Source organism: Rhinoraja longicauda, chromosome 5 (assembly GCF_053455715.1).
Source record: "Rhinoraja longicauda isolate Sanriku21f chromosome 5, sRhiLon1.1, whole genome shotgun sequence".
NCBI classification, from domain to species: Eukaryota; Metazoa; Chordata; class Chondrichthyes; order Rajiformes; family Arhynchobatidae; genus Rhinoraja; species Rhinoraja longicauda.
The window spans coordinates 78,489,195-78,633,373 of NC_135957.1; the positions used below are offsets into that span (position 1 = coordinate 78,489,195).

General features: G+C 44.8%; 1 protein-coding gene across 1 annotated transcript; it reads right to left on the minus strand.

Annotated features, from left to right (window-relative positions):
* Positions 1-25,164: 25,164 nt before the first annotated feature.
* On the minus strand, positions 25,165-87,652 carry cyb5r4 (cytochrome b5 reductase 4). The gene is made up of 17 exons (XM_078399845.1): positions 87,383-87,652; positions 84,211-84,364; positions 77,749-77,849; positions 75,020-75,104; positions 71,122-71,172; positions 69,259-69,309; positions 66,100-66,151; positions 61,909-61,966; positions 59,169-59,262; positions 57,143-57,175; positions 55,202-55,324; positions 52,988-53,128; positions 50,663-50,812; positions 43,221-43,368; positions 40,437-40,523; positions 28,098-28,262; positions 25,165-26,048 (listed from the first exon to the last, which is right to left on the minus strand). The coding sequence occupies exons 1-17, from the start codon at positions 87,488-87,490 to the stop codon at positions 25,997-25,999; spliced, it is 1,653 nt and encodes a 550-aa protein (XP_078255971.1). The 5' UTR covers positions 87,491-87,652; the 3' UTR covers positions 25,165-25,996.
* Between the last annotated feature and the right edge of the window lie 56,527 nt (positions 87,653-144,179).

Genomic DNA, 144,179 nt, shown 5'->3' on the forward strand with positions numbered 1-144,179 from the left:
TTGGGGAAGTCCAGAACAAGGGGTCACAGTTGAAGGATAAGGGGGAAGTCTTTTAGGACCGAGATGAGAAAGTTTTTTTTTCACACAGAGAGTGGTGAATCTGTGGAATTCTCTGCCACAGAAGGTAGTTGAGGCCAGTTCATTGGCTATATTTAAGAGGGAGTTAGATGTGGCCCTTGTGGCTAAAGGGATCAGGGGGTATGGAGAGATGGCAGGTACGGGATACTGAGTTGGGTGATCAGCCATGATCATATTGAATGGCGGTGCAGGCTCGAAGGGCCGAATGGCCTACCCCTGCACCTATTTTCTATGTTTCTATGTACCAGCATCTGCAGTTATTTTCTTACACCAGAGAGATAAAGAGGTGACAAATGAATGAAAGATATGCAAAAAAGTAAAGAAAACAGGCCATTGTCACTTTATTTTGTTGCATATCTTTCATTCAGTTGTCACCTATTTTGTAAACGTCACCCATTCCTTCTCTCCTGAGATGCTGCCTGACCCGCTGGGTTACTCCAACATTTTGTGAATAAAAACTCACAAGGACAACATTTCCACAAAGCCAGTCATCGTGCCAGTCCCTATTTTCCCCCCCTCCCCTCTCCCCTTAATCCAGGCAAAACGTCCGGAAATTGGAGAAGGGGTTAAGTTTGAGATAGTGAGACAACTGTCCATGGAAATCTCGCCCCACCCGCCTGAGCCGCTTCGCCAGCGACGCTTCACTGAACCCCCCTCTCCCCTCTTGCTTTCTCTCTCCCTCCCCTCCTCCCCTCTTTCCCACTCCCCCCCCCTCCTCCCACCTCTCTCTCTCTCTCTCCCTCCCCTCCTCCCCCTCTCTCTCCCTACCTCATCCCCCCTCCCTTCTCTCCCCTCCCTCTCTCTCCCCCCTCTCTCTCCCCCCTTCTCCCTCCCTCTCTCCCCTCTTTTCCTCTCACCCCCCCTCAACTCCCACCTCTCTCTCTCTCCTCTCTCTCTCTCTCTCTCTCTCTCTCTCTCTCTCTCTCCTCTCTCTCTTCTCTCCTCTCTCTCTCTCTCATCTCTTCTCTCTCTCTCTCTCTCACACACTCTCTCTCACACTCTCCCCCCCCTACTCTCCCCCCCTCTCCTCCCTCCTCCCCCTCCCTCCTCTCCTCCTCCCACCCTCACCCCCCCCTCTCTCTCCCTCCCTCTCTCACCGCCCTCTCTCTCTCCCTCCTCTCTCACCACCCTCTCTCTCTCCCTCCCTCTCTCACCGCCCTCCTCTCTCTCCCTCCTCTCTCACCACCCTCTCTCTCTCCCTCCTCTCTCACCCACCCTCTCTCTCCCTTACTCTCTCTCCCTCCCCCTCTCTCCCCCCTCTCTCCCCCCTCTCTCTCTCCTCCCCCTCCTCTCTCTCCCCCCCCCCCCCCTCTCTCCCCCCTCTCTTCCCCCCCCACCTCTCTCTCCCCCTCTCCAGCCCCGGGTTACTCACCTCCCACGGCGGGACGTGTCAGCTCACTGCACCGCCGGCTGGTTGTCGGACGGTCCGGTGATCTCCAATGTCACATCACAGCCGGGACTGAGCGAAGTTTCCCCAGTGAGCGGGTGTGAGAGGCGGGTCTGACCGTTCCCCTCCCTCCCCTTTCCCTTTCCCTTCACTACAGATTGCAGTTAAGGTGCAGATCCTGGCGAGTCAGGGTTACATGATCCGTGACTGTGGTGACAATAGACAACAGACGCAGGAGGAGGCCATTCGGCCCTTCGAGCCAGCACCACCATTCAATGTGATCATGGCTGATCATTCTCAATCAGTACCCCGTTCCTGCCTTCTCCCCGTACCCCCTGACTCCGCTATCCTTAAGAGCTCTATCCAGCTCTCTTTTGAATGCATTCAGAGAATTGGCCTCCATTGCCTTCTGAGGAAGAGAATTCCACAGATTTACAACTCTCTGACTGAAAAAGTTTTTTCCTCATCTCAGCCCTAAATGCCCTACCCCTTATTCTTAAACTGTGGCCCCTGGTTCTGGACTCCCCCAACATTGGGAACATGTTTTCTGCCTCTAACGTGTCCAACCCCTTAATAATCTTATACGTTTCGATAAGATCTCCTCTCATCCTTCTAAATTCCAGCGTATACAAGCCTAGTCGCTTGCTTGCTGATTTTATCTTTTTTTTTCTTTTACTTTTTTTCTCTTTTTTCTTTTTCTTGTTTTCTTTTTCTTAATTTTCCTTTCTTGTTTGCTTTGCTGATTGATGGGTATCTGAACCGCCGTCTTGCACTGGGAGAGAGGAGGCCACAAACAAGCCACATTGCATGACCCGCCTGGAGTATTGTGTCCGGTTCTGGGCACCATGTTAAAGGAAAGATGTTGTCAAGCTAGAAAGGGTGGAGAGAAGATTTACGAGGATATTGCCAGGACTCGAGGGTCTGAGCTATAGGGAGAGGTTGAGTAGGTTGGGTCTCTTCTCTGGAGCGCAGGTGGATGAGGGGTGATCTTATAGAGATGTACAAAATCAGGAGAGGAATAGATCGGGTAGATGCACAGTCTCTTGCCCAGAGTATGTGAATCGAGAACCGGAAGACATGGATCTGAGGTGGGGGAGGGGGGAGATTTAAAAGGAATTTGATGGGGTAACTTTTTCACATTAAGGGTGGTTGGTGCATGTAACGAGCTGCCAGTGGAGATATTTGTGGCAGGGACTATCCCATTGTTTAAGATACATGTAGAGAGGTGCATGGATAGGACAGGTTTGAAGGGATGTAGGCAGGTCGATGGGACATATTGGCCGATGTGGGCAAGTTGGGCCGAAGGGCCTGATTCCACTCTGTATCACTCTACGACTCTATGCTTGACAACAAGACCTAGTCAGCGAGGATCACATTAACTTGTTTTGAGGATACCTATGAAATCAATATGAATATATATGAAATATGAAATCAGCCTTTTCACTTCTCAGCAATACATAAAATGCTGGAATAACTCAGCAGGTCAGACAGCATCTCTGGAGGACATGGATAGGTGATGTTATGGGTCACGATCCTTCTTCAGACTTATTGTAATGGGGGGGGAGGGAGAAAGCTGGAAAAGAATTGGGGGTGGGATAGACATTGCCTGTCCACTCCCTCCACAGATGCTGCCTGACCCATTGAGTTCCTCCGCACATTGTGTTTTACTCAAGATTCCTGCACCTGCAGTTCCTTGTGTCTACTCTTCACTCCTCCTATCTCCATGAATGTTCACCATTCACCCAACAACTGCTGACAACCTTCTACCGCTGCACCATAGAGAGCATCCCAACGCATGGCATCCCTGTGTGGTACCTCAGCTGCACGGAGGCAGAAAGGAAAGCTCTACAGCGGGTAGTCCATAGAGCTCAGAGGGCCATCGGAACACAGCTACCAGACTTGGAGGGCATCTACAACACACGATGCCTCAGAAAAGCCACCAGCATCCACAAAGACTCTTCACACCCCTGCAACAGTCTGTTCGAACTCCTTCCATCGGGCAGACGATACAAGGCCTTCTACGCCCGCACCTCCAGACTCAGGAACAGCTTCATCCCCAGGGCCATAGCTGCTATGAACCGGTCCTGCTGAGCCGGATGGCCACAACGCATAGATCAACTTGCACTTTACCCTGTCTAAAAACTGTTACAATTGTTTCGTTTCGTTGGGTTGCTGTTAATTACTTAAATTATTGCATCGTATGGGAGGCGCATTCCCAATCTCGTTGTACCCCTGGGTACAATGACAATAAAGATATATTGTATTGTATTGTATTGTATTGTATTGTATGTTGCACATGTCACAAAGGGGTCTGCAGGGCAGAGAGAGAGCAGAATAAGTGAAGGAAGGAACTGCAGATGCTGGTTTAAATTGAAACCCAGTAACTCAGCGGGACAAGCAGCATCTCTGGAGAGAAGGAATGGGTGACGTTTCGGGTTGAGACCCTGCATCAGTTGAAATTAGTACAATGGATATTAGGAAGTCCATCACCAACACATGGCATTAACTAACAAATAAAGAGATGGAACAAAAACATTGGACTCATTGAGACGCAGTGGAAGTAAGGTTTAGGTTTATTATTGTCATGTGTACAGTGCAGGTACAGAGAGAGGTACAGTGAAAAGTTTATTTTTCCATGTTATCCAATCAAATTAGATATTAGTTACTGCGACATAGTTTATTGTCACGTGTACCGAGGTACAGTGAAAAGCCTTTGTTGCGTGAGAACCAGTCAACGGAAAGATGACACATGATTACAATGGAGCCAATTACAAAGGAAGCATGAAGGTACAGCAGGCAGTGAAGAAAGCCAATGTTGGCCTTCATAACAAGAGGAGTTGAGTATAGGAGCAAAGAGGTCCTTCTGCAGTTGTACAGGGCCCTAGTGAGACCGCACCTGGAGTACTGTGTGCAGTTTTGGTCTCCAAATTTGAGGAAGGATATTCTTGCTATTGAGGGCATGCAGCATAGGTTTACTAGGTTAATTCCCGGAATGGCGGGACTGTCATATGTTGAAAGACTGGAGCGACTAGGCTTGTATACACTGGAATTTAGAAGGATGAGAGGAGATCCTATCGAAACGTATAAGATTATTAAGGTGTTGGACACGTTAGAGGCAGGAAACATGTTCCCAATGTTGGGGGAGTCCAGAACAAGGGGCCACAATTTAAGAATAAGGGGTAGGCCATTTAGAACAGAGATGAGGAAAAACCTTTCCAGTCAGAGAGTTGTGAATCTGTGGAATTCTCTGCCTCAGAAGGCAGTGGGGGCCAATTCTCTGAATGCATTCAAGAGAGAGCTAGATAGAGCTCTTAAGGATAGCGGAGTCAGGGGGTATGGGGAGAAGGCAGGAACGGGGTACTGATTGTGAATGATCAGCCATGATCACATTGAATGGCGGTGCTGGCTCGAAGGGCCGAATGGCCTCCTCCTGCACCTATTGTCTATTGTCTAATTAGAGTGTACAGATAAATGATAAGGGAATAACGATTAGTGTAAGGTAAAGTCAGCAAAGTCCGATCAAAGATAGTCTGAGGGTCATCATTTGAGGTAGATTGTAGTTCAGGACTGCTCTCTGATCATTCTGCTGGCTAGTTAGCACACAACAAAAGCTGTGGAATTCTTTGCCGCAGAAGGCTGTGGAGGCCAAGTCAATGGATATTTTTAAAGCAGAGAGAGATAGATTCTTGATTTGTATGAGTGTTAGGGGTTATGGGGAGAAGGCAGGAGAATGTAGTAGAGCCATGATTGAATAGACAATAGACAATAGGTGCAGGAGTAGGCCATTCGGCCCTTTGAGCCAGCACCGCCATTCAATGTGATCATGGCTGATCATTCACGATCAGTACCCCGTTCCTGCCCACTCCCCATACCCCCTGACTCCACTATCTTTAAGACTTCTATCTATCTCTCTCTTGAAAGCATTCAGAGAATTGGCCTCCACGGCCTTCTGAGGCAGAGAATTCCAGAGGCAAAGGCTGAGGCAGAGAATGGCAGAGTAGACTTGATGGGGCGAATGGCAGAATTCTGCTCCTATCCCTTATGACCTTATGACCTCTCCTTAAGGCTAATCGCTGCTAATCCAGGGAGTGTTCTGGTAAAAATGCTTCCTAACGGTGTGGCATGCACCTTCATGCTACATCAGTAAAAATTAATCCTCTTTGCTTCAGACTTGAGACGCAACGTGGAAACAGGCCTTTCGATCCACCAAGTTTGCACCAACCAGCGATCACCCGTTACACTAGCACGATCCTACACATTAAGGCCAATTTACAGAAGCCAATTAACCGACAAACCTGTACGTCTTTGGAGTGTGGGAGGAAACCGGAACACCCGGAGAAAACCCACGCGGTCACAGGGAGAACGTACAGTTTAGTTTATTGTCACGTGTACCGAGGTACAGTGAAAAGCTTTTGCTGCGTGCCATCCAGTCAGCAGAAGGACAATACATGATTACAATCGAGCCATTTCCAGTGTATAGATACCTGATAAGGAACCCATTCCTTCTCTCCCGAGATGCTGCCTGACCTGCTGAGTTACTCCAGCATTTTGTGAATAAATACCTGATAAGGAAATATTGTTTAGTGCAAGGTTAAGCCAGCAAAATCCGATCAGGGACAAACTCCATACGGACATTGCCCGTGGTAAGGATCAAACCCGGGTCTTTGCTGCTGCGCCACCATGCTGCTCCTCCCTGAAGAACTCTCTGCACACTTACAGAGGGAGATTAATCCCATGTCAGTACGAGCTACAGTTCGCCAGTGTGTCTAGTGGCGATGACAAAGGTAGAAACACTAGGGAGCTCAGGTTGACTGGTTGAGAGTACAGGTGAGGTTTAGTGTGTCCGTAGCCAGGTATGCTAGAATGTCTGGGAGCAGAAAACGGTGTAAAAATTGGAAACGTATTGCAGCTGATTCTCGGTGAGATGACCTGCTTGATATGTTCAAAAATGTAAAAATATCAGCTTGGTTTCTGCTCACTGAGCATTGCTCCATTCCACAAAATATTTACTGCCATTCTGCTGAGATAATATATTGAGACAATAGACAATAGACAATAGGTGCAGGAGTAGGCCCTTCGAGCCAGCACCGCCATTCAATGTGATCATGGCTGATCATTCTCAATCAATACCCCGTTCCCGCTTTCTCCCCATACCCCCTGACTCCGCTATCCTTAAGAGCTCTATCTAGCTCTCTCTTGAATGTATTCAGAGAATTGGCCTCCACTGCCCTCTGAGGCAGAGAATTCCACAGTTATAACCAATGTAACTATATATTGTAAATGTATAGAATTCCAATGTGCACTTTCTTCTCTGCAACATAAAGGACTATTCTTACCAATTAATAGCATGGTAATAGCGTTGGCCCAAGAGAATCTTCCGCTATGTTTCATTCACATAGGCAGAAGTTTTCTATGCCTTGGAGGCATTGTGCTCTTATGAGAGTTTACGCAGCCAGTGAGTTCCACATTCCAGTTGCCATCTGGATGAAAAGAAATCTTCTTTGAGTCTCTGTTTAACTACCTTATCCCACAGTAGAGCTGCTGCCTCACAGCGCCAGGGACTCGGGTTCGATCCTAACATAGAAACATAGAAACATAGAAAATAGGTGCAGGAGTAGGCCATTCGGCCCTTCGAGCCTGCACCGCCATTCAATATGATCATGGCTGATCATTCAGCTCAGTATCCTGTACCTGCCTTCTCTCCATACCCCCTGATCCCTTTAGCAAAAAGGGCCACATCTAACTCCCTCTGAAATATAGCCAATGAACTGGCCTAACAATGGCTGCTGTCTGTACGGAGTTTGTACGTTTTTCCTGTGACGGTGTGGGTTTTCTCTGGGTGTTCCAGGTTCCTCCCCAGGTTTGTAGGTTAATTGGCTTTGGTAAATTGTAAGTTATAAGTGTCGTACAGTGCTAGTGTATGAGGTGATTGCTGGACGGTGCGGACTCGGTGGTTCAAAGGGGCTTTTTCCACACTGTACCTTTAAAGTCTAAAATCTAAAGTAAAGCCTTGCCAAGGGCAATCATAAATGTTTGAGGCACCTCCTTGCCAATCGTTCAATAAAGCACTGCTCTTCGATAGTGAATGCAAAGGAGAAAAAGTGTAAGGTGATATTAGGAGACCTTCAAGTTGTAGTTAAGACCACTCTGAAGTAATTTGGAAGTGCAGTTGGCCAGGTTCCAGGTGCAATGTAAAGGTCTGGTTTGGGCAGGGGATCATCAAGAAGATGAATTGAAATCACCAGTTTGCAATCATTTTGAAGAGGAGATAATTGTGCCAAAAATCACCTGAGTCATTTCCCCATTGAAAAAATATCCGTCATCAATCATACTGTAGGCTTCATTTGCTCTGCTACCCATGATTGAAACGTTGGTTCCTTCAACGTCTTATAGAGGCTTGATATTTTAGTCAAGTCTTAATCAGTCTGATGGATATGTCAAGCTTACTTTGTGGAACCTGTATTTTGCTGATTTTCCTGATGCTATTAATTGGTAAGAATAATCCTTTATGTTGCAGAGAACAAAGTGCACATTGGAATTCTATACATTTACAATATATAGTTACATTGGTTATAACTGGCGAGCACGCATCAAAAGCTTTTCATTGTAAGAGTAACAAAATCTCCACATTTGCAAGTCACTGGACAACTATCCAAGAAGCTGATTCACTATGGCTGTTAGGAAATATAAATTCAATTTATCAGACAATAGACATGTGACAATAAACTAAACTGAATTGAACTGAAAAACTGAACTGAACTGAGGCAATCTTTCCTATCTGTTAAAATTGAATTTGGTTTAATTCTTGTTTTACAGCCCTACAGGAGCCCTACTGCTCCAAACCAGGTACTTTGTCCAATGTTCTGAGGGCTTTTAACTCCTGTCAGGCAATGAGTTCCTCACCCCCAAGTTTGCTGAGTAAAACCTTTTTTCCCCTCAGCTCTCCGCTAATGTCTGTACAAACTAACATATATGAATTTAGAAGGATGAGAGGAGATCTTATCGAAACGTATAAGATTATTAAGGGGTTGGACACGTTAGAGGCAGGAAACATGTTCCCAATGTTGGGGGAGCCACAGTTTAAGAATAAGGGGTAGGCCATTTAGAACTGAGATGAGGAAAAACATTTTTCAGTCAGAGAGTTGTGAATCTGTGGAATTCTCTGCCTCAGAAGGCAGTGGAGGCCAATTCTCTGAATGCATTCAAGAGAGAGCTAGATAGAGCTCTTAAGGATAGCGGAGTCAGGGGGTATAGGGAGAAGGCAGGAACAGGGTACTGATTGAAAATGATCACCATGATCACATTGAATGGTGGTGATGGCTTGAAGGGCCAAATGGCCCCCTCCTGCACCTATTGTCTATTGTCTATTGTCTATACCTTTACCCTGGTTACTGTCCTCTCTACTGAGGGGAATATCTTTGCTGTCTCGGCTTCAGAATTTGACACACCTCAACAACATTTCAGCTCTATCTGTGTAGGAAGGAACTGCAGATGCTGGTTTGAACCGAAGATAGACACAAAATGCAGGAGTAACTCACGGGGACAGGCAGCATCACTGGAGAGAAGGAATGGGTGACGTTTCGGGTCGAGAACCTTCTTCAGACTTCAGCTCCATCTCATTTGTACTAAGTGGAAACAATCCCAGCCTGGCTAATGTTTCCTCATAAGTCGACAATCTTGGCAACATTCTTTGTGCATTCTTTACTTTAATTTAGTTTAGTTTAGTTTAATTTAGTTTAGTCTAGTCTAGTCTAGTCTAGTGATACAGCACGGAAACAGGCCCTTCTGCCCACCAAGTCCGTGCCGAGAACAAAGAGGAAACTGGTATGTGAGAGGGGGAGGGGGAGGAGAAATGGGAAGGGGGGGGCAAAGGGGACGAGGGAAGTGGGGCGAAGGGGGTGAGAGGTGGGGGAGGGGGAGGGGAAAGGGGGGGTCAAGAACAAAGAGGGACCATTGGGGGCTATAATGAACACTTTGTAACTTTGACGGCACCCGAAAGATGGTAACTCGTTGTGTATGGTGTGCAAAACAAAGAATTTCACTGTGACATGATGCATGTGTCTGTAAAGTATCAATCAATCAATCAATCAAGGGGAGCGAAGGGGGGAATTAAATGAGTTTTAGATTGCTATCAAAGATTTAGTGGGCTGCAAGGACTGGTTTCTGGGTGGTATGATGATTTGACTCTGATTGCTTTGACCTGAGGAAGCATTTGGGTCAGCCACATTAGTGGATCTGAACTAATACCGGCCAGGCAGGGTTCAGATAGAATATTTGCTTTTCTTTGGGAACCAGCGGTTTCAAATGACAATATGAAAGTTTTATTGCAGCCCAACATATTTTATTTCAGATGTATTTTTAATAAGTTGAATTTATATTCCCTAGCAGGCATGGTGAATCAGCATCATGGATAGCTAGCTGTCCAGTGACTTGCAAATGTGGAGATTTTGTTCCTCTTAAAATTACTTATTAATTGTGCATTTGTAGCATCAGGGCATATCAGTCACTGATTTTTATTTTAAAACTTAAATACATGCTACTGTGAATTGATTACCCAACTTAAATTTTTTTTAGTAGGATAAGATGATTGATCAATTCTTGTTTGAGGCTATTGGAGTTTATAATCTATGGCCATAAGAGACACCAATTAGTCCTGTTAAAACAGAATGAATGCAAGGAAAATAATTTTATGTGAAGTTTGAGTTGGGATTGAGAATTACATTGGTGCTAAGAGAGATGGGGGTGGAGAAAATGACTTTGGGTTATATTGTCATGGAATAGGTATTCAAGATTACCTTATAACATTTCTGGTATACATTAGCTGCTGTCTTAAGACACAAAGTCATGTTCATAACTTAGAGGAACAGAATTAGGTCATTCAGCCCATCAAGTCTGAGCGGCATGGTGGCGTAATGGTAGAGTTATTTCCTCACAGCGCCAGAGACCTGGGTTCGATCCTGACTACGGGTGCTTGTCTGTACGGAGTTTGTATGTTCTCCCCTTGACATGCGTGGGTTTTCTCCGACATCTTCCCGCACACAAAAGACGTACAGGATTGTAGGTCTGTTGGCTTGGTTTTAATGTAAACTAGACCAAGTGGACCCATTGGGCCCAAACCTCTCCTTCCCCACCTCTCTTCCTCTCCCCCCTCCCCTCCCTCCCCACTTCCTCCTCTCCCCTCTCCCCCCTCCCCCCTCTCCCCTCCCCCGCCTCCACCCCCCCCCTCCCATTCCCCTCCCCTCCCTTCCCCTCCCCCCCCACTCCATCCCCCTCAGCCCCCCTTATCCTCCCTCCCTCCCTAGGAGATAGATTTTAACTTTAAAATTTGAATAACTTAAAAAATATAACACCGATTTCATTGAAACTTCTTCCATTAGCACCAAGTGAACGACAGTGAGTAAAGTGGGCCCAAAATTGTCGCACTATCGTGTACCGTTTTGGCTGTAATTCAGGAACAAACAAACAAACAAACAAATGAGAGTTTTAGTATGTAGATTGTCCCTAGTGTGTGTAGAATAGTGTTATTGTGCAGGGGTCGGTGTATACTCGGCGGGCTGAAGGGCCTGTTTCCACACTGTATCTCTAAACTAAACTAAATCTGTTGATAGCTGTGCAGTAAAGTATAAAATCTAATGCATTTGAATGAGAATTCAGATTTGAAAGGTTTGCTTCAAAAAGAACACAGTAACTTGATGATTTCTGCTTAAAATCTATCACTCGGTAGTTTATATCCGGTATAAAGTAAATGGTTACTTAAATATTTTGTCAGCCTTAATGATCTCGGGATGGAACATAAATGATTCCTCTAATAGATGGCACTGCAGTGAGCTGGCATTTGAAATGGAATTCACAGTAAGGATCCTACTGCCTGAGGTTGGTAAATGAATCTGCTTGAATGGGAAGAAACGGATTCCACTGTGTAACTTGTGTACAGTTTATGTTCTGTTGAGTTTAGTTTATTGTCACGTGTACCGAGGTACAGTGAAAAGCTTTTGTTGCGTGCTGACCAGTCAGCGGAAATACAATACATGATTAGTACGGGTGTCAGTGGTTATGGAGAAAAGGCAGGAGAATGGGGTTGAGAGGGGAAAGATAGATCAGCCATGATTGATTGGTGGAGTAGACTTGAAGGCCTAATTCTGCTCCTGTGTTGAAATGCAGGTGAGGAAATGAATTACATGGCTATGGTTTAGTATTTTAGTTGTAGTTTGGTTTATTATTGTCGCATGTATGGAGGGAGCGAAAATCTTTTGTTTGCATGCTATCCAGTCAAAGAAAAAGCTATGCATGATTACAATCAAGCTGTCCACAATGCACAGGTAAAGGATAAAGGGTACAACATTTAGTGCAAGATATATAACCAATAAAGTGAGATTACAGATAATTCAAAGGTCTCCAATGATGTAGATGGGAAGTCAGGACTGCACTCTAGCTGATGAGAGGACGGTTCAGTTGCTTGATAACAGCTTGGAAGAAATCGTCCCTGAATCTGGAAGAGTGCGTTTTCAAACTTCTGTATCTCTTGCCTGATGGGAGAGGGGAGAAGAGGGCGTGACCGGAGAGGAGACTGGTCCTTGATGGGGTTGGTCTGCTGGGAGCTGGGGGAAGCTGGCATGGACTCAATGGGCCTAATGGCCTCTCGTGCCCATACTATAAATAAAAAGCAGCTCTATAAAACATCTAAGATAGACACAAAATGCTGCAGTAACTCAACGAGACAGGCAGCATCTCTGGAGAGAAGGAATGGGTGCCGTTCTTCTGAAGAAGGGTCTCGACCCGCAACGTCATCCAAAACGTTTCCAAAAATTGGAATTTTTCAGTAGGTGAGACAGAAGTTGCACAGATTAAAACTGAATCTGTTTCGTCAGAGGGTGGTGAATCTGTGGAATTCATTGCCACAGACGGCTGTGGAGGCCAAGTCAATGGATTTTTAAAGGTGGAGATTGACAGATTTTTGATTAGTAAAAGTGTCAGGGGTGATGGGGAGAAGGCAGGAGAATAGGGTTGAGAGAGAAAGATAGATCAGCCATGATTGAATGGCGGAGTAGACTTGATGGGCCGAATGGCCCAATTCTGCTCCTAGAACTTGGGAGTTAACCTTCCAAGTTGATAAGCTCTCAATAAAGGGGTGATGTGGGTTGGGGAAATGTGAGCTTAAAGCTTTGAAGGGTAGGGAATGATTGGGGATGGGGTAAAACAATAAAGGGTCCGGATGCAATGAGGAGGTCAAAAGGATTGTTTGAATAACAAGGTGAAGGTGGAGAGAAGGAAAGAAACAATAAATTGTATTGGGGGTAGATGGCAATAACAGAAACATTAACAATGGTGCAAGTAGGAAAGACAATGTATTAAAGGACGTAGGTTTAGATAACTTTAACAAGATCCATTTTCAATTAATGTACATATATGTGCATATCCAATAGTGAATTATCAAACTGTAACAGAAATGACACAAAGTGTTGGAGTAACTCAGCAGGCCAGGTTATTTGAAAGACACTTGCATGGGTCCGTGGATAGAAAACATTTGGCACAATCAATAGTTGAAACATTTGTAACTACAGGCATGGACAATGTAATATTTTTATTTTCTGAGTAGTTAGCACAATATAGAGTTCTGGTTAAGAAATGTATACTGGTACGCAGTGGAGGAAAACCCCATTTATTCAGCGGATATTGCTTTCATTATGATGTCCCTTCAGATTATGTGGCAAGTAAATTGTGAAAGGCAATTTAACACCAATTGGCGGGATGATTTTCCTGGAACAAATCTATTTGATCAGAAATCCAGTTTTGATCCATATCCATATCCTGAGCGACCATATTTGTTTTCTGAGTTATATTGACGTACTATCACGGCTGAAAATTGAAACAGCAATTTCACTGGAATTTGGGTATAGTTTGTTACATTATTAAGCCTCTTATAGCTGCAACGAGATAGCTGCAAGTTTAATATAGAGGCCATTTAGCACAATCTATTGAAAACTGTAGATAGACACAAAATGTTGGAGAGCAGCAGGACAGGCAGCAACTCTGGAGAGAAGGAATGGGTGATGTTTCGGGTCGAGGAGGAGGGAGGGGGGAGGGAGCGGAGGGAGGGGGAGGGGAAGGGGAGGGGGGGAAGGGAGGGGTGAGGGGAGGGGGAGGGGGGAAGGGAGGGGAGAGGGGAGGAGGAAGGGGGGGAGAGGGGAGGGGGGGAGGGGGAGGAGAGGGTGCTGCACCAATGCAGGAGAGGTTTGTTACTAGTTATAAGTAAAATTGCTAAACTGATCAAATTTATGTTTAAACCATTTATCAAAAATGTGACTGATGACAATATTATTTAAAGACTTTAAAACATAAGATGTCCTGAAATATTTATTTTAAGGCTTAGGCAATTTGAGAGATGTGTTTGAAGCTGGATTTTGCTTTCCATTGTGTTTCATTGTTTTAATGGTTGTAGTAAGTGGTTGATATCTTAATGTTTGTTTATTGCTGAGGGACGATTTTTGCTACTCTGTGGCGGTGATTATCACGGAGATATGGATCATTTGGTGAAAATAAAATAACTTGCATTTATATTATGCCTCATTGCGTTAAAGAATCAAAAGGCTCATTGGGGAATCCAGATAACATACAATCGCTCAAACGTATCTGGCAGGCTGGCTTGTCAAAGGATAATTATGCCTATCCATTTCCACCAGAGATGCTGCCTGACGTGCTGATATATTCCAGCACTTTGTGTTCCACACAAGATTCCAGCATCTGTAATTCTTACTTTCGCTCTAATTCTACTCAGCTTTTTTTTCCCGATACATATCTTTAAAACCCAAAGCTTGTGAATATTCCCAGGTTCCCTTTTTTATTTTTGTCGTTTCATTTTATCACTGGGTGGTGCAGCGGTAGAGTTGCTGCCTTTGCTGCTTGTCTGCAGGGAGTTTGTACATTCTCACCGTGACGTGCGTGGGTTTTTTTCCCCGAGAACCTCGGTTTCTTCCCACACTCCAAAGACGTCCAGGGTTGTAGATTAGTTAGCTTGGTATAAATGTAAAAAATATCCCTAGTGTGTTTAGGATAGTGTTAATAGAGTCATAGATTGATACAGTGTGGAAACAGGCCCTTCGGCCCAACTAGCCCACACCGGCCAACTTGTCCCACCTACAATAACCCCACTTGCCTGCGCTTGGTCCATATCCCTCCAAACCTGTCCTATCCATATACCTGTCTAACTGTTTCCTAAATGTTGGGATAGTCCCTGCCTCAACTACCTCCTCTGGCAGCTCGTTCCATACACCCACCACCCTTTGTGTGAAAAGGTTATCCCTCAGATTCCTATTAAATCTTTTCCCCTTCACCTTGAACCTATGTCCTCTGGTCCTCGATTCCCCCTACTCTGGGCAAGAGACTGTGAATCTACCCGGTCTATTCCTCTCATGATTTTATACACCTCTAAAAGGTCACCCCTCATCCTCCTGCCCTCCAGGGAATAGAGTCCCAGCTAACTCAACCTCTACCTATAGCTCAGACCCTCTGGTCCTGGTAACATCCTCGTAAATCTTCTCTGAACCCTTTCCAGCCTGACAATATCTTTCCTATAACATGGTGAATAGAATGTGTGGGGTCGGTGCGGACTCGGTGGGCCGAAGGGCCTGTTTTCTCGCTGTATCTCTAAGCTAAACTATTTTCTTCTGGAATAGTATTCTTTGAAGAGTGAGTGAAGATTTCTTTGAAGTCTCCAAAATTCTAAGAGGGCCACACGGGCCAAATGAAGGGATAATGTTTGCCCCGCCTGAGAAGTCTAGGGCATGGTTTGAGAATGGCGGGTAGGCCATTAGGACTGAGATGTCTGTCCTGTGACCACTTTGTTGCCCTCCGCCCAGAGACCCAAGCAGTCTTTCAAGGTGAAACAGCCAGTCACTTGCACTTCTTCCAATCTACTGAACTGTACTCAATGTTCATACATGATGTTCATATACACTGGAATTTAGAAGGATGAGAGGCTATCTTATTGAAACATATAAGATTATTAAGGGATTGGACACGCTAGAGACAGGAAACATGTTCCCAATGTTGGGGGAGTCCAGGAACAGGGGCCACAGTTTAAGAATAAGGGGTGGGCCATTTAGAACGGAGATGAGGAAAAACTTTTTCACTCAGAGAGTTGCAAATCTGTGGAATCCTCTGCCTCAGAAGGCAGTGGAGGCCGATTCTCTGGATGCTTTCAAGAAGGAGTTAGATAGAGCTCTTAATGAAAGCAGAGTCAGGGGGTATGGGGAGAGGGCAGGAAAGGGGTACTGATTGTGGATGATCAGCCATGATCACATTGAATGGCGGTGCTGGCTCAAAGGGCTGAATGGCCTCCTCCTGCACCTATTGTCTATCTATTGTCTATTCATCATAGAGTCATACAGCATGAAAACAGCCCCCTTGACCAAACCCATCCATGCCAGCCAAGATGCCCGATCTAAGCTGTTTGGCCATAACCCTCCAAACCTTTCTTAGTCATGTACTTGCCCAAGTGTCCTTTAAATGCTGCTATAGAACAGTGCAGCTGAGGAACAGTCCCTTCGGCCCACAATGTCTGTGCCAAGCATGATGACAAGACCAGCTCTAATCTGCCTGCACATAATCCATGTCCCTCCAATCCTAATCCATATCCATATCTAAAAGCTTCCGAAATCATTCTGTGGTGTCAGCCCCCTCCATCACCCCTGGCAGCTCGTTCCAGTCACTCACCACCCTCAGTAAAAAGAAAACTGCCCAGCACATTGGGGCGGACGGTGGCACAGCGGTAGAGTTGCTTCCTTACAATGCCAGAGACCTGGGTTTGATCCTGACCACGGGTGCTGTCTGTACGGAATTTACACGTTCTCCCTGTGACCAAGTGGGTTTTCCCTGGGTGCTCTGGTTTCCTCCCACACTCCAAAGACGAGCAGGTCTGTAGGTTAATTGGCTTCTGTAAATTGCCCCGAGTGTGTAGGATAGAATTAGTGTATGGTTGGTCGCTGGTCGGCTTGGAATAGGTGAGCCTAGGGGCCTGTTTCAATGGTGCATCTCAAAACTAAACTAAACTAAACATCGACGTTAGACACTAAATGTTGGAGTAATTCAGTGGGACAGACAGCATCTCTGGAGAGAAGGAATAGGCGACGTCTTGGGTCGGGACCTTTCTTCAGTCTAAACATATAACATATAACATATAACAACTACAGCATGGAAACAGGCCTGTCCGGCCCTACCAGTCCACGCCGACCATTCTCCCTGACCTAGTCTCATCTACCTGCACTCAGACCATAACCCTCCAATCCCCTCCTATCCATATACCTATCCAATTTACTCTTAAATAATAAAACCGAGCCAGCCTCCACCACTTCCACTGGAAGCCCATTCCATACAGCCACAACCCTCTGAGTAAAGAAGTTCCCCCTCATGTTACCCCTTTGTCCCTCAATTCTGAAGCTATGTCCCCTTGTTGGAATCTTCCCCACTCTCAAAGGGAAAAGCCTACCCACGTCAACTCTGTCCGTCCCTCTCAAAATTTTAAAAACCTCTATCAAGTCCCCCCTCAACCTTCTACGCTCCAAAGAATAAAGACCCAACCTGTTCAACCTCTCTCTGTAGCCTAAGTGCTGAAACCCAGGCAACATTCTAGTAAATCTCCTCTGTACCCTCTCCATTTTGTCGACATCCTTCCTATAATTTGGCGACCAGAACTGCACACCATACTCCAGACTCGGCCTCACCAATGCCCTGTACAACTTCAACATTACATCCCAACTTCTATACTCGATGCTCTGATTTATAAAGGCAAGCATACCAAACGCCTTCTTCACCACCCTATCCACATGAGATTCCACCTTCAGGGAACAATGCACAGTTATTCCCAGATCCCTCTGTTCCACTGCATTCCTCAATTCCCTACCATTTACCCTGTACGTCCTATTTTGATTTGTCCTACCAAAATGCAGCACCTCACACTTATCAGCATTAAACTCCATCTGCCATCTTTCAGCCCACCCTTCCAAAAGGCCCAAGTCTCTCTGTAGACTTTGAAAATCTACCTCACTATCAACTACTCCACCTATCTTAGTATCATCTGCATATTTACTAATCCAATTTGCCACACCAAAGAAGTGTCTCGACTAGAAAGGTCACCCATTCCTTCTCTCCAGAGATGCTGCCTGTCCCGCTGCGTTACTCCAGCATTTTGTGTCTGTCTTAGACAATAGACAATAGTCAATAGGTCTAAAAAAGAAATTAGGAGAGCAAAAAGGGGCCATGAGGTAGCACTAGCGGGCAAAATAAAAGAAAATCCCAAAGTGTTCTATAAGTATATCAAGGATAAGAGGATAACGAGGGAAAGAGTGGGGCCCATCAGGGACCATAGTGGAAAGCTGTGTGTGGAGCCAGAGGATGTAGATGTTTTAAATGATTTTTTTGCATCTGTTTTTACGAGGGAGGAGGGCGATGCGGACTTAGAAATGGAGCAGGAGGGTTGTGATGTTCTTGAGCATATTGCTATTGACAGGGAGGCGGTGCTGGAGGCTCTGGCAGGCTTAAAAGTGGATAAATCTCCGGGCCCTGACGAGATGTATCCCAGGATGCTGAGAGAGGCAAGGGAGGAGATTGCGGGGGCTCTGGCACAAATTTTCAGAGCCTCTCTTGCAACAGGGGATGTACCGGAGGACTGGAGGATAGCTAATGTGGTGCCATTATTTAAAAAGGACAGTAGGGATAAACCTGGGAACTACAGGCCGGTGAGTCTGACATCGGTGGTGGGGAAATTGCTAGAAAAGATTCTGAGGGACAGAATCAGTCTTCACTTGGAGGATTGAGGGTTAATTAAGGATAGTCAACATGGCTTTGTTAAGGGAAGGTCATGTCTGACTAACTTGATTGAATTTTTTGAAGGGGTGACCAAGGAGGTAGATGGGGGTAGTGCAGTGGATGTGGTATACATGGATTTCAGTAAGGCTTTTGACAAGGTCCCACACAGGAGACTAGTCAAGAAGGTAAGAGCCCATGGGATCCAGGGCACCTTGGCAAAATGGATAAAAAACTGGCTTAGTGACAGAAGGCAGAGGGTGATGGTAGAAGGGTGCTTCTGTGACTGGAGGCTGGTGTCCAGTGGGGTGCCGCAGGGATCGGTGTTGGGTCCCTTACTGTTTGTAATCTACATAAATGATCTGGATGTCAATGTACAGGGCATGATCAGCAAGTTTGCAGATGACACAAAGGTAGGGGGGGTGGTGAATAGCGAGGAAGGGATCTGCAAGCTGCAGGAAGATATAGATGAGATGGTCAGATGGGCGGAGCAATGGCAGATGGAATTTAATCCTGAAAAGTGCGAGGTGATGCACTTTGGCAGAAATAACTTGGAGAGGGAGTACACCATGAATGGAAGGACCCTAGGGAAGACAGGGGTACAGAGGGACCTTGGAGTACAGGTACACAAGTCCTTGAAGGCAGCAGGACAGGTGGACAGGGTGGTCAAAAAGGCATATGGGTTACTGGCCTTCATTAGCCGGGGCATCGAATATAAAAGTAGGGGGGTAATGATGAAATTGTACAGAACACTGGTGAGGCCACAGCTGGAGTATTGTGTACAGTTCTGGTCACCACATTATAGAAAGGATGTGATAGCTTTGGAGAGGGTGCAGAGGAGATTCACTAGGATGCTGCCAGGGATGAAGGGCCTCGGCTATGAGGAGAGACTGAGCAGACTGGGGTTGTTTTCCCTGGAGCAGAGAAGGCTGAGAGGGGACATGATCGAGGTGTACAAGATCACGAGGGGCATAGATAAGGTAGATGGTGGGGAACTTCTTCCACTGGTGGAAGGTTCAACAACGAGGGGACATAGATACAGGGTAAGGAGAGGGAGGTTTCGGGGGGATGTGAGAAAGAACTTTTTCACCCAGAGGGTGGTTGGAGTCTGGAACTCACTGCCTGGGGTGGTGGTGGAGGCGGGAACACTCACAACGTTTAAGAGGCATTTGGATGGGCACTTGAAATGCTACAACATTCAGGGCTACGGTCCAAATGCGGGAAAATGGGATTAAAATTAGACTGTGTTTGGTAACGGGCGGCGCGGACACGATGGGCCGAAGGGCCTCTTTCTGTGCTGTAGGACTCTATGACTCTATGAGGTGCAGGAGTAGGCCATTCGGCCCTTCGAGCCAGCACCGCCATTCAATGTGATCATGGCTGATCATTCTCAATCAGTACCCCGTTCCTGCCTTCTCCCCATACCCCCTGACTCCGCTATCCTTATGAGCTCTATCTGGCTCGCTCTTGAATGCATTCAGAGAATTGGCCTCCACTGCCTTCTGAGGCAGAGAATTCCACAGATTCACAACTCTCTGACTGAAAAAGTTTTTCCTCATCTCAGTTCTAAATGGCCTACCCCTTATTCTTAAACTGTTCTGGACTCCCCCAACATTGGGAACATTTTTCCTGCCTCTAATGTGTCCAAACCCTTAATAATCTTACACGTTTCGATCAGATCTCCTCTCATCCTTCTAAATTCCAGTGTATACAAGCCTAGTCACTCCAGTCTTTCAACATATGACAGTCCCGCCATTCCGGGAATTAACCTAGTAAACCGACGCTGCCCTCTTTGGTGTAAACCAGCATCTGCAGCTCCTTCCTAAACTAAACATCTCCTTTTAAACGTTGCCCTTGTCACATTAAAGCTCTGGCCTCCAGTCACAACATTCAATCCACTGGGACAGCAAAGTGCTTCCCATTCCTTTCAATTTAATTTTTCATCCCATTCCCACTCCAACCTTCCTGTCTGCATCCTCCTGCCTGACCCAAGCTTGAGAACGACAGGGCACGTTTTATGGCCATCAGGCCATAAGTGACAGGCACAGAATTAGGCCATCCAGCCCATCAAGTCTACACTGCCATTCATTCACGGCGGATCTATCTCTCCCTCCTAACCCCATTCTCCTGCCTTTCCCCCATAACCTCTGACACCCGGACCTGTACAGTTTTCACCTTCTGGACTCGGTTACGAATTCACCATTTCATTCAAATTTCCAGCATCACCACTCACCACTCTTTGAGTGAAAAGGTTACCGCTCAGGTTTGTAGTAAATCTTGCCCCTCTCATCTTAAACCTATGTCCTTGAGTTCTTAATTCCCCACGCCTGGCAACTACAACCAGGACTCAGTAATGCCTACAGCTCCCTGTTAACTCTGCAATCTTTCATCCATGCCGAAGTGTGATCTCTTCGATAATGAGGTGTTATCGGTACACTATGAGGTCTCAGGTCTTAAAACCTATGCACCTTACATGCACCACTTCTCCTTTATCCACCATGTTGGGGAATAGCAAACCAGAGTCACGGAATATATCGGGCAGCAGCCTGGAATTTCACTAATATAAGCAAGACTTGGAAATTTAACTATAGAGGTTAGTTTGTTCACACAGCATTTTTTCCTACTAATGTTAATGGATGGAAAATATCCCGAGGCATTAGAACCTTAGATCATTAGTGCACAAAAAAACATTCAAGGCTGCATCAGTGACCCTGACAGCATGAGAACAAACCCAGTTTAACCATTGCTGTTGTGGACATTGTGAAATCAAGGCAAATCAGTCCCTACAAGTGTGCAGTGCATTGGTGAGACCACATCTTCGTACTGCACATTGTTTTAGGTCTCCTTTTTAGTTTAGTTCAGTTTAGAGATACAGTGTGGAAACAGGGCCTTCGGCCCACTGAGTTCGCGCCGACCAGCGATTCCTGCACACTAACACTATTCTACAATATTACCAAAGCCAATTAACCTGCAAACCTGTAAACCTGTACGTCTTTGGAGTGTGGGAGGAAACCGGAGCACCCGGAGAAAACCCACGCAGGTCACGGGGAAAATGTACAAACTCCGTACAGACAGCACCCGTAGTCAAGATGGAACCCGGGTCCCTAGCGCTGTGAGGCAGTAACTCTACCGCTGCTCTTGGCTTCCTTGTTATTTCAATAGTTATTCTCACAGAGGACAAATGCTGATGGATCTTTTTGTTTAAAGATTTTTTAATAATTACACTCAATAATTACATACAAAAGCAAAAAAATAGAAAAAATATCATCCTTGTTTCAGGTTAGTGGCTTAAGCTTCATGTGAGTGGCCTGCGGTCGTGATTTGAATGATCTACCCAGCTAATTACCAGATATGTGTTTCACAAGAAAGTCAAATTTCCTTTAAAAAGTTGCTGTTTATGGTTCGTGTGGAGCTTTCCAATTGACTAGGCCCTCATAACTAGATAGAGCTCTTGGGGCTAGCGGAATCAAGGGACATGGGGAGAAGGCAGGCACCGGTTACTGATTGTGGATGATCAGCCATGATCACAGTGAATGGCGGTGCTGACTAGAAGGGCCAAATGGCCTCCTCCTGCACCTATTTTCTATGTTTCCATAACTGGGTCATATGTTTCACGTTGAGCTGGAAACTAAATTAAGGCTGTATATTGTTCGTCATGTGCACTTCATGCAACAGGAATTGTTAAAGAGTTGAGTTTGATTTAGTTTATTGTCATGTGTACTGAGGTACAGTGAAAAGATGTTGTAGCATGCTAACCAGTCAGCGGAAAGGCAATACCTGATTAAAAACAAGCCGTCCACAGTGTACAAATATATGATAAAGGGAATAACGTGAATAATGTTTAGTGCAAGATAAAGTCCAGTAAAGTCTGATTAATGATAGTGTGAGGGTCCCCAGAGAGGTTTATAGTAGTTTTGGACTCTCTTTGGTTGCAGCACGATGATTCAGTTGACTGATATCAGCTGGGAAGAAACTGTCCCTGAATCTGGAGGTGTGCGTTTTCACACTTCTATGCCTCTTGCCTGATGGGAGAGGGGAGAAGAGGGAGTGGCCGAGGTGCGACTCATCCTTGAATATGCTGCTGGCCTTGCTGAGGCAACGCGAGGTTCCTTCCTGCAGATTGGGGGGAGGGGGGAAGGTCTACCCTCACTCTTGCAGCATTATCTCAACCCAAAACATAGCTTCAGGGTGAGAAGTGCACAGTTTAAAGGAGAAATGTGGGCAAGGTTTTTTTCTAGAGGTGGTGGTATCTGGAGCACACTGCCAGGGGTGGTTGTGAAGGCAGATATAATGCTGTTTAAGAGCCTTCATATAGGCATATAGACATGCAGAGAATGGAGGGATGTGGATCATGTGGGCATCACAGTGGCACTGGTAGAGTTGCTGCCTTACAGTGCTTACAGCGCCGGTGACCAGGGTTTGATCCCGACTACTATGGGTGCTTTCTGTACGGAGTTTGTAATTTCTCCCTGTGACCGCGTGGGGTTTCTTCGAGATCTTCGGTTTCCTCCCACACTCCACATACGCACAGGTTTTAATTGACTTGTGATAAACGTAAAATTGGCCCTAGTGTGTGTAGGATTGTGTTAATGTGTGGGGATCGCTGGTCGGTGCAGACTCAGTGAGGCGAAGGGCCTGTTTCCGCGCTGTATCTCTAAACAAAACGAAATGTGCAGGTATATGAGATTAATCTATTTTGGCGTCATGTTCGGCACAGACATTGTGGGCTGAAGGGCCTGTTCCTGTGCTGTACTGTTCTATGAAACATTGAACATCCTTTTTTGCTTCTACAGAAGATGCTCAACCCACTGAGTTCTTCCAGCAGTTTATTTTGTACTCTAGTCAGGTAAGTTACCAATTTGTTTATGGCTTATTTATTTCAGGGATAAGTTTTGTTTTTAATTTTAGGATTTATAAAATGCATTTCGCTTTAAAAAAATAATTCCTGAACATGCTTCCTGATCAACCGGTGAAGCTGAAGACAGACCTCAATCAGCTGTTGAAGTCCTCACGAGTGTTTCATGGGCCGGGACGGTCCCGGCCAGCAGGGTCGACTTACCCGCTGCGGATCGAACTCGCAGAACACGCCCGGTAGGCCCGGCTCACCCGCCGCGGTCTCCGGTGGGACTGGGACCTCGTCCGAAGGGTCGGCAGACGGCATAGCTGGCAGGGAGCTGGAGAAGTCGGACGTGAGGAGCAAGGGCCGGTAGGAGGGTGAACCGGGGTAACGCCGCCAGCATCTTCAAGGTCGGCTGCAGGAGGCGCCCCCGGGACACAAAGATGGCCGGGTGAGGAGAGGGACGTCAGTTACTACTCCAGTACATCGAGCGCGCCCATCCTGCTGAGGTACTCCAGCATTTTGTGTCTACTGTATACGCACTACCCATTGATGGTATAAATATATCTGAAGATGGACACATTTCCACTGACCAGACTTTGAATAATGGCGCCACAAATGGCGGTGCCCACATGGTGTAATATTTATGCAAAAAAATATTTGAATGTGCAGTTAAATATGCACCATTGGACTATTGGGCCGATTGCTCCATCGCGTATAGACACAAAATGCTGGAGTAACTCAGGCAGCATCTCTGGAGAGAAGGAATGGGTGACGTTTCGGGTTGAGACCCTTCTTCAAATTACATTCTAAATGTCGTCACGGCAACATTCTAGGACGGCACGGTGGCGCAGCTGTAAAGTTGATGCCTTCAATCGCCAGAGGCCCGGGTTTGATACTGGTAACTGGTGCAATTTGTACAGATATTGTACGGTTTCCCTGTGACCTCGTGGGTTTGCTCCGGGTGCTCCGGTTTCCACCTGCACACCAAGGTTTGTACAGGTTTGTATGTTAATTGGCTTTGGTAAAATTGTAAATTGACCCTAGTGTGTAGGATGGTGCTAGTGTACGGGGGGATCGCTGGTCGGCGTGGACTCAGTGGGCCAAAGGGCCCGTTTCCACGCTGTATCTCTGAACGAAACCTCTCTAAACCTTTCCTATCCATGTACCTGTCCAAGTGTCTTTCAAATGCTGTTACAGCACCTGCCTCAGCTACCTCCTCTGTCAGCCCATTCCATATACCCACTTTGTGTAGGAAACAACTGCAGATGCTGGTTTAAATCGAAGGTAGACACAATGCTGGAGTAACTCAGTGGGACAGGCAGACTGAAGAAGGGTCTCGACCCAAAACGTCACCCATTCAACAGTTCAACAACAGTTCAACAGAGCTTTTATTTGTCATTCGGTACCAACGAAACTACATAGCAGTCACACACAAAAAAGAACACAAGACACATAGCCCCAACACAAACGTCCATCACAGTGACTCCAAACACCCCCTCACTGTGATGGAGGCAACAAAACTTCCACTCTCTTCCCCACGCCCACGGACAGACAGCTCGTCCCCGACCGACCCGCACAGTCCCCGCAAGGGGGTGGAAGTCCCCGCGGCCGAGTCGCACCGGGCGCTGAAACGTCTCGCGGCCGAGCCGGGCGATGGAAGGCCCCGCGACCGAGCCTTGCGCAGCTAAGTCCCACGGCCGAGCCGCACCGGGCGATGTTAAGTCCAGCGGCCGAGCCGCACCAGCGATGAAAAGTCCCGCGGCCGAGCCGCACCAGCGATGTAAAGCCCCGCGGCTGAGCTGCACCGGGCGATGTTAAGTCCCGCGGCTGAGCCGCACCAGCGATGAAAAGTCCCGCGGCCGAGCCGCACCGGGCACTATTAAGTCCAGCGGCCGAGCCGCACCGGGCGATGTTAGGCCCCGCGGCCGAGCCGCACCCCGCGCCATGAGGAAGAGACCTAAAAGAGAAAGGTTTCCCCCACCCACACCACCACCCCCCACACATACACAACCAAAAGAAACCCCAAAAACCATCCCAACACCGACACACAACAAAAAAAAAAAAGGAAAAAAGACGAACAGACTGCTAGCGAGCCGCAGCCGTTAGGCGCCGCCACTTCCGCCTAATTCCTTCTCTCCAGAGATGCTGCCTGACCCGCTGAGGTACTCCAGCATTTTGTGTCTACCGTATACGCACTACCCATTGATGGTATAAATATATCTGAAGCTGGACACATTTCCACTGTAAAAAATATTGGACGCAACAGATTCTGTTGCTCAGTGTTGCTTAAGTATCTTTAATAACTTGAACCTTTCTGTATAAAAAAGTATAAATTTTCCAGCAATAATATATCTGAATAGATCATTTGAGAGTCACTCTCTGTACATCTGGCCACAGATGATATCTGTGCAGAGTCCAGCCTTGCCTGGACAAAGAATGCTTGTTATAAGCCTCTCACAAAAGGAAACCTTCATCCATCAGGCACCATCTTTGCGTTCTCCGAGTTAAGCAGAAGATACGAGGCTGACAGTACCACATCAGCATATTACATCTCAGTTCTCTTTTTATATTACTATTCTAATTGCTGAAGGTACCATTAATAAAAACAAATCAACACAGTCACAACAGTCTTTTCACAACTTCGTACTTTGTATAATCAGATTCCCCCCACCCCACCCCCGAGCATAAATTACATGAGCAAGTTTAATTTAAAAATTGAATGCATTTGGAATATTTGCATAAATCCATCAAACAAATTAAAAGTCAGGAGTTATACATCGCACAGTTTAAAATATTATGTAAACCATCTTAAAAGGAATCTGGTTGGCAGGGTGTGTTTCACTAACAGTGAAATGGCTTTCCAGTGGCTGACTTTTATTTTTGAACTGTTATCAACGAAAAGCATGAATCTCTTCATCGCTAACTCCCAATTCTTTGCAGAATCTGTAGAAGAGATAGAAGATAATTAATAAGGCAGAGTTTCGATGTTTACAATAGCCAAATTATCACAGGATTTTGTGCGATTAAAATTGTCCATCAGCTTTGTCCCAGAGAGTCAGGGGCCGCCATTAGGTTGTACACTTTTCACGTGAAAGGTACGACGTGCCAACAACAACAACTAGGGCAGCACGATGGTGCAGCGGTAGAGTTGCTGCCTTACAGCGCCAGAGACCCGGGGTTGATCCTGACTATGGGTGCTGTATGAACGGAGTTTGTACGTTCTCCCCGTGACCTCATGGGTTTTCTCCGGGTGCTCCGGTTTCCTACCGCACTCCAAAGACGTACATGATTGTAGGGTAGTTGGCTTTGGTAAAAATTGTAAATTGTCCCCAGTGTGTAGCATAGTGTGGTGTACAGGGGGCCGCTGATTGGCGCGGACTCCTTGGGCTGCTGACCCTGTTTCCAAGCAGTATCTCTAAACATTTTCAAAGTTATATTGCAAGCTAGCTTTTCTAACTTAGATGTAACAAATCTCAGGAAGGGATCAAAAAGATAAGACTGGAAAAGGTATGCAAAGAACCTCAAGATTGTAATGTAAAGAGGTTTACAATTCCCTAGAAACATGGAAATAGAATTCATAAGGTGGTTTTTGACAGTCTGGCTGCACAGGGCAGCTTGTTTATCCTGATCAGCGCATGTCTCAGCCTTTATGTTGATATTAAACTACCAACACAACAGCTCACACTTCCAAACCTGATCCCTCTGGATAAATTCTTAATTAGTATGGGTGTCAGAGGTTATGGCGAGAAGGCGGGAGAATGGGGTTAAGGGGAAGAGTTATATCAGCCATGATTGAACGGCAGAGTAGACTTGATGGGCCGAATGACTTAATTCCGCTATCACTTATGAACATAAGTGCTATCATGCCCTGATCTGTGGTCTCAGTACTGCTTCAGCCCACGAGGGTTTGGGAGGTGTCTCACAAATGAATGGGCCACCATTTCATTTGCCTGTCTTTCCGCATTGCTATGGCAACCACAGGAGTGCTCCAGCAGCATTGACTACTTTCCCCATCATTCAGCATTCACGCCAGGCACCAGCTACCTGCTCAATGACACATGTCAGCTTTTGATGCTTCTTTGATGGGAGGAAACTTCTTAAGAGCACAACCCTCCAAATTTCACGGTTCTCTCGGCGTCCTCTGAGGATTCTGAGAATCTGATCAGAGGATTTGGCAGTGGATCAAAACAAAGCACTCGTTTAATGTAGCGAAGGAGGAATGACAATTTTTAGTTTAGAGATATAGCATGGAAACAGGCCCTTCGGCCCACCGAGTCCACACCGACCCAGGCACACTCACCACATATCTATCACGTATTTGCCGCACTGGTGAGTAAGGCAAGGCAGCGCCTTTACCACCTCAGACAGTTGAGGAAATTCAGAGTCTCTCTGAGGATCCTTCAGTGCTTCTACTCTGGGGCTGTAGAAAGCATCTTGTCCGGAAACATCTCAATCTGGTTTGGGAACAGCTCTGCCCAGGACAGGAAGGCTCTGCGGAGAGTAGTGCGTTCGGCTGAACACACCATGGGAACTACACTCGCCCCCTGCAGGACCTATATATCAGGAGGTGCAGATCCAGAGCAAGCAAGATCATGGGGGACCCCTACCACCCCAGCAACGGACTGTTCCAGCTGCTACGGTCAGGCAAACGCCTCCGCTGTCACGCTGTGAAAACAGAGAAGATGAGACGGAGTTTCTTCCCACAGGCCATCAGGACTGTTAACTCTCATATCACCAAGGACTAATTTAATTTACTGTATTAATTTATTTTTTGTGTTAAATTTTTTTTTTCTATTCTGTTTTGTAGTTTTAGCACAATCCGCAGGCGTTGCCACTTTCATTTCACTGCACATCTTGTATATGTATGTGACAAATAAACGTGACTTGACTTGACTATTTATCTGCATATCATCCCTTTCCAAATTCAGAAATGATTAAGAGCCAGAATTCAGGAGAGGCAGAGAGTGAAAGATTAAATACTAGAATACATACCCAACAACTTTCTCAGTGAAGGACGTTGGACCACAAATGCACACTAGTCTTTTCACCTCGTCAGTACGCTGAGATAAAAGTTCCGTACAGAGAGACATATCAATCTTTCCCAGTCTTCCTGCCCACTCTGCGTGAGGCTCTGACAGAATATAGTCAACCTCAAACCTAAACAGACAAAAGTTTAACATTTTTCTTTTAATATTCTGCATGTAGTGTAGAAACTGCATTAACCTTTCACTTTAAAATCAGAGTGAGAACTTAGTGGTTAGCATTTTATTTGTACTTTAACAAATAAAGGGCCCGAGGGAAGCCTGGAGAGAAGCCTCGACCACAACCAAAAACAAGGGCGGGCCTCCTCCACATGGCCACTGACTGGCAGCTGCACGTCGGTCTGGGCAAACAGCTGAAATATCCGCAGCACATTACAGCAACATCACTCCAACCAGACATGATGATCACCTCCAAAGTGACAAAACAGCTGGTCATTCTGGAGCTGACAGTGCCCTGGGAAGAGCGTATGGAAGAAGCAAAAGACACAAAACCCAAGAGTAACTCAACGTCAGGTAATATATGCCGACCAAATGGATGGGCGATGTTTTGGGTCTGAAGATGGGTCCTGACTTGAAAAACCGCCCTCTCCACAGATGCTGTCTGACCCGCTGAGTAACTCCAGCACTTTAATTTTTGGCTTCCAGTTGCTCCCAGAAATGGGTGATTTAGTCAACTTGGAGCACAGCAGAGCTGGCAGAAGGAAAACAGTAGTTGCAGAACAGAATCAATTTATAGACGAGAGAGGGGGCAAAAACAGTAATTGACCTCTAAACCTTTGCAAATAACAACGTGAGAGATGTGTGCACCTTCATATGGATACAGCCACTGCAATGAGTCATGAGAAGGGGGATTAGTCTTAGGGCAGCCTCTCAGACACCCCCAGACCAGAGGTAGGAATGACTGCTATGGAGATGTAAGAAAATAACTGGAGATGCTGGTACAAATTGAAGGTATTTATTTCACAAAATGTTGGAGTAACTCAGCAGGTCAGGCAGCATCTCGAGAGAGAAGGAATGGGTGACGTTTCGGGTCGAGACCCTTCTTCAGACTGATGTCGGGGGGGCGGGACAAAGGAAGGATATAGGTTGAGACAGGAAGATAGAGGGAGAACTGGGAAGGAGGAGGGGAAGAGAGGGACAGAGGAACTATCTAAAGTTGGAGAAGTCGATGTTCATACCGCTGGGCTGCAAGCTGCCCAGGCGAAATATGAGGTGCTGTTCCTCCAATTTCCGGTGGGCCTCACTATGGCACTGGAGGAGGCCCATGACAGAAAGGTCAGACTGGGAATGGGAGGGGGAGTTGAAGTGCTCGGCCACCGGGAGATGATGAATATTGCGGGGGGAGGGCAACATGTGTTTAGTTGAGTTTAGTTTATTGTTACGAGTACCAAGGTACAGCGAAAAGCTTTGGTTGCGTGCTAAGCAGTCAGCGGAAAGACTATTTTAGTTTAGATATAGCGTGGAAACAGATCCTCCAGCCCACTGAGTCCGCGCCGACCCACGATCCCTGCACACTAACACTATCCTGCACACACACACTAGGGACAATTTACAATTTTACCAAGCAGTTAGCCTACAAACCTGTACGTCTTTGGAGGATCACGAGAACAATGTACAAACTCATTACAGACTTGTCAGGATGAACCCGGGTCTCAGGCGCTGTAAGGCAGCAACTCTACCACTGCGCCACCATGCCGCCCAATTACATGATTACAATCAAGCCATCCACAGTGTACAGATACAAGATAAAGGGAATAACGTTTAGTGCTAGATTAAGTCACATTAAAGATAGTCCAAAGATCTCCAATGAGGTAGATAGTAGCTTAGGACCGCTTTCTGGTTGTAGTAGGATGGTTCAGTTGCCTGATATCAGCTGGGAAGAAACTGTCCCTGAATCTGGAGGTGTGCGTTCTTTACACTTCTGTACCTCTTGCCTGATGGGAGAGGGGGGGAAGAGGGAGTGACTCTCCTTGATGTCTCTGGTCACAAGCCCACACCCTCATTCCAGGCCCACAATTATCTGTGTCCCTTGTCAAATGACCGTGCAAGTCACTGGCAGAGATACTGAGGCAGAGATCGTAGTACGTCTCAATGCTATGCATTGTGGAATAAAGACTGCAATAGGTAATTGGTATAAGAAAATAACTGCAGATGCTGGTACAAATCGATTTATTCACAAAATGCTGGATTAACTTAGCAGATCAGGCAGCATCTCGGGAGAGAAGGAATGGGTGACGTTTCGGGTCGAGACCCTTCTTCAGAAGTCACCTGCTGAGGTTATTTGAAATATGCTGAACAATAAAAACCATGGTTGGCTGACACAAAGGACCTTATATCAATGATGCAATTCACACCATTTAATTTGCACGTCTCTTGCTAATTAGCTACCAGGTTCTCTCCTTCAAAAAAAATTAATGCGAGTTAAAGGTCGCACAAAATCCTATTTAGTTTAGAGATACAGTGTGGAAACAGGCCCTTCAGCCAACCGAGCCTGCACCGACCAGCGATCCCCACACACAAACACTATCCTACACACACTGGGGACAATGTATAATTTTATCAAGCCAATTAGTCTACAAACCTGTATGTCTTTGAAGTGTGGGGGGAAACCGGAGCACCCGGAGAAAACCCACGCAGGTCATGAGGAGAACGTACAAACTCTGTACAGACTGCACCCGTAGTCAGGATTGACCCCAGGTCTCAGGCGCTGTAAGGCAGCAACTCTATTGCTCGGCACCGTGCCGCCCAAATTACACGGTTGCAGTCAAACCATCTGATTAATCAAGATTGGGAGTCCAGAACAAGGGGTCACAGTTTAAGAATAAGGGGTAGGCCATTTAGAACTGAGACGAGGAAAAACTTTTTCAGTCAGAGAGTTGTGAATCTGTGGAATTCTCTGCCTCAGAAGGCAGTGGAGGCCAATTCTCTGAATGCATTCAAGAGAGAGCTAGATAGAGCTCTTAAGGATAGCGGAGTCAGGGGAGAAGGCAGGAACGGGGTACTGATTGAGAATGATCAGCCATGATCACATTGAATGGCAGTGCTGGCTCGAAGGGCCTCCTCCTGCACCTATTGTCTATTAGTAGCAAGTAACTGGCTCAATACTGAGGCAGAGATCATAGTATGTTTCAATGCTATGCATTGTGGAAAAAAGACTGCAACAAAACTGCAAAAGGTTACTTGAAATACGCTGAATAAAAACTAGGACTGGCTGACAGTATCATTAATGAGTAGGAAAGGACTGCAGATGCTGGTTTATACCAAAGAGGTCTGAAGAAGAGTCTCGACCCGAAATGTCACCCATTCCTTGCTGCCTGTCCCGCTGAGTTACTCCAGCATTTTGTGTCTACCTAGTATCATTAATGAAACAGTTCACACCATTTAATTTGCACCTCTCTAGTTAAATAGCTACGAGCTTTTTTTCCTTTTTCTTTTGAATTTAATGCAAGTTGCAGGTCGCACAAAGTCCTATTTCTATTGGTAAAGTTGGAAGTGGGAGCTGCACACTTGACGTCTTTTCTGAGATGCATGACGCGCACACACAGGTCTGACAAATAGTCTGCAACCAGAAATTACACTTGGTTTCTCTTTAGACAGACACGGCCTGACCTGGCGAGTGTTTCCTGCATTTCTGATTTTTTTGTTTTAGATTTTCACCATGAGCAGTTTAAAAAATTTTTTTTTAAAGGTAATGGGTCTAATTTGCCAATATTGCCTTTCTAATGAGTAGAAAGGAACTACTGATGCTGGCTTATACCAAAGATAGACACAAAGTGCTGGAGTAACTCAGCAGATCAGGCAGCATTTCTGGAGAAAAAGGATAGGTGATGTTTCAGGACTGAGTCTGAAGAAGGGTCCCAACCCAAAACCTCACCCACCATTTTTCTCCAGAGATGCTGCCTGAGTTACTATTTGTGTCTATCTTACCTTTCTAATGAGATGGACAGTTTTCTTTCAGATCTTGCCTTTGTGGATGCAGGGGAGATATTTTCAGTGGAAATAATGATTTCATTTTTTAAAATTCCATGAATTTGAACACTTTGCCATAATAATACATCCCTCCCTCCAATCCTGCTTCTTTACAGTGTAGCTTTAGTTATGATTTTGATGGCTATGCTACAGCTAAACATAGTATTTTTTGAGTGAACACACCTGTAAAATTCCAGTGTTTAGTTTAGCTTTAGAGATACAGCGTGGAAACAGGCCCTTCTGCCCACTGAGTCCACACCGACCAGCGATCCCCACACACTAACACTATCCTACACACACACATGGACAATTTACATTGATACCATGCCAATTAGCCTACAAACCAGTACGTGTTTGGAGTGAGGGAGGAAACTGTAGCACCCGGGGAAAACCCTCGCAGGTCACGGGGAGAATGTTCAAACTTCGTACAGACAGCACCTGTAGTCAGGATCGAACCCGAGTAATTGGCGCTGCAAGGCAGCAACTCTACCGTTGTGGCATAATTCTACCCCTATCACTTTTGACCTGTGACTAGTGGTCGGTGTGGGCAAGTTGAGCCGAAGAGCCTGTTTCCCCACTGTATCTTGTGGCTGTGAAAATGTGCAATATTTTCCTACATGGTGAAGCTGGGATATGTGGATATCTTTCATTGCGTATGTGGTGCGGGCAAAGTCCATTGACAAATATTTGCTATTAATTAAAGAAACAAAGTGCCAGAGTAACTCAGCGGGTCAGGCAGTAACTCTGGAGGTGACATGGATAGGTGACGTTTCAGGGTCGTGATCCTTTGCTATCAATTCCCATTTTGACCATTTAACACCCTTATTCTTAATTATAACATTTTATTCTGTTTACAGAAGTGCGTACTCAACCCCCGTGTGCTCTTTCCATAATTAGTTGATGGAAATTTAATTGCTGAGTGGGTTTTAAGGGTAGAACGTGAAAGCTGGATTTATATGGATAAATTGAATGTCGCAAATGTTCTCAGATACTGATGGACAAATTAAGTTCAAGCAAGGTCATTAATTCGCAGGATATTTAAAATTCACTGCAAGATCAGGGCCTGTTTCCACGCTGTATCTCTAAACTAAGCTAAACTAAAACTCTGGGCCCTTGCCCATTAGAGACCACTTCGCTGCAATCCAGTTATACCCCATCATCGCCACTTCAAGCCCAAACACAGATAAGAAGAAGCTTTCACCTCCTGAACGTGATGAATCACCAGCACTACAGCACTTACTCAGCACCTTCGAGCCAATGTTAACTACATCTTCTCTCATGGAAACCTCTGGAGACTGGGAATAAAAATCATGGTAGAAAATGATACGATTAAAAATCGAAAGAGCTCGGCAGTTAGTGATGGACAGTTTGAGGTCAATCTGGAGGTCCTGTTTAAATGGTCCTGCTGCTGCACTGCACGCAATACCAAGAAGGCAAAAGAAAATCTAATTTTGTATAACCTTTTCTTCCTTTTGTCAAAGCATTGGCAGCTCTGAAATAACACCATTTATAACTGCTTTCCTCTTGCTAATCTTTGCGATATACTCAGCCTGTCATTGACAGTATCAGGAGATAGACATGAAGGTAATTTAAGTTAATCAGAGGTGTCTTAAGATCCGGGCTGGATGTGTTGCAGTCTTGAATATAGACAGAGGCTGAAGATGAAATAGCAGGCCAGCATGCATCTATCATTTTCTTCAGAATTAAACAGTGGCAAAAGTTAATAACCCTGTTAGAGTGATAGTGTGGAAACAGGCCCTTCAGCCCAACTTGCCCATACCGACCAACATGTCCCAGTTACACTAGTCCCACTTGCCTGCATTTGGCCCATATCCCTCTGAACCTTCCTATCCATGTACCTGTTTAATTGCTTCTTAAACATTGCGATATACCCTGCCTCCGGCAGCTCATTCCTTACACTCAACACCCTCTGTGTGAAAAAGTCACCCCTCAGATTCCTATAAAATCTTTCCCCCTTCACCTTAAACCTATGCCCTTCTATGGAGTTCTCGTTCTTCAACAAAGAAAAAGACACATGTTTATTAATTACAGGACAGTTAGCCTTGCAACAGTAGTAAAGACATTGCTCAGGGTCAATAATAAAATCTCAATGCTGATCCTTTTGAAAGCATTTAATTATTTGGAACATCAAATGCTCTGAAACCAGCCTTGGCGTCCCTGCATTCAATGAACCCTATGAAGCTCAGTACAAAATATCTGCGATTTTATATGTGGGGAACCAGTTATAAAAAAAGTGTGGTTCAGACCATGAAAGCCTCAGATTGGTATAAGAACCAATATGGTTATTTCAGGATGGGACTGTAACATTCATTGAATCTAACTTTCTTGCTATTTTGATTCTAAGTTCAAGTTTATCATCATTTGCATGAGTACAGTGAAAAATCATACGTACAGCATCGCAGACACATACTTACATAATCACACAAAGTTAACCTTCATAAATATAAATCTATGTAAATTGCACACAACATTCTAAAAGACTGCAAAAAATGCAGGGGATGGGGGCATATTGATCTTGTGCAGGGCAATGCGATTAGTTTATTTTGGCATAATGTTCTGCACAGACATTGTGGGCCAAAGGGTCTGTTCCTGCGTTGTACTTTTCTATATATATGAAGGAGCTACAGACGCTGGTTTACACCGAAGATAGATACAAAATGCTGGAGTAACTCAGCGAGACAGGCAGCATCTCTGACGAGAAGGAATAGGTGACTTTTGGGTGACTTTTGAGTCTTTTCTTCAGACTGTTAGGTGACGTTTCAGGTCGAGACCCTTCTTCAGACCCTGAAGAAGGGTCTTGACCCGAAACGTAACCTATTCCTTTTCTCCAGAGTTGGACTTTTCTATGTTCTACTTTCTATGTATTCTATCCCCACCCTCTCAGCAACTTTAACTGAACTTGTTTTCTCACTTTCACAGTGTTGATGAAGCACCTTCAATCTGAAATGTTAACTGCTCCATAGATGCTGCTGGCCTCGTTGAATATTTCTTATGTTCTGTTTTCATTTCAGATTTTTAGCATCTGCAGTTTTTTTAAACTGCAGATCACTGCTTTCTATTATTAAGCCAAGTAGTTTGTTAAATTTCTGGAGGGGATTTATGATGATGTCGCCAAGATTCGAGAGACTTGGCTGTCTGGTGAGATTTGGCAGGCTAGGACTCTACTCCTAGGTAATCTTACAGATGTGTATTGTGATATCATGAGAGGTAGAGTCAGAGAGGGGAGATACATTTCCTCCCGGTGGATGCAACAAGGACTACAAACCATCATGGCTGCCAGCAAAAGACTACAAAACCCATAGTCAGCAGGGCTGCCTGCCCTGCTGACACTGATTGCTGCTGACACTGATTGCTGCTGACACTGATTGCTGCTGACACTGATTGCTGCTGACACTGATTGCTGCTGACACTGATTGCTGCTGACACTGATTGCTGCTGACACTGATTGCTGCTGACACTGATTGCTGCTGACACTGATTGCTGCTGACACTGATTGCTGCTGACACTGATTGCTGAGCAGCTGAACCAGATGAGCTGATTGCCTCAGTGAGAGAGCTAAAAGGGAAGGGAAGCAGTGTATTTAAAGAGAGAGAGACAACGACTGGAGCAGAGAGGGAGACAACGACTGGAGCAGAGAGGGAGACAACGACTGGAGCAGAGAGGGAGACAACGACTGGAGCAGAGAGGGAGACAACGACTGGAGCAGAGAGGGAGACAACGACTGGAGCAGAGAGGGAGACAACGACTGGAGCAGAGAGGGAGACAACGACTGGAGCAGACAGGGAGCGAAGCAGTGTTTGAGTTATATTTTGTAAAAAGGCAGCAAGCTACAGTTTTGATTTAACTACCTGTTTTGGTTTTGTGTACCTGTCTGCAAACAATTAAGTTTACCTGTTTTTGGAAAAGACTAAATATATGGAATTTAAGTTTGAAAACAAGAACTTTTCTGTCTTCATTTCCAGCACCCACACCTCCCAACCTTCAAGAGAAAAGCTCCCGACCTCTCAAGACATCACAGTATAAAATCGTGAGGGGACTAGATAGGGCGAATGTCTTATTCCCAGGATAGGGGAAATGAAGAATTAGACGGCATGGGAAAAAAAGACACAAAGTGCAGGGGTAACTCAGCGGGTTGGGTAGCATCTCTGGTGAACATGGATAGGTGACATTTTTGGTTGGGACCCGTCTTCAGACTTCCGAACCCACCTAAAATGTCACCTATCCATGTTCTCCATAGCTGCTGCCTGGCCTGGCATGTATAAAATGAAAAGCCCTCTGATTAAGTAACACGGAACAGACTCACTCCAAAACAATTTCTTCTGCTTCTAAATGGAAAGTGGTGCTGCAGAATAAGGCATGACTGTCAGACAAGAAGGAGTGCGTTAAAAGCCTCCATTGGTTCCTCCATTGTAAGAGTGGGGCTAAATGCAAATTGGAGGAACAGCATCTCATATTTTGCTTGAGCAGTTTGCAGCCCACGGGTATGAATATTGATTTCTCTCACTTCAGGTAGCCCTGGCATTCCCCCCCCCCCCTAAGACGCAGTAGCTTTTCATTTTTACCCAACAAACAGCTTAGAATGGCCTGTTTCCTTCATCATCATTACTTTTTTTGCATATCTTTGGTCTTTATCTCTCCACATAATATATTCCTTTATTTGTTCCTCACCGGGGAGATTTGCAGTGTTACAGCAGCAAAGTGGATAGCAAGAGACATTCATTATAAACAGAAATAAAGACAAGGATAAATTGTCATCATTTACTGTATTCCTTTTCTGTTGACTGGTCTGCTGGGAGTAGTGCTGGTTGTGCAGTCTCACAGCACCATCTATATCTCTCGTTTCCCTTATCCCTAACCAGTCTGAAGGGTCTCGTCCCAAAACGTCACCCATTCCTTCTCTCCAGAGATGCTGCCTGTCCCGCTGAGTTACTCCAGCTTTTTGTGTCTGTCTTAGGTTAAAAGCAAGATTTCCTTCAGTGTAATGCTGCAGGCACCAACGCTGAAACTTTTCTCTTTGTTCATTTAATGCTCTCACTGAAAAAATATATTCAAAAGAAATGCATTGCAGATTTGGTTTTGCACTATGCCATCCGCTATATATATCAATAGAAAATGAGGTTTTAAATACAATATATCGATATATTAGCTTTTATACTGCAGTTTGCCTACCTCCACAACCAGTCCATGGCTGATGCTATCTCCCTGGCCATACACTCAAGCCTGGAACACCTGCATAGGAGAGACTCCTATGTCTGACTCTATTCGTAGACTACAGCTCTATTTTCAATACCATTATCCCATCCAAACTCATCTCCAAACTCGTAGAACTTGGAGTCAGCACTCATCTTTGGATCTTCGACTTCATGACCAACAGACCACAATTAGTGAGCACTGGGGGACAAATCATCCTCTATTATCATCCTCAACACCGGTGCTCCACAAGGATACGTTCTCAGCCCCCTTCTTTATACAGGAGATGAATTAGGCCATTCGGCCCATCAGGTCTACTCCGCCATCCAATCATGGCTGATCTATCTTTCCCACTCAACCCCATTCTCCTGCCTTCTCCCCCTGACACCCGTACCACTCCTTATACACCCAGGACTGTGCAGCCAATTTACAAATTCAATTCAATTGACAAATTCACAGACGACACCACCATTGTGGGCCAGATATCGAGTAATAATGAGACGGAGTACAGGAAGGAGATTGAGAACCTCGTGTCCTGGTGACAAGGAAACATCCTGTCTCGCTCCTCTGTGGTTCCTCCAGCTCTCCGACTCTATGACCATCTTTTAACCCTGTCGGAAGAAGGGTCTGGACCCGAAACGTCACCTATTCCTTTTCTCCAGAGATGCTGTCTGACCCGCTGAGTTACTTCGGCTTTTTGTGTCTACCTTTCTCTCAAAGTCAGCAAGGCAAACGAGGTAATGATCGACTTCAGGAAGCAGAGTGGTACACATACCACATTTTGCATTGACTGTGCCGAAGTAGAGATGGTTCAAAACTTCAAATTCCTGGGAGTAAATATCACCAACAACTTGAAGGTAGACACAAAATGCTGGAGTAACTCAGCGGGTCAGGCAGCATCTCAGGAGAGAAGGAATGGGTGATGTTTCGTGTCGAGACCCTTCAGACTTCCTCCTGCCCTCCAACTTTACGTATGTCTACTCACCAACAACTTGTCCTGGGCCACCCATATCGAAGAAATGACCAAGAAAGCACATCAGTGCCTCTATTTCCTTAGAAAGCTTAGGAAGTTCGGCATGTCCCCAACAACTCTCACAAACTTTTACAGATGCGCTGTAGAAAGCATTTCATTGGGAGGCACCGTTTACTCCATTTATACCTCACGCTGCTTCGGCAAGGCTAGCAGCACAATCAAGGACGAGTCGCACCCTGGCCACTCCCTCTTCTCCCCTCTCCCATCAGGCAACAGGAATAGAAGTGTGAAAATGCACACCTCCAGATTCAGGGACAGTTTCTTCCCAGCTGTTATCAGCAGGCATGTGAGTGGGGTAAAAAAAAAAGAGGAAAAAAGCCGAGTGCTTGCGTAAGATGTACAATGGGGGTCAAAAACTTGGAAAATTCTTGAAAATGTACACACAAAATTACCAGTTTCAAACCTCTTAGTGCATTTCAAAGTAAAAACAGACATTTCAAAATAATGTGAATATGTCACTGTACACTAATAACATTTTGAAGTAAATTCGCACATTAATTGATAATCAGCCCAAAAAGGTGGTAATTGGCTTTTCTGCTGTGTTTTATATTTTAACCCTGTCTTAATTAATTTTGTTATATAATCTTGCACTTAAATTTAATATTTACTCATTACAGTTCCACCACAGATTTTCTGGCACTCTTGGTTCCAGATCTTTGCTGGTTTATCCAGCAGGCCAAGGAAGTCGGCTATGGGGATAGATGTGCTGGCTCCAGCTGGCCTGGAGTTCCAGAGCCCCGGCCGCAGGTTGCAAATTCAACCCACCGATCGGCCGTGGAAGTCCCGAAGAGGTCGAGATTGGCTGAGTTGCCCAGCCTAGGTGCCACATTTCCGGGGAGACTTCCAGGGCGCGTGGGAGGGGGGGGGGGGGGGATTTCTCGTGGAACCCCTTGCGGCCTCTAGCGGAACCCTAGTGTTCAGTACAAGTCTATACATCTTTTTTTTCTTTCTTTTTTTTCGATTCGATTTCTCCGTTTATTTGGCAAAGCGAAAAACGCGGAGTCATGCAAAAAGCGCAGAAAATGGATTTAAAAACGCGGAAATCTGCGGAAAATTCACATGCCTGAGTATGACAATAAAACACTCCTGACGTACCAGTCCAATGGAAGTAATAATGGGTGTAATGCAAGTGTTAAACAGAGCACGTTAGCTAAAATGGAGTTGTCAGCTAAATTAGCAGCTCAGCATTCCAAACCCTTCAAACACAAGTAGATGTTCCCCAAAAAGTCTGGGAATGCCTGGTGATGTCTGGGTTTGCTGACCAAAACACTACAATAGTTGGGTGGACCATACGGCCCCTACCACAAGTAGTGCAGAAACACAGTGGCCAACAGGCTAAGTGAGGCACGGCCTTAATGGACAATCTAATGATTGGCTCATGGCAGGGGGTATGGATGAGAAACGCCATATAGGACCATGTTGGGCGCACTCCCAGAGCAGGAGAGAACCCCGGCCTCGGCCCGTACCGCCATAGGTGCCAGGAGATCGACAACAAGTCACTACCCAGTGGCACACTTTGCCGTGTACTCTGGGTTTTGTAAGTGTGTACGCGGATACACGCGTCTATATGCCTTATTTTACAGTGTAATAAAATGCCTTGTTATACACACTCTGTTGTCTGAATCCGGTGATTTATCAAACACAACAATGGGGCACATGGAAAATAGTGTTTTCATATTATGGAAGTAATAATGGGCCACTCAGAAAATAATAATAGTGATAAACATAGTCAGAATCATTTCTCTTCATAATCTATTTTTCAATAGATCTATTATTTTCTCATAGATTAAATAGATGATTAGATTAATCATTAGATTAGAGAGCATGCACGTAAAATGAGAGGTAGGAGTTTTGTAATGAATTTGAGATGGAAGTTTTTTCACCCAGAGTATGGTTGGAATCTGGCGAATATTGCATGAATAGCAATGGAGCCAGGTACTCTCATATGATTCAAGCACTTGAATTACCAAAAGCTGGTAAATGGAACTAGTATAGAATAAGTATAGGTATGGCATGGACACGGTGGGCTGAAGGGTTCATTTCTGTGTTCGTTCTGATTTAGTATGAACATGTTACCTTTTGTCTGTTGAGCTCAACTTGTCCAATTGATCCCTCCATAAAATATCCCTTTCTTCCTTGTTAAAGAACATCAGTCGGATTTTCCTGAAACAAAACAATTGAATTGTTTTCCATTTGTTATCTTATACGAATTTCTTAATCTCAGAAGTTTGAATAAGCGTCCACACCCAAAACGTCGCCTGTCAATTCCCTCCCTGGATAAGTTCATAACTCTACCACTGCGCCACCATGCTGCCCTTTAAGGTGAAAATGTGGTTCGGATCCTGACCCGAAACGCACCTATGCACCTTCTCCAGTGATGTGGCCTGACTCTCCGAGTTACTCCAACACTTTGTCTGTTTTTGTAAACCAGCATCTGCATTTTCTTGTGTCTGCTATTTACAACCAATCCCATTTCATATATTTTGATCCATGGATTTTGATCTTATAGAAACATATAAAATTATAAAAGGACTGGACAAGCTTGATGCAGGAAAAATGTTACCAATGTCGGGGGAGTCCAGAACCAGGGGCCACAGTCTAAGAATAAAGGGGAGGCCATTTAAAACTGAGATGAGAAAAAACGTTTTCACCCAGAGAGTTGTGAATTTGTGGAATTCTGCCACAGAAGGCAGTGGAGGCCAATACACTGGATGAATTTAAAAGAGAGTTAGATAGAACTCTTGGAGCTAGCGGAAACTATGGGGTATGGGGAGAAGGCAGGTACGGGTTACTGATTGTGGATGATCAGCCATGATCACAATGAATGGCGGTGCTGGCTCGAAGGGCTAAATGGCCTCCTCCTGCACCTATTGTCTCTGTTTCTATGATACTGTAATGGAATTCAAGGGATAAGGAATCAAAAGTTATAAGAGCAAAATTAGGCTATTCGGCCCATCAAGTCTACTCCACCATGCAATCATGGCTGATCCATCTCTCCCCCCTACCCCATTCTCCTGCCTTCTCCCCATAACCTCTGACACCCGTACTAATCAAGAATATACCTTGAGACATGTTCTGCTCAAGATAGCAGCATTTGCAATCTCTTGCATCTTGAGGAAGGCACTTGATTCAAATATTTTTTTTAAATAATGATAATCCACCACAGGTGGAGTTTCTGCTCAATGAATTGGGGGATGGTAAACAATGCTGCGGTAAACAACGCTGAGAAAAAAAAATCAGATGCAATAAAACCTTGGCAAGCCGCTCACACCCCTCACACCCCTCCCCCCCCCCCCCCACTACTGTGTGTACATGTATTCTCAATGCACAAAAAACTGCATTATCTAGACAATGGGCTAAGAGTCCAATTAAAATGGACGGGATTTCGTTGTTGAATGGAATGGCATCGTTGACCTCGGAAAGTGGATTCTACTCAATGTTAACACAATGGCCAAAAATGACTGCTAATTACAGGTACCGGCAGATGCATGGTTGAAGGTTAGCGCGTTGTCGCACTGTTTGAGATACAGAGACACACAAACAGCTTTATAGTTTACTTCCACCTCCAGCCTTCTACTGATGACCTGTGCTAGACCACTTCGACATGGCTATCGCACCGATAGCATTTCCATGACAACCTCCATGGTAGCAAGACGCGAAGATATTACTACAACAAAATAATGGCAATCCCGAATAAAATAAACGGGCGCAGGACAGGCAAGGTGGTAAAAAAAAAAAAAGCATTTTAATTAGCACATATTTAAAGAAAAACTAAAAGCTGATGGGAAAAAAAGGGAAAATTTAATGACAGGATCTGAAGAAGATCCTAAAGGTCACCTATCCTTATTCCCCAGAGATGTGACCTGAAGTGCTGTATTACTCCAGCACCGTGTCTAAAATTGAAGACAGATTGTCTTTTTAATGTCTCAATCTTGTTTAATTTGCCAAATTAGATTACGGCTCTTTTTAATAAGAAACCTAAACCAAAATATCTGGAAAAGAGGAAGACAGCATGTTAAATGTAAGTGATGACATTACTGCAGAGGTGAACAGTTGTAAATATTATTGTATATCCCACAATTTATTAAAAATACATTTAGTTTTCCTGCCTTAGATATGTTAAGACATATCTCAATGGTTCAATATCTCATATACAGTATTTTAACCTTTCAAAGGTAGACACAAATTGCTGGAGTAACTCAGCGGGACAGGCAGCATCTCAGGAGAGAAGGAATGGCTGACGTTTCGGGTCGAGACCCTTCTTCAGACTGATGTCAGGGGAGGGGGCGGGACAAAGATAGGATGTAGTCGGAAACAGGAAGACGAGTAGGGGAACTGGGAAGGGCGATGGTATAGAGAGGGGAAGCTGGGATTTCCTGAAGTGGGAGAAGTCAATGTTCATACCACTGGGGTGTAAACTGCCCAAGTGAAATATGAGGTGCTGTTCCTCCAATTTGCGCTGGGCCTCACTCTGACAATGGAGGAGGCCCAGGGCAGAAAGGTCAGATTGGGAATGGGAGGGGGAGTTGAAGTGCTGAGCCACCGGGAGATCAGGTTGGGTGAGACGGACTGAGCGGAGGTGTTCAGCAAAACGATCGCCGAGCCTGCGCTTGGTCTCGCCGATGTAGAGAATTTTTCAAGATTTCCATAAAAAGCATAAAAATTACAAAAAAAGATTTGCACATTGAGCAGATCATATTTCCTTTTGAGCATTTGAAGGCAACCTCCTACTAAAAAGATCAAACCAGGGTTTGGTTGATCATGCATATGAGACAATTACTGAGAAATGAATCACAATGCAATTAAGCAGAAATGTGCAATGTCTGAAAAAATGATTACAACTTGAAAAACCAAACTTACCTGAAATTCGAAATCCTCAAAGCAAAGATTATGAGTTTAACCATGGGAGTGAAGCCTGTACCAGCGGCCATTAGGATAAGCTCAGTTATTCCTTCCAGTTGAGTGCATAAGAAGTTGCCTTCTGAGCTGCTCAGGGATACAGAATCACCTTTAGATGAGACAAAACAAATTAATAGCTCGTGCGAAAAGCATCAGGGAACATTATTGTGTAGGAAGGAACTGCAGATGCTGGTTTAAACCGAAGAAAGACACAAAATGCTGGGGTAACTCTGCAGAGAAGGAACATTTCAGGCCGAGGCACTTCTCCTGCTTTCAAACTAACAAATTCCTTTCCTTAACAATAGACGACAAAATATGCTGTGGCATGGTGGCGCGGCGGTAGAGTTGCTGCCTTACAGCGCCAGACACCCGAGTTCGATCCTGACTACGGGTGCTGTCTGTACGGAGTTTGCATGTTGTCCTTGTGACCGAGTGGGTTTCCTCCCACACTCCAAAGACGTGAAGATTTGTAGGTTAATTGGCTTCTGTAATTTGTCCTCGGTGTGCCGAATGGCCCAATTCCATGCTGTAACTCTAAACCAAATATGAAGAACATTCTTGATGCTGGAATGTTATAAATGGGAAACAAGAGAATGGTGGAAATGTTCAGCATGTTAGGCATTATCCGTGGAGGGGGAAGACTAATGTTTCAGGTCAATTAACTTCAATTAGACCTGGAGAGTTTAGATATATCCCTCTCTTTTAGCATTTTGCAGAGCCCCCCCCCCCCCCCCCCAACTACCTTCACCATCCCCAACCTTCTTACGGCAATTTCCTTTGCAACTGCAGGCAATAGAACTCTTGTCCTTTCTGAAGAAGAGTCCCGACCCGACCCGACCCGAAACGTCACCCATCCTTTTTCTCCAGAGATGCTGCCTGAACCGTTGATGTTACTCCAGCACTTTGTGTCTATCTGGTCCTTTCACCTCTTCCTTTTCAGGTGATCTAGTGACTCACCTCTGGTGTACCTACATCCAATGTTCACAATGTGAACTCCTCTACACTGGAGAGACCACACATTCCGGTAAACCTCCTGTGCACACTCTCCATATCCTTCCTGCAATGCCCGACGGGAACGACACATAATGCTCAAAGGTGACCAAACCAAACTTTCATAAAGCTGCAGCATGACTTCCTGACTTTAGGAATAGGGATACTTTATTGTCACGTGACTAGGCACAATAGACAATAGGTGCAGGAGGAGGCCATTCGGCCCTTCGAGCCAGCACCGTGATCAATGTGATCATGGCTGATCATTCTCGATCAGTACCCCGTTCCTGCCTTCTCCCCATACCCCCTGACTCCGCTATCCTTAAGAGCTCTATCTAGCTCTCTCTTAAATGCATTCAGAGAATTGGCCTCCACTGCCTTCTGAGGCAAAGAATTCCACAGATTCACAACTCTCTGACTGAAAAAGTTTTTCCTCATCTCAGTTCTAAATGGCCTACCCCTTATTCACAGTGAGAATCTTTGCGTGCATACACAATGTATACAAATAGCAGCCACCTACGGCGCTGACAAAATTACAAAGCACGCCGGCTCCCCTTAACCCCCCCCCCCCCAAACAGTTCCCCCGCGCTGGGTCCACATTGTCCTTTGTTCCCCCTCCATTGTCCATTGATCTTCCCCCTCCCCCCACCCCCACGGAGGTCCCCCCACGCCAGGTCCCCATTGTCCTTTGTTCCCCCTCCATTGTCCATTGTTCTTCCCCCTCCCCCCTCACGGCGGTTCCCCCACGCTGGGTCCCCATTGTCCTTTGTTCTCCCCCTCCATTGTCCATTGATCTCCCCCCCCCCTCACGGCGGTCCCCCCACGCCAGGTCCCCATTGTCCTTTGTCCCCCCTCCATTGTCCTTTGTCCCCCCTCCATTGTCCATTGTTCTTCCCCCTCCCCCCTCACGGCGGTCCCCCCACGCTGGGTCCCCATTGTCCTTTGTTCCCCCCCTCCATTGTCCATTGATCTCTCCCCCCCCCCCTCACGGCGGTCCCCCCACGCCAGGTCCCCATTGTCCTTCCCCCCCCCCTCCATTGTTCTTCCCCCCCCCCCCCACGGCAGTCCCCCCACGCCGGGTCCCCATTGTCCTTCCCCTCCCCCCCTCGCGGTGGTCCCCCACGCTCTCATCGACCATGGGTCGACCCCGCGAGGCATCACCGCCGCCATGAGGCTTCACCACCGCTGAGACACCATCATTGCGAGGCCTCACCGCTGTCGACGCCACACTTCACGCCTCCGCGGTGCCGACCTGGGCCCCAGCCTCAATGACCCGACTGATGAAGCCAAGCATGCCGTAAGCTCTCTAGTCTAGTATTGAACTCTATGGCTTCAGGTTACATGATTTCCGCCCTGCATCTCCTCCATCGCCAGAGTGAGGCCACACGCAAACTGGACGAACAACAACTCATGTGCCGCTCGGGTAGCTTACAACCCAACAGTATGAACACTGAATTACATAATCCTCCCCCTTTGCCTTCTACCCCCTTTGCCTTCTACCCCCTTACAACTCTACCCCCTTTTCCCCTCCCCCCTTGCCCCACCTGACTCGCACCTATTTCTCCCCTCCCTCTCCCCTTTCCTCCTACATTCTTTCCTCGTGCTTCACATCCCGTCTTTTCTTCTCTGGCATTTGTCCACCATCTGCCTACCAAACAATCCCCCCCCCCGCCCCCAACACCCCTCGCCTATAACAAACTATTATCTGCCAGGTTTTGTTCTGCCCTCCTCTCTTCCAGTTTTCTCCTTGCTGCCCCCTACCCCCCACACACAATCAGATGAAGAAGGGTCCCGACCCAAAACGTCACCAGGTGGGTTACCGCGCCCACAGGAGAGACTTGGACCCAACGGGTCTAGTCTCTTATTAAATCAAGTTGACAGCTTGCTGGTTTGATTTGATCTTCCATTCACTATTTTGCGCATTCGTTTCCCAAATGGGCTTGTCCCATTTGCCTGCATTTGTCTATTAAGACCTTCCCATCCATATATCTGTCAAAATGTTTTAAAAAAAATCATAATTGCTTCTTTTCCTTCCTCAGGTGGACTACCCTTGTCCCCCAGGTCCCTCTTACCTCTCCATTTCCATTGCCAACCAATTTAACCCCTCTTCACATTCCCATAATGACATTTTTGTCCTAGATTGCCAGAGTGAGACCACACGCAAACTGGAGGAATAGCACCTCATATTCTGCTTGGGTAGCTTACAACCCAATGGTATGAACGCTGAATTTAGGTAACTACAAAACCCTCTCCCTTCTTCCTCCAACCACCCCCCTCCCTATCAGCACCTGTGTGTGCCCCACCTAGACTCACACCTATTTCACCACTGCCCCCCCTCCCCGTTTCTCCTACATTCCTTCCTCAAGCTTCTCAATTCTTGTCTCACACCTGTTTTTTCATATCTGGCCTTAATCCAAACATCTACCTACCAACCCCCCCCCCCCCCACCCAAATCAGTCTTTAGAAGGGCCCAGACCCAAATCAACACCATTCTACATTTTCCAGAGTCGCTGCCTGATCCGCCGAGTTACTCCAACACTTTGTTTCTTTCTTTGTAAACCAGCACCTGCAGTTCCTTCTATCTGGTGATAACAATTCGCAGGCTATTTGACAGTTTGAACACAACAAACCCACTGCTTTTCTGAAAAGCTATAAATCTTTATTTCTAAAATTCAACCCCCTTTGGCCAAGTTCCAATGTGCTCCACATTCTGGTTTCCTGCTGTCCCCATCCTCACCCGAAACCAAGACTCTTGAATACTATGGCACCCTCAGACTGTGCCAGGGCACATCGCTACAGGTGAGGAGGTTCCTCAATACAGAATATTGAGGGAGGTGGGTGTATGGAATGAACTGCCAGATGAGGTAGTTAAGGCAGAAACTATACCAACATTTAAAAGACATTTGGACAGGTACATGTATAGGAAAGGTTTATGGGCAGGTGGGACAAGTGTAGATGGGCACCTTGGTTAGAATGAGCCTATTCCCATCCTATATTCAAGTTTTCCCATTCAGTTTTCCCTGTTTCTCTATAAATTTGCACATGAAAATATTTCATGCATTTAACTCTCGGACTTCTATTCTGAAGTAGCCAACGCCCAATTTTCAGTCAATAGATGGCAAACTTTGAAGGTAAATATTGCACTTTAAAGTCAAGTCAAGTCAAGTCAAGTCAATTTTATTTGTATAGCACATTTAAAAACAACCCACGTTGACCAAAGTGCTGTACATCAGTTCAGGTACTAAGAAACAAACATACAATGGCACACAAACATAACAGCACATACATAAACAGTTCACAGGGCCTCCTCAGAGGGCCTCAAATGCTAGGGAGTAGAAATAGGTTTTGAGCCTGGACTTAAAGGAGTCGATGGAGGGGGCAGTTCTGATGGGGAGAGGGATGCTGTTCCACAGTCTAGGAGCTGCAACCGCAAAAGCGCGGTCACCCCTGAGCTTAAGCCTAGACCGCGGGATGTGGCATGACCACTCCAATTCAAATAACTCTCTCAACTAGATGTGGTGTTATTTTTAGAGATACAGCACGGAAACAGGCTCCTTCGCCCCACCGAGTCTGTGCTGCCTAGCAATCCCCACACTAACATTATCCCCACACACTAACATTATCCCCACACACTAACATTATCCCCACACACTAACATGATCCCCACACACTAACATTATCCCCACACACTAACATTATCCCCACACACTAACATTATCCCCACACACTAACATGATCCCCACACACTAACATTATCCCCACACACTAACATGATCCCCACACGAATCCCCACACACTAACATTATCCCCACACACTAACATTATCCCCACACACTAACATTATCCCCACACACTAACATTATCCCCACACACTAACATTATCCCCACACACTAACATGATCCCCACACGAATCCCCACACACTAACATTATCCCCACACACTAACATGATCCCCACACGAATCCCCACACACTAACATTATCCCCACACGAATCCCCACACGAATCCCCACACACTAACATTATCCTACACACTCGGGTCAATTTACAATGTTACCGTCAATTAGCCTACAAACCTGTGCATCTTTGGAGTGTGGGAGGGAACAGAGCATCCAGAGAAAACCCACACAGGTCACGGGGAGAAGGTACAAATTTCATACAGGCAGCACCCATAGTCAAGATCGAATCCGTGTCTCTGGTGCTGCTGTGCCACCCCAGGGTGCTAAATTCTGTGGTGGCTGTTCCAGACAGGCAGGGAATGGGTAAATAAACTCTCCAAAGGGTTAATTAGTGTGCAGAATTTTCAAAACAGCCAATTTCTGCATAATCATCTAATAGCCATAATGAATTCTAAAGCATGCGCACATATTTTAAACCAGAACAGTCATTACATGGATTGATCTGAAGAACACTACATAAAACATCGTTTCTCTTTTATTAGTGCTTAATTAGACGATTGGCAAGGTGAATGTTAAATAAAAGATCAATGTAACACAGACAACACTAAGAGAATTTGATGCAAAATGCATCAGTTCTGAGAAGTTTAAAGAACACCTCAACTCCTGTAAGATCATGTTTGCTAAAAAAAACACTAATACCACTGATATTATATGGTTGACAAATTAAGTTCTAAAACATTTAATGAGTCAAGCTTCTTACCACAGAATGGAGCTAAACATGATTATTAATTATATGCTTAAACAACCCAATGGAATATCAAGGTCATAATTTGAAGTATTCCTTCATATCTACCCACGCTTTTCACTAAGCACACGCATGTTAAAAATTAGAATTTATGCAGAAGAAGAATGAGTCCATTAGGGTCTCGACCCGAAACGCACCCATTCCTTCTCTCCAGAGACGCTGCCTGTCCCGCTGAGTTACTCCAGCATTTTGTGTCTAACTTAGATATTTATCCAAGCGAGACAAGGCGGCACGGTAGCGCAGCGGTAGAGTTGCTGCTTTACAGCGAATGCAGCGCCGGAGACTCAGGTTCGATCCTGACTACGGGTGCTGCACTGTAAGGAGTTTGTACGTTCTCCCCGTGACCTGCGTGGGTTTTCTCCGAGATCTTCGGTTTCCTCCCACACTCCAAAGACGTACAGGTATGTAGGTTAATTGGCTGGGTAAATGTAAATGTAAAAATTGTCCATAGTGGGTGTAGGATAGTGTTAATGTACGGGGATCGCTGGGCGGCACGGACTTGGTGGGCCGAAAAGGCCTGTTTCCGGCTGTATATATATGATATGATATGATGATAATGCTATGTAATGCTTAAGGGCTAATAAAACTATTTCTCCACATTTAGAATATTCATAGGACTTCTCATTAGAAATGGAAATTGGTGAGAAACAAGGTCCTCGGTGAACCTTAACAAATATCTTTTTTTTTTAAATACAGTGTGGAAACAGGCCCTTTGACCAACAATCACCCCGACACTAGTTCTGTCCTACAAGCTAGAGACAATTTACAGAAGCCAATTAACTTATAAACCTGTGTCTTTGGAATGTGGGAGGAAACCGGAGCACATGGAGTAAACCCAGGTGGACAATGTGCAAACTCCATATCTCCAACTTTAGATAGTTCCTCTGTCCCTCTCTTCCCCTCCTCCTTCCCAGATCTCCCTCTATCTTCCTGTCTCCACCTATATCCTTCCTTTGTCCCGCCCCCCTGACATCAGGCTGAAGAAGGGTCTCGACCCGAAACGTCACCCATTCCTTCTCTCCTGAGATGCTGCCTGACCTGCTGAGTTACTCCAGCATTTTGTGAATAAATACCTTCGATTTGTACCTGCATCTGCAGTTATTTTCTTAAACACCATACAGACATCACCCGCAGTCAGGATTAAACTTGGGTCTCCGGCACTGTAAGGCAGTGACTCCATTGCTGAACCACTGGTCCTCATTAAAGGACCTTAAAGTGCAACCCATAAAAAGGATAAGTTATAGGAACAGAATGAGACCATTCAGCCCATGAAGTCAACTCGTCCATTCAATCATGGTTGATCATTTTATCCCTCACAACCCGATTCTCCTGTAAACCAGCTTCTGTAGTTCCTTATCTCTATATATATGTAAATTGTGTCACTTATGAGAGTTTTCTGCAGCAATTTGACAAAGGTATCTTCAGCAACAACTCCTGAACCAGTGACTTCCATTATGATTCTGACTAACAGACAGACTGAACACCAACACCTTCAGATTTCCCATCCAAGCACATAATGTTCTAACTCAAAAATACTTTTTATCAATGCTGGGTGCAAATCACAGAAACTGAGAAATAACAACATTGTCAACATCGTTGCCAGAGAGAACACGGCACTGAGAGAATGAAAACTTCTACACTTGCGCTGCATTACATTTGGAAGCACACACACACGGATCAGTAAACTAAAAACAAAATTTGTTCTCTTACCAATTTGAAGCTTGTCAAGAACAGGTGTCAACAATCCATTGGAATAAATTTTGACCATTAAATAGATATTTGTGCATGTCTGTTCCTCATCCATCGATTCTGGATTCAAGGATGGCAACACCGGGGTATATGGCCTGACTACTTCAACATCTGGAAGAAAAAGGGAACATGATGGTAGTAAAATGAAGATGCATCGTGGCTGACAAAATGATGACTGAGGGGTAGTACAGAAGCATTTAGATTTGTTTCTGCTTTATGACTGTTGATAAGCAGTGTTCCCGGCGAGCAGGGCCAAGCCCTCCAAGTAAGGCCCGGTAAGCCTGGTTGGACACGTTAGAGGCAGGAAACATGTTCCCAATGTTGGGGGAGTCCAGAACCAGGGGTCACAGTTTAAGAATAAGGGGTAGAACATGTAGGACTGAGATGAGGAAAAACTTTTTCACCCAGAGAGTTGTGAATCTGTGGAATTCTCTGCCACAGAAGGCAGTGGAGGTCAATTCACTGGATGTTTTCAAGAGAGAGTTAGGTATAGCTCTTAGGGCTAACAGAATCAAGGGATATGGGGAGAAATCAGGAATGGGGTACTGAATTTGGATGATCTTATGTACTGCCTAGGTGAGGCCTGCCGTACGATTTTACCGGGTTGTATGCAAAACAAAGCATTTCACTGTACCGAGGTACCCGTGACAATAAAGTTTCATTGAATTGAATCAAATACACCATGTATTCCAGTGCTAAGTCAGAAGGAGCAAGAAATTCTAGTTGCTTCATTGTGCTTGGGTAGTAATTCTCTAATTACCCTCTCTGTGGCGCTGGACCTTGGGAAAAGTCCTGTTAAATTCTTGGTTGTGACAGCTAACCCGGACCTAACCAATAAGGTGGTGTGGCATGGTGGCGCAGCAGTAGAGAAGCTGCCTTACAACGCCGCACGGAGAGAGTTTGTACCTTCTCCCCATGAGGTTGTGTGAGTGGGCGGATACATGGCAGATGCAGTTTAATGTGGATAAGTGTGAGGTTATTCACTTTGGAAGTAAGAATAGAAAGGCAGATTATTATCTGAATGGTGTCAAGTTAGGAGGAGGGGGAGTTCAACGAGATCTGGGTGTCCTAGTGTATCAGTCAATGAAAGGAAGCATGCAGGTACAGCAGGCAGTGAAGAAAGCCAATGGAATGTTGGCCTTCGTAACAAGAGGAGTTGAGTATAGGAGCAAAGAGGTCCTTCTACAGTTGTACCGGGCCCTGGTGAGACCGCACCTGGAGTACTGTGTGCAGTTTTGGTCTCCAAATTTGAGGAAGGATATTCTTGCTATGGAGGGCGTGCAGCGTAGGTTCACTAGGTTAATTCCCGGAATGGCGGGACTGTCGTATGTTGAAAGGCTGGAGCGATTGGGCTTGTATACACTGGAATTTAGAAGGATGAGGGGGGATCTTATTGAAACATATAAGATAATTAGGGGATTGGACACATTAGAGGCAGGAAACATGTTCCCAATGTTGGGGGAGTCCAGAACAAGGGGCCACAGTTTAAGAATAAGGGGTAGGCCATTTAGAACGGAGATGAGGAAGAACTTTTTCAGTCAGAGAGTGGTGAAGGTGTGGAATTCTCTGCCTCAGAAGGCAGTGGAGGCCAGTTCGTTGGATGCTTTCAAGAGAGAGCTGGATAGAGCTCTTAAGGATAGCGGAGTGAGGGGGTATGGGGAGAAGGCAGGAACGGGGTACTGATTGAGAGTGATCAGCCATGATCGCATTGAATGGCGGTGCTGGCTCGAAGGGCTGAATGGCCTCCTCCTGCACCTATTGTCTATTGACCTGCGTGGGTGTTCTCCAGTTTCCTCCCACACTCCAACGTCGTACAGGTTTGGAGGTTTATTGGCTTGCTAAAATTGTAAATGGTCCCTAGTGTGTGTAGGATAGTGTTAGTGTGCGGGGATCGCTGGTTGGAGCGGTCTCGGTGGGCCAAAATGTCTGTTTCCGCGCTGTATATCTAAACTAAACTTCCCAAAATACATCAATTTGCACTTGTCTGACTTAAATGCCATGTGCCATTCCTTTTCCCACTTTTCCAGTTGATCCAGATCCTGTTGTAACCTCAGTCATACACATAATTGTTTATATTTTACTTTTAAATTAAGTAGTTCGGGGAAGTGTGTAAAAGGAAACATAGAAAATAGGTGCAGGAGTAGGCCATTCGGCCCTTTCGAGCCAGCACTGCCATTCAATCTGATCATCCAAAATCAGTACCCCGCTCCGGCTTTTTCCCCATATCCCTCGATTCCCTTAACCCTACGAGCTAGATCTAACTTTCTCTTGAAAGGATTGTTGTACCTTGAATACGGCTTTTAAGATAAACGTGTTGCCCAACAGGTATAGTCAAATGACATCCAGGAGGTAGTTGAAAGCAGAACAGTCTGGTGTTATGCGAGACACCCTTCTTTGAAATCAGGTTGCATTTCCGGTAGAAAAGATCTGTGTTGGTGGCGAAAAAGGAAGAGGGGGAGGGTGGGGAAGAAAGTTTGTTATATTATGTGAAGATTACAAATACAAAATTTTATTAGCTCTAGTTTGATAAATAAAAGGGTGGCACGGTGGTGCAGTGGAGGAGCTGCTGCCTTACAATGCCAGAGATCCAGGTTCGATCCTGACTACAGGTGCCGTCTATATGGAGTTTGTATGTTCTTCCTGTAACCGTGTGGGTTTTCCCCGGTTGCTCCGGTTTCCTCCCACACTCCAAAAATTGGAGGTTAATTGGCTTTGGTAAAATTGTAAATTGTCCCAAGTGTGCGTGGGCTGGTGTTAGTGTACTACGGGGTGATCACTGCAGACTCGGCGCCGAAGGGCCTGTGTCTGCTCTGAATCTCTCAACGAAACAAAAAAAACTTAAACTTGAATTTTTTCTCCTCTAATTTGTTACTCATATTTTTGGCACATAAACCCATAGGTTGAGTGACTGTCTCTTCATAGACCTTATTTTCCTCCCAACATTTTGCCACAAATTACTATCTGGTCCTTTCCTTATTGTGGAAAGGTTTATTCAGTGTCACATCTATCAAGCTAAGAACACTGGTGTTCCAAAGGTGTCTATTATTACTTGCCACTTCTCTGGATTTTTTTTCCCCCCTGGTAAGAACAACTTAAGTAACTCCAGGAGCCTAAGCCTGGAATAGTCAGTTTGGAAAGCAAAATAATGGAATTTAATCCCAGCTGATTCTTTAGTAGGATAAGAAATGTTTAGAGGGATGTGGACCAAATGCAGGCAGGTGGGACTACCGTAGATGCGGCATCTTCATAAGTCATAGGAGCAGAATTTGGTCATTTGGCGCATCAAGTTTACTCCGCCATTCAATCAAGGCTGATCTATCTTTCCCTCTCAACCCCATTCTTCTACCTGCTCCCCATAACCCTGGACACCCTTACTGAGGGCAGCACAGTGACGCAGCGGTAGAGTTGCTGCCTTACAGCGCCAGAGACCCAGGTTTGATCCCGACTGCGGGTACTGTCTGTACGGAGTTTGTACGTTCTCCCCGTGACCACATGGGTTTTCTCAGAGATCTTCAGTTTCCTCCCACACTCCACAGACATACAGGTTTGTAAATTAGTTGGCTTGGTATAAATGTAAAATTGTCCCTAGTGTGTGTAGGATAGTGATAATGTGCGGGGATCGCTGGTCGGTATGGACTCGGTGGACCAGAGGGCCTGTTTTCACACTCTATCACCAAACTAAACTAAATTAATCAAGAATCTGTCAATCTCTGCTTTAAAAATACCCAATAACCTGGCCTCCACAGCCATCTGTGGCAATGAATTTCACAGATTCACCAAACTCTGGCCGAAGAAATTCCTCCTTATCTCCTTTCTAAAGTGATGTCCTTTTATTCTGAGGCTGTGCCCTCTGGTCCTAGACTCTCCCACTAGTGGAAACATCCTCTCGACAGCCACCCTCTCCAGGCCTTTCACTATTCGTTAAGTTTCAATGAGGTCCCCCCCTCATCCTTCCAAACTCCAGCGAGTACAGGCTCAGTGTATCAAACGCTCCTTATACGTTAACTCAATCATCCCCGAGATTATTCTTGTAAACCTACTCTGGACCCTCTCCAACGCCAGCACATCCCTCCTCAGATATGGAGCCGTAAACTGCTCACAATACTCCAAATGTGGTCAGACCAGTGCCTTGTAAAGCCTCAGCATTACATCCCACATCCCTGTTTTCATATTCTAGTCTTTCGTAGTAAATCTTGGTCGGCACAGGCAAGTTGGGCCAAAGGGCCTCTTTCCAAGCTGTATGACCTAACGACTCTAAGGACTGAAGACTTTGTCCCAAATTGAAACCAAAAGAAGGAAGCAAAGATCGATAAACTAGGATTAAATTAACTAGGTAATAAAGCTACCCGTGAGGCCTTAAAAAACATCTCCTCCCTGGAGTATTGGTTGTATAGAGATTACAGGACGCAGAACCTAAACATTATACTTTTTATTCATCTCACAAAGTTTAAAAGAATTTAAATTGATCAACTCATAATTCATATAACAGCTAATACATACCCCTGTTTGTATTCTTTTTGTACGAGTCGTGATCTTCTCGAGGTTGTCCAAGATCACTCCATACCGTATTATTTAGTTTTTTCAAGTGCAGTTCAATTTTCCCCACTTTGCAGCTACAAAGTACTAAATGGATGAATTAGAATTTACATCTATTACATCAAGGCGCACTGGAAATGATACTAAAGAACGCAGAATAGCATACAAGTTGAAATTAAATTCATTATTTAGTCTTTTTCAGTCAGAGAGTGGTGAAGGTGTGGAATTCTCTGCCTCAGAAGGCAGTGGAGGCCAGTTCGTTGGATGCTTTCAAGAGAGAGCTGGATAGAGCTCTTAAGGATAGCGGAGTGAGGGGGTATGGGGAGAAGGCAGGAACGGGGTACTGATTGAGAGTGATCAGCCATGATCGCATTGAATGGCGGTGCTGGCTCGAAGGGCTGAATGGCCTACTCCTGCACCTATTGTCTATTGTCTATTATGCGGTTTTAAGTTATGACTAGACTTTTAGAATATAGAACAGTACAGCAAAAGAACAGGCCCTTCGGCCCACAACATCTGTGCCGAACATGATGGCAAGTCCATCATTTATCTACTTGTACATAACCCATATCCCTCCGTTCCCTGTATATCCATATGCCCTTCAAACAGACTTTTAAAGGCAACCAATGTATCTGCTTTCCAGGCACTCATCACCCTCTGTGTACAAAACGTTCCCCACACATCCGATTTAAACCTTTGCCCCTCTTACCTTAAAGCTATGCCCCCCCTAGCATTTGATTTTTCCATCCTGGGAAAATAATTCTGACTGTCCACCCTATCTATGCGTTTGATCATTTAATATACTTCTATCAGGTCTCCCTGCAGCCTCCGGCATTCCAGATAAAGAAATCCAACCTCTACCTGCACCTAATACCCCTAATTCAGGCATCATTCTGGTAAACCACCCCAGCATCTTTTCCAAAGCTTCTACGTTCTAAGGCGTGTGCGGTTTTGATCTCCTAATTTGAGGAAGGACATTCTTGCTATTGAGGGAGTGCAGCGTAGGTTCACCAGGTTAATTCCTGGGATGGCGGCACTGACATATGATGAAAGAATGGATCGACTGGGCTTGTATTCACTGGAATTTAGATGAGGGGATCTTATAGAAACATATACAATTCTTAAGGGATTGGACAGGCTAGATGTAGGAAAAATGTTCCTGATGTTGGGGGAAGTCCAGAACCAGGGGTCACAGTGTCAGAATAAGGGGTAGGCCATTTAGGACTGAGATGAGGAAACACTTTTTCACCCAGAGAGTTGTGAATCCGTGGAATTCTCTGGCACAGAAGGCAGTGGAGGCCAATTCACTGGATATATTCAAGAGAGAGTTAGACATAGCTCTTAGGGCTAACAGAATCAAGGGATATGGGGAAAAAGCAGGAACGGGGTACTGATTTTGGATGATCAGCCATGATCATATTGAATGGCGGTGCTGGCTCGAAGGGCCGAATGGCCTATTCCTGCATCTATTTTCTATGTTTCTATGTTCTTTCTGTAGTGGGGTGACCATAACTGCACATATACCCCAAATGTAGCAAGCTAATGTCCTGAATGTTACACTCAATGTCCTGACGTAAGAAAGCAACAATAACATATGCCTTCTATTAATGATCATTAAGATGACAGTGAATTTTTACTCGATTATTGGATTTGTGCTATGGACAGGAGATTGCTAGCCAAAGCTATACGATAATATGAATTATAGAAAACTTTTTTTCCCATATCTTAGTGCAACTATTTTCTGGGTTATTAAATGGAAATGAGCTCAGAAATGAATACACTATTTTTTTGTCTTTGGGAACAAATGCAAAAGAAAAACTATTAATGGAAATTGATTTGAAAGTATGAATAATGTTGATATAACCAATCATTTCTTAAAAACAAAGCTGCTGAAATTCCACATACCAGATACCACCTCTTGTACTTCATGACTCAGTTCTATATATAAGAAAATTGGAATATCTTGTTAGTCAAACAAAAATCAATACAAAGAGAATACACAACTAAAGTCAAAGTGAATCTATAAGCCTGACAAATTTACAGTGAGAAAATCCCCCCCCTTCACACGAATAACAGGTGGCTATTATCTGGTTTGCAGATTTGCTGTGAGAAACTGTGGGATTGGATAAGGGTCCTGACCCGAAACATCACCGATCAATGGGTCTGAAGAAGGGTCCCAACACGAAACATGTTCTCCAGCCAACAATGGGCCACCATGGGGTCCACCCTTCCTTGGTCATCTGTCGCTGGCCCTTCTTTCTTCTGGCCCTTTCTCCCTACCTCCAGTTCCCTCCCCTTTACTTTCAGTCCGAAGAAGGGTCCCGGCCCAAAACATCACCCATCCTTTATCTCCAGAGATGCTGTCTGACCCAGAGTTACTCCAACACCTTGTGTCTTTCTCCAGAGATGCTGTCAAACTCTCTGAGGTATTTCAGCACTTGGTGGCTCTCAGAAAATTTCTCCTCACACCAAGAGTGTACAGTTCAGTTATGGCCCATTAACCTGTTCGGTGCCACCACCGAGTATACTCGGGTCATGGTCAATAGTGAAAAGAAAACAGGTTAATGCAGGCCAAGAGGTAAATGGAGAACTTATCTGTCGGTAGGAACAGATGAAAGGCTCAGTTAGGCAGGTGTCTTTTTTAGGTTATGATGGAGCAGTGGTCATGTGCATAGTGAAAGTCTGCTAATGAAGGTCTGTTAATGGAACCATGTTCACAACCATGTATGTGCCAATCACTAAGGCACCAAAATACCATTTGAGTCATTAAATGCCTGAATTACTTTATATGAACATGCACTAAATATGTAGAAAACTCCCAAACAATCACACCAGATGTAACCACTTGTTTTTGTTAAAATTCATTGCGCAAACCTCAAAAACATTAAAGGGCCTGTCCCACTTTAGGCGATTTTAAGGCGACTGCCGGCGACTGTCAAAGTTGTAGCAGATCGCCGAACTTTTCTTTTATCCGATGACAATGACCACGACAATGCTGAGACAGGTCGAGATTACAGCGTCTTCGGAAACATCGCAAAATTCTCACGCTGTCAATGCTTGTCCGGGGTCCTAATTTTCGCTGAAATCACTGACAAGTCGGTAAGTACTTGAGAGTTTTAAACTATAACATCTTGAATGGGTTACTTAAAAACCAAGCTTCACGGTAACAAGGCATAAACTGGATTTACTTCCAGTTTATTAATAGCTGTACTAAAAAAAATAATTAAAAAGTGGTTAAGTGGATTTTTGTGAAAAGTGTGTGGGCATTCTTTGAAAATGTATGGGAGATGCATATCTGGTTTCTGGGTTGCATATCTGGGTTGGGAGCCCACTTTACATGTAATGGCTGATGGCCATAAACATCACGAAATTCCTACGCTTACCTGACCGTCAAACTGTCGCCTCCAATCTACCTGTCAAATGTCCTGACGGTAAATAAATTGGTTAAACACAAGCATTTTATGGTATTTTAATATTATGTGCTTCTAAATGCATCTAAGAGAACCTAGCAAACCTGGGGACAGCAGGCGACAGCGCCCGCAATAAGCAACAATACCTGGCGACAAGCCAGCTGTCGCCGAGAAATGTCACTCTGGATGATTTCTCAGCGACGCGCCGAGATCCACTACGATTCTTGGAAGACTCCTCACGATCATTCCCGCGACACCCGGCGAACTGTCGGCGACAGCATAGTCGCCGGCAGTCGCCTTAAAATCGCCTAAGTGGGACAGGCCCTTAAGTCTAAATATTTCTATGCCACCTATTTACTGTGCACTTCCCTATTTAACTGAAACCATTACAGCAGGCTAATATTCAGGAATATCCAATCAAAACATTTTCAAGAGCAAATCTCAACAATGATTTACATTCAGAATGAAAATTTATATTTTGAATTGTTTCATTCAACAATGCTACTCAAACTCCTACATACCCATTTGAAGGATATAAGAATATTCTTGTTGACGAACTTCTGTTCTTAGAACACCACCTTCCAAGTCTACAATCACGGAGTCTGAGTTGATGTCCTTCAAAAGAATTTTGCACAAATCAAGAATTGTCTTTGACCATAAAATATAGAAGCACAATTCGGTCACTTGGCTCATAGAGATTGCTCCCCCATTCGATCAGGGCTGATCTATTTTGCCTTCTAAACCCCATTCTCCTACCTTCTCCCCATAAACTTTGACGCCATTACTAATCCTGAACCTATCAACCTCCTCTTTAAAAATATCTAAAGACTTGGTCTCCACTGCTGTCTGGGGCGGCACGGTGGCGCAGCGGTAGAGTTACTGCCTTACAGAGAATGCAGCGCCGGAGACTCAGGTTCGATCCTGACTACGGGCGCCGTCTGTACGGAGTTTGTACGTTCTTCCCGTGACCTGCGTGGGTTTTCTCCTAGATCTTCGGTTTCCTCCCACACTCCACAGACGTACAGGTATGTAGGTTAATTGGCTGGGCAAATGTAAAAGAAATTGTCCCTAGTGGGTGTAGGATAGTGTTAGTGTGCGGGGATCGCTGGGCGGCGCGGACCCGGTGGGCCGAAGGGCCTGTTTCTGCGCTGTATCTCTAAATCTAAATCTAAAAAAAAAAATTCTGGAGATTCAGCACCGTCTGGCTGAAGAAATTCCTCCTCGTCTCCATCCAAAGGTATATCCTTTTATTCTGAGGCCTTGCCCTCTGGTCGTAGAATCTCCTACTACTGGAAACATCTTCTCCACATCCAATCTTAGTTTAGTTTAGTTATACAGTGTGGAGAGAGGCCCTTCAGCCCATCAGGTTCGCACCGACCAGTGATCCCTGCATATTATCCCACACACTAGGGACAATTTACAATTTAACCAAACCAATTAGCCAACAAACCGATACGTCTCAGGAGCATGGGAGGAAACCGGAGTACCCGGAGAAAACCCACGCAGGGGAACGTACAAACTCCTCACGGGGAGAACGTACAAACTCCTAAACAAACATGCACACTCTATCTGAGCCTTTCATTAAAAAGGTTCAGACCAAAAATTTATATAATTGGTTTATAGACACCAAACATAATTAATCAATTTTCATTCTGATATCATTTCAATTTTTAGTACCAATTCTGTCATAAGAGTAGTCACACCAAATCCATCCCTTTCATTTGAATAATGATATTTATTTTAAAATCTAGTAAATGAATTACCCATTACTTTTAAAAGCAGCACATGGTAACATTTTAATTTATGAGGGAATAGATGTCACCGGAGATTGTATAATGTCACGCTGAACCAATTTGAAAATTGGATAGGGTACTTCCATCTGTGACACACATTAACACATCTCACCTATTCCTGTATCAGGTGCACATCAAATTCCACCATTAATAGTGGAACACCCACACTATATAAAGTGAAGAGAAATGTACACAAATGACCATTACTGAACAGTGTCATTAGAACTCGGAGCAGTCCCTTATAATCTACTGACCTGAGACCCAGGACAACTTAGGGGTTGCACAGTGGCGCAGCGGCAGAGTTGCTGCCATACAGCGCCTTTGACCCGGGTTCCATCCTGATATCTGTACAGAGTTTGTACGTTCTCCCTAGTGACTGCATAGGTCTCCTCTGACATCCCAAGGACGAGTGGGCTTGTAGGTTTCTTGGCGCCTGTAAAATTGCCCCTAGTGTGTAGGGAGTGAATGTGAAAGAGGGACAATGTCGAATTAGTGTGAAGGGTGATCGATGGTCAGCATGAACTCAGTGGGCTTGTTTTCATGCTCCATCTCTAAACTCGAGACACATCATGTCGGGATTTCCCCAAAACATTGATTGTATTGACACCAAATGGCAAATGATATGCTTCAAGAGTCTAGATTTTAAGCCAATGAAGTCCACAATCATTTCGCCATCAACATTTCCTCATGTAGTTCATCTGAAGCCATCAAAACTGACAATTTTTTGGCATAAGTATTTTTGCCAAAAGATAAACAATGCCAAAATCGCTTGTACTCGCTGGAATTTAGAAGATTGAGGGGGGATCTTATAGAAACTTATAAAATTCTTAAGGGGTTGGACAGGCTAGATGCAGGAAGATTGTTCCCGATGATGGGAAAGTCCAGAACAAGGGGTCACAGTTTAAGGATAAGGGGGAAGTCTTTTAGGACCGAGATGAGAAAGTTTTTTTTCACACAGAGAGTGGTGAATCTGTGGAATTCTCTGCCACAGAAGGTAGTTGAGGCCAGTTCATTGGCTATATTTAAGAGGGAGTTAGATGTGGCCCTTGTGGCTAAAGGGATCAGGGGGTATGGAGAGAAGGCAGGTACGGGATATTGAGCTGGATGCTCAGCCATGATCATATTGAATGGCGGTGGCAGGCTCGAAGGGCCGAATGGCCTACTCCTGCACCTATTTTCTATGTTTCTAATAACATGGACTGGCATAATATACCAAAAACTGTGATGAAAACTGTTCAAAGAATTTTAAAAGGCTTAGTTACTTCATTAAATATTTAAAAAGCTTTTCAAATGTTATGTTAAACAATAAAATAACCACTGGTCTTTAATGTCAAATTAAATTGATTTTCTGAATTATTCATCAAAGTTATAGCTGCATCATGCCTTTCATCCTACAGTTTACTCAAGTCTGTACCATGGTATCGTTGCAAAGGAAATTCTCCAACTGGTTTTATTCTGGAGCACATACCTTTTGTCTGGTGTATATAACAACTGTGATCGTATCCTCTGTCTGAAACCATTCATATCTGGTAAAATTGTTTCAAAAAAAAAAAAAAAAATCGAGTTGGATGACAATGACCTTTGAATTCCAGTTTAAAAAAACATTTTAAAGGTCAAACGAACATTAATGTACAATGCCAATCAGTCTCAAAGAATAAACAATCATGCTAAATCAGAAACTAGGACATTTTATCAAGAGCAAAAAACAGAGGAGTAATCTCCAGGGTACTAAACGTTAAAACAGTAGTGTAGCAAGGAAATGGAAAGGTTGTTGATGTTAAGGTGAAAATCGTCTCATCCAGGACCTAGGTGCCTTCTTTTCGATTGTATCTGTGTGATCGAGGAAAGATGGGTGCACACTACCAGACTCAAGAGCAGATTTTTCCTCTTTATTACCAGGCTTCTGAACTGCCCTTCCATAAGCCAGGTTACTGTCTGGTGGACCTCCACCCCATTGTGGACATTGGACTTTGTCAATGTAACTGATGCGCTACAATGTTGAGCAATATATTCTGTACTCTGCATCTCGCCCATTGCTCTACCTATTATATTTGAGTTTGGCTTGATTGTATTTATCAAAGCCGCCACAGCCAGACATAAAAACAGCTTCTTTCCACGAGCAGTAGCTCTACTCAACATGGAAACTGGCCCTTCGACCCATCGATTCTGCGCCGACCAGCAATCCCCGTACATTGGCATTATCCTACACACCAGGAACAATTTAACTCAGCCGATCAGCCTCTAAACCTGTTGGCTTTGGAGCCCGGGAGGAAACCAGAGCATCCGGAGAAAACCCACCCAGGTCAAGGGGAAAACGCACAAACTCTGTACAGACAGCACCCATAGTCAGGATCGAACCCGAGTCTCTGGCACTGTAAGGCAGCAACTCTACCGCTGTGTCACAGTGCTGCACCGTAAGATGTAGCAAGATGAGTAAGATTACAAAAATCAATCACCCCTTCCTCCTCCCATCCTTTCCCCCAAACCACCCCAATCTCCTCTATGTTTCATGCTGACAAGGGAATGCACCTAACATTATCAAGGACCATTCACACACACACTGGTCATTCTCACTTCTTCCCGCACCCGTCAGGCAAAAGATACAAAATCTTGAAAGCTCAAACCACAAGACCCAAGAACAGCTTCTTCTCCGCTGTTATCAAACTACTCAATAGACCTATTCATAATGGTTCACTGCTGATCTTCCAATCTACCTCATTGTGGCTCTCGCACTTTTGTTTTAAATCAGCACTTTCTCTGTAGCTGTATCACTGCAAATCTGCAAAACTATATTCTGTACTCTGGTTACTTTCCCCGTGCAGTCGTTGTTGGATGAGTGCACAGTTCTATTGTATTAATGTGCGGTATGGTTTGACTGGATAGGAGGCAAACAACAGTTTTCACTGTATTTCAGTACACATGGCAATAATAAACCAATTTTAATACCAAGAAGATGAAGGCGTGGATGGTCATGTGATAGAGGAATTAGGCCATTTGGCCCATCAAGTCTACTCCGCCATTGACGGCCTCCAAAGCCTTCTGTGGTAAAGAATTCCACAGAATCACCACCCTCTGACTACCAAAATTCCTCCTCATCTCCTTCCTAAAACAATGTCCTTTAATTCTGAGGATATGACCTCTAGTCCTAGACTCTCCCACTAGTGGAAACATCCTCTCCACATCCACTCTATCCAAGCCTTTCACTATTCGGTAAGTTGTAATGAGGTCCCCCCTCATTCTTCTAAACTCTAGTGAGTACAGGTTAGCCTAATCTTCCTGGGATCATTTTTGTAAACCTTCTCTGGACCGTCTTCAGAGCCACCACATCCTTTCCCAAATATGGAAAAATGGATCAATTGTAATCATGTATTGTCTTTCTGCTCACTGGTTAGCATGCAACAAAAGCTTTTCACTGTACCTCGGTACACGTAACAATAAACTAAAGATAGTGCCCAATATTGCTCACAATATTCCAAATGCGGCCTGACCAGCGCCTTATGGATCCTCAGCATTACAGTGCATCCAGAAAGTATTCAGACCCCTTCACTTTTTCCACATTTTGTTACCTTACAGCCTTATTTTAAAATGGATTACATTCTTTTTTTTTACCATCAATCTAGGTGTTTAAAAATTTTAGCAAAGTAATTAAAAAGAAATAACTGAAATATCACATTTACATAAGTATTCAGACCCTTTGCTATGACACTCAAAATTGAGCTTAGGTTCATCCTGTTTCCATTGATTATCCTTGAGCTGTTTCTACAACTTGATTGGAGTCCACCAGTGGTAAATTAAATTGATTAGACATGATTTTGAAAGGCACACACCTGTCTATATAAGGTCCCACAGTTGACAGTGCATGTTAGAGCAAAAACCAAGCCATGAAGACGAAGGCCTCTGAGACAGGATTGTGTCGAGACACTGATCTGCGGAAGGGTATAAAACAATTTCTGCAGCATTGCAGGTCCCAAAGAGCACAGTGGCCTCCGTTATTCTTAAATGGAAGAACTTTGGAACCACTAGGACTCTTCATAGAGCTGGCTGCCCAGCCAAACTGAACAATCGGGGGAGGAGAAGGTCAGGGAAATGACCAAGAACCCGATGGTCACACTGACAGAGCTAAAGAGTTTCTCTGTGAAGATGGGGGAACCTTCCGGAAGGACAACTATATCTGCAGCACTCTACCAATCAGGCCTTTATGGTAGAGTGGCCAGATGGAAGCCACTCCTCAGTAAAAGGCACATGACAGCCCGCTTAGAGTTTGCCAAAAGGCACCTAAAGGACTCTCAGACCATGAAAAACAAGATTCTCTGGTATGATGAAACCAAGATTGAACTCTTTGGCCTGAATGCCAAGCGTCACGTCTGGAGGAAACCAGGCACCGCTCAACACGTGGCCAATACCATACCTACGGTGAAGCATGGTGGTGGCAGCATCATGCTGCGGGGATGTTTCTCAGCGGCATGAACTGGGGGACTAGTCAGGATCTAAGGAAAGATGACGGAGCAAAGAACAGACAGATCCTTGATGAAAACCTGCTCCAGAGCGTTCTGGACCTCAGACTGGGGCGGAGGTTCACCTTCCAACAGGACAACGACCCTAAGCACACAGTCAAGACAATGCAGGAGTGGCTTCGTGACAAGTCTGTGAATGTCCTTGAGTGGCCCAGCCAGAGCCCGGACTTGAACCCGATCGAACATCTCTGGAGGGATCTGAAAATAGCTGTGCATCGATGCTCCCCATCCAACCTGACAGAGCTTGAGAGGATCTGCAGAGAAGAATGGGAGAAATTACCCAAATACTGGAGTGCCAAGCTTGTGCCAAGAACACTTGAGGCTGAAATCGCTGCCAAAGGTGCCTCAACAAAGTACTGAGTAAAGGGTCTGAATACTTATGTAAATGTGACATTTCAGTTATTTTTTCATTACTTTGCAAAAATTTCTAAACACCTGTTTTTGCTTTTTTATTATGGGGTATTGTGTCTAGATTGATACAAAAAAAGAATTTAATCCATTTTAAAATAAGGCTGTAACGTAACAAAATGTGGAAAAAGTGAAGGTGTCTGAATACTTTCTGAATGCACTGTACACCCCTGTTTTTGTATTCTAGCCATCTTGAAATAAATATGGTGCTGGTAAAGCTCCAGGGAAAAAAAGACAAGAGGACTCTTTTAAGTGCAAAAAAGTATCTCAATGCATGATGGAAAAAAACAATGCAAAGTGCAAAATTATTTGTCAGTGGTTGGAAACTCAATCACATATGTCTGAAGTTTATCTGCAAATCAACAATAATTATATTTCAATTGAGATCTTCCATTAAAACTGTGAAATCACAGGGGCAACAGTTGCTGAAAAAATCAGTAGCATTTCAAAGCAATCACTGAGAAAATACAAATCGAAGGGAGACACAAAATGCTGGAGTAACTCAGCGGGTCAGGCAGCATCTCGGGAGAGAAGGAATGGGTGACGTTTCAGGTCGAGACCCTTCTTCAGACTGATCCATATCAGTCTGAAGAAGGGTCTCGACCCGAAACGCCACCCATTCCTTCTCTCCCGAGATGCTGCCTGACCCGCTGAGTTACTCCAGCATTTTGTGTCTCCCTTCGATTTAAACCAGCATCTGCAGTTTTTTTCCCCTAGAAAATACACATGATCTTTACCGTGGGGAAATATCTTGAGGTTGTGTTTGAGATCCACCTGGAACAGCTAATCCTGTTAAAAAAATAGTGAAAGTTACCACAATGTCATCTATACAAATAATTAAGAACAAAAAAACATCTTCTTGGCACATTGTGCTCTAGATTCTACAAAGTCTCACATTTCCTCAGTGGACCAAGTTTCTATACAATTCTCGTGCCCCATTTTCCTGTATAAGATAATCACATCACGACCAGATAGCTGCATTACATGCTACTCTATGAAAGAACAGTGCAGCAAAGGAACAGGCCCTTTGGCCCACCATATCCATGCCAAACATGAGGCTGTTAAACTAATCTTTGCCTGCACATGATCCATATCCCTCCATTTCCGACATAGCCTTGTGTCTATCTAAAAGACTCTTAAATGCACCTACTGTATCTCCCTCCCTGCCACAACTTCTACTTATAGCTAATATCCTCTAATCCAGCCAGCAATCTGGCAAAACTCCTCTGCACACTCTAAATTGCTTCCACATTCTTCCTGTAATGGGACAACCAGAACTGAACACAATACTTCAAATACAGTCTAACCTCTGTCCTATAAAGCTGCAACTTGACTTTTTACTCTTATACTCCATGCCCCGACCATGAAGGTATTGCAAAGGATAGCTGATGTTGCACCGGAAAGAAATCCTTCCCGTACCAACTCATGATCTCGTGTGGAAGTCCCAAAACTGTTGAAGTTACTTTATTTATTAAAGACATTTCATAAAGTCACAAGCGGGCACCTTCCATGGCACAAAACCATTTCCAACACTGCTACGCCCTCTGTTGCGTCTCTTGGGTTCTGCCGCGAGTTCCAATACCCACCGCTATCTCCACTACGCCCTGGCCCTGACGCACTTATCGTCAACACATCGTTCCCTCACCTTTGTGATCTGTTGCTCGCAGAGTCCAAAAGACGCCTGCCAATATCTATCACTTAACATATTAACCGAAGGTATTTATTCACAAAATGCTGGAGTAACTCAGCAGGTCAGGCAGCCTCTCAGGAGAGAAGGAATGGATGATGTTTCGGGTCGAGACCCTTCTTCAGACTGATGTCAGGGGGTGGGACAAAGGAAGGATATAGATGGAGACAGGAAGATAGAGTGAGAACTGGGAAGGGGGAGGGGAAGAGAGGGACAGAGGAACTATCTAAAGTTGGAGAAGTCAACGTTCATACCACTGGACTGCAAGCTGCCCAGGCGAAATATGAGGTATTTCTATGAGGTATATTAACTGTCAGTTCCACTATACCCCGGTTCTTGCAGACTCGCCATTAACACCTTCATTGATGTTACCTTTGTATCTTGTGCATTCGGGAACCGAGAAGTCACAATCTAGTATCAGTTGTTAACATTAAGTATTTTCCCTTTGCACTCTGTTGCATATAGAACCAAGAAGTCTACAACTTTTGTATAGTGCAAGAGTAAAGTATAGATCCAGTAATTAACACATCAATCTACCTCACCCTTGTACTGTGTGTGACACTCTCTCCTTGTGCAAGGAAAATAAACTCACTGCTGATGGTTAATCAAGTCGCCCACGAGTCTTATATTGAAGAGTTTGACTTCGACATCTGCCAAAGATGTGGAAAGATTTCAATTTACATTAGGCAGAGTAGACAGGTTCCCCAGGCTAGCCAGAGTCAAATAACTAATCGGGGATCTGCTCCAGTACTCCGAGCGCACGGCCAACTGGTCTTTGGATATTGGCGCCAATAATGGCGGCGTATGCATGTGTATTTTTTGCGAAATAATTTCACTGTGCAGTTGCATGGGACAAATAAAGCACTATTGAACTTTTGAAAAACAAGCGATCTGGGGATCAATTTGTGCTTGGCTGGCACCACAGATACTGACTTATAGAGCAATCTTATTTTTGAACTGGTTCAATATCATTAGATCACTTTGGAGGTGTACAGATGTTAAGGGGCGCTTGCTGCTCAGCTTGTCTGAATAATTAAATTCCAGCACACACAAATACTAGAGGAACTCAAAAGGGTCAGGCAGCAGGGAATAGACAGGTGTGTTCCCAAAACATCATCTGTCCATTTACTCCACAGATGCCGCCTGACCTGCTGAGTTCCTCCAAAACTTTGTGTCTCTCTTAATAAATAAGTTAGTTGGTTAATCTAACTTAGTCAACCTAATCAAACTTAATTAACTTAATATAACTAAAAAGGGAATGCGGGGAGAAAAGATAAGGTATGAAGGTAAGCTAGCCAAGAATATAAAGGAGGATAGTAAAAGCTTCTTTAGGTATATGAAGAGGAAAAATATAGTCAAGGCAAATGTGGGTCCCTTGAAGACAGAAGCAGGTGAATTTATTATGGAGAACAAGGAAATGGCAGACGAGTTGAACAGGTACTTTGGATCTGTCTTCACTAAGGAAGACACAAACAATCTCTCAGATGTACTAGTGGCCAGAGGTCCTAGGGTGACGGAGGAACTGAAGGAAATTCACATTAGGCAGGAAAAGGTGTTGGGTAGACTGATGGGACTGAAGGCCGATAAATCCCCAGGGCCTGATGGTCTGCATCCCAGGGTAATTAAGGAGGTGGCTCTAGAAATCGTGGATGCATTGGTGATCATTTTCCAATGTTCTATAGATTCAGGATCAGTTCCTGTGGGTTGTAGGGCAGCTAATGTTATCCCACTTTTTAAGAAAGGAGGGAGAGAGAAAACGGGAAATTATAGACCAGTTAGCCTGACATCGGTGGTGGGGAAGATGCTGGAGTCAATTATAAAAGACGAAATTGCTGAGCATTTGGATAGCAGTAACAGGATCGTTCCGAGTCAGCATGGATTTACGAAGGGGCAATCACGCTTGACTAATCTTCTGGAATTTTTTGAGGACGTATCTAGAGTATTTTTTACACAGAGGGTGATGGGTGCCTGGAACGCGCTCCCTGGAGCAGTAATGCAGCAACTCTACAGCTGCGCACTGTGCTGCCTCGAGTGGCATTCGCCCCAAGTCTGCCTCCACCACCACTCCAGGCAGCGCGTTCCAGGCACCCAACACCCTCTGTGTAAAAAATACTCGATGGGGATTGATCACACAGAAATAGCCAGTGATAACAATATGTTCCTGTGGGTTAATTGTTTCTGCTTCTCGTTTTGGTTTTTGACTACACACCATTTGGTAACGTCATCTTTGGCACCGTTAAACCTGGTTGAGCCACGGGAACTAGAAGGAAGAAAGATGAAATAAATTAAGCCATGGAACACCAAAGCAAAATACAAAGACACATCATTACACCAATTTATTCGAAAACATGCAAGTTGCTTCATAGAAAGTTCATTCTATGCAATCACAGTATGGTCACTAGAACTTAAGCCTTACATCACACTTAAAATTTCCCCCTCTAACCTTAAAGTTATGCTCTCTGGTCTTTAACATTTCCAACCTGGGGAAAAGGTTCTGACTGTCTACTCTAATTATGCCTCTCATAATTTAAAAAAACTTCCATTTGGCCTCTCCTCAATCTTTGGCATTCCAGAGAAAACAATAGACAATAGATGCAGGAGGAGGCCATTCAGCCCTTCGAGCCAGCACCGCCATTCAATATGATCATGGCTGATCATTCTCAATCAGTACCCCGTTCCTGCCTTCTCCCCATACCCCCTGACTCTGCTATCCTTAAGAGCTCTATCTAGCTCTCCCTTGAATGCATTCAGAGAATTGGCCCCCACTGCCTTCTGAGGCAGAGAATTCCACAGATTCACAACTCTCTGACTGAAAATGTTTTTCCTCATCTCCGTTCTAAATGGCCTACCCCTTATTCTTAAACTGTTGCCCCTTGTTCTGGACTCCCCCAACAGTGTGAACATGTTTCCTGCCTCTAACGTGTCCAACTCCTTAATAATCTTATACGTTTCGATAAGATCCCCTCTCATCATTCTAAATTCCAGTGTATACAAGCCTAGTCGCTCCAGTCTTTCAACATACGACAGTCCCGCCATTCCGGGAATTAACCTAGTAAACTTCAATAGCAAGAATATCCTTCCTCAAATTTGGAGACCAAAACTGCACACAGTACTCAAGGTGCGGTCTCACTAGGGCCCTGTACAACTGCAGAAGGACCTCTTTGCTCCTCTTGTTATGAAGGCCAACATTCCATAAACAATCTGAGTTTATCCAACGTCTCCTTGTAGCAAATACCCACGGATCCATCAGGATATTGGTAAATCTAATCTCTAAAGTCTCCCCATCCTTCCTGTAATGCGGAATTGCACAGAATGCTCCAAATGCGCCCGAACCAAACTCTTGTAGAGCTGCATCATGAGTCCATGCCACCTAATCTGCTGTTTAATCAGTCGGATTCTGTTTGTATATATCTGGAATGCAGAAGTCTTTAATGAGACTGAAAAGGTGCCAAACGTATATAGCACTAAACCACAGTAACTGCCATTTCAGTATGACTACACCAATGTCAAAAGATGTAGTTAGCGGGTTAGATGGCAGCATAGGTCCCTCACAATTACTGGGAAACTTTGTCATTGATCACACAGAAATAGCCAGTGATAGCAATATGCTCCTTTGGGTTATCACAAAATGCTGGAGTAACTCAGCGGGTCAGGCAGCATCTCTGGAGAGAAGGAATGGGTGACGTTTCGGGTCGAGCCCTTCTTCAGACTGATGTCAGGGACAAAGAAAGGATATATTTGGAGACAGGAAGACAGTGGGAGAACTGGGAAGGGGGAGGGAAAGAGAGGGATAGAGGAGCTATCTAAAGTTAGAGGTCAATGTTCTCCCACTGTCTTCCTGTCTCCAACTATATCCTTTCTATGTCCCGCCCCCCCGACATCAGTCTGAAGAAGGGTCTCGACCCGAAACGTCACACATTCATTTTCTCCCGAGATGCTGCTTGACACGCTGAGTTACTCCAGCATTTTGTGATATCTTCGATTAGTACCAGCATCTGTAGTTATTTTCCTACACAACCTGTTCCTTTGGGTTAATTGTTTCTTCTTCGTGTTGTGGTTTTTGACTACATACCATTTGGTAACATCACCTTTGGCACCGTTAAACCTGGTCGAGTCACAGAAGCTAGAAGGAAGAAAGATGAAATAAATGAAGTCGCGGACAACACCAAAGCAAAATAAAAAGACACATCATTACACCAATTTATTTGAAAACATGCAAGTTGCTTCATAGAAAGTTCATTCTATGCAATCACAGTATGGTTACTAGAACTTTAGCCTTGCATCACACTTAAAATTTCCCCCTCTAACCTTAAAGTTATGCTACCTGGTCTTTAACATTTCCAACCTGGGGAAAAGGTTTTGGCTGATTATACCTCTCATAATTTTATATATTACCATTACGTCTCTCCTCAAACTTCGTAATTTTAGAGAAAACAATCCGAATTTATCCAATCTCTCCTTGTAGCTAATATCCACTAATCCATCAGCCTACTGGTAAACTGTATCTCAAAAAGCTTCCCATCCTTCGTGTAATGGGGGCATGTAGAACTGCACAGAATGCTCCAAATGCATCCTAACCAACCTCTAGTAGAACTGTATCACGTGCCCTTGTCACCTAATTTGCGGTTAAATCTGTCGCATTCTGTTTGTGTACATCTGGCAATGCACGAGTCTTCAATGAGACTTCAGAGATGCCAAATGTATACAGCACAAGACCAAAGTGGCTGCCATTTCAACATGACTACACCAATGTCAAAAGATGCGTTTAGATTGGCCTGAGGTACAAGTTATTGCTGGAACGAAACTCTTAAAAATAATCTTATCATTATTTTTTATTATCAAAGATAATAATCCTCCGCAAGAGTTTCAGAGCAGTTGTGGCATTTGCCTTGAGGACTCAACAGAATTGTCTTCCAAGGCACTCTTGCCATCACAGAATAGCATGTCAAGCAAATGGCATTGTAAATTCACACATGTTTAAACGTGACACAAAGGATTAATTTTGCACAGCTATAAATGGAGGGGGAAACAAATAAAAAAGTGTAGTGGCTCAGGCAGTCTCTCTGGAGTATATTGACAGGTAATGTTTTGGGTCGGGACCCTTCTTCAGATTAATTATAATGGGGGGAGGGGGAGGGAGGGGAAAAGAGGGAGCTGGAGAAGAGGTAGGGGCAGGGTAAAGCCTGGCGAGGGGGAATCTTACTGGCAGGTGGATAGACAATTAATGGAGGATGCTGTTTTTGAAGTGAAATGAGGCTGTATTCTTACACTAATTCCACTCGTAGAGAAGAGGTACACAACAAAAAACAATTTGGAAAGTGAACATATGGCAGATGGACTCTATACCCTCTCACTGATGGAAAACCACCCCATTCATTAAAAACTTACTCAAGAAGAGATAATAAAGTGTCTTTAATGGACCACCGTTGACCCAGACTCGCTACCACAGCCACGTCTGTTTTCTCGGGACTTGCCTGCGCCTCCATCTTTTACCTGGTGGTTTCCTCATATTTTGCTTGGGCAGTTTACACCCCAGCGGTATGAACATTGACTTCTCCCACATCAAGTAGTCCCTGCTTCCCCTCTCCATCCCCTCCCCCTTCCCAGTTCTCCCACCATTCTTCCCGTCTCTGACCACATCCTATCTTTGTCCCGCCCCCTCAGTTCGAAAAAGGGTCTCGACCCGAAACGTCACCCATTCCTTCTCTCCCGTGATGCTGCCTGACCCGCTGAGTTATTCCAGCATTTTGTGCCCACCTTCGATTTAAACCAGGATCTGCAGTTTTTTTTCCCCTACAATAGAAAAAACCTATTCAACAATGTTGTACGGCAAGGTGGCGCAGCGGTAGAATTACAGCGCCAGAGACCCTGGTTCGATCCTGACTACGGGTGCTGCCTGCACAGAGTTTGCGCATTCTCCCTGTGACCACGTGGGTTTTCTCCGGGTGCTCCGGTCTCCTCCCACACTCCAAAGACATATAGGTTTGTAGGTTGATTGGCTTTGGTAAAATTGTAAATTGTCCCTAGTGTGTAGGATAGTGTTAGTGTGCGGGAATCACCGGTCGGCGCGGACTCGGTGGGCCGAAGGACCAGTTTCCGCGCTGTATCTCTAAACTAAACTACATGTCCCCTCTTTCATTGATCAAGACAGTTGATGGCACAATAGTTTAAACGTGAAGATAATTAAATCCTCCTAATTGCCTGACAGTAAATGTTTTATTAATTCAGCATCACAGCAGTTAATGGAAACAACCATTTGCAGCTACACGAGAATTTTAATGTAATTGGCATTCAAAATTACAGTAGAAAGAAGGCACAAATGTTCGGGAAGGAGAGAAATAATTGTCAAATGATGGAGGCGAAAAGATATTAGTTTGAGAATGCTTAGAGGCCTGAAAATCCTCACTGCAAATCTAATGAGAAAAATCTAACATACTCAATTAGCACAACGTGTTTATATTTTTTAGGCAAAAAATACACACACACTCTGTCCAATAATAAACTGCTGTGCTGAATACTAATACAAAGTCAAATACAAAGTCAACACATAAAACTTTTAATTAATCACTTCAAAGCTTGCACAGAACATCTAATCTACAGAAGATGCAACCTCTCATTACAATAATGGAGCATTTTCATTAAAGGCATCATGGCTTTTCATTATGTTTGCCGCATTTATGTAAATATTAAGATTTACAAGGATGTTGTCAGGACTCAAAGGCCTGAGCTATAGGGAGAGGTTGAGCCGGCTAGGACGTTATTCCTTGGAGTGCATGATGACGAGGGGTTATCTTATAGAGGTGAATAAGATCTTGAGGATAATCGATAGGGAAAGTGCAGTCTTTTACCCTGAGTAAGGGAATCAAGAACCAGAAGACAAAGGTTTAAGGTGAGAGGAGAAAGATTTACTCGGAACCTGAGGGGCAAGTTTTTAACACAAATGGTGGTGAGTATATGGAACGAGTTGCCAGAGGAGGTAGTTCAGTCACGGAACTATTATTTAAAAGGCATTTGCACAGGTATATCGGGAGGAAAGGTTTAGAAGGATACACACAAAGGGTGGTGGGTGTATCTAACAAGTTGCCAGAGGAGGTAGTTGAGGCTGGGACTATCCCATCGTTTAAGAAACAGTTAGACAGGTACATGGATGGGACAGGTTTGGAGGGATATGGACCAAGCGCAGGCAAGTGGGACTAGTGTAGCTGGGACATTGTTGGCCGGAGTGGGCAAGCTGGGCCGAAGGGCCTGTTTCCACACTGTATCACTCTATGATTCCAAGGATATGGGCCAAACGCAGGCAGGTGGGACTAGTGTAGATGGGGCATCTAGGTTGGCATGGGCAGGTTGGACTGAAGGACTTGTTTCCATGCTGTGTGACTATGACTGCAGTGATCTACCATTTCTTGCATAATGTTCACCAAAATCTGCTGCCACAAAACATTTCTGCTTTACGAGGCAAAGGCTGCTTTTTATATCACTGGCCAGCCTGAACTGAAATGACCTATTTGCTGAATGAACCCACGGGTTAGTTCTAAAACCAGCATGAGTCACTGCAAGCGAGATTGCAGTAAAATATTAAGTGTAGCCCATTTAAGGTCAAAAAGGCAGGTATTTATCACACATGTAATCTCCACATCCTTTCTCCAAATCTAATCAATTTAAGCGCCTATGTATCAAAAGATCAGCACTCCAACTGCATAATGTCACGAGAAACAGTTGGACGGGTACATGGATAGGACAGGTTTGGAGGGATATGGGCCAAACGCAAGCAGGTGGGATTAGTATAGCTGGGGCATGTTGGTCGGTATGGGAAAGTTGGGCCGAAGGGCCTGTTTCCACGCTGTATCACTCCATGACTACCAAAATCAGTATTCATTTTGATAATTGTTTTTTTACTTTGATGCCAGGGTTTTACCTTAAAAGTGGTTCAATTTCTGATGCATAATAAAAACTAGGAAAATGAACTCTACCTTGAGCAACCGTAAAAGGCTTTGACGTCATTCTTCCTACAAGGCATTCCTTCAATATAGAATCGTAATTGACCCAGCTGTGAATCTGAAATTTGAAGAGAGTCATAAGTGATAGGAGCACAATTAGGCCATTCAGCCCATCAAGTCTACTCCACCATTCAATCATGCCTGATCTATCTTTCCCTCTCAATCCCATTCTCCTGCCTTCTCCCCATAACCGTTAACCCCATAACAATTCGTACACACGTACGAATCAATGTTTACATCACATCAATGATTAAGAAGCCAACATGTTTTTCTACAATCATATTTCAGCAAAACACAAGAGTTGGAAATACAGATTCCAAAAAGGGCAGCCCAGCCATTTATTCAAACTGGAAGACACAGCTCACAACAAAATGAACGGAAAGTAAAACGTAAAAATACGTGGAAAAAGTCACTCATTACAAAGAAGCAAACAATGGTGTTCATTAAAAAATATGAATCATTTAATAAAAAGTAAATATGGGAATTGGAAAGATTGCAAAACATTCACAAAAGGTGATACTACAACTGAGAAAAAATATTTATCACAGTTAAGTGATAGAGGGAGGAAGGAAGAACAGTTAAAAACACTTTTATTTCAAAAATATGGAAGGCTAAAGGATCTAATAAGTTTGTTTCTAGCCAAACAAGGCTTAGAATAATATATTCCATTTTACATTTTGCAAAAAATAACCATCAGCAAACCTGCACAATAATGCGAGAACCATATTCTACACTACACATCTTCCCTTTCACTCTTGCTATTGTACTTGAGTTTGGGTAGAATGTACTTATAATGAATGAATACATTTTATCAGCCAAATATGTATACACACAAGGAAATTGTCTTGGTGCTTTGCTCGCAAGGATAACAACACGATATACTGTAGACAATTAAAAATAAAACATAATTTAAACATATGAAAAATAAAATAAAATGGCAGAGTAAAAGGAAGCTACAGACATTTGGCCATGGAGTAGAACTACTACTTGTGAATAAAAAAGCTGTTTTTAAGTCTGGCTGGGGCAGCTTTGACAGTCCGGAGTCGCCTTCAAGAGAGAAGTGCTTCAAAGAGTTTGTGGCCAGCGTGAGAGGGGTCAGAGATGATCTGAACCCACTCGCTTCATGGCCCTTGCAGTGTACAGTTCATCGATGGGGGGGGATGGTCAGCCATGATCACATTGAATGGTGGTGCTGGTTCGAAGGGCCGAATGGCCTCCTCCTGCACCTATTGTCTATATGTACTGGCAGTGGAACAAATACATTCTTACTTGCTGCAGCTCAGGTATAAATAGCGTAGACATTCAGAACTTTTTTCTCAGGGTGGGAATGTCCAACACTAATGGGCATAGCTATAAGACGAGAGGGGGAAACTTATTTGGAAATGTGCAGGCCAGGTTATTTTTTTACACAAAGAGCGGTCGAGGCAGATGGTGAATTTACTTGTCTCTATGAGAGGCTGGGGTAGGAGAAAGCCAGAAGTGAGGATGGCCTACACAAAATCTGGCAAGTGATAGGTGGACACAGGCGAGGAGGGCTTTGTCAGGCGAGGACGGTTGAACTAAGACCAGAGATGAAAAGCCAATAGATGTGAGATAAGGATAGAAGAGGTGTGAATCGTGAAGCCAGAGGAAGGAATACAGGTCATAGTGCGGGAACAGGCCCTTTGGCCCAACTTGCTCACACTGTCCAATATGTTCCATCTACATGAGTCCCACCTGCCTGTATTTGGCCCATATCCTTCAAAACATGTACCTTTCCAGATGCTTCTGAAATGTTGCGATACCACTGGCCTCAACGACCTCCTTTGGCAGCTCATTCTATACACCAACCACCTTCTGCGTGGAAAAGTTTTCCCTCAGGTTCCTAATAAATCTTTCCCCCTTCACCTTAAACCTATGTCCTCTGGTTCTCGATTTCCCCACTCTATGCAAGAGACTCTGTGTACCTACCCAATCTATTCCTCTCATGATATTGTACACCTCTATAAGATCGCCCCTCATCCTGCTGCGCTTTAAGGAATAGTCTTAACCTGCATAACCTCTCCCCGTAGCTCAGGCCCTCCAGTCCTGGCAACATCCTCATAAGTCTTCTCTGCACCCTTTTGAGCTTGACAACATCTTTCCTATAACATGGTGCATAGAACAGAACATAATACTCCAAATGCGGCCTCACCAATGTCTTAAGAATAAGGGGTAGGCTATTTAGGACTGAGATGAGGAAAAACTTTTTCAGCCAGAGAGTTGTGAATCTGTGGAATTCTCTGCCACAGAAGGCAGTGGAGGCCAATTCACTGGATGTTTTCAAGAGAGTGTTAGATTTAGCTCTTAAGGCTAACGGAATCAAGAAATATGGGGAGAAAGCAGGAACGGGGTACTCATTTTAGATGGTCTGCCATGATCATATTGAATGGCGGTGCTGGCTCAAAGGGCCGAATGCACCTATCTTCTATGTTTATATAACTGCAACATGACCTCCCAACTTCTGTACTCAACACTCTGACCGATGAAGGCCAATGTTCCAAAGGTGGAAGGGGATAATGGTCAGCGTGGGCAAGTTGGGCCAATGAGTCTGTTTCCATGCAGTAAGACACTATGGCTCTAAGACCTGATTTCAATGATTGCCAGAGACATATCCACAGTTCCAGTTTAGTCATACCATTCGAGATTTTACTATCCATTTATTTTCTAAATGATAAATTTACCTGATCAAATAATTCTGTTGCATCACCTCCAACGCCCCTCATAAGCTCTTCCTCACCACCAGGGTGATACTCCAAATAAGGGGTCACGTTATAAACCATCCCTACAAAGGTAAATATTGTCAATTGATAAAAGCTTTGTGCGCATTGCACACATTACTCTACTCGGCAAAGCAAACTTTGTTAGCACATTGGAATGGACTGATTTAGGCTACAACAGGCCAAATAATTACTGGTCGTTGCATAATCTATATACTAAAACTCTCGTTTGTATCTTGTTTGTGACTGAACTTCAGCCAAAACGGTACACGATAGCGCGACAATTTTAGGCCCACCTTACTCACCATTGTGACTTTAGTGATAATGCAAGTAATTTTATTGAAATCGGTCTTATATATTTAAAATTATTCACATTTTAAAGTTAAAAAGGAGGGGAGGAGGGAGGAAAGGAGGAGTGGGGTAGAAGGGAGAGGGGAGGGGGGGTTGAGGAGAGAGAGGAGGACAGGGTGCTGCACCAATGCAGGAGAGGTTTGGGCCCAACGGGTCCACTTGGTCTAGTTACATAATAGAATTCTCCAATTTTAGGTAACTTCGACAAACACCTCCATCCCCCACCTCTTCACTCCCCTTCCTCCACCAAAGGTTCGTTAACCAGTTGGGGCCACACTATCTTTAGCCAACTATCAGCTTATCAGGGAACCTCCTTGCCTGAGGTTATCTGCTGCCGGTCCCGATTTGTCCTGGTTTTCCCCGCTCGCTTCCAGTTTACCCCCCTTGAGTACAATCAGTCTGAAGAAGGGTCCCAACCTGAAATGTCACCTATCCATGTTCTCCAGAGATGCTGCCTGACCCGCTGAGTTACTCCAGCACAGCATCTGCAGTTCCTTTTTATCACTATTACAGGTCAGTGGAGGTAGGAAATTTTTTGGAATCAATTCCATAGAACATTATAAATCATTATTTGGAAAGGCACAGTTTATGCATTTACAGCTAGAATGCATTGTAAAGAAGGAATTTGTAACAGTGGCAGATCCAATAGAGGCTTTAAGAAGCTTTTAGATTGTCACATGGATATGCAGGGAATTAAGGGACATGGATCGCATGCAGCAGAGATTAGTGTAACGGCATCATGTTTGGCATGGACATGGAGAGATAAAGGGCCTGTTCCTGTACAATACTGTTCTATATTCTATATTGAAAGGATTAATCCATTTTAGGCTAGCACGGACATGTCAAGCTGAGTGTCTTTCTTTCGTGGTGTATGATATGATTAGATGATTGGCATTGGGTTTATTATTGTCATGTGCACAGAGATACACTGAAATACTTTGTTTTGTTTGCTATCCAGTCAAATCATACTATATACAAGTACAATCAAGCTATTCACACAAATGCTGATAATGATAAAAATATTATTTTCTAGTAGCAAAGCATCAGATTATTATCTCAATGGTGTCAGACAGATTATTATCTCAATGGTGTCAGATTAGGCTAAGGGGAAGTGCAGCGTGACCTGGGTGTCCTTGTACATCAGTCACTGAAAGTAAGCATGCAGGTACAACAGGCAGTGAAGAAAGCTAATGGCATGATGGCTTTCATAACTAGACATCTGGAGTCTTGTGTGCAGCTTTGTTCAACAGTTCAACAGTTCAACAGAGCTTTATTTGTCATTCGGTACCAAGGTACCGAACGAAACTACATAGCAGTCACACACAAAAAAGAACACAAGACACATGACCCCAACACAAACGTCCATCACAGTGACTCCAAACACCCCTTCACTGTGATGGAGGCAACAAAACTTCCACTATTTTCCCCACGCCCACGGACAGACAGCTCGTCCCCGATTTGGTGTCCTAATTTGAGGAAGGACGACCTTGCTATTGAGCCAATGCAGCGTAGGTTCACGAGGTTAATCCCTGGGATGGAGGAACTATCATATGAGGAAAGATTGGAAAGACTAGGCTTGTATTCACTGGAGTTTAGAAGGATGAGAGGGGATCTTATAGAGACGTATAAAATCATAAAAAGGACTAGACAAGCTAGATGCAGGAAAAATGTTCCCAATGTTGGGGTGGAGGGAGGGGGGGGGGGGTCCAGAACCAGGGGACACTGTCTAAGAACAAAGGGGAGGCCACTTAAAACTGAGGTGAGAATAAACTTTGTCACCAGAGAGTTGTGAATTTGTGGAATTCTCTGCCACAGAGGGCAGTGGAGGCCAATTCACTGAATGAATTTGAAAGAAAGTAGGATAGAGCACTAGGGTGCTAGTACAATCAAGGGATATGGGGAGAAGGCAGGCACAGGTTACTGATTGTGGATGATCAGCCATGAACACAATGAATGGCGGTGCTGGCTTAAAGGGCCAAATGGCCTCCTCCTGCACCTATTTTCTATGTTTCTATGTAAATCGTTCTCATGCATTTGGGTGGCACAGCTGCCGTCTCACAGTGCAAGAGACCCGGGTTCGAACCTGGCCTCGGGTACTGTCTGTGTGGAGTTTGCATGTTCTCCCTGTGACCATGTTGGTTTCCTCCAGGTGCTCCAGTTTCTTCCCACATCCCAAAGACATGCAGCCTCGTAGATAAATTGGCCTTTGTAAATTCCCCCCTAGTGTGTAGAGAGTGAACGTGAAAATGGAATAACACGGAACTAGTGTGACCGGCCGGGTGATCGATGATTGCCGTGGGCTCAGTGTGCCAAAGGGCCTCTTACCTTGCTGTATCTCTAAACTAAACTTTCTGTTTAAAAAGAGCACTCCAATATTGCAGAACATCTTACTTCAGGAAAGAGAATTATCCAACCGTAATAAAACTGATTGGTCTCAAATTTACCGTTCCATTTGAACGCATCCTCACATAATTAGATTACTGTTTGGTGATCAATTAAAATTAGTGGCGGAAACACAAAATTTCTGGTCTTAACTAGCTATTTCTCTTTCTGCAGGACAGTTAATCAAAAGGGAAGCTTAAAAGGAAGTAAATCAAAAGGGAACAATATATAAAATGCCAGGTGATGAATCTGTGGAATTGATTGCCTCAGATGGCTGTGGAGGAAAAGACGGTGGGTATTTTTAAAGTGGAGATTGACAGATTCTTGATTAGTAAGGATGTCAGGGATTATGGACTGGAGCGACTAGGCTTGTATACACTGGAATTTAGAAGGATGAGAGGAGATCTTATTGAAACGTATAACATTACAAGACGTACAGGTATGTAGGTTAATTGACTGGGTAAATGTAAAAAATTGTCCCTAGTGTGTGTAGGATAGTGTTAATGTGCGGGGATCGCTGGGCGGTGCGGACTTGGTGGGCCGAAAAGGCCTTTTTCCGCGCTGTATCTGAAATATGAAATAATATGAAAATATTAAGGGGTTGGACACGTTAGAGGCAGGAAACATGTTCCCAATGTTGGGGGAGTCCAGAACAAGGGGCCACAGATTAAGAAAAAAGGGTAGGCCATTTAGAACTGAGATGAGGAAAAACTTTTTCAGTCAGAGAGTTGTGAATCTGTGGAATTCTCTGCCTCAGAAGGCAGTGGAGGCCAATTCTCTGAATGCGTTCAAGAGAGAGCTAGATAGAGCTCTTAAGGATAGCGGAGTCAGGGGGTATGGGGAGAAGGCAGGAACGGGGTACTGATTGTGAATGATCAGCCATGATCACATTGAATGGCGGTGCTGGCTCGAAGGGCCGAATGGCCTCCTCCTGCACCTATTGTCTATGGGGAGAAGGCAGGAGAATGGGGTTAAGAGGGAAAGATAGATCAGCCATGATTGAACGACGGAGTAGACCTGATGGGCTGAATGGCCTAATTCTGCTCCTATGACTTACGAACTTAAGGTATTTTTTATGGTTGTTTGATAGAGCGATGGGAAGGTGATCTAGATCTGTATTTAAAAATCAGTGCGTCATCACTGACACTCACTCAGGGAAGTGCTGACAGTTCCACTTGGAACTGCCACCGTCTCTCTGCAAAATCCAGGCCGACATTTCACTGCATTTGTACCTGTTTAGCATCTTCAATATAATATGAGGAAGATGGTATAAATTGTATCAAGATATAAACAGGCTGATGAAATTGACAGGTGCATGCCAGATTATTTTTTTGTCAAAGACCTTTGGGGTAATGCGTTTTGGCAGGGAGAATTAAAGGCAATATAAAGGATACTGCTGTAAAGGGGATGCAGAAGTAGGAAGCATTTCATCCATCACTGCAAGTTGAGAAAGTGATTAATAAGGCAAACGTAATTTTGGGCTTCACTAACTGAGGCATTGAGTATAAAAGCAGGGAAATCATTCCGAACATTCATAAAACACCAGTCATCACATTACGGGAAGGATGTGAGAAAGTTAGGATAGCATTCAAAAACGTTTGGAATGCAAAAACAAGGAACTGCAGATTTTGGTCTACAAAACAAACAGGGCACAAAGTGCTGGAGGAACTCAACGGGTCAGGCAACATCTCTGGAGAACATGGATATGTGGCATTTTGTCACCTATCCATGTTCTCCAGAGATGCTGCCTGATCCTCTGAGTGACTCCAGCACTTTCTGTCCTCTTTTTTCTTCTATCATAAAGTGCCTTACAAGCTTAGAAACAAACAGAATCCGACACTCGTCAGGAATAAAGTTTGAATTTATTTTATTGTGACGTGTACCAAGGTAAAGTGAAAGTCTTTTGTTGTATGCTGTTTGCATGTACTTTCATGAATATTTGTCTTCAACATTTGAGCCAACAGCAAAGGGACAGAAAGGAGGTGTGGAAATTAAGCATGTTTCAGGTATGTGTTGTTTGAAAATGGTCAACAATTTGGTTAACGAAATTGATCAACAGATTGGTCACCAACTAAGACTGCACACCGCAAGACTCAACTGTTATAGAAGCTAGTGGCAAAACATGGCAAACAATACATTGAGATTTTCATATTCAAATATAAAATCACCTAGTGGAACAGACTAATGCGTTGTTTGGACTACACTCAGTCTGAAGGGTCTCGACCCGAAGCGTCGCCCATTCCTTCTCTCCTGAGATGCTGCCTGACCTGCTGAGTTACTCCAGCATTTTGTGAATAAATACCTTCGATTTGTACCAGCATCTGCAGTTATTTTCTTACACTTTTATACAAGCTTTCTCTTCTAACAATGGTATGCAAGAAGCTGATCTGACAGCAGATAAATACTGCCACCCGTAGGAATTCATTTGATGAACACCGCAGATCCCACTTTATTTCAATATTTTGTTGGTGGCAGGCAGAAGAACAGATTGATATAAGAGTGATTTACTATCTTATACTCGCAAATGGACTTTATTCTTTAAAAACGACCAGTGCGCCGACAACAAAAGAAGAACTTGAACCAAAGACAATGCAAATTCATAATGACTAATAGCTTTTGACTGATGTAAACAACCCCTGAAATGAGGAAGCTTTATCAGCCTAAACTGTCTGTGGTTCTGCTGGGCTGTCATAAACGCCCAAGTGATTCTCTAGCTGAAAAGCAAAGCAACTGCAGAAATCTGAATGGAATCTAAATGGAATTTATTAGACAATTGCTAATAACAATTGGTTAGTTTAATTATGAGTTATGACCAAAGTTTTATCACTCATAATCTGGTTTCATCATTACTTGAAACTAGTTCTACTTTAAAATTGACAATGTTCTTTCAAGACTGTTTAAAAAATATATTTAAATAAATTAACAATGAACAATGCTCTTAAAATATTTAGTAAGTCGCACGCCACCTTTTTTTAATCTCCATTTAACAGGCAATCTTTTTCATGGCAGGCTGGCAGTGGATGGAACTGGTTAGTTCTTTATTGCAGGAGGAAGCTTCCTGGTGGGATTGAGGCATTTTCTTTAAGCTGCTATTTTAGTTTAGTTTAGAGATACAGCGCGGAAACAGGCCCTTCGGCCCACCGAGTCCACACCAGCCAGCAATGCCCGCACATTAACACTATCCTACACACACTCGGGACAATTTACACATACACCGAGCCAATTAACCTACATACCTGTACGTCTTTGGAGTGCGGGAGGAAACCGAAGATCTCGGAGAAAACCTACGCAGGTCACGGGGAGAACGTACAAACTCCGCACAGACAGCACCCGTAGTCAGGATTGAACCAAGATCTCCGGCGCTGCATTCGCTGTAAGGCAGCAACTCTACCGCTGCACTGCCGCCCCTTATTCCTCACAAATCCCACAAAACCAGTGGCAGGTGTATAGAACGAGCTGCCAGAGGAGGTAGTTGAGGCAGGTAATATGGCAACGTGCAGGAAACATTTATTTAGACAGGTACATGGATAAGACAGGTTTAGAGGGATATGGGACAAATGCAGGCAGGTGAGACTAGTGTAGATGGGACACGTTGGCTGGTGTGGGCAAGTTGGGCCGAAGGCCCTGTTTCCACGCTGTATGAGTCTATGACTCTATAAAACCCAGCATATAATACAAAATCTTCTGTCCTACCTCTGATGCATATCCAGCAATCTGTCTTCTCCTTATGTTTTGCTAGCTCTTCCGGTGTTACATGAACTAACTTTCCCCTCAGCCCAGTCATGTCCTTCCCACTCTTGATCAGACGGATCCAGTCCATCAGACTCCGACCTGGCTTCCGATGTATCTTTAGGGGATGAAAACAATGCTTTAGTACCAGTACCTTGGTAAATGCATTTGGGTTTTACAAAAAAAAATTAAAATACTTTACAAATGGAACTTAGCATATACCCCAAGATTTACGTGCACTAAAATTGATCCTTTTGGTGCTGAAAATGAATGAATGAATGAATGAATACGTTTATTAGCCAAGTATGCATATACAAGGAATGTGCCTTGGTGCTCCGCTCACAAATGACAACACAAACATACAGTTAACAATTAAGAATAAAGCATAACCACATCAAAACAATAAGGATACAACATTACGGTCTAAACATAAACCAGAGCAAAAAAGAGACTACGGCCAAAAAAGAAACTACAGACAAAATAATGCTTTAGTACCAGCATCTTTGTAGTTGCATGTAGCTTTACATGAAAAATTATTAAAATACTTAATACTTATCATACACTCTAAGATTTAAATACACTGACATTTATTGGGATATAATTTCAATGCAGTTATCTCTAAACTCTCAAGAAAATTAGCCATAGTCATACTGGTAACAAGTTTCAAATCATTTGCTGAATATACATAAAATTTTGGACCTGTTAATTTTGAGACTACAATGCTCATAGTTTGCTCCTGTATTTCAACGACTATTATTTATGTGGATACACGAGACATTAACTCCACCTTTTCTGAGTCATCGATGCCAGCTCTGATTTGTTCTGTACCTTTTCATACCTCTAACTTCCCTCACCCCTGACTCTCAGACTAAAGAAGGGTCTTCACCCGAAACATCACCTATTCCTTTTCTCCAGAGATGCTGCCTGACCCGCTGAGTTACTCCGGCATTTTGTGTCTATCTTTTGTGCAAACCAGTGTCTACAGTTCCTTCCTACACATTAGCTTATGATTGCATTTCACATCAGTGCTATGTCAATGGTCAATACTTACCTGTATTTGTTATCATGACTAAGAGCCATGATCACCTGCAGCCTCAGATACAGCCTCACACATGTGCCTCTGCTGTTCGGAAGTCAAGGCCACAGTCACACTCAATCTTCTAACCTCCAGACCATTCCAAGTTGGAGTTTTCTCTGCCACAGCTTAGTTTGTTATTAAGTTTGCATTAAAATGATGACCCAAACGCTCAACCCAATGAGGCTTCATTCACTATTCCCTCAGCCCACAAGAGCAGGCAAAAAAGGATACGGGATACAACGGTAGCTTGGCTGGCAAGTATACAAACTTCTCTTGTAAACTTGGGCGGCATAGTGATGCAGCAGTCGAGTTGCTGCCTAACAACAACAAGGACCTGGGTTCGATCCTGACCACGGGTGCTGTCCATATGGAGTTTATACATGGATAACGTGACAACGTGGATTTCCAAAGATGTACTGGTTTGCAGGTTTATTGGCTTCTGTAAATTGTACCCAGTGTGTAGGATAGAACAAGTATATGTGCTCAGCATGGTCTCAGTGGGCTGAAGGGTCTGTTTCCATGCCGTACCCCCAAAACTAAAACTTCTACAGATGTGCCACAGAAAGTACACCATCGTGCTGCATCACAGCTTGCTTTAATAGCTGCTCCACACAAAACCAGAGAGAATTGCAGAGTTGTGGATGTAGCCTTTTCCATCACACGGACCAGACTTCCACTATTAACTCCATCTACACTTCACGCTGCGTTGGATAACAATCCTACATAATCAAAGCCTTGACTCATTCTAGTCATTCCTTCAATGGTTCAACAGACCTTTATTTGTCACATATGTAACTGCACAGTGAAATTCTTTTTGCATATATTACACTATTCAGGTCGAGTCTTCAATCTGATGAAGTACCATGCATGAATGAGTGCAATGCACACATAGTAAGTTAGTCAGCAAGTGATAAGACACAAAATGCTTGAGTAACTGATTGAGAATGATCAGCCATGATCACATTGAATGGCGGTGCTGGCTCGAAGGGCTGAATGGCAGTGCTGGCTCGAAGGGCCGAATGGCTTCCTCCTGCACCTATTGTCTATAACTCAGCGGGACAGGCAGCATCTTTGGAGAGAAGGAATGGGTGCCGCTTCTGGTCGAGACCCTTCTTCAGAGTGATACACACAAAATGGGTCACCCATTCAGACCCAAAACGTCACCCACTCCTTCTCTCCAGAGATGCTGCTTGTCTAGTTCTACTAGTTGGTCAGCAAGGGTGACACAAAATACTGGAGTAACTCAGTGGGACCACGGCAGCATCTCTGGAGAGAAGGAATGGGTGACTGAAGAAGGGAATCGACCCGCGTTGTCGCCCAGAGATGCCGCCGCTTGTCCCGCGGAGTTACTCCAGCATTTTGTGTCACCCTTGCTGACAAACTTACTGTGTGTGTGTGTGTGCTTGCATAACACTGACTGCACAGAAAGGAATTTGTGGAATTCTCTACCTCAGAAGGCAGTGGAGGCCAAATCACTGGATGAATTTAAGAGAGAGTTAGAGAGAGCTCTGGGGGCTAGTGGAATCAAGGGATATGGGAAGAAGTTGGGCACAGGTTACTGATTATGGATGATCAGCCATGATCACAATGAATGGTGGTGCTGGCTCGAAGGGCCGAATGGCCTCCTCCTGCACCTATTTTCTATGTTCTCAATAACCAAAAGTCTGTAGTCTCTTTTTGCACTGGTTTATTTCACTCACACGTTTAAACTGCAATGTTGTATTCTTAATGTTTTATGCTTTATTCTTAATTGTTCACTGTATGTCCGTGTTGTTACTTGCGAGCGGAGCACCAAGCAGGCACATTCCTTGTATGTGTACATACTTGGCAGATAAACTTATTTCATTCATTCACAACACACAGTCATAGCACAGTTGCAGTCAGCAGTAAGTTGCAGTCAGCAAGGCAAGGGAGGCAGGTTTGCAAACAAGCTGCAGCCCCCGAGCAGGAGTGGGTGGGTGGGCGTCGCGTGCGGCCGGCCGGCCGGCCGGGCGGTGATTGACAGGCGGTGATTGACAGGCGGTTTTTCCCGGGATCAATCCCGGGGACGTCGCTCACCTTCTTCCTCCTCGTCCCCTCCGTCCCCGACGACGTCGTAGCCGCCGCCCGCTGCTGCGACCCCACAGCGGGGAACTGAGGCACAGGTTGGGTCCATTTCGGGTCCATCCTCCCAGACTCCGGCTCGTCTTATGAAGCGGCGCCTTCCGTCAGTGAAAAGGAGAAGAATCAGGAGGTGAAGATGAAGGCGAAGTCCTCCTCCTTCTCCTCAGGCCCCGACCCCGACCGATGTCACTCCAGCACCGCGGAACCGGCGCTCCCAGCTCTGCTAGGCCCCAGAGGGGGGGGCACTGGGCATGCGCGGGGAGCGCAGAGCACCACGGGAGTTGTAGTCCATTTGGTAACGGCGTGGTGACGTCATCGCGCTCGGCAGTCAAAATCCTGCAGATGTTAACAATCCGAAGCTAATAAGAGTGGCTAGGGAGCACCAGAACATTATCAGTGGGCAGAGGGGCCGATTATACAGTTCAGGTCAATTAGTCAAGAGGGTGGCGAATCTGTTGAATTATTTGCCCCAGTACGGTGTGGAGGCCAAGTCACTGGGTATTTTTAAGGCAGAGATGGATAGATTCTTGATCAGTACTGGTGTCAAGCGTTACAAGACAATATATCTTTATTAGTCAATAGGTGCAGGAGTAGGCCATTCAGCCCTTCGAGCCAGCACCACCATTCAATGTGATCATGGCTGATCATTCTCAATCAGTACCTCGTTCCTGCCTTCTCCCTATACCCCCTGACTCTGCTACCCTTAAGAGCTCTATCTAGCTCTCTCTTGAATGCATTCAGAGACTTGGCCTCTACTGCCTTCTGAGGCAGTGAATTCCACGGATTTACAACTCTGACTGAAAAAGGTTTTCCTCATCTCCGTTCCAAATGGCCTATCCCTTATTCTTAATCTGTGGTCCCTGGTTCTGGACTCCCCCAACATTAGGAACATGTTTCCTGCCTCTAACGTGTCCAACCCCTTAATAATCTTATATGTTTCGATAAGATCCCCTCTCATCCTTCTAAGTTCCAATGTATTGTCATTGTCATTGTACAGGGGAACAACGAGATTGGGAATGCGCCTTCCATACGATGCAATAAATGAATGAGCTAATCAGTATAAATTTAGACAACCTAGTGAAACAAAATTAGAAACAGTTTTAAAACAGAATAAAGTTCAAGTAGGTCTGTGCCGGTTTGCTGTGCGATGTGACCATCCGGCTCAGCAGGACCGGTTCATAGCAGCTATGGCCCTGGGGATGAAGCTGTTCCTGAGTCTGGAGGTGCGGGCGTAGAAGGCCTTGTAGCGTCTGCCCGACGGTAGAATTTCGAACAGACTGTTGCAGGGGTGTGAGGAGTCTTTGTGAATGCTGGTGGCTTTTCTGAGGCATCGTGTGTTGCAGATGCCCGTTAAGGCTGGCAACTGGTAGCTGTAGCTAAGGGGTGAAGGCACGAGAATGGTGTTAAGAGGGATAGATCAGCCATGATTGAATGGCGGGGTACATTTGATGGGCCGAATGGCCTAATTCTACTTCTATACGGTGAAAAGCTTTTGTTGCATGGTATTCAGTCAGTGGAAAGACAATACACAATTACAATTGAGTCATTTGCAGTGTATAGATGCATGATAAGGTTTAATGTAAGGACAAGTCTCACCCCGGTCACTCCCTCTTCTCCTTCTCCCACCAAGCAAGAGGTACAGAAGTGTGAAAACGCACACCTCCAGATTCAGGGACAGTTTCTTCCCAACTGTTATCAGGCAACCTTCCTACCAACAACTAGAAAGCAGCTCTGAACTTCTATCTACCTCATTGGAGACCCATGGACGGGCTCTGGGCTGGAACTCCAGATGCTGCTTTACACCGTAGATAGATGCAAAGTGCTGGAGTAACTCAGCGGGACAGGCAGAGAGAAAAGGAACTGGTGACGTTTCGGGTTGAGACCCTTCATCAGACTGAGAGTCAGGGAGGGGGATACTAGAGATATGGGAAGGTACCCATCCCTATCACATGTTTAGGTGATGCTTCGGGTCTTCAGACTGTGAGAGTCAGGGGAAAGGGAAACGAGAGATATAGACGGTGATATAGAGATTTATAGAACAAAAAAATGAAAGATATGCAAAAAAGTAACGATAATCAAGGAAAGATAGAGCCCACCGTGGTCTATTATTGGCTGTGGGATTGGTGATAACGAGTTATACAGACAATGGAACTCGACAGGATGACAGTAAAATTAGTTTAACGACTCGAGTGGGGGAGGGATGGAGAGAGAGGGGATGCAAGGGTTATTTGAACGTAGAGAAATAAATATACTGCTGGGTGGTAAGCTGCCCTAGTGAATTATGAGGGGAAAAGAAGGGGAGTGAAAGTAGAAGTTACTTAAAATGGGAGAATTCAACATTTCAATGAAATCTCTTATTCTTTTAAATTCTGTGGTGAATACAGGCTTAATTCTCACGCAACAGAAGCCACAAGCCAGGAATCAGTCTGGTGGAAATGTATTCAATCCCTCAATGGCAAGTGTATTTATGCTTTGGTAAAGTGAAGAAAAGTGCACACAAAACCAGGTTTGGTCTCACAAAGGCTGAAGTAAGACATCGTTTCTCCTCTACTCGAAAATTATTTCAGTGAAGGGCAACATATCATTTGCCTTCTTAACTCCTCGCTAAACTTGCATGTTTGCTTCCAGTGCCTGGTGTGCAAGGACACCCAGATCTCTTTGTAGGTCAATCTTTCCCAATCAATCTCTATTTAAATAGTTATCTGCCTCCCTGCTTTCCTACCAAAGTGGATAAATACATATTTATTGACTTTAGACTGCATCAGCAATGTATTTGCTCTCCTCACAGTGTCCGAATCTCATTGAAGCCTCTTTACATCCCGAACATGATTCAATTCCATGAACTTTTGCGCTATTGGTGAACTTAGAAAGAATATATTCAATTCTCTAAACGGCATCGTTAATGTGTTGTACAATAATATGTGGTGGAAAATTTAAATGAGACGACTGGAAGTTCGGCGTTGGTCTTGCGAACAGAATGGAGCTATGCTGTAAAGTGGGCGCACAATGTTTCCAAATCGTGAACACCAAATAGAGACAGCTTGTTCTCAACTTTGCACTCCCACTTTAGTGTCTTGCAGGGGATCCATTGAGTGTTTTAGTTCAGAGATACAGCACGGAAACAGGCCCTTTGGCCCACAAGTCCGCGCTGGCCAGCGATTCCCGTACACTCGCACTATCCTACATACGAGGGACAATTTTACAGTTTTTACCGAAGCCAATTAACCTACAATCCTGTACGTCTTTGGCATGTGGGGGGGAAACTGGATCACCCTGAGAAAACCCACGCAGGTCATGGGGAGAAAGTACAAATCCGTACAGACAAGCACCCATAGTCGGGATGGAACCCGGGTCTCTGGCGCTGTAAGGCAGCAACTCTACCGCTGCACCACTGTGGTTGCACTTTTTCCAGTGTACAGTAAATCCTCACATTAACGGATCTCTACAGCGGACTTTGGTTTTAGCGGATTGAGGCTCCTGTTGCGCTGATCCCCACCCTCCCCTCCATGTCTGTCAAGTTACTCGATAATTTGACGGCATGTAATGTGCTTCCGGTCGTGGGAGCAGAGGGAACAAGCAGCGTGAAGATGGAGTGATTACCAGGCCCATCCCTGGCACACCGCTCGTAGGACCGGGGGCTCTGCGGCTCCCTGGCCTGTGAAATCCCACTTGTTTACTCTTCCCCACACCTCCGCCCACGATACTGAGTTCCCTCCCGGCCTCAGGTTAAACTTTATCCCCAACTCTCGGTTATGGCGGACAATCGGCAATACCATCCTCCACCATCCCCCCCCCCCCCCCCCGTGGTCCGTTATTGCGAGGTATACTGTATTATCTTTCTTTGATTCCCTCTGAGGTTTGTGCATTCTTCACTAACCAATCCCCGACACACACCTTCTGATAAAATTTATACTAATCCAATGATGAAAGTGGATGGCAGGAACTGGAGATGCTGGTTTACACCGAAGATCGACACAAAAAGCTGAAGTAAAGTCAGGCGGCATCTCTAGCACTATCCTACATACAACCACAACATTTGCTGCCATATTCAATGTGCTAACATGGAGTTGTGTAGACCAGCACATGCAATGCCTTGCTTCTACCTTCAAATCTTTTCTGGATGTTATCTAACTTTCCCACATTCTTCTTATAATATGGTGATTGGTCTTTTATAAATGTCCAGCATGACTTCCCTGCTTTTATACTCAATGCCTCTGTTAGTGAAGCTCAATATTATTTCTGCCTTATTAATCACTTTCTCAACTTGCAGTGATTGATGAACTGCACCCTACTTCTGCATCCCCTTTACAGCAGTATCCTTTATATTGCCTTTAATTCTCCCAACCAAACTGCATTACCTCATATTTCTCTGCAAAAAAACATTGCCACACACCTGTCCATTTCATCAGCCTGTTTATATTTGGATGTATAATGTATGCCGTCTTCCTCACAACTCAAATACTATCAAGTTATGTGTCAACCTAAAAATGTAGAAATTATGGCCTGCACTAGGTCATTAATATCGACTAAAGTAAGCAATGGCCACACATTAATGTCTGAGAAGTACCATTATTCATCATCCTTTGGTCTGAGAAAGAACCATTCACTACAACACTACTGTCTGTTATTTGCGTGTTAACCTGTCAGTGGAAAGACAATACATGATTACAATCGAGCCATTTACAATGTATAGGGATATTGTTTAGTGCAAGGTAACAACCAATATCTTGATGCTGTCAATGCACTGGTTTAAAAAGACACCTCACCACCACTTTTATAAGACCGGTTAGGAATGGGCAATAAATTATGTTCATGTATGTTCATTCAGGGTAAAGAAAAAAAATCAAGTACAAATTTTAATTACTTTAATAGGGAGTATAGCTCAGTGCTCAGAGTACTGCTCAGAGTATACTAGCTCAGAGTATAGAGGATGTTCCTGGAACTGTGGGCCTTGAGTTATAAAGAGAGATTGGAAAAGCTGGGACTGGTTCCCCTGAAGTGCAGGAGGTTGAGGAGGTTATAAAATAATGACCTTACAGAAGTTATAAAATAATGACTGGAGTAAATAGGGTACATAGTAAGGCCAGCAGCATAATCAAGGACGAGTCGCACCCTGGCCACTCCCTCTTCTCCCCTCTCCCATCAGGCAAAAGGTATAGAAGTGTGAAAACGCACACCTCCAGATTCAGGGACAGTTTCACCCCAGCTGTTATCAGACAATTGAATCATCCTACCACAACCAGAGTGCAGTGCTGAATTACTATCTACCTCTTTGGTGACCCTTGGACTATCCTTGATCGGACTTTACTGGCTTTACCTTGCACTAAACGTTATTCCCTTATCATGTATCTACAGTATGCACTGTAAATGGCTCGATTGTAATGTATCTTCTCAGTGCTGGCGCCGTATATGGCAGCCACACCAACAGCCTGTCTCGTCTTTATCTTCTTTTGCTGTTTTGGTCTGTGTTTACTTGTATGTTTTTAGTGTACTTTTAGTTTTTGTATTATGTGGGGATGGGGGTTGGGGGAAACCTTTGTTATCCCTTTCTTCGATGGAGATGCGACTTTTTCATCGTATCTCCGTCTGCACTGCGGCTTTAACATCGTGGAGCTGGCAGTCCCTTTGTTAGGGATCGACTGCAGGAGCTCCAACCGCAGGAGCTCCGACCGCCCCGATCGAGGGAGCTTCGATCGCCCCGACGCGGGAGGTTCGATCGCTGACTGCGGGAGCTTCGTTCGCGGGAGCTTCGATCGACTGCGGAAGTTTCGATTGCCCCGACCGCGGGAGAAAAGGAGGAAAGAAGGTGAAAGTTATTTGCCTTCCATCACAATGGGGAATGTGAGTTCGCCGAAAAAACAAGATGGACGTGCTGCCTGCACTGGTGGGGACTCGGAGGGATTGCCGTGAGTGCAGTGATCTCGGTGTTTTGCGGGGACATGGCTCCATGAGGACATCCCGGAGTCTAGTGCGAGTGTGGACGGCTTTCTGACTGATCGGGCGGATAGGGACTGCAGAGAGAGTGACAGCGGTCGGTACAACCCTGATTCACATCATGGTGAAGGAGTGTGTGTGTGGCCCTCACATTGAACTGATGGCTGTGGGTCTCTGCTTATGCTGTGTGCCCTGGGGATTCTCACACGCCGTTGTGGTGGCAGTTTAAGTCTAAGTTTAATTTTTCTGTGGTTATGTAACTTGGTGCTTTTTTGTATGACTGTTGGCAAATCAAATTCCTTATATGTTTACATACTTGGCTAATAAATTAATTACAATACAATTTATCATCATTCTGCTGATTGGAAAGCACACAACAAAAAGCTTTTCATTTTATACCTCAGCACAGGTGGCAATAAAATAAACTGTAAACTTTAGTCACTGTAGTTTTCCCAAGGCGGGGGAGTCAGCAATTAGAAGGTATTGGTTGAAAGGAGAGGGAAAAATATTAATAGGGATCTGAGGTGCAACGTTTTCCACACAGAGGCTGGTGTGTTTATGGAACGAGTGGCCAGAGGAAGCTGTCGAGGCAGATACAATCATATTGTTTTAGATAGGAACATGGATGTTAAAGGCTTAGAAGGATATGGAACAAATGCAGGCAAATAGGACTAGCTCAGATGGACATAGGTTCATGTTCATAAGCCAAAGGAGCAGAATTAGGCCATTCGGCCCATCAAGTCTACTCCGCCATTCAGTCATGACTGATCTATCTCTCCCTCTCAACCCCATCTGGCTTTTCCCCATAACCCCTAACACCCTTACTGATCAAGAATTTGTCGATTTATGCCTTAAAAATACCCATTGACTTGGCCTCCACAGCCGTCTTTGGCAATTAATTCCACGGATTCGCCATCCTCTGACTAATGAAATTCCTGGTATGTCCTTTTATTCTAAGGCTATGCCCTCTGGTCCTAGACTCTCTCAGTAGAGGAAACATCCTCTCCACATCCACTCCAGGCCTTTCACTATTCAGTAAGTTTCAATGAGATTCCCCCGTCACCCTTCTAAACTCCAGTGAGTACAGGCCCAGAGCTGTCAAATGCTCATCATATATTAATCCATGCCTGGGATCATTCTCGGAAACCTCCTTTGGACTGTCTCCAATGCCAGCACATCCTACCTCAGAGATGGGGCCGAAAACTGCTCACAATAGTCCAAATACGGTATGACCAGTGCCTTATAAATACTCAGCAATACATCCCTGCTTTTATATTCTAGTCCTCTCGAAATAAAAGCTGTTGAGACAGATACAATTTTAATGTTTTAAAGACAGGAACATAGATGGTAAAGGTTTGGAGGGATACGGGACAACTGCAAGCAAATGGGACTAGCTCAGATGGACATCTTAGTGTGTCTGAAGAAGGGTCTTGACCCGAAACGTCACCTAGTCCTTTTCTTCAGAAATGCTGTGTAGCCTGCTGAATTACTCCAGCTTTTTGCGTCTATCTTTAGTCAACATTGATGAGTTGGGCTGTAGTTTCTGTTTCTGTGCTAATTAACTCTGTCTCTAACAAAGGGCGAGAACTTAATGAAGCTAAATAACAGATCAAACGTGATCTAATAAAATGCTGAAAAGGCTCAAAGGACTGAATGCTTGAATATTCCTAATAACATGCCATGAATCTATTTATGTCCACATCAATGAGTGTCAAATATTTTGTAAATTATACTGGAAGATTAGGCAGACAATTAGGATGGCACAGTGGTGCAGCTGGTAGAGTTGCTGCTTCACAGTGCCTAGGGCCTGGGTTCGATCTTGACTTCAGGTGCTGTCTGTGTGGAGTTTGCACCTTCTCCCTGTGACTGTTGTCCGGTTCCCATCCACATTCCAAAGGCACGCGGGTTTCTAGGTTAATCGGCCTCTGTAATTTGCCCCTGGTGTGTAGGGAGTGGATGCAAATATGGGATAACAGAGAACTGGTGTGAATGGGTATTCGATGGTCGACGTGGATTTGATGGGCCAAAAGGCTATTTTCATGTATCTTTAAAACTTTAGAACTATTACCCTAGATTACCACATGATGGCAGCATATTCCAACTTTATAATAAAACGGAACAATACAGAAGTTTGGTTTTCTAAGGACTCCATTTGCTGTTCGAAAGAATTTTATCTAAATTGTCCAGTAAAGGTCTTTAATGTTGAAGCATGGTGAATTCAAGGGGGAAAAAAACATTAGCTAACTTGGCGCAGTGGCAGAGTTGCTGCCTTACAGCGACAGAGAGTTGTGAATCTGTGGAATTCTTTGCCTCAGAAGGCAGTGGAGGCCAATTCTCTGAATGCATTCAAGAGAGAGCTAGATAGAGCTCTTAAGGATAGCAGAGTCAGGGGGTATGAGGAGAAGGAAGGAACGGGGTACTGATTGAGAATGATCAGCGGCACGGTAGCGCAGCGGTAGAGTTGCTGCTTTACAGCGAATGCAGCGCCGGAGACTCAGGTTCGATTCTGACTACGGGTGCTGCACTGTAAGGAGTTTGTACGTTCTCCCCGTGACCTGCGTGGGTTTTCTCCGAGATCTTCGGTTTCCTCCCACACTCCAAAGATGTACAGGTATGTAGGTTAATTGGCTGGATAAATGTAAAAATTGTCCCTAGTGGGTGTAGGATAGTGTTAATGTACGGGGATCGCTGGGCGGCATGGACTTGGAGGGCCGAAAAGGCCTGTTTCCGGCTGTATATATATATGATGATATGATATGAATGGCGGTGCTGGCTCGAAGGGCCGAATGGCCTCCTCCTGCACCTATTGTCTATTGAGACCTGGGTTGGATCCTGACTACGGGTGCTGTCTGTACGGAGTTTGTACATTCTCCCCGTGACCGCGTGGGTTTTCTCTGGGTGATCCGGTTTTCTTCCACACTCCAAAGACGTACAGGTTGTAGGTTATTTGGCTTTGGTAAAATTCTAAATTGTCTCTAGTGTGTGTAGGATAGTGTTTGTGTGCAGGGGTCGCTGGTCGGTGCGGACTTGGTGGGCTGAAGGGCCTGTTTCCGCGCTGTATCTCTAAATTGAAACTAAACTTCATCACTACTGGCCCTGCATCATCTCAAGGAGAACCATCTCCAACTTCTTTTCAATGCAAGGAAATTGTTTTTCAGATTGTTACTGATATTGTAGAAGCAAACCTGAAACTACTCAAGGGAACTTTTAGTTATTTTGTGCTCATGAATATTTATAAGCAATAATTGTAGAACTCTGTTGGAATTAGTTAACAATTTCCATCGTCTTAAAAAATATAATGATATAAAGCAAAGTGGCTTTGTATTAAAGATAGACACGAAATGCTGGAGTAACTCATCGGGTCAGGCAGCATCTCTGGAGAAAAGGAAAAGATGACGTTTTGGGTTGTAATCCTTTTTCAGACTGAAGAAGTATGCTGACAGAAATCATCACCTATTCCTTTTCTCGAGAGATGCTGCCAGATCCGATGAGTTACTCCAGCACTTTGTGTCTTATCTTTGGTATAAACCAGCTGTCCTTCCTACACATGCCTTCGTATTAATTCAGTGTCCGTAAGTATCATTAACATTGTTGGTGATGTCATAAATAATAGGAACAGAATTAGGCCATTCGGCCCATCCAGGAGTAGGGATTAACGGGTCCCTTTTAGAATGGCAGGCAGTGACTAGTGAGGTGCTGCAAGGCTCGGTGCTGGGACCGCAGCTATTTGCAATAAACATTAATGATTTAGATGAAGGAATTAAAAATAACATTGGCAAATTTGCAGATGACACAAAGCTGGGTGGCAGTGTGAACTGTGAGGAGGATGCTATGAGAATTCAGGGTGGCTTGGACAGGTTGGGTGAGTGGGCAGATGCATAGCAGTATAATGTGAATAAATGTGAGGTTATCCACTTTGGTAGCAAAAACAGGAAGGCAGATTATTATCTAACCGGTGTCAGGTTAGGAAAAGGGGAGGTACAATGAGACCTGGGTGTCCTTGTACAGCAGTCACTGAAAGTAAGCATGCAGGTACAGCAGGCAGTGAAGAAAGCTAATGGCATGTTGGCCTTCATAAGGAGAGGAGTTGAGTATAGGAGCAAAGAGGTCCTTCTGCAGTTGTACAGGGCCCTGGTGAGACCACATCTGGAGTATTGTGTGCAGTTTTGGTCTCCTAATTTGAGGAAGGACATTCTTGCTATTGAGTAGGTACAGTGTAGGTTCACGAGGTTAATTCCCGGGATGGCGGGACTGTCATATGATGAAAGAATCGAGCGACTGGGCTTGTATTCACTGGAATTTAGAAGGATGAGAGGGGATCTTATAGAAACATATAAAATTATTATGGGATTGGATACACTAGATGCAGGAAACATGTTCCCGATGTTGGGGGAGACCAGAACCAGGCGCCACAGTTTAAGAATAAAGGGGTAGGCCATTTAGAACTGAGATGAGGAAAAACTTTTTCACACAGAGAGTTGTGAATTTATGGAATTTTCTGCCTCAGAAGGCAGTGGCCAATTCACTGGATGCATTCAAAAGAGAGTTAGATAGAGGGCTAGCAGAATCAAGGGATATGGAGAGAAGGCAGGAACGGGGATACTGATTGTGGATGATCAGCCACGATCACATTGAATGGCGGTGCTGGCTCGAAGGGCCGAATGGCCTACCCCTGCACCTATTGTCTATGTATCTATTTATCTGTGTATCTCTGCCTTAAAAATATCCATTGACTTGGCCTCCACAGCCTTCTGTGGCGATGAATTCCAGAGATTCATCACCCTCTGACTAAAGAAATTCCTTTCCTTCCTAAAGGAACATCCTTTAATTCTGAGGCTATGACCTCTAGTCCTAGACTCCCCTACGTGGAAACATCCTCTCCACATCCAATTTATCCAAGCCTTTTACTATTACAACACTGATTTTACATAGAAACAGCAAAGTACAGCATTGGAACAAGTTCTTTGGCCCACTTTGTCTGTGACAACAATGCCAAATTAAACTAATCCCTGCTGCCAACACATGATATGGATGATCTGTTGTCTTGAATGACTGCAAAGATTTTTCAGAGACATTGAACAGAGATCTTTAATCCCTGTTCCTGCTTAGAACACACGATTAAAATCACCCAAATGACTGTCATAAAACTCCATCTTTCAAAGCCCTTCAGCCCAACTTGCCCACACCGGCCACATGCCCCAGTCCCACTAGTCCCACCTCTACCTGTGTTTGGCCCATATCCCTCTAAACCAGTCCTACCCATGTAGGACACCATTCTCTGCTATGTAAAACATCACCAACCTTCACCTCTTTGGGGGAAGGATTGAAATGTATCTATGTCTTTATCGACTATTGAATTATGAAATTAAGTTTAAATTTAAAATTTGAGAACATGTATTAAAATGCTAACTAATTAAATCAAATTTCTTGTTAAAATGTTGAAAACATTATTAAAACTATGCATAAGTGCAACACAATAACAGCAAGGGGGGATTTAAAATATATTCTCTCAGAGCATAAGTTGATCGTCTTATTATCCGTTGCGCATACTTTGCCTCCAGTTTTTCTGTGAATTTAGCCTGTACAATCAATGATGCTGATCGATGATGCAGCCCAATAATAATATCAGTGACTGCAATAACAGAAAGGGCAAAAATCAATGAGTAGACGTCTTTGGAGATTGTTAATGTTTTTATCTTCGGATTGTTTGTAGTTGAGGATGATCCGGTCAATTACCCAGATGGTGAAAGCTTGAAGATCATTTATTAATGAGGCACTTAACATTTCACATTTCATCTGTCAGACATTGAAATGCATCATTAGTTTAAAATAAAAGAAAGTAAAATTAGGATACATGTATAATTAAGATAGGCAACCTTGAAATGTAAATTTTAAAAAAAATGAATTGAATTGAAAGCTAACACAAGGAAACAGGCCCCTCGTCTTGTAAGCTCCATGCCAACCGTCGATCACCCGTTCGCACTAGTTCTATGTTGTCCCACTTTTGCATCCAGTCCTGATGTGTGATTTACAGCCAATTAACTTACAAACCCACATGTCTTTGGTTTGTGGAAAGAAACCAGGGCACCTGGAGGAAATTCATGCGCTCTGGTTATGAATGTGCAAACTCTGTACAGACAGCAACTGTGGTCAGGATCGAACCTGCGTCTCTGACACATTGAGGCAGCAGCTCTACCAGCTGCACCACTGTGTTGCCCTCATTTGATAGTTAAAATGTGAAAAAAATCATATTTGTTACTATTTTTAGTTCAGTAGACTTTGGGTTGAGTTTAATATTTACAACAAAATGGGCAGATAATAGAGTTATTGCAACTCCAAATTGTTGTTGAGGTCATGAGGACTGAATTAACTTGAGACTTGGATCTATACACTGTAAATGAATCGATTCTAAATCATGTATTGTCTTTCCGCTGACTGGTCTGCATGCAACAAAAGCTTTTCACTGTACTTCTGAGATGCTGCCTGACCTGCTGAGTTACTCCAGCATTTTGTGAATAAATACCTTCGATTTGTACCAGCATCTGCAGTTATTTTCTTATATTCACAGTACTTCAGTACAGGTGACAATAAAATAACCAACTGAACTGAACTGGATCTTTACTTACATCGATCTTGTGAGCTGAACAAGTCAAACAAATACCGGTGGCCGCTGAGAACAAAGACCCAGTGGGCTGCTGCCTACAGAGGGAAGCTTGTAAACCCCGAAGACCGGAGAATTGAGGAGGGAGCTGCTGGTGACGACGGACACGAGGAATGGGCCGGTAGGAGAGGGACCGGGGTAATGTCTCCAGCACCTTCAGGGTCGGCTGCAGGAGGTGTCCCCGGGACACAGGGGCGGTCGGGCGAGGAGAGGGATGTTGGGTCACGGGTCTACAGCAGCCTGGGGCTTTCCTGGGCTTACCTGGATCGGAGGTGCTCCAGCACTTCCAGCATGTGGACCGGACTTGGACTTTGGACTTTTTGTTTGTATTCGGCACCAAATTATGGCGACTGTGCATTTGTAAGTTGTGCAAAGGAATTTCACTCTGCTGTGCATTTGTGGCAATAAAGAACCATTGAAGTATTTCCATGGAGGTTATTGGATTAGGAGGACAGGATAGAAATCGGATATGATGTGTGGCAGGAAGAAAAAGAGACAGAAACAATTTACAGACTGGAGTGTACGTACATTAATTAATTTTAAAAAAATGTATGTTGTCATCAGGCTTTGTAGGACACAAGGACCCAAGAAAATAGGAGCAGAAGTTAGACCATTCTAGTCCGCCCTGCCATTCAATATGATTATGCTGGATCCTACAACTTGGCTGATATAGGATACCATAAGCACGGTAAGAATCAACTTGTCATGGAAACAGAGAAATCTAATTCATGGCCAAGCTTGCCAATGGTCAGTTCCCTTCTTGCATTATGAGGTAGGGCGGCACGGTGGCGCAGCAGTAGAGTTGCTGCCTTACAGCGCCAGAAACGCGGGTTTGATCCTGTCTACGGGTGCTTGTCTGCACAGAGTTTATATGTGACCTGCGTGGCTTTCCTCCGGGATCTCAGGTTTCCACCCACGCTCCAAAGATGTACAGGTTTAAAAGCTAATTAGGTTGGTATAATTGTATATTGTCCCTAGTGTGTGGGATAGTGTAAGTGTGAGGAGATCACTGGTCGGTGCGGACTCGATGGGCCGAAGAGCCTGTTTCCGCACAGTATCTCTACACTAAACTAAAAAGACCTTCCTGTTAAAAACATAGAACAGTACAACACAAGAACAGGCCCTTCAGCCCACAATATCTGTGCTGAATATAATCCTACAATAAACAAATCTCATCTGCACGTGATCCATGTCCTTTCAGGATATGTTCAGGATGTAAAAAATGAGACGCTTCTGGTTGCAATAAAATGTCAATGAACCTTTATGGTCAATGTTTAAGAACTTATATTTAATGTCGAGTTAAGATAATTCATTATATTTATTTTGAATTTGTAGATTGGTTTACTTTCATATAAGTTAACTTAGAAATACAGGTGGATACAAGCTCTTTGGCCCACCGAGTCTGTGCCAACCAGCAATCACTCCGTACGCCAGATCTATCCTACACACTTGAGATAATTTACTGAAGCCAATTAACCTACAAACCCACATGTCTTTGGAATGTGGGAGGAAACTGGAGCACCCGGAGAAAACCCACGCGGTCACAGAGAGAACGTGCAAACTCTGTATGGACAGCACCCGTAGTCAGGGTCGAACCCGGGTCTCTGGCGCGGTAAGGCAGCAATTCTACCGCTGTCGTAGTTTGTAATCATACATTGACTATCCTCGTGTTTCTCCCCATAGTGCTCCATTCTCTGAGAAGCTATGATTTCACAGACCCGGGTTCGATCCTGACTACGGGTGCCGTCTGTACGGAGTTTGTACGTTCTCCCCGTGACCATGTGGGTTTTCTCCAAGATCTTCGGTTTCCTCCCACACTCCAAAAACATACAGGTTTGTAGGTATATTGGTTTGGTAAATGTAAAAATTGTCCCTCGTGCGTGTAGGATAGTGTTAGTGTGTGTAGATCGCTGGTCGGCGCAGACCCGGATGTCCGAAGGGCCTGTTTCTATGCTATATCTCTAAACTAAACTAAAAAGCATACTCAGATCACTGCGATATTAAATGGACTGTGGCATCAAATGTTTCTTGCACAATGCAGTATGAGCCAATCAGTTCAGAAATCAATGCAAAATGGAGATCCTTTAGTTCTATGTGGAAACAAGGAACTGCAGATGCTGGCTTGCAAAAAAAGACACAAAGTGCTGGAGTAACTCAGTGGGTCAGGCAGAGAACATGGATAGGAGACGTTTTTGGGGTCGGAAACTTTCTTCAAACTGAAGAAGGGTCCCAACCAGAAAGCAGAACATGGATAGGTGACATTTCTGGTTGAGACCCTTCTTCAGTCCCGACACAATATCGAACCTATCCATGCTCTCCAGAGATGATGCCTGACCCACTGGGTTACTCCAGCACTTTGTGCCTTTTCTTTTCCTTTAGTTCTAGATTGCTAGAGCACGGGTGAACTTCACTGCAAGTTGGCGGCTAAATGTGAGCTAGTTTCAGAGCTGTTCCAGTTTGCAATGTGCCTGAGGCATCAAACCTTTTTGACATTACATTCCACAGTCTTTCCATGTGATGTCTCAGGCGGGTATGTTCAACAATTTTGGATTAATGAATGACTGCAAATGAGTAGGTTCATACACGAGCACTAATATCCTTTCCTTCCCCGATGATGAAATTGGTGCATTAAGGTATTTAAAATGTTTAAGATTTAAATGCCCAACCACACTAATCTTTTGAAACGAATTCTGAGTTTTACTTGAAGCATAAAATGATCCAGTTGGAGCCAATAATAATTGTATTCATTAACAACTAATTTTGATTAGTAGTTACATACTTTCATTAAAATAATTTTCAAATTAACTCATGTGATGGGTGTTTTGATCTTGTTGTACATTAAAAGATCACAATGTAAAACTAAGCCATAACTCTCCTTGAAACCTGACTGCTACTTTCAGAAACATTAAGTTTATTTCATGTTTTTCAGTTTAGTTTAGAGATGCAGTGCGCGAAAAGGCCCTTCGGCCCAATGAGACTGCATCGACCAGCGTTCCTCACACATTAACACTATCCTATTCACACCAGGGACAATTTACACATCCCATGCCAATTAACCTACAAACCTTTGGAGTGTCGGTGGAAACCGAAGATCTCAGAGAAAACCCACGCAGGTCATGGGGAGAATGTACAAACTCCGTACAGACAGCACCCGTAGTCGGGATCGAACCCGGGTCACTAGCGCTGCAAGCGCTGTAAGCCAGCAAATCTACCGCTGCACCACCGTGCCGCTCTATATGTATATATATATATATATATATATATATATATATATGGGTGTATAAAATCACGAGAGGAATAGATCGGGTAGAGAGTGATCAGCCATGATCACATTGAATGGTGGTGCTGGCTCGAAGGGCTGAATGGCCTACTCCTGCACCTGTTGTCTATTGTTTATAGATGCACAGATTCTCTTGCCGAACGTAGGGGAGTTGAGAACCAGAGGACATAGGTTTAAGGTGAAGGGAATTTTTTTTTTAAATTAATTATCTGAGGGGTAACTTTTTCACACAAAGGGTGGTGGGTGTGTGGAACAAGCAGCCAGAGAGGTAGTCGAGGCTCGGGCTATCCCATTGTTTAAGAAACAGTTAGACAGGTACATGGATAGGACAGGTTTGGAGACAGGTCCAAACCTGCCCAATGAGACTGCATCGACCAGCGTTCCTCACACCCACCACCCTTTGTGTGAAAAAGTTACCCCTCAAATTCCTTTAAAAAAAAAATCCCTTCCCTTCTCCTAGGCGTGGAGACGGGACATGTCGGCCAGTGTGGGCCGAAGGACCTGTTTCCATGCTGAATGGCTCTGACTCTATTGCTATGTCAGAATAGCATCTTAGCTTAGTTTAGAGATCATTAGAGATGTTGAAAACATGCCCTTCGGCCCATCATGTCCACGCCGACCAGCGATCCCCGCACACTATCACTATCCTACACACACTAGGGACAATTTACAATTTTACTGAAGCCGATTAGCCTACAACATGCACGTCTTTGGAGTGTGGGAGGAAACCGGAGCACCCGGACAAAGCTCACGCAGTTATGGGGAGAACGTACAAACTCCGTACAGACATCAACCTTAGTCAGGATCGAAACTGTGTCTCTGGCGCTGTATGGCAGCAACTCCACAATGGCGCCACCGTGCTGCCCTTCTTTGGAGAGAGAGCAAGTTAACATTCAAATGATAACCTTCATTCATAGTTGGTGGAATTAAGTAAACTAACGTATTAAGTTGGAGAGAAGGGGAGTTGTAGGGAGAACAAGGGGATTGCAAATCTATGATGGAGATGAAGAGAAGGTAGATGACTTAGATAGGCATTGACCGTGAGATGGTTAACTTCAGAAGTTAAGGAGCATACGTGCAGAATTCAGCCTATGAATTTTATCATGATCGTAATCATAATTGTAATTTATTAGCCAAGTATGTTTTGCAACATACGAGGAATTTGGTTTACCATGCAGTCATACCAAAAAAGCACCAAGACACACAACTACATAAAGATTTGACATAAACATCCACCACAGCGGCTCCTCCACATTCCCCACTGTGATGGAAGGCAATAAAGTCTTATCTTCTTTACTCCTATTCTCCCGTGGTCGGGGGAGCTGAACCATCTGCAGTCGGGATGATTGAAGCTCCTGCCGCTGGCGATCGAAGCTCCCGCAGCGGGGCGATCGAAGCTCCCGTGTCGGGGCTCCCGAAGTCGGTCTCCCACCAGGGACTGCGAGCTCCATGTTGTTAAAGTCCGCAGACTCCCGCGGTTGGAGCTCCGAGGTTGATCCCTGGCAAAGTGATCGCCAGCTCACGATGTTAAGTCCGCAGGCTCCCGCGGTCGGAGCTCCCGAGGTCCCAGCAAGAGGCCGCCACGATGTTAGGCCGCAGTGCGGACGGAGATACGGCACGGAAAAAGTCGCATTTCCGTCGAGGAAAGAGATTTAAAAAAGTTTCCCCCACCACCCCCCACATGATACAAAACTAAAGATAAACTAAAACATACATTTTACAACAAACTAAAAACACAAAGAAGGAAAAAGACGAGACAGACCATTGGCGAGGCAGCCATCGTGCGGTGCTCCCTGGTGATATGCAGAACAATATCGGGGGATGAACCCCAAGGATTCATAATGATCTTCATTAAATTGTTAAGATCAATGGATTCACAGCGCCAGAGACCCAGGTTCGAACCTGACCACGGGTGCTGTCTGTGTGGGGTTTGTACATTCATCCTGGGACCAGGTAGGGTTTCCTCTGGGTGCTCTAGTTTCTTCCCACATCCCAAAGATGTACAGATTTTGTAGGATAATTGGCCACTGTAAATGGCCTGGGTGAGAAAGTGAGATAATATAGACCTTAATACAGGGTCTGAAGAAGGGTTTCGACCCGAAAGAGCATCTATTCTATTGCTCCAGAGATGCTGCCCGACCCGCTGAATTACACTAGGATTGTGTTGGTGTATGGGTATCTCTGGTCGGCGCAGACTCGGTGGGCCGAAGGGGCTGTTTCCGTGCTGTATTTCTAAACTAGACTAAACTAAACTCTTTGGTACTGGTCATCAGAAGGGTTTTTATTGCTGAGGTATGGCAGAGGCCAAGATGCTAACTGGTGAAGGCACATTGACAGTCTAGGACTATCGAGTTTCATTCAGTCGGCTTTCAACATCTTTAGTCAGAGGGTAGTTAAACTGTGGAGCTCATTGCCACAGAGGGCTGTGAAAGCCAAGCCAGTGGATATTTTTAAGGCAGAGATTAATTCTTAATTGGTACGGGTGTCAGGGGTTATGGGGAGAAGGCAGGAAAATGGGATTAGGAGGCAGAGATCAGCCGTGATTGAATGGCGGAGTGGACTCCTAGAACTTGTGAACATCAAAGAGCATGAATCATTTCATGCGCTTTATGTCACGGGGCTTTGGGCAGAGCTTAAAGCCCATCCTTTCCTGTGAGGCACATTTATGGATGGTTCCAGTGTCTGATAGCAGTGCCCGATGGATAGTGGCAACTTCAATAGCAGAACAAGTGACAGCCACCCAACATCTCAATTCTGCTGTGCACAGTACCAGCTAAGATTAAGATAACTTTAGACTTTAGATTCTACAGCTACAGCACAGAAACAGGCCCTTTGGCCCATCGAGTCCACGCCGTACACTAGCAATATCGTACACACTAGGGACAATTTACAATTTTTACCAAAGACAATTAACCTACAAACCTGTACGTCTTTGGAGTGTGGGAGGAAACCGGAGCACCGGGAGAAAACCCACGTGGTCGCGGGGAGAACATTCAAACTCCGTACAGACAAGATTCAAGATTCAAGATTCTTTATTTGTCATCCAAAAAACAAGTTTTTTGGACGAAATTTCGTCACCCACAGTCCAACAATAAGAGCAATAAAATAAGCAAATTACACAACCCCAACCAAACCAAAACCCCCCAAAAAGAAACATCCATCACAGTGAGTCTCCTCCAGTCCCCTCCTCACTGTGATGGAAGGCTAGAATGTCTTTTCTCTTCCCCTGCCGTCTTCTCCTGCGGTCAGGCTGTTGTCGTTGCCATGTTCCAGGCTGCGCCGGACGGTGAAATGTCCGCAACGGGCCGACCCAAGCCCCGCTGCAAGTCGGGGCGGTCGGGGCTCCCGACATTGAAGCCCCCGCCGAGCAGAGAGAATTCCGTGGCCTATTTCAGGCCGCGCCGGACGGTGAAATGTCCGCGGCGGGCCGACCCAAGCCCCGCGATCCGGGGCGGGCGAACACGCTGCCGCTGCCGGAGCTCCCGATGTCGGCATCCACGCGGCCCGAGCCTAAGGCGAGTCGCAGCCGCTCCCGCAGCCTCCGAGAACGGCCGGCTCCGTTGATGGTGAGTCTGGTCCGCGGGCTCTGCGAACCAGAGCCCTGAAGGCCGCCAGCTCCAGGAGTTTGGCCGATGGTAGGCCGCAGCAGGAACGGAGACCCGACCTAGAAAACAAAGGTCGGGTCTCCGTTCGGAAGGGACAAATATACAATTTTACAGTTCCTCCCTCCCCCCCACACACACACATAGTACACAACCACAAAAACACGACATCACATTTACAATTAAGACAAAATCCCCCAACAAAAACACAAAGACAAACGGACTGCAGGTAAGCCGCAGCTGCTAGGGCAGCGCCGCCATCTTCACCCGTAGTGAGGATCAAACCCGTGTCTCTGGTGCTGAAAGGCAGCAACTCTACCGCTGTGTCACCGTGCTTTGCTTGTCACAGATGATCTCGCAACCAACACTTAGCACCAAACCTCTACCATACTGCTTCATCCCGTGAAGAGCAATGGAAGACAATAAATTAATTGAATGTGAGGAAGAGTCTCTGTGAGTATCCAGAGTGTAAACGATATTGTATTCCATCACACGTGAGCGAAAGGCCCTGCTGAAGCATTGTCAAATTGTCAATAGACGGAAATGCCTCAAGAATGATCCATCTTGGCCTCCCACTAAGATCTGCTCAATCACAGATGAAAGACCTCTTAACTTGTGTTCCTCTTTGCACAGATTTTGTCGGAGATGCTGTGCACTTTCTGAGTTCCTACTTTTATTCCAATCTTCAGCCAGTTAAATTCCACTTCCTGGGATATCAATAAAGGGGGACCTCATTGCAACTTACCAAATAGTGAAAGGCCTGGATAAAGTGGATTTGGAGAGGATGTTTCCACTAGTGGGAGAGATTCCACTAGTGGGAGAGCCTCAGAATAAAAGGACAAACCTTTAGAAAGGAGATGAGGAGGAAATTCCTTAGTCAGAGGGTGGTGAATCTGTGGATTCATTGCCACAGACGGCTGTGGAGACCGTCAATGGATATTTTTAAGGCCGAGATTGATGGATTCTTGATTAGTACGGGTGTCAGGGGTTATGGGGAGAAGGCATGAGAATGGGATTGAGAGGGAATGATAGATCAGCCATGATTGAATGGCGGAGTAGACTTGATGGGCTGAATGCTGCTCCTATCACTTATGTCCTTATGAACAGTATTCAAAATCCTCAGAGCTTGCTTTCTCCGATGTTGTTCCTTTCTTGATGCTTCCCAGGTCAGATTCATTTTTCCTTGCTATTGAGGGCGTGCAGCGTAGGTTTACTAGGTTAATTCCCAAAATGGCGGGACTGTCATATGTTGAAAGACTGGAGCGACTAGGCTTGTATACACTGGAATTTAGAAGGATGAGAGGGAACCTTATCGAAACGTATAAGATTATTAAGGGGTTGGACACGTTAGAGGCATGAAACCTGTTCCCAATGTTGGGGAGTCCAGAACAAGGGGCCACAGTTTAAGAATAAGGGGTAGGCCATTTAGAACTGAGATGAGGAAAAACCTTTTCAGTCAGAGAGTTGTGAATCTGTGGAATTCTCTGCCTCAGAAGGCAGTGGAGGCCAATTCTCTGAATGCATTCAAGAGAGGGCTAGATAGAGCTCTTAAGGATAGCGGAGTCAGGGGGTATGGGGAGAAGGCAGGAACGGGGTACTGATTGAGAATGATCAGCCATGATCACATTGAATGGCGATGCTGGCTCGAAGGGCCGAATGGCCTCCTCCTGCACCTATTGTCTATTGAATGGCGGCACTCTCTGCAGCCACAGACCACCTCGTCTTTCAGCAGTGCAGACCAGCTTTAACCATCACCAGCCATTCACAGTATTGACTCCTCCTGTGGTGTGCAGTCAATCAGAAGCACAATTAGTGATGGCTGGGTGCTCTAATCATGGAAGTGCTTGCAATTCCACCTGCACTGCGATCTACATGTGGCTGCTAATCACACATTGCAATGCCTGTACGCTTTTGCAAGTCCTAACAATCTAGCTCCTTGATTTGAAGCTGCCACTGTTTTTAGTTTAGTTTAGTTTTAGGAGGTGGGAATCGAACCCAGATCTGTGCTGTGAGGCAGCAACTCTACCAGCTGGGCCACTGCCTTTTTAATCCTTTTAGTCCTTTTTACATCTACTAGTTCTTTCCATTTGATACCAGCGGTCTGTAAACCTGACATTTGCCCCATTATGAGTTTATATTTAATTACAACAATTATTTTATGATTACAATAATAATTATAATTGCAATCACAATTATAATTAAAGTTCACTCTTTTCTTTAGTTCAATTTCAACATGAAAACTTGGCTTAATGCTGCCTGATAAGTTTTCGAAAGGAAATCCGTCTTTACTAAAATACAGTATTTGGTTTTGATTTGTCCAGTTCTAGATACAGTAGTGTAATTTAAGGCATAAAGCCGAAAGAAGTTAAAACAGGCCATTAATGTTTTTTCATCCAGAGAGTTGTGAATCTGCGTAATTCTTTGCAACAGAAGGCAGTGGCCAATTCACTGAATGTTTTTATGAGAGAGTTAGATATAGCTCTGAGGGCTAAAGGAATCAAGGGATGTGGGGTGAAAGCAGGAATGGGGTACTGATTTTGGATGATCAGCCATGATCATATTGAATGGCGGTGCTGGCTCGAAGGGCCGAAGGGCCGAAAGGCCTACTCCTGCACCTATTTTTCTATGATAGCGGCGTGGCTGATTTTACATATTTCAAGTTGAATTTTCTACCCCTTCCCCATAAGCATTGATTTCTTTTTTTCCTATCTATGTTTTAGTCCAAACAGGCAGAAAACCTCCCAAAAGAAATCCCTGTACTGTTCCAGCAACTCAGATTTGATAAGAGAACCAGATTTGTTAAGAGAACTCGAGGTAAAGGAACCGCTTGGAGGTAGTGATCATAATATGATTAGTTTTAATCTGCAATTTCAGAAGGAGAAGGTTAAATCGGAAGTGTCAGTGTTGCAGTTGAACAAAGGGGACTATGAAGGCATGAGAGAGGAGCTGGCCAAGGTAGACTGGAAAGGGATCCTAGCAGGATTGACGGTGGAACAGCAATGGCAGGAATTTCTGGGCATAATCCGGAAGACGCAGGATCATTTCATTCCAAAAAGGAAGAAAGATTCTAAGGGTAGTAGGAGGCATCCGTGGCTGACAAGGGAAGGTAGGGATGGAATAAAACTAAAAGAAAAGATGTATTACACAGCAAAGAGTAGCCGGAGGCCAAAGGATTGGGAAACTTTCATAGGACAACGGAAGGTAACAAAACAGGCAATACGGGCCGAAAAGATGAAGTACGAGGGGAAGCTGGCCAAGAATATAAAGAAGGACAGTAAAAGCTTCTTTAGATATGTTAGGAGAAAAACAGTAGCAAAGTCAAATGTGGGTCCCTTGAAGGCAGACACGGGTGAAATTATTATGGGTAACAAGGAAATGGCAGAAGAGTTGAACAGGTACTTCGGATCTGTCTTCACTAAGGAAGACACAAACAATCTCCCAGATGTACTGGAGGACAGAGGATCTAGGGGGGTAGAGGAACTGAAAGAAATTTTCATTAAGCGAGAAATAGTATTGGGTAGACTAATGGGACTGAAGGGTGAGAAATTCCCTGGGCCTGATGGTCTGCATCCCAGGGTCCTCAGGGAGGTGGCTCTAGAAATAGTGGACGCATTGGTGATCATTTTCCAATGTTCAATAGATTCAGGATCAGTTCCTGTGGATTGGAGGATAGCTAATGTTATCCCACTTTTCAAGAAAGGAGCGAGAGAGACAACGGGTAATTACAGACCAGTTAGCCTGACTTCGGTGGTGGGAAAGATGTTGGAGTCAATTATTAAAGAGGTAATAACGGTGCATTTGGATAGCAGTAAAAGGATAAGTCCAAGTCAGCATGGATTTTTGAATGGGAAATCATGCTTGACTAATCTTCTGGAATTTTTTGAGGACGTGACAAGTAAAATGGATGAAGGGGAGCCAGTGGATGTAGTGTATCTAGACTTTCAGAAAGCCTTTGATAAGGTCCCACACGGGAGATTGGTGACTAAAATTAGAGCACATGGTGTTGGGGGTAGGGTGTTGACATGGATAGAAAATTGGTTGGCAGACAGGAAGCAAAGAGTAGGAGTAAACGGGTCCTTTTCAGAATGGCAGGCAGTAGCGAGTGGAGTGCCGCAAGGCTCAGTGTTGGGGCCGCCACAGTTTACCATATAAATTAATGATTTGGAAGAGGGAATTAGAAGCAACACTAGCAAGTTTGTGGATGACACAAAGCTGGGTGGCAGTGTAAACTGTGAAGAGGATGTTAGGAGGTTGCAGGGTGACCTGGACAGGTTGAGTGAGTGGGCAGATGCGTGGCAGATGCAGTATAATATAGATAAATGTGAGGTTATCCACTTTGGCGGCAGAAACAAGGAGGTAGATTATTATCTCAATGGAGTTAGGTTAGGTAAGGGGGAGGTCCAGCGAGGCCTGGGTGTCCTTGTACACCAGTCACTGAAAGTTGGCGTGCAGGTACAGCAGGCAGTGAAGAAAGCTAATGGAATGTTGGCCTTCATAACAAGAGGATTTCAGTATAGGAGTAAAGAGGTTCTTCTGCAGTTGTATATGGCCCTGGTAAGATTACATCTGGAGTATAGTGTGCAGTTTTGGTCTCCTAATTTGAGGAAGGGCATCCTTGTAATTGAGGCAGTGCAGCGTAGGTTCACGAGATTGATCCCAAGGATGGTGGGACTGACATACGAGGAAAAATTGAAATGACTAGGCTTGTATTCACTGGAGTTTAGAAGGATGAGAGGGGATCTTATAGAAACATATCAAATTATAAAAGGACTGGACAAGCTAGATGGAGGAAAAATGTTCCCAATGTTGGGCAAGTCCAGAACCAGGGGCCACAGTCTTAGAATAAAAGGGAGGCCATTTAAAACTGTGGTGAGAAAAAACTTTTTCACCCAGAGAGTTGTGAATTTGTGGAATTCTCCGCCACAGAGGGCAGTGGAAGCCAAATCGCTGGATGGATTTAAGAGAGAGTTAGATAGAGCTCTAGGGGCTAGTGGAATCAACAGACAATAGACAATAGGTGCAGGCGTAGGCCATTAGGCCCTTCGAGCTAGCACCACGCACTCAAGGAGCATTTGGATAGCAGCAACATGATTGTTGCGAGTCAGCATGGATTTACGAAGGGAAATCATGCTTGACTAATCTTCTGGAATTTTTTGAGGATGTAACTAGGAAAATTGACTGGGGAGAGCCGGTGAATGTGGTGTACCTCGACTTTCAGAAAGCCTTTGACCAGGTCCCACATAGGAGATTAGTGGGCAAAATTAGAGCACATGGTATTGGGGTAGGGTACTGACATGGATAGAAAACTGGTTGACAGACAGAAAGCAAAGAGTGGTGATAAATGGGTCCCTTTCAGAATGGCAGGCAGTGACTAGTGGGGTACCGCAAGGCTCGGTGCTGGGACCGCAGCTATTTACAATATACATTAATGACTTGGATGAAGGGATTAAATGTACCATTAGCAAATTTGCAGATGATACAAAGCTGGGAGGCAGTGTGAACTGTGAGGAAGATGCTATGAGGTTCCAGGGTGACTTGGCCAGGTTGTGTGAGTGGGCGGATGCATGGCAGATGCAGTTTCATGTGGATAAGTGTGAGGTTATCCACTTTGGTGGTAAGAATAGGGAAGGCAGATTATTATCTGAATGGTGTCAAGTTAGGAAAAGGGGACGTACAACGAGATCTGGGTGTCCCCATATGTTTTTCCTCATCTCCGTTCTAAATGGCCAATGGAATGGAAAGCCAATGGAATGTTGGCCTTCATAACAAGAGGAGTTTAGTATAGGAGCAAAGAGGTCCTTCTGCAGTTGTACATGGCCCTAGTGAGACCACATCTGGAGTACTGTGTGCAGTTTTGGTCTCCAAATTTGAGGAAGGATATTCTTGCTATTGAGGGCGTGCAGCATAGGTTTACTAGAGTAATTCCTGGGATGGCGGGACTGTCATATGTTGAAAGACTGGAGCGACAAGGCTTGTATACACTGGAATTTAGAAGGATGAGAGGGGATCTTATTGAAATATATAAGATTATTAAGGGGTTGGACACGTTAGAGGCAGGAAACATGTTCCCAATGTTGGGGGAGTCCAGAACCAGGGGCCACAGTTTAAGAATAAGGGGTAGGCCATTTAGAACGGAGATGAGGAAAAACATTTTCAGTCAGAGAGTTGTAAATCTGTGGAATTCTCTGCCTCAGAAGGCAGTGGAGGCCAATTCTCTGAATGCATTCAAGAGAGAGCTAGATAGAGCTCTTAAGGATAGTGGAGTCAGGGGGTATGGGGAGACGGCATGAACGGGGTACTGACTGAGAATGATCAGCCCTGATCACATTGAATGGCGGTGCTGGCTCGAAGGGCCGAATGGCCTACTCCTGCACCTATTGTCTATTGTCTATTCTGGTAGGAAGCAGTGAGTGGTGGTGGAAGGTTGTTTTTCAGATTGGAGGCGTATGTTTAGTGGTGTGCCTTGGGCATTGATGCTGGGCTCATTGTTGTTTGTCATCTATATCAATGATTTGGAAAGAATGTACAAGGCACGATTAGTAAGTTTGTGCAGGTGGACACTAAATTAGGTGGTATCGTCGACAGTGACGGTGGTTATTGAGAATTACAGCGGGATCTTGATCATTTGGGCAAGTGAACTAAGGACTAGCAAATAAAGTTTAAATCAAATAAGTGTGAGGTGTTGCATTTTTTAAATCAAACTAGGGCACGATCTTCCCTGTGAATGGTCGGGCTTTGGCGAGTGTTGTGGAGAGAGAAAGCAATGAGTACAAGTACGTCTGAAGAAGGGTCTCGACCCGAAACGTCACCCATTCCTTCTCTCCAGAGATGCTGCCTGTCCCGCTGAGTTACACCAGCAGTTTGTGTTTATCTTTGGTATAAAACAGCATCTGCAGTTCCTTCCTACACATTACAAGTATATAGAGTGTAAGAAAATAACTGCAGATGCTGGTACAAATCGAAGGTATTTATTCACAAAATGCTGGAGTAACTCAGCAGGCCAACCTCATCTATTGCATCCGCTGCTCCAGATGTTAACTTTCTTACATCGGCGAAACCAAACGCAGGCTGGGCGATCGCTTCGCTCAACACCTGCGCTCAGTCCGCATTAACCAATCGGATCTCCCGGTGGCTGAGCACTTCAACTCCCCCTCCCATTCCCAGTCTGATCTTTCTGTCATGGGCCTCCTCCAGTGTCACAGTGAGGTCCACCAGAAATTGGAGGAACAGCACCTCATATTTCGCTTGGGCAGCTTGCAGCCCAGCGGTAAGAACATTGGCTTCTACAACTTTAGATAGTTCCTCTGTCCCTCTCTTCCCCTCTCCCTTCCCAGATCTCCCACTGTCTTCCTGTCTCCACCTATATCCTTCCTTTGTCCCGCCCCCCTGACATCAGTCTGAAGAAGGGTCTCTACCCGAAACGTCGCCCATTCCTTCTCTCCTGAGATGCTGCCTGACCTGCTGTGTTACCCCAGCATTTTGTGAATAAGTACAAGTATATAGTTCTCTGAAATGGTGTCACCGGTAGATAGGCTGGTGAAGAGGTCTTTTAGCATGTTGGCCTTCATCAATCAGGGAATTGAGTATTATAATTGGGACATTATGTTACAGTTGTACAAGGTGTTGGTGTGGCCATATTTTGGAGTATTGTGTTCAGTTTCGATCACTCTGCATTTGGAAGGATGTTGTTAAGCCGGAAAGAGCACAGAGAAAGTTTATGAGGATATGGACAGGACTCGAGAGGCTGAGCTATAGAGAAAGGTTGTACAGGAGGGAAAGATTTAATAAGAAATTGAGAGGCAATGTTTTCACAAAAAGGGTGGTTGGAATATGGAACAAGCTGCCAGAGGAGGTTGTTTAAGCAGATACAAAACAACATTTAAATGTCTTTTCAATTTTGTTATTGTATCTGCTTCAACTACCTCCTTTGGCAGCTTGTTTCATATACCCACCACCCTTTGTGTGAATACTGTGGCAAGGTATATGGCTAGGAAAGGTTTAGAGGGATATGGGCCAAATGCGGGCAAATGGGACTTTTAGTTTAGTTTAGAGATACAGCGCGGAAACAGGCCCTTCAGCCCACTGAGTCCATGCCGACCAACGATCCCCACACACTAACACTATCCTACACACACCAGGGACAATTTACAATTTTACCAAGCCAAATTGCCTACACACCTGTACGCCTTTGGAGTGTAGGAGGAAACCGGAGCTCCCGGAGAAAACCCATGCAGGTCATGGGGAGAACGTCCAAACTCCATACAGACAGCACCTGTAGTCAGGATCGAACCCAGGTCTCTGGCAATGTAAGGCAGCAACTTTACCGCTGCACCATCATGTTGCCCACTTGCTTGGATGGGGCATTTTGGTCGGCTTTGATGAGTTGAGTCGTAGGGCCTGTTTCCAAACTATATGACTCTATGACTCCATGTTAACTATCCCTTTTTTATATTTATAAGATTTAAAAGATGATAATTTTCAAATTATGATGCTATAGGTTATTTTTACCCTGGCACCACAAAATAATTTGCATTAAATTTGGTCTAATTTGAATTGTACAAAAATTAGTTTTAATAATAGTGAACAAAAGATCATTACAATTAGTAACCACGTAACTGCATTTAAACAATAAGCTGCTGTTCACTCAACCCATTGTGCATTGCAGTCTACTGTTTAATGTAAATCACCAGTTTGTGCATTCAGGTACTATTTATAAAGTTTCCAGATGTGAGATAATAGTTAAATAATTGAGTAGTTAGCATTGGATAATTAAGCATTAGGCAGCTACACTTTGGCTAATACACCAGTATTACTCCAGTAGATCCCATGCATAGTTGCTCAAGTTCAATGGTTACAACGAAACACTACTCTAATAGTGCCTCATTTATGACAAAAAAGTCTATATGTTGTTCATTTCCTTTCAGAGATGCAGCAAGTAAACAGGCCTTTCAGATCACCCCGTACACCAACACTATCCTGCACACTAGGGACAATTTTTATTTAAGCCAATTAACCTACAAACCTGTTGGAGTGTGGGAGGATCTGGAGGAAACCCACGCGGTCCAGGGAGAACATACAAACTCCATACAGACAGCACCCGTGATCAATATCAAACCTGGGACTCTGGCGCTGTAAGGTAACAACTCTACCGCTGCATCACTGTGCCGTATTGAAATAGCAACTCACATTAATTTTATCATGTAAATCAAAATCCCAAAGTATTTATGAAGGGGAGAGTAACTGAATGCAAACTTGCTCGAAGCTTTGAAGAAAGTTTTAAAAGCTGCAGTGTCAGAGAGTGCTGGAAGGTGTTGAGTATGGATGGAATATGGGGCACAACGCTCATCATAGGGTTGCACAATGGGCCATGAGTCATAGAGGTAGAGAATCATACAGCACGGAAATGAAGACGTTCAGCCCAACTTGCCCAGGCTGACCAGGTTGTCCCCCATCTACGCTAGTCCCATCTGCCCGAATTTGCCCCATATCCCACTAAACCTTTCCTATCCATGTAACTGTCCAAATGTCTTAAAGATTGCAAAGAATCTGGCTTAGTCTGAGTGTGTCTGGAATAGCAGGGTCAGTAGACGGGAAGTGCACTGCCTGGTGTGACTTAAAGAAGATGACTTCAGTCTTCCTGTTGTTCAAATTTAGAACGTACAAGTTTAGTTAATTTACTTTAGTTTAGTTTATTGTCACATGTACCGAGGTACAGTGAAAAGCTGTGTGTTATGTGTGTGGGATATTATCGAAAAAGCTGTGGGATCTTATCGAAACGTATAAAATTATTAAGGGGTTGGACACGTTAGAGGCAGGAAACATGTTCCCAATGTTGGGGGAGTCCAGAACAAGGGGCCACAGTTTAAGAATAAGGGGGAAAGGCCATTTAGAACTGAGATGAGGAAAAACTTTTTCAGTCAGAGAGTTGTGAATCTGTGGAATTATCTGGCTCAGAAGGCAGTGGAGGCCAATTCTCTGAATGCATTCAAGAGAGAGCTAGATAGAGCTCTTAAGGATAGTGGAGTCAGGGGGTATGGGGAGAAGGCAGGAACGGGGTACTGATTGAGAATGATCAGCCATGATCACATTGAATGGCGGTGCTGGCTCAAAGGGCCGAATGGCCTCCTCCTGCACCTATTGTCTATTGTCTATTGTGTTGCGTGCTATCCAGTCAGCGGAAAGACAATACATGATTACAATCAAGCCATCCACAGTGTACAGATACAGGATAAAGGGAATAATGTTTAGTGCAAGATAAAGTCCAGTAAAGTCCGATAAATGATAGTCCGAGGCCTTCAATGAAGGAGATGTCCGCTCTCTAGTTGTTGGTAGGATGGTTCAGTTGCCTGATAACAGCTGGGAAGAAACTGTCCCTGAATCTGGAGGTGTGCGTTTTCACACTTCTGTACTTTTTGCCCGATGGGAGAGGGGAGAAGAGGGAGTGGCCGGGGTGAGACTCGTCCTTTCTCTGTCCTTTTGCTAGCTGTCCTGCTGAGTATCCTGTTTTCATGCTGGTGGCTGCCACCATGAGCCGACGCCCTGATCCATTATATCTGCGGCACGGTGGCGCAGCGGTAGAGTTGCCGCCTTCCAGCGAATGCAGCGCCGGAGACTCAGGTACGATCCTGACTACGGGCGCCGTCTGTACGGAGTTTGTACGTTCTCCCCGTGACCTGCGTGGGTTTTCTCCGAGATCTTCGGTTTCCTCCCACACTCCAAAGACGTACAGGTATGTAGGTTAATTGGCTGGGTAGAATGTAAAAATTGTCCCTAGTGTGTGTAGGATTGTGTTAATGTGCGGGTATCGCTGGGCGGCGCGGACTCGGTGGGCCGAAGGGCCTGTTTCCGCGCTGTATCTCTAAATCTAAATCTAAAAAAAAAATCCGTTCTGTGGAAATCATTGCCACAGAAGGCTGTGGAGACCAAGTCAATGGATGTTTTTAAGGCAGAGATAGACAGTTTCTTGATTAGCACGGGTGTCAGTGGTTATGGGGAAAAGGCAGGAGAATGGGGTTAGGAGAGAGAGATAGGTCAGCCATGATTGAATGGGTGAGGAGACTTGATGGGCCGAATGGCCTGATTCTGCTCCGATCACTTATGACCTTATAAAGAGGTCCATAAGACTGTATTTTTAACTTTGTTTCCTCATCCAAAACATTGATAGAGATTGTGAACAGCTGGAGCCCCATTGCAAATCCATGTTGTACCCCACTAGTCACAGCCCCCCCCTCCAAAAATAACCATTTTATCTAACGCACTGCTTTCTGTGTGCGAACCATTCCTTAATCCATGCCACTTATAGGAGCTTTTCCAGTTTATTATGTTCCTTGCACACAAATTCCCTTTACTTATCAATGTATTTTATCTGCATTACTGAAAACTGATGTTCCTAGTCCTCAGGCATGCTGCTTTCTTTGGCAAAGTTACTGTGCTGGAATCAAAGAGTTATAGATTCATATAGTTAGAAGAACAAGCTTCAGACCTGCAGATTCACTCCAGCAATTTGTGTATATATTTTTTGTAAACCTGTATGTGTATCTGCTGTCTGATAGAAACATAGGAAATAGGTGCAGGAGTAGGCCTTTCGGCCCGTCGAGCCAGCACCATCATTCAGTATGATCATGGCTGATCATCCAAAATCAGTAACCCGTTCCTGCTTTGATTCCGTTAGCCCCAAGAGCTAAATCTAACTCTCTCTTGAAAACATCCAGGGAATTGGCCTCCACTGCTTTCTGTGGCAGAGAATTCCACAGATTTACAACTCTCTGGGTGAAAAAGTTTTTCCTCATCTCAGTCCTAAATGACCTACCCCTTATTCTTAAACTGTGACCCCTGGTTCTGGACTCCCCCAACATCGGGAACATTTTTCCTGCATCTAGCCTGTCTAATCTCTTAAGAATTTTTCTATAAGATCCCCTCTCATCCTTCTAAATTCCAGTGAATACAAACCCAGTCGACCCATTCTTTCATTATATGTCAATGATGAAGGGTGTCGACCTGAAATGGCACCTATTCCTTTTCCCCAGCAATGCTGCTTGACCGCTAAGTTACTCCAGCACTTTATGTCTATTTGCATTTCCTTGTGTCTTCAATCTTGCGTATAGACCATAGTACAGATCCCACAATCCCACCTACCCCACCATGTTATAGGAAAGATGATGTCAAGCTGGAAAGGGTACAGAGAAGATTTACGAGGATGTTGTCAGGACTAGAGGCTCTGAGCTATAGGGAGAGGTTGAGTAGGCTGGAACTCAACAGGAGCACAGGAGGATGATCTTATAGAGGTGTATAAAATCATGAGAGGAATAGATCGGGTAGATGTAGAGTCTCTTGCCCAGAGTAGGTAAACCGAGGACCAGAGGACATAGGTTTATGGTGAAGGGGAAAAGATTTAATAGGAATATGAGGGGTAACTTTGTCAAACAAAGGCTGGTGGGTGTATAGAACAAGTTGCCAGAGGAGGTAGTTGAGGCTGGGACTATCCCAACATTTAAGAAACAATTAGACAGGTACATGGGTAGGACAGGTTTGGAGTAATATGGACCAAACGTGGGCAGGTGGGACTAGTGTAGCTGGGACATGTTGGCCGGTGTGGGCAAGTTGGGCCGAAGGGCCTGTTTCCACATTGTATCACTCTATGACTCTATGACCCACACTTCCGTAGCCTCCCATGTCTTGGTGATTTAAGTGAGCAAATTATCCATTTATACCTTTGATCTCAGATAATCTTTGACGTCTTTTTATTTTAGACATACAGCATTGATACAGGCCCTTCTGCCCGCCAAATCCACACCGACCATCAATCACCTATTCACACCAGTTATCCCACTTTCTCATCCACTTCCTACACACTAAGGGCAATTTGCAGAGGTCAATCCACCGACAAACCCACACATCTTTGGGATGTGGGAGGAAAACTGGCCTCCACTGCCTTCTGTGGCAGAGAATTCCCCAGATTCACAACTCTCTGGGTGAAAAAGGGTGGAAGCATTTGGAGGAACCCATGTGGTCACTGGAAGAATGTTGAAACTCCACACCAACAACACCTGAGCCCAGCGGTATGAACATTGACTTCTCTAACTTTAGATAGTTCCTCTGTCCCTCTCTTCCCCTCCCCCTTCCCTGTTCTCCCTGTCTCCACCTATGTCCTTTCTATGTCCCGCCCCCCTGACATCAGTCTGAAGAAGGGTCTCGACCCGAAACGTCACCCGTTCCTTCTCCCCAGAGATGTTGCCTGACCTGCTGAGTTACTCCAGTATTTTGTGACACCTGAGGTCAGGATCAAACCTGGGCCTCTGGTGCTGTGAGGCAGCAGCTCCACCCGCTGCACCACTGTGGTTCCCTTGATAGCTAACAATGGACCACCATATTTGTTAAATTAACGCAAGGCTGCAGGACCGGATGGAGTTCAAGGAAGGGTACTGAAGGACTGTGCTGAACAGCTGGCTGAGGTATTCACCAGGATCTTTAACCTGTCATTATCTCTGGCTACGGTCCCCAAGTGCCTGAAGTCGGCTATCATAGTTCCGGTGCCGAAAAAAGCAAAGATCTCCAACCTGAACGACTACCGCCCGGTTGCCCTAACGCCGATAGTCATGAAGTGCTTTGAGAGGCTGGTCCTCTCACACATCAAATCCAGCATCCCTGACTCACTGGACCCACATCAATTTGCATACAGGGCAAACAGATCCACAGAGGACGCCATCTCTCTGGCTCTTCACACTGTCCTGACTCACCTAGAGAGACAGGGCACGTACGTGAGGATGCTATTCATAGACTATAGCTCCGCCTTCAACACGGTCATCCCCACCAAGCTCATCACCAAACTCCACCAGCTAGGCCTTAGCTCGTCATTATGTGACTGGATCCTGGACTTCCTGCTGGAACGACCGCAGGCAGTGAGAATGGGCCCGCACCTGTCCTCCACTATCACCCTGAGTACCGGCACACCACAGGGCTGTGTTCTGAGCCCCATGCTCTACTCCCTCTTCACACACGACTGTGTTCCTGCATTCGACACCAACACCATTGTCAAGTTTGCAGATGACACAACGGTGATCGGGCTGATCACCAACGGGGATGAAACAAACTATAGAGCGGAGGTGCAGAACCTGGCGGACTGGTGCTCGGATAACAACCTGTCCCTAAATACCACCAAGACCAAGGAGCTGATCATCAACTTCCGTAGGTCACATAACGGGGAATATGCCCCGATCTCTATCAACGGGGTCAGTGTGGAGAGAGTGTCCAGCTTCAAGTTTCTGGGCACTCACATTTCGGAGGACCTAACATGGTCCAATAACACTGCTGCGCTGGTCAAGAAGGCACAACAAAGACTGTTCTACTTAAGAACACTGAAAAAGTCTGGTCTACCCCAACAGCTGCTGACGACCTTCTACCGCTGCACCATAGAGAGCATCCTAACGCATGGCATCCCTGTGTGGTACCTCAGCTGCACGGAGGCAGAAAGGAAAGCTCTACAGCGGGTAGTCCATAGAGCTCAGAGGGCCATCGGAACACAGCTACCAGACTTGGAGGGCATCTACAACACACGATGCCTCAGAAAAGCCACCAGCATCCACAAAGACTCTTCACACCCCTGCAACAGTCTGTTCGAACTCCTTCCATCGGGCAGACGATACAAGGCCTTCTATGCCCGCACCTCCAGACTCAGGAACAGCTTCATCCCCAGGGCCATAGCTGCTATGAACCGGTCCTGCTGAGCCGGATGGCCACAACGCATAGATCAACTTGCACTTTACCCTGTCCAAAACTGTTACAACTGTTTCGTTTCGTTGGGTTGCTGCTGTCTAAATTACCTAAATTATTGCATCGTATGGGAGGCGCATTCCCAATCTCGTTGTACCCCTGGGTACAATGACAATAAAGATATATTGTATTGTATTGTATTGTATTGTATTAAAAAGACACATATATCTTCTAAACTACATTTTTTATTCCTTAACCATTAGCTATTGCTTCTCTCCCATCAGAATTTTTGATACAATATGTCGAACTACCATTGCTACCTGGTGCTGCATGCGTGTTTAGTTTGCTTTGCTTGGATTTAAAACCCTAGTTCCTAGACTAAAATATATCACTTTCAATCTGAACTAAAGAATATTATCAGCATTTTTCAAGTTATATTAAAACTATTCAAGGCTTAATGTGGGTTCTTCACATGCATTACTGGAACTCATTTCATACCACTTGTTTATACCACTCATTAAAATCAGATACAATTTTTGTACATCTCAAGTCAATGGTGCTTTAATTGTCACATGTGCAACCACGCAGTGAAATTTATTTTTGCATATTTACACATGCGGGCGCCACCATGTTTTGACTCCACGGTCCACTCGGTCTAATGGAGCAGTTCCTGATCCAGGTAAGCCCCAGGCTCCTGCAGGGCCTTCCTCCACCACCTTCGACCAGATCGGCCCGTGAACCGACGTCTCTCTCCTCTCCTCGCCCCTCCTCGCCCGGCCATCTTTGTGTCCCGGTGGCGCTTCCTACAGGCGCCTGGAGGCATTACAACTGGTTCCCCCTCCTACCGGCCCTTGCCTTGCTCCTCATGCTCGACGACAATATAACAGTGGCCATGGGACCTTTACTGTTGGGTGAAAATCAATCATCTGAACATTATAACCTGCCAGCCAACAATAGTAGAACAAAATACACCACATTTCTGAAGAAGGGTTTTCTGAAGAAAAGTCACCCATTCTTTCTCTCCTGAGATGCTGCCTGACACGCTGAGTTACTCCAGCATTTTGTGAAATAAATACCACATTTCTGATGGAACTCAAAGGACAAAATTCATTTAATTGTACCATGAGAAAGTAAGTCAGTTTTTAGTTTTAGTTTTCGCATGGATAAAGAAGCCCTTCGGACCATTGACGTCTGACTATGCTGACCAACGATCACCTGTACACAACAACTTCCATCCTAACACTGGGGACAATTTACAGAAGCTAATTAACCTACAAACCTTATACTCCAGCATTTTGTGAATAAAAACCTTCGATTTGTACCAGCATCTGCAGTTATCTTCTTATACTACTTGTTGCTCCACTGCGATTTCTCCTCAAGGTATGTCCACTTTGAAGAAGTTCTCCTCCTCTCTTCGACGAGGTCCCGCCCCCCTGACATCAGTCTGAAGAAGGGTCTCGATCCAAAACGTCACCCATTCCTCCTCTCCCGAGATGCTGCCTGACCTGCTGAGTTACTCCAGCATTTTGTGAATAAAAACCTTCGGTTATCTTCTTAACCTACAAACCTGTACGCCTTTAGAGTGCGGGAGGAAACCGGAGCACCTGGAGGAAACACCACGGGGTCACAGGGAGAACGTACAAACTCCGCGAAGGCAGCACCGTTAGTCAGGATCGAACCCCTGTCCTTCCTACAATTCAATACAATACAATACATCTTTATTGTCATTGTACAGGGGTACAACGAGATTGGGAATGCGCCTCCCTTACGATGCAATAAATTAATTAGCTAATCAGTATAAATTTATACAACCCAGTAAGGCAGCAAATCTACAGCTGTGTCATCAAGTCGCCCCGCTAATTCAGGATTAGTAGTTTTATTTTTAGACTTCAAATGTAATTCTAACTGATGATTTATAATAAAAATCGACAAAAAGTTCTCACGGTTTCTACATCAACTGATGTTACAAGGTACTGTCACAAGATGGAGTATAACCTAAAAGGTTGCTTATTCGCGACTTCACTACATTCGGTCAAAGTTCTGTTGCTCACCCCAAAAACTGCGTTTGGAATGTTAAAGAATGTTCATAATTTTATTTAACTTATGATGGTAGCACAGATGCTGATTAGTTAGGAAAATAGTCGTTTGCAGTATGTCAGCCATCTGAATACATCGATCATTGAAAGTAGTTTTGTTGTTGAACAGTCTCTCATCTGTAAAATTTATTCAGATATGTGGACTGGGACTAATTTCCTCCTCAAAAATAGCCGCAGGTAAAGTACTCAAAACAGTAGGTTTAAATAATTTATCACAATGCAGGTTCAAATCTCGGTAAACAGAAACTATTTTAACCCTTCAAGAAGTGCAGCTGTACTTGGTCCTTTGGGTTCCAGATCGGCATAGTTTGTTGGCAGTTCTCTCACTGATTTGACGCAAAAAGACACAAAGAGTGGCTGCGGTGTAACATTAAGGAAAGCGGCAGGGGAGGCCATGGTGGCGCAGCGTTAGGGTTGCTGCATTACAGCACCAGAGATCCAGGTTCGATCCTGACTACGGGCGCTGTCTGTACGGAGTTTGCATGCTCTCCCCGTGACCTGCGTGGTTATTCTCCGGTTTTCTCCCACACTCCAAAGACGTGCAGGTTTGTAGGTTAACCTGTTCACTGCCAAGTTTTATTTTTTTCACTATTGGCCATTCCTCGAGTATAATCAGGGGTGGCACTGAACAGGCCAATTGGCTTTGCTAAAGATCGTAAATTGTTCTGAGTGTGTGCAGGATAGTGTTAGTGTACCGGGATTGCACGTCGGAGCTGACTCGTTGGGCCGAAGGGCCTGTTTCTCTAAACTAAACTAAACTAAACTTATAAGTTAAATAAGATTGGATCAGTTTAGATGTGGCATCTTGATTGGGCTGAATGGCCTGTTTCCATGCAGTATGACTCTATGCAAAGAAAGTTGGAGTTATTCAGATCACAGATCGTCGAACAGAATGAAAAGAATGCAGAGGGGTTACTTTGTTTTAGTGACTGAGTCTTATTTGTATGTACTTTGGTAGGTTTAGTTAGAGGCGAATACTGCATACATTACCGTATATGCAATGTTTGGATGCATGTACAGTATCACTGCAATAGTTATGGATGAAGAGAAATGAATGTGGTTTGTTCAGGGAGATGGAATCTGTCCGTGATGTACAGGCAATCTCAGTCTCCCATCCTTTCTAGATTAACTCTTTCTATTTAAACATATCTTCTAGAGATCTTGGCGAGGAGGACAAAATCACGAGAGGAATAGATCGGGGAAACGCACAGAGGCGTTTGCCCAGAGTTGGGGAATCGAGAACCAGAGGACATACGGGTAGGTTTAAGGTAGGTTTAAGGGAAAGATTTGAAAGGAACCTGAGAGGTAATCTTTCTTACACAAAGGGTGGTGGGTGTATGGAACGAGCTGCCAGAGGAGGTATTTGATTCAGGTACAAACGCAACATTTAAGAAACATTTAGACAGGTACAAGGATAGGACAGGTTTAGAGGAATATGGGCCAAACGCAGGCAGGTGGGACTAGTGTAGATGGGACGTGTTGGTCGGCATGGGCAAGTTGGGCCGAAGGGCCTGCTTCCACACTGTATCACTCTATCACCTCTATATATTTCTTATATTGCTAAGAAAAAATTCCAAGCCTTAAAAAATTACTACATTTGTCTTCTAATTACATCTATTTTAGCAACAAATTGAAATGTGAAAATCTTATATAATTTTTTTTTAAAGCTGCTGCTTTATGACCGTCACTGTCTGTCATCACTTATGGTTTTTTAATGTCTCAGCTGTTTTGGACGTTCATCAAACCCCTTTAATCTATGACTACCGTCACAATCAGGGCCCCCCAGCAGTTACAGGTTCAACTCCCAATCTTCATGCTGTTGACAGCACTGATTATACCAGTTAGATGGTGAGATGTGTTCGGCCAACATGAATCCATAATAAAGATGCTGAATCCATTCCCCCCCCCCGAGTTCGAACTGATCTATTCATAGCTGACATTTCCTTTCAGCTTTTCAGAAAGATGCACGTCTGCCTAGTGACAATGGAGGGAAATCTTCCTTATTGCTAAAAAAAAGGAGTTTGAACTTTAAATTTAAATAAGGGTCTGAAGAAGGGTCTCGATCCAAAACATCACCCATTCCTTCCCTTCAGAGATGTTTGCCTGTCCCGCTGAGATACTCCTGCTATTTGTATCTATCTAACGGTTAATAATATGTCTTTTTGCTTTTTGTTTTAATAGCAATTAAGGAAAATTGGAAAAGCACAATATTCTTTGGTATTGCACCAGACACCAATAGATACTAGTTCAGTTTAGTTTAGTTTAGATTAGAGATACAGCACGGAAACAGGCCCTTCGGCCCACCGAGTCCGCACCAACCAGCGATCCCCGCACATTAACACTATCCTACACAAACAAGGGACAATTCACAATTATACAAAGCCAATTTACCTGAAAACCTGCACGTCTTAGGAGTGTGGGAGGAAACCGGAGATCTCGGAAAGAAACCACACAGGTCATGTGGAGCAAGTACAAACTCCGTAAAGGCAGCGCCCACAGTCGGGATAGAACCCGGGTCTCTAGCGCTGTAAGTCAACAACTTTACCGCTGCACCACCATGCCACTCTTATGTTCCTTGTCTTCCTATGCAGTCAACCATTTTTGTAAACACAAAATGCTGGAGTAACTCAGCGGGACAGGCAGCATCGTTGGATAGAAGGAATGGGTGACGTTTCGGGTCGAGTCCCTTCTTCCTGCACAATCATCGTTGTACATTTATATTGATCAGTAGACAGAGAAAACTTTACGTACTTATCAACGGATAGTTTGGATAAGAAAACAGCACCGCCAAAATTATTGCACCAATATACTCAGAGTTCCTCCAGCACTTTTTGTAAACCAGCACCTCCAGTTCCTTGCACCTGCACCAATATACAATCTAGTTGAATTAAAATAGTTCAATGGTTTATTTATTGTCACGTGTAGCAGGCACAGTGAAATACATTGTGTGCATAGAGCTCAGCAAGACTATCCTCGTACAGAAGCACAATCAGTAGAGTATGCACAGAACAGCCCACTGAGTCCATTTGCAAGAGGTGCAACTTTGGTGCCATTTTAAAGAAACACAAGTAACAATGAGAATTTGACATGAAAGTAAAACAGTGGACAATAGATAACCAATTGGTTAGCAATCACTTTAAGTAAGAGACAGCAAATATTTTCTGTGGAACTCTTCAAAATTCTTGTGATATAGGTTTGTCCCTTGAAATGTTAATCCAAGATTTTGCAGACACTGATAAATGAATGCCTTATTTCCCGAAAATTTATTTGTTTTTTTTTGTCTTCAAGGATTGCTCTTTGCACTCTGCTAATGAGATGGCAATTATATTTGCTTGCTTAAGTTTGCAACATGGATCCTAGATTTACCTCTTCAATACATCAATGAGCTTCAATCTGTATAACTTAATCTCCAGATTCATTGTTCCAACTTGCTTTAAGTTACAGTCAAGGTTTGTACAGGCCATTAATTCTTAGTGCCAATTTCACTGGAGCAGTAAAAGTCATCAAATGGCAAATGGCACATAAAGCTGGAAAATGTTTATTTCAATGAAGTTTTTAAACAGCCTGATCAACAATAATTAATCAAAATGTTGTTAATCACAGGGACGCATGCAAAACTGATTCTGTGCAAGCCCATTAATAGTTCATGCAATCCTTACTTATTTGTTTAGCTTTTGGTTCAGTTTCGTTTATTGTCACGTGTACCGAGGTACAGTGAAAATCTTTTGTTGCGTGCTAACCAGTCAGCGGAAAGACAACACATAACGATACGATACGATTAAACTTTATTCATCCCTGGAGGGAAATTGGTCTGCCGGCAGTCACAACACACAAAGGTATGCAAAAACTTGAAAATAAAAGTGAAAACTAAAAGAAAAAGGACAAACGACTGTTGTCCGGCTGCCATGTGCACAGTGCACAGGGATAAATGGGTCCCTTTCAGAATGGCAGGCAGTGACTAGTGGGGTACCGCAAGGCTCGGTGCTGGGACCGCAGCTATTTACAATATACATTAATGACTTCGATGAAGGGATTAAAAGTAACATTAACAAATTTGCAGATGATACAAAGCTAGGTGGTAGTGTGAACTGTGAGGAGGATGCTATGAGGATGCAGGGTGACTTGGACAGGCTGTGTGAGTGGGCAGATGCATGGCAGATGCAGTTTAATGTGGATAAGTGAGAGGTTATCCACTTTGGTGGTAAGAACAGGAAGGCAGATTATTATCTGAATGGTGTCAAGTTAGGAAAATGGGACGTACAACAAGATTTGAGTGTCCTAGTCCATCAGTCACTGAAAGTAAGCATGCAGGTACAGCAGGCAGTGAAGAAAGCCAATGGAATGTTGGCCTTCATAACAAGAGGAGTTGAGTATAGGAGCAAAGAGGTCCATCTGCAGTTGTACAAGGCCCTAGTAAGACAACACCTGGAATATTGTGTGCAGTTTTGGTCTCCAAATTTGAGGAAGGACATTCTTACTATTGAGGGAGTGCAGCATAGGTTCACTAGGTTAATTCCTGGAATGGCGGGACTGTCTTATGTTGAAAGACTGGAGCGACTGGGCTTGTATACTCTGGAATTTAGAAGGATGAGAGGGGACCTTATTGAAACATATAAGATTATTAAGGGATTGGACACATTAGAGGCAGAAAACATATTCCTGATGTTGGGGGAATCCCGAACCAGGGGCCACAGTTTAAGAATAAGGGGTAGGCCATTTAGAACGGAGATGAGGAAAAACTTTTTCAGTCAGATAGTTGTGAAGCTGTGGAACTCTCTTCCTCAGAAGGCAGTGGAGGCCAATACCCTGGATGCTTTCAAGAGAGAGTTAGATAGAGCTCTTAATGATAGCGGAGTCAGGGGGTATGGGGAGAAGGCAGGAACGGGGTACTGATTGTGGATGATCAGCCATGATGATGGTGAATGGCGGTACTGGCACGAAGGGCCAAATGGCCTCCTCCTGCACCTATTGTCTATTGTCTATTGTCTTCACTGGAACAAATGAACAAACAAACAAACGAACCCCTGGACAGAGGAATCTAAACTAGAGCCCCGCTCCCCCACACCGTGTCCCCCTTTGTTCTCCCACCACCCCCCATGCCGGGTCCCCATTGTTCTTCACGGCAGTCCCCACACGTCGGGTCCTCCATTGTCTCCCCCTCCCCCCTCACGCTCATTGACCGCGAGGCCCCACTGCCACCGAGGCTCCCATTGCCGCCGAGGCTCCCACTACTGCTGAGGCCCCACTGCTGTCGAGGCACCCGCTGCCGCCACCGGTTACAGTGGGGTGAGTCGGGCCAACTGGGGCACGTTCTGGTCTTCGGTCGTCATTCTGGTCGTTGGCGGCGTGGTTGTTCGGGTCCGTGCGGTTCCCCATGACACTCCCGCCGCCTGTGGGATTACAATCGAGTCATTCACTGTGTATAGATACATGATAAAGCAATAAAGTTTAGTGCAAGCTAAAGACAGCAAAGTCCGATCAAGGATAGTCCGAGGGTCACCAAAGAGGTAGATAGTAGTTCGGCATTGCACTGTGGTTGTGGCAGGATGATTCAGTTGCCTGATAATAGCTGGTCAGAAACTGTCCCTGAATCTGGAGGTGTGCGTTTTCACACTTCTATACCTTTTACCCGATGGGAGAGGGGAGAAGAGGGAGTGGCCAGGGTGCGACTCGTCCTTGATGATGCTGCTGGTCTTGCCAAGGCAGCGTGAGGTATAAATTGAGTCAATGGAAGGGAGGTTGGTTTGCGTGATGGTCTGGGCTGCGTTATTTGTACATGCTTACCAAACTTTCAGTGAAATACTAACACTAATGCATTGTTTCTGAGATTAACTAAGGCTGTGTTGTGTTGTACATCATGTTTTGGCATTAGTGGAGTCCGGTACAAATAATTGTGGAATGAGTAAACCAGTTTCATTTTCACTGTCCTTATTTACATGGGCTAAAAATGAAACAGGGACGGCTTTAAATGTGCTTGCAAAGGGATGCTTTAATTTGGGTTTGGTTTGAATAAGGCGCACAATGATGTTTGCACAAAGCGGGTAAATTAGATCGAGCTCCTAATTTGGACTGATTCCATTTAATTGAGGCTTTAAGTTGTTGGCACCATGCAAAAGGATGGATTAAAGAGAAATCCCTCGTATAGTTGTTTCTTGATAAGCAAAGCACATTTGCCTGTGGCAAATTCTGCTAGATAAACAGAGCTCTTGGACACACAATCCAATCTGCATAAGTAGTACACAGATGTGGTAAGTCTGATTATCAGGGCCGCTTAGAAGATAGACGCAAAATGCTGGAGTAACTCAGACGGTCAGGCAGCATCTCTGGAGGAAAGGAATAGGTGACGCTTCGGGTCGAGACCCTTCTTCGGACTGAGATAAAGGGAGAGAGAAACTGGAGGTGTGAGGAGGTACAAAGGTCAAAAGAATGAAAGGTATGAAAAGATCAAATCAAGGATGATCAAGGAAAGGAGGAGTCCACAATGGTCCATTGTTGGCTGTGGAAGGGGCGATAACGAGGGGGCAGTAAAACTAAGCAGGACGACAGTGAAACTAGCAGGATGACTAGGGTTGGGGAAGGGACGAAGAGAGAGATAATGCAAGGGTTACTTAAAATTAGAGCAATCAATATTCATACCGCTGGGTTATAAGCTGCCCAAGCGAAACAGAGGGCTGCTTGATGGACAATGTTTGGGGGTGTATTTACGCCGACATCTTCTGATAATAGACAATAGGTGCAGGAGGAGGCCATTCGGCCCTTCGAGCCAGCACCGCCATTCAATGTGATCATGGCTGATCATTCTCAATCAGTACCCCGTTCCCGCCTTCTCCCCATACCCCCTGACTCCGCTATCCTTAAGAGCTCTATCTAGCTCTCTCTTGAATGCATTCAGAGAATTGGCCTCCACTGCCCTCTGAGGCAGAGAATTCCACAGATTCACAACTCTCTGACTGAGAAAGTTTTTCCTCATCTCAGTTCTGAATGGACAGTAGGCAACGATACAAGCAGGAAAGCCGGGATGACGGAGGAAGAGAGAAAGGTTGCAGTATGTTCTCACAGTGCCTAATCCAAATCACAGGCGACATTTATTTGTGTGCTAGTTTTTTCTTCTTTGGCCCCCCCTGCCCCGGGACAGTATATCAGCAAGAAAGTTATTTTCAAGGCTGTGTTGCCAGCACCTGCTGTGCACTGCAGGGTTCTCTTAAAAAACCGTTGCCTGTCAGTATAAGAGGAGACACAGGTGGTTGAGGCTGATCAGACCCTATCCGAAGAAAGAAACACTTGCCAAAACATCCTTCGCATGCTGCACTCATTATCGCCATTTCAGAAGAACAATGCCGGTCATTGTATGTGTAAGAAGGAACTGCAGATGCTGGTTTAAGCCAAAGATAGACACAAAAAGCTGGAATTACAGCGGGACAGGCAGCATACTCTGGAGAGAAGGAATGGGTGATGTTTCGGGTAGAGACCCTTCTTTAGACCTGTGGGTCTCGACCCGAAACGTCACCCATTCCTTCTCTCCAGAGATGCTGCCTGCCCCGCTGAGTTACTGCAGCTTTTTGTGTCTATCGCTGGTCATTACATGCCTGCTTTCTCTATAGTTGAGGCATAGTAAAAGCACGGAGTGGAAAAGACAAATGCATTCGTCAGCCAAAGATAGACACAAAATGCTGGAGTAACGCAGCGAGACAGGCAGCTTCTCTGGAGAGAAGGAATGGGTTCGGGTCGAGATCCTTCTTAAGTCCTTCTTCAGGATGCTTACTTCAGCCATCGTGAATGTAAAAAGCCTCTTTATGCCAATCAAGGGGCCTGGGTTGTTTGCTGGAGCACCATTGGGGCTACTTCACAGTGGGTTATGTCTTTTCAAGCCTGTGGCTAAAGATACTCATGATCAGCAAGAAGTCATTGCAATCTGTCTCGATGTGCAACATCCAACCGCAAGAGAAAACAGACACAAAATGCTGGAGTAATTCAGTGGGTCGGGCAGCATCTCCGGAGAGAAGGAATAGGTGACTTTTTGGGCTGAGACACTTGTTCAGACTGAAGAGATGGCGCAGCGGTAGAGTTGCTGCCTTACAGCGCCGGAGATCCGCAGTTGATCCTGACTACGAGTGCTGTCTGTATGGAGTTTGTATTTTGTGACCATGTGGGTTTTCTCCGGGTGCTCCGGTCTCCTCCCACACTCCAAAGACATACAGGTTTGTAGGTTAATTGGTTTTGGTAAAATTGTACCATGCTGCCCAAAGTCTCCAATTGAGGTTGGGATTGTGGTCTGGAGGATAGGCTGCACTTGGATTATTGTATTCAGCTTTGGTCACTCTCCTTCTGGGAGGATGCCATTAAACTAGAAAGAGTGCAGAGAAAATTTATGAGAATGTAGCCAAGACTCAAAGGCCTGAGATGTTTCTCTTTTCATCTGTCTGTGAGTTATCCACCTCTCATCAGCTTTCTCCCATTGATCTCCTGTCATAGAGTCACAGAATCTTACAGTGTGGAAACAAGCCCTTTGGCCCAATTTGCTCACACCGGCCAACATGTCCCATCTACACTGGTCCCACCTGCCTGCGTTTGGCCTATATCCCTCTAAACCTGTCCTATCCAGGTACCTGTCTAGATGTTTCTTAAACGTTGCGATAGTACCTGCCTCAACTACCTCCTCCGGCAGCTCGTTCCATACACCCACCACCCTTTGCGTGATAAAGTTACCCCTCGGGTTCTTATTAAATCTTTTCCCCCTCACCTTAACCTGTGTCCTCTGGTTCTCGATCCCCCTAATTTGGGCAAGAGACTCTGTGCATTTACCCAATCTATTCCTCTCGTGATTTTATACACAAAATCCTTTCCTTTCCAATTCCAATCTTTTGCTTAATCCCGATCCATCCACTGATCTATACTATTAATTTTCTGTCTCCTCTGGCATTGAGCTTCTGCTTTCATCTAGAGCAGCGTTTCTCAACCATTTTACCTTTGCAGAACGCTTGAAATAATTTTCATGTCTCAGGGAACCCCTACATAAAAATTATTGTATATCTTTATTAATTTAAATGATATAACAGGTTGAAGACTTCATTATAATACCCAAGAATGTTCCAAGAATATGACGTACGTGTTGCGCTGGTCAAGAAGGCACAGCAACCACTGTTCTACCTAAGAACACTGAAAAAGTCTGGTCTCCCCCAACAGTTGCTGACGACATTCTACCGCTGCACCATAGAGAGCATCCTAACACATGGCATCCCTGTGTGGCACCTCAGCTGCACGGAGGCAGAGAGGAAAGCTCTTCAGCGGGTAGTCCATAGAGCTCAGAGGACCATCAGAACACAGCTACCAGCCTTGGAGGGCATCTACAACACACGATGCCTCAGAAAAGCCACCAGCATCCACAAAGACTCCTCACACCCCTGCAACAGTCTGTTCGAACTTCTACCATAGGGCAGACGATACAAGGCCTTCTACGCCCGCACCTCCATACTCAGGAACAGCTTAATCCCCAGGGCCATAGCTGCTATGAACCGGTCCTGCTGAACCGGATGGTCACATCGCACAGTGAACCGGCACAGACCTACTTGCACTTTATTCTATTTTAAAACTGTTCCAATTTGTTTCATTGGGTTGTTTAAATTAATACTGACTAGCTAATTAATTTATTGCATCGTATGGGAGGCGCATTCCCAATCTCATTGTACCCCTGTACAATGACAATAAAGATATATTGTATTGTATTGTACTGTATAATAAAATTACGAATATAAAATTAAACAGAAAAATGACTCAAAAATGCATTTACATATGATTAGCCTATTTATCACTTTCTCTCGGAACCCCTAGCGACCTCCCGCGGAACCCTGGGGATCTGGAGAACCCCCGGTTGAGAAACGCTGATCTTAGAGCTTGTGTCCTTCGTATCTTCCGACCTCTAGGCAGACAGAAAGCCCTATTGAAGAAACCCTGCTGGTATTGCAGGAGGGACCATGCTTCAGGACTCAGCCATCAGGTAACCAACCTCAAAGGTGCATGAATGGTCCCGGTGGGGGTGAGCAATCATGAGCAAACTTGGACTCAATGCTCACTCCCAATACCAGCACCAAATCATCTCTGGGACACCCAAGGAGCTGCAGATGCTGGCATCAAGTGGACACACCACTGTGCCTGCACCAACCATTGATCACCCATTCACACTCGTTATCCCACTATTAGTATTCTACACACTAGGGGGCAATATTGAAACGTATAAGATTATTAAGGGGTTGGACACGTTAGAGGCAGGAAACATGTTCCCAATGTTGGGGGAGTCCACAACCAGGGGCCACAGTTTAAGAATAAGGGGGAGGCCATTTAGAACGGAGATGAGGAAAAACTTTTTCAGTCAGAGAGTTGTGAATCTCTGGAATTCTCTGCCTCAGAAGGCAGTGGAGGCCAATTCTCTGAATGCATTCAAGAGAGAGCTAGATAGAGCTCTTAAGGATAGCGGAGTCAGGGGGTATGGGGAGAAGGCAGGAACGGGGTACTGATTGGGAATGATCAGCCATGATCACATTGAATGGCGGTGCTGGCTCAAAGGGCCGAATGGCCTCCTCCTGCACCTATTGTCTATTGTCTATTGTCTAATATACAGAAACCAATAAACCTACAAAGCCCACACGTCTTTGGAAGGCGGGAGGAAACCGGAGCACCCGGAGTAACCCTAAGCCGTCATAGGGAGAATGTACAAACTCTGCACTAGGCAGCACCCTTAGTCCGGATCGAACCCGGGACTCTGGCGCCGTAAGGCAGCAGCACTACCGCTGCACCACCATGGCACTGACACCAGAAACAGACCTTTTTTTCCCTCTGCCACAAAACCTTGGATGGAAACCCTTCTCTCTCTTCCATTGTGTAAAGCGATCAAGGCACTATATTTTTGAATCGTGATTGATTGCCCCCAAAAGTTCCCCATTTCCATGGTTACTGTCGGGTTGAAAATATTCATCATCTGTTATGTGATCAGATTTCCCTGTGAAATAACAACAGAAGCGAACTCTGTGACCTCTCACCCCGCGGAAGAGTGCAAGCTTGTTCAGTGGGGCTGAACGAATTTCAAGTTGCACTCTTTGCAGATGAGACTGGGAGCATCGATAGCAAGGTTACTCTGGCACTGCAGCTCACACGGCACAATGTTGCCTCTGATCAAGGTGGACAGGTGGAGAAACAGGATTTCAAAAAAAAAAGATTGCTTTTCCTTTCTTGCAGTTAAGTAGAATAGCAGTACTTACTTTTTAACCTTTATGCTGCATGTTTGTCCCTTATTCTAAATTTATGACTCCTTTTCTGTCTGAACCGAAAAATGTTCCAATTATATATCATCCTCCTGTAATAACTAGTTCCCTTTGAGCTGACTCTAGGACCTTGTAGACTGAGTAGTGCATATGCACCTCGATGACTTCCAGACCGATTGCTTGTGAGCCCTGTTTGTAGATTAATAAACGTCTCGTGAAAGAAAGGCTGTGGGAATCCGATATCTTAGACGTTGCAAACCCCTTTACCTTGCAGCATCTCGTCTGATCCCAAAAGCACAGGGTTCTCGAAACAACGTGAATACTTAATGACTGGAACAGCAGCGGTCGCTGCTGGGTTCATGTTACACAAGCGAGGTTGACTTCCTTCAGCCCTTTCAAATACTGGTGGTAATTCAGAGACAGTGACGTGCTGGAATGATAGTTGAATGACATTTGTGTCACACCATTTTCTCAGTAGCAGAGCCATGATCTGACATGCCGGAGGATCTATCATTGACTTAATGAATGAAAACCGAGTGCCTAAAATTGGAGCGTGGATCCCTTTGTTATATTTTACTTTCTATTGATATGAGTCACCACACTTAAGAGTGGGACCATCTAAAACTACTCCCACAACTAGGAAGGAGATGAGGAGGAATTTCTATAGGCAGAGGTTGGTGAATCTGTGGAATTCTTTGCCACAGAAGGCTGTGGAGGCCAAGTCAATGGATATTTTTAAGGCAGAGATTGATAGATTCTTGATTAGTACGGGAGTCAGAGGTTAAGGGAAGGCAGGAGAATGGGGTTGAGAAGGAGAGATAGATCAGCCATGATTGAATGGCGGAGACTTGATGGGCCAAATGGCCTAATTCTGCTCCTATCACTTTTGAATTTATGAAATGAGTAAATGATTTTGCCATCGGATGACTTTGCAAAATCCGTCATAGATTGCCAACGTTATTGTTCATGGTGTACTTATCCATGAGATGAAATTTCCCAAATCTCAAACTCCAAAGTTCTCCCAAATTGATCCATTGATTGAGAAATACGGCATTGAAACTGGCTCTTTGTCCATCAAATCCACTGTGACCATTGGTGACCTGTTCACGCAAGGTCCATATTATCCCACTTTGGCATCCACTCCCACTCGGGCCAATTTACCAAGGCCAATAAACGTACGAGCCCGCACGTCCTTGGGATGAGGGAGGAAACTGGAGCACCCTGGGAAATTCCACACAGACAGCACTCAATGTTGTCCCAGTTTTGCATCCTGCACAAATTTTGCTTCCATTCTATTCAGCACCTTCACCTACCCATCTCAAATTAGTCATACCGAAGAAGCAAAAGAAAATGAATTAAAAAAATCAAGTCATTTATTTAATGCCACATATACTAACCACATAGAAACACAGAAAATGGGTGCAGGAGGAGGCCATTCGGCCCTTTGAGCCAGCACCGCCATTCATTGTGATCCTGGCTGATCGTCCACAATCAGTAACCCGTGCCTGCCTTCTCCCCATATCCCTTAATTCCACTAGCCCCTAGAGCTCTATCTAACTCACTCTTAAATCCATCCAGTGATTTGGCTTCCGTACATGAAAACAACCATAATATAGTCATGGGGGGGCATGGTGGCGCAGCAGTAGAGTTACTGCCTTTCAGCGCCAGAGACCCGGGTTCCATCCTGACTACAGTGCAGTCTGTACGGAGTTTGTACATTCTCCCATGATCTGTATGGGTTTTGTCCGAGATCATCGGTTTCATCCCACACTAAAAACGTACAGGTGTTTATGTTAATTGGCTTGGTATAAATGTAAATTGAACCTAGTGTGTGTAGGATAGTGTTAGTGTGCGGGGATCGCTGGCTGGTGCAGAGTCGGTGGGCTGAAGGGCCTGTTTCCGCGCTGTATCTCTAAACTAAACTAAACTAAACTAAACTCTCCAGCATCAGTGTTTGCTTTATTTCGTAGGAGATCTTGGACTAGTCGGCAGAATGATTTTGAATATTAAGAAATATACAGTGTAAGAAAATAACTGCAGATGCTGGTACAAATCGAAGGTATTTATTTCACAAAATGCTGGAGTAACTCAGCAGGTCAGGCAGCATCTCAGGAGAGAAGGAATGGGTCTCAAAACGCTGGAGTAACTCAGCAGGTCAGGCAGCATCTCAGGAGAGAAGCCTTCAATCAGATGTGTTTTCCTTATTGACAGGAATGAGAAATTCTTTGTAGTTTATCTTTATTTCTTTTGATCCTGCCCCTGACTACGGGCGCTGTCACGAGGAATCCAATGCCAGAGTTCAAATGGAGGTTTCACACACAAATCCTTTAGGAAGGAACTGCAGATGCTGGTTTACACCGAAGATAGACACAAAATGCTGGAGTAACTCAGCAAGACAGGCAGCATCTCTGGATAGAAGGAATAGGTGACATTTCAAGTCGAGACCCTTCTTCAGACTGAGGCTCTATAAGGCGCTGGTCAGGCAAACATTTGGAGCTCTGTGAGCAAATTTGCGCCCCATATCTGAGGAAGGATGTGCTGGCTCTGGAGGCGGTCCAGAGGAAGTTTACAAGAATAATTCCAGGAATGAGTGGGTTGGCATATGATAAGCGTTTGACAGCGCTAGGCCTCTACTCACTGGAGTTTAAAAGGTTGAGGGGGGACCTCTTTGAAACTTACAGAATAATGAAAGGCATAGAGTGGATGTGGAAAGGATGTTTCCACTGGTGGGAGAGTCGAGGACCAGAGGTCATAGCCTCAGAATTAAAGGGTGCACTTTTAGAAAGGAGGTTCGGAGGAACTTCTTTGGTCAGAGGATTGTTAATCTGTGGAACTCGTTGCCACAGAGGGTTGTGGAGGCCAAGGCAGTGGATATTTTTAAGGCAGAGATAGACAAATTCTTGATTAGAACAGGTGTCAAGGGTTATGGGGAGAAGACAGGAAAATGGGATTAGAAGGCAGAGATCAGCCATGATTGAATGGTGGAGTAGACTTGATGAGCCTAATGGCCTAATTCTACTCCTAGGATTTATGAACTTGTTACCCGAAACGTCACCCATTCCTTCTATCCAGAGATAGCTCCTGCTGAGTTACTCCAGCATTTTGTGTCTGTCACTTTAGTTTAGTTTAGGATAGAGATACAGGACAGAAACAGGCCCTTCGGCCCATCGAGCTTGCGCTGACCAGCGATCCCTATACAATAGCACTATCCTACATACTAAAACTAAAACTAAAACCCATTTAAAACTGAGGTGAGAAAAAACTTTTTCACCCAGAGAGTTGTAAATTTGTGGAATTCTCTGCCACAGAAGGCAGTGGAGGCCTATTCACTAATGAATTTAAAAGAGAGTTAGATAGAGCTCTAGGGGCTAGTGGAATCAAGGGATATGGGGAGAAGGCAAGCACAGGTTACTGATTGTAGATGATCCGCCCTGATCACAATGAATGGCGGTGCGGGCTTGAAGGGCCAAACGGCCTCCTCCTGCACCTAGTTTCTATGTTTCTAAAGCCAATAAGCCTACGTAAATTGGTACATCTTTGGAGTGTGGGAGAGAACTGGAGCACCCGGAGAAAACCCACACCATCACAGGCAGAACGTACAAACTCCGTAAGGACAGCACCCGTAGTCAGGATCGAACCCGTGTCTCTGGCGCTGTAAGGTAGCAACTCTACTGCTGCGCCACCGTTCCGCTCTAATGGTGCCATCACTTACACCTAGAAATATCATCACTTGCACACAGAGCTGATGGCATTTTACATTTTCACTGTGATACCTTTAAACGATACATCCGTAACATACTGTGGTGGTGGTAGGCGGGACTTGAGGATGGTCTGTTGCCTCCCTGGTGCCAGGGTTCAAGACATCACGGACCAGCTTCAGAACATCCTAGCGTGGGAAGGCGATCAGCCGGAAGTAGTTGTGCATGTGGGCACGAATGACATCGGGAGGAAGAGGAAGGAGGTACTGCAACGTGAGTTTAGAGAGTTAGGAAGAAGACTGAGAAGTAGGACGTCGAGGCTGGTTATCTCTGGACTGCTACCTGTACCTCGTGCTGGTGAGGGCAGGAACAGGGAGATTGGGGATATGAATGTATGGCTGAGGGGCTGGTGCAGGAAGCAGGGATTTAGATTTCTAGACCACTGGGATCTCTTCTGGGATAGGGGTGACCTGTACAAAAGGGATGGGTTACACCTTAACAGCAGGGGGACCAACATTCTGGCAGGCAGGGTTGCTAGTGCTACACGTGTGGGTTTAAACTAAGTAGTGGGGGGGAGGGGTTGACAAATTGGGAATATGAAGATGGAGTTAAAGGGGAAGCGAATACAGGAGAAATTGCAAAGGACTCTTGAATAAATGGGAAAGGAAGTTCTAGATGGGATAAGAGAGTAAGGTCAGGGCCAATTATTTAACGGTGTGAGAGGGGAGGTGAATACCAAAGTCAAAGTGTTGTATTTAAATGCGCAAAGTATAAAAAATAAAGTGGATGAGCTTGAGACTCAGTTAGACATTGGCAAGTATGATGGTGTGGTAATTACAGAGCAATGGCTACAAGAGGACCAGGGAACTGAATATTCAGGGGTACACAACGTACAGAAAAGACAGACAGGTGGGGTCGTTCTGTTGGTAAGGAATGATATTCACTCCCTTGCAAGGGGTGACATAGAATCAGGAGATGTAGAATCAGTATGGATAGAAATGGGGAATTGTAAGGGTAAAAAGACCCTAATGAGAGTTATCTACAGGCCCCCAAACAGTAGCCTCGACATAGGGTGCAAGTTGAATAAAAAGCTAAAATTGGCATGTCGCAACTGTAATGCTACGGTGGTTATGGGAGATTTCAACATGCAGGTAGATATGGAAAATCAGGTTGGTAATGGACCCCAGGAAAGAGAGTATGTGGAGTGCCTCCGAGATGGATTCTTAGAACAGCTTGTACTGGAGCCTACCAGGGAGAAAGCAATTCTGGATTTAGTGTTGTGTAATGAACCTGATCTGATAAGGGGACTCGAGGTAAAAGAGCCATTAGGAGACAGTGATCATAATATACGTTTTACTCTAGAAATTGAGAGGGAGAAGGGAAAATCGGAAGTGTCAGTATTACAGTATAGCAAAGGGGATTACAGAGGCTTGAGGCAGGAGCTGGCCAGAATTGACTGGAAGGAGGCCCTAGCAGGGAAGATGGTGGAACAGCAATGGCAGGTACTCCTGGGAATAATGCAGAAGTTGCAGGATCAATTTATCCCAAAGAGGAGGAAAGATTCTAAAGGGAGTAAGAGGCACCCGTGGCTGACAAGGGAAGTCAAGGACAGCATAAAAATAAAAGGGAAGAAGTATAACATAGCAAAGAAGAGTGGGAAGCTAGAGGATTGGGACTCTTTTAAAGAGCAACAGAAGATAACTAAAAAGGCGATACGGGGAGAAAAGATGAGTTTCGAGGGTAAGTTAGCCAATAATATAAAGGAGGATAGTAAAAGCATTTTTAGGTATGTGAAAAGGAAAAAAATAGCCAAGGCAAATGTGGGTCCCTTGAAGACAGAAGCAGGGGAATTTATTATGGGAAATAGGGAAATGGCAGACGAGTTGAACCGGTACTTTGAATCTGTCTTCACTAAGGAAGATACAAACAATCTCCCAGATGTTCTAGTGGCCAGAGATTCTAAGGTGACGGAGGAACTGAAGGAGATTCACATTAGGCAGGAAATGGTGTTGGGTAGACTGATGGGACTGAAGGCTGATAAATCCCCAGGGCCTGATGGTCTGCATCCCAGGGTACTTAAAGAGGTGGCTCTAGAAATTGTGGACGCATTGGTGATCATTTTCCAATGTTCTATAGATTCAGGATCAGTTCCTGTGGATTTGAGGGTAGCTAATGTTATCCCACTTTTTAAGAAAGGAGGGAGAGAGAAAACGGGAAATTATAGACCAGTTAATCTGAAATCAGTGGTGGGGAAGATGCTGGAGTCAATTATAAAAGACGAAATTGCGGAGCATTTGGATAGCAGTAACAGGATCGTTCCGAGTCAGCATGGATTTACGAAGGGGAAATCATGCTTGACTAATCTTCTGGAATTTTTTGAGGATGTAACTAGGAAAATTATACAATAGACAATAGACAATAGGTACAGGAGTAGGCCATTCGGCCCTTCGAGCCAGCACCACCATTTAATGTGATCATGGCTGATCTTTCTCAATCAGTACCCCATTCCTGCCTTCTCCCCATAACCCCTGACTTCGTTATCCTTAAGAGCTCTATCAATCTCTCTCTTGAATGCATTCAGAGAATTGGCCTCCACTGCCTTCTGAGGCAGAGAATTCCACAGATTTACAACTCTCTGACTGAAAAAGTTTTTCCTCAATTTCCAAAATTGAAAGGGGAGAACCGGTGGATAAGGTGTACCTCGACTTTCAGAAAGCCTTTGACAAGGTCCCACACAGGAGATTAGTGGGCAAAATTAGAGCACATGGTATTGGGGGTAGGGTACTGACATGGATAGAAAATTGGTTGACAGACAGAAAGCAAAGAGTGGGGATAAATGGGTCCCTTTCAGAATGGCAGGCAGTGACTAGTGGGGTACCGTAAGGCTCGGTGCTGGGACCGCAGCTATTTACAATATACATTAATGATTTGGATGAAGGGATTAAAAGTACCATTAGCAAATTTGCAGATGATACAAAGCTGGGTGGTAGTGTGAACTGTGAGGAAGATGCTATGAGGTTGCAGGGTGACTTGGACAGGTTGTGTGAGTGGGTGGATGCATGGCAGATGCAGTTTAATGTGGATAAGTGTGAGGTTATCCACTTTGGTGGTAAGAATAGGAAGGCAAATTATTATCTGAATAGTGTCAAGTTAGGAAAAGGAGACGTACAACGAGATCTGGGTGTCCTAGTGCATCAGTCACTGAAGGGAAGCATGCAGGTACAGCAGGCAGTGAAGAAAGCCAATGGAATGTTGGCCTTCATAACAAGAGGAGTTGAGTCTCAGAGCAAAGAGGTCCTTCTGCAGTTGTACAAGGCCCTAGTGAGACTGCACCTGGAGTACTGTGTGCAGTTTTGGTCTCCAAATTTGAGGAAGGATATTCTTGCTATTGAGGGCGTGCAGCGTAGGTTTACTAGGTTAATTCCCGGAATGGCGGGACTGTCGTATGTTGAAAGACTGGATTGACTAGGCTTGTATACACTGGAATTTAGAAGGATGAGAGGGGATCTTATCGAAACATATAAGTTTATTAAGGGGTTGGACACGTTAGAGGCAGGGACCATGTTCCCAATGTTGGGGGAGTCCAGAACAAGGGGCCACAGTTTAAGAATAAGGGGTAGGCCATTTAGAACGGAGATGAGGAAAAACATTTTCAGTCGGAGAGTTGTAAATCTGTGGAATTCTCTGCCTCAGAAGGAGGTGGAGGCCAATTCTCTGAATGCATTCAAGAGAGAGCTAGATAGAGCTCTTAAGGATAGCGGAGTCAGGGGGTATGGGGAGAAGGCAGGAACGGGGTACTGATTGAGAATGATCGGCCATGATCACATTGAATCGTTGTGCTGGTACGAAGGGCTGAATGGCCTCCTCCTGCACTTATTGTCTATTGTCTACCCCATCACTCGTTATACCTCTGGAGAAAAGGAATAGGTGACGTTTCAGGTCATGACGAAGGATCTCGACCCGAAACGTCACTTTTTCCTTTTCTCCCGAGATGCTACCTGACCCGTTGAGTTACTCCAGGTGTTTGTGTCTATCTTCAGTTTGAACCAACATCCGCGGTTAATTCCTACGCATATTACACCTCTCTTTTAAAATGCCACCATTGATTGCGGTTACATTTAAACTTTACTTCACAAACACAATCTTATTTTTACAGCGATTGTAAATTTTGTTCCAAAATGCACATTGTGGCAGTGGCGCGATTTATTAAATTCGGAATAACAAACTATCCTGCTTTCTTGCGCGAATTGCCTCAAATGCAATTTAAATGGTTTTTCGTTTGTGCTCTCAGCACATATCGATCAACTGCGCTCCCAGCGAACACAAAGGTCCAGGGCTGTGGGAAAGATGCAGGGCTTGTGGATAATTTGTGTTGATTGCAATTCCGAAGGCAGTGACCAGCAATGTCGCAGGCAATGGTAGAGTATCAAACACGAACAATGTACCAAGGGGTGGGGGCGGGGAATACCCTCGAGTCACCAGTTCAGTCGCCACATCAATTTGGCTTGTTGGAATGAATCCTCTTGCATTTTATTTTACGCTGGACTCTGGGACTGACAGCTTATTAAGCTACTCTGCCAAGGCCCGTGCTTAAATCAGCTCCAGCTCCATTATCCTTGCACAGAACACACGGGAACATTCATTCTCACTGTTAGTTACGTCACCATTTAATTTGCTCTCCCATTAAGTTGTAATATTTCATCTTGTTCCAGCGACGCGGGATTATATCAGGCAGCAAGGCCTATTCCTGCGGCCGTTTAGCTCGCTGCTCTTTGCTAATGACTCCCCATCTCCCTCTAACACACATTAAAGGGAGCTGGGAGGACAGTTTTCAACCTTGGTGGCGGCCGCATGGATGGAGCTGCCAGAGGAGGTGGCTGTGGCAGGTGCATAGCCAAGGATGAGTCGCACCCCGGCCACTCCCTCTTCTCCCCTCTCCCATCGGGCGAAAGGTATAGAAAACGCACACCACCAGATTCAGGGACAGTTTCTTCCCAGTTGATATCAGGCAACTGAACCATCCTGCCACAACCAGAGAGCAGTCCCGAACTACTATCTACCTCTTTGGAGACCCTTGGACTATCTTTGGAAGAGCTTTACTGGCATTATCTTGCACTAAACGTTATTCGCGTTATTCCCTTTATCATGTATCTGTACACTGTGGACGGCTCGATTGTATTGCCTTTCCACTGACTGGTCAACATGCAACAAAATCTTTTCACTGTACCTCGGTACACGTGACAATAAACTCAACTCAATAAACTAATCTCATTATTTAAAAGACATTTGGACAGGTACAGGGATAGGAAAGGGGTTGATTGTTAGCTCAAACCCTGAACCATGTACCATCTTTCTGAATCTTTTCTGCACCCTCTCGAGCTTAACCATGTCCTTCCTAGAGTGTTGTGAACAGAACAGCACATAGCACTCCAGGTGCAGCCTAACCTGCATTTTGTACAATGGGAAATATGACATCCCAACTCCACACCCCATGACTCAGCCAATCAAGGATGTCAT

Bases quoted from the DNA above. Each gene is read 5' to 3' on its own strand.
- cyb5r4 (XM_078399845.1), bottom strand. From the start codon at position 87,490: ATGGACCCGAAATGGACCCAACCTGTGCCTCAGTTCCCCGCTGTGGGG. The intron at 77,850-84,210 runs GTAGGACAGAAG...TTACCTTTGTAG, and splicing joins TTGCTGGATATGCATCAGAG to GGATGGTTTATAACGTGACC. The intron at 69,310-71,121 runs GTATGTAGTCAA...TCTTCCTTCTAG, and splicing joins AAAGGTGATGTTACCAAATG to TTCCCGTGGCTCAACCAGGT.